The 144179-nt window shown below is 46.4% G+C and overlaps 2 protein-coding genes across 2 annotated transcripts; both read right to left on the minus strand.

The window, feature by feature from the left end:
• Positions 1–408: 408 nt before the first annotated feature.
• On the minus strand, positions 409–47878 carry LOC144724081 (transforming growth factor-beta-induced protein ig-h3-like). Its single transcript, XM_078602947.1, has 18 exons — positions 47608–47878; positions 43187–43285; positions 39077–39141; positions 38162–38319; positions 35992–36156; positions 34915–35061; positions 31642–31783; positions 29781–29993; positions 28303–28440; positions 25815–25963; positions 22461–22597; positions 20921–21051; positions 17498–17631; positions 15557–15659; positions 13860–13936; positions 12549–12582; positions 4300–4377; positions 409–1254 (listed from the first exon to the last, which is right to left on the minus strand). Exons 1-18 carry the CDS (start codon positions 47754–47756, stop codon positions 1082–1084), a joined length of 2292 nt encoding a protein of 763 aa, XP_078459073.1. The 5' UTR covers positions 47757–47878; the 3' UTR covers positions 409–1081.
• Positions 47879–59050: 11172 nt separating this feature from the next.
• LOC144724082 (short transient receptor potential channel 4-like) lies at positions 59051–80274 on the minus strand. Its single transcript, XM_078602948.1, has 10 exons — positions 79896–80274; positions 73505–74026; positions 71884–72220; positions 69810–69949; positions 68395–68714; positions 66865–67090; positions 62885–63112; positions 61772–61813; positions 60245–60334; positions 59051–59887 (listed from the first exon to the last, which is right to left on the minus strand). Exons 1-10 carry the CDS (start codon positions 80271–80273, stop codon positions 59066–59068), a joined length of 3105 nt encoding a protein of 1034 aa, XP_078459074.1. The 5' UTR covers position 80274; the 3' UTR covers positions 59051–59065.
• Between the last annotated feature and the right edge of the window lie 63905 nt (positions 80275–144179).

Consider the following 144179-nt stretch of genomic DNA (forward strand, 5'->3'; position numbering starts at 1 on the left):
GTAGTTCGCCGAGAATATTGTGAGCCTTTAAAAAGTGAATTAGAACGAGCAGATTCCAGTGCAGAGGTTGACAAACACGTGGCACGGTTAACCCCCGCCATGACGTCGCATTATTAAATAGTGTATTCTTTGCGAAGTCTTTGTGAAAAGTTGCATACACAATGTGTCGAGGGTTTTTTTTAACGAGACAAAAACACACACAACAAGGTATGTAATGTTACACCGTGGGGGGAAAGGCCGCATTGTTTGTTGGGAAGTATACGTAATGTGGCATTGCTTATAGTTCAAATTAAAGTCCAATCAAAGCAATTTCGAACATTAACAACAACAACAACAAAAACTCCCAACAGTTAATGACGGCCAAACGTAAAACAATGGTGAGCAGAAGAAAACGATCAACTTGGGCTGTGGACTTTCAGTGTGAATTTAATGCCAAAGTATTTTTTGTTCTATACACACAGACACGACCATTGCGATTAACATTGTCCAGCTGCTTTTAAGCCAAACATATAAAAAAGCCTCTTGCCCAAACAAGCTGATGTACTCCCACATGCGAACATAGAACACGAATACTTATAAAAGAATAATGTTACATTGTGATATGTGCCTTCAAAAGGGTACTACGTGCCAGGCTCGGCTGAAGTAATCCCGCTGCTGCAGGTTGTTGCAATGACACGACAAATTGTGGGCACGTTGGCATAATACAGTCGAAGCTGCATATAAGCACACCTTACATAAGCACGGCTCTGATATAAGCAACACATCCTTACATTACACTGGTGGGGGTAAGTTAGCACTGTTGGCAACGTACGGTGCGAAAGAAGTGCAACGTACATACGTAAATAAAGGGCAATTTCTGACACAAGAAAACTACTTTGGATATAAGCAACAAAGCATTGCTCTCAAGGTGTGTGCTCATAGCCAGCTTCCACTGTATTTAAAAATGTTTGCACTGGTTTGATGAACTATTGTTTTTACACACTTGAAGATGTGTTTAATTGCCGTCTAGTAACTGCTCTTCACATATTTCCCATCAGACGATCACCTGGGAAGGCAGCATCATCACGTGCGAGCCACGGGTTTACTTGCTCGGCTGCGAGAGCCTGCGGATCTGCCCCTCGATATCGTCCCCCTCGAGCGTGAAGGTCTGTGTGCTGGTGGTGCCGTCGGCGTTTGTGACGGTCTTCTTCACCGTGGTTTTCTTCTGGCCGGACGGCTTCACCACCTTGTTGATCTTGGAAACCCTCGTCCCACCTTACAGCACACATTGCCCAAGCGAAACGATAAAAAAAAAGAATAATTACGTGATACAGCAATCGTGCTGTAACGGTTCCACATGAAGACGGAAGCTTGTGTTGCCTCCGAAACGTCGTGATTTTTATTTTATTTTTATTTTACTTTTATTAATTTAATTTTTTTACCTACGTGACTTTACCGAAAAAAACCCCTAAGAATAATAATACGCAGTTTAATTGCTTGATTAAAGCATGCTGGGGGGCATTCTGTGTCGTTTTTATAGGGCAGAGATAACATAGGATTTTTATTTTGAATTTTTATTGAAGCAATGTGTGGGGCAGATACATCGCTTTGTGACGCACGTACACACACCGACAACACAGGCCAACCCGGTAATGAAAAGCAGGAGATAGAAAGATGGGGAATGGGCTTGCTGCCCCAAACGGACTTTTTTCTCGAAGGTTAATGGAAGGTCTCAGCCTGCATTCACCAATGACTGCATGAAAAAAAAAACCCCAATGACATAAAATGTTTCTTCTACATTTCACTTGGCCAACTGCCAGCTGGAGAATTAAAATTTCGGGTCGGCCGTTGTGTGACCAACATGACGCTCGTGTGCAGTGCGGGTGGTGGGTGAGTGCCGGTTCGGCCCTCGATTGTCGTGCACCAACTGTCACTTTTCAGGGATCTCGGATGTGGCTCTGTGATATCAACTTTCATGGATGTTGCCTTGGACGAAGGGTTGCCCCACTCCTTTAAAAAAAAGAGATCCGAATGGGTTCCTCGTTTCATGACATGACGCTGAGAGCACAACAATGGGGATTTTTTTGTTTAAACATTGGAAGTTTTTCGATTTAAAGCTTTCGTGACTGCAGGGATTCATCTTCTTGGTTCTTTCGGTAAAGTCGCGTAGAAGGGAAATAATAAAATAATAAAAATATAACATTATTGTATTTTATTATGTTTTATTTTTATTATTGTATTATTTCCCTTCTACGTGACTTTACCGAAAGAACCAAGAAGATTGGAAGTTTTATTTGAGTAAATTGGAAAACTTTCTGGACTATATAAAGGTCATGTAGCTCTTTTGGCTCGTGCCTTTACGAGCTCAGCTGTCCAATAATTTACTTGCAAAAAATGTTGTATCATAAAAATACGATTATCTTAACTTAAAATGTATTGCCTGAAGCACATTCAAAATATTATTTAATATGTATTGCTATTGAATGGGCCCTCGCAATCCTGACTTTGCAATGTTTACAACAATCTCGGATTTCTGTTTTTGATAGGTCCTTCAGGAATTCCTATTGCATATGATGTACCGGTTTCAAATGTGACTTTCAGTCACCTATAAGAGTGCATTAAGTTCAGAATTGTGGCATTCATCGAGCATGTATGTATGTTGAACTTTCCTTTCGCATCGTACGTAGCCAACCGTGCGAATCATACGTAGCCGACCGAATAAGTTATAATTCACGGCCTTTTGTGAAATCTATCGCTGGATAAAGGACTCACCATGCCGCGTCGGTCATGGGAGTAGTTTGGCCATACTCTTACGTTTTTTCGGTAAAGTCACGTAGGTAAAAAATATAATTAAAATGAACAAAAGTAGTAATAGAAATAAAATAAAATAATAAATCACTAATTGTTTATTATTTATTATTATTAATAGAAATAAAATATTATTAATAATAGAAAAAAAACTGTGATTTATTATTTTATTTTATTTCTATTATTACTTTTATTAATTTTAATTTTATTTACGTGACTTTACCGGAAAAAACCTAAGAGTATGCATCCCTGCAGTCACGAAAGCTTCAAATCTAGAATTAGTTTGGCCATGCTTCACCAGGTGAGTCACAGCGAGTTGGCGTAGTGGTAGGGGGGGCAGGAGCAGTACGGATATCACTAAGCCACTGCCTCTCTCTCTCTCTCTTCCGTATGGCAGCTGATGTAGATGCAGAGCAACGACTATAATTTCACACTCAGGTGGTCAAGCCAGCAGATAATCGCGTCAGGAGCAGCAGCGGTGTAGTGTATCGATGTGATGTCTCCTTTCGTCGTTTGTGGATCGGACATTGCGTCGTTATATGTTTTACGGCCTGTTCTGGATGACCACAGTCGCACACCGGAGCGTTTTAAAATGTTTCCATTTGTGCATCGGGTATCTGCATCTGCCACGTTTTGGGGTGGACCATGAGCTTCGTGGAAGATCAAACCCACCGATGATGGACTATAACTCTGGCCGACGAGTTCACAGTGCGGCGTACAAACACTTTCCCGACGTGCACTGGCCAATCATCGCTGACGCTGTGTGGGAAGCCACGTGTCTGTTGATGGCATGGTTGTGTGCGTGTGTGTGGGCTCCACGTAACTTCCTGCCAGGTTGAGGCATAATTCCCGGATAGAGGTGAGGTCAGCGCTATGTTTGAAATACATTTAGGAAACATCTACAATACTGTTTCTTTGAGAACAAAATGTATTATTGTTTTAAGCACTAGAATAGTGCATAACAAAAATCCAACTTTTGCGAGCTACTCACTGCACGGATTTTGTACGAGTTAAAATCCGTGCAGTGCACTTCTCTATGAACTAGAACACACATTTTGGTATATAACGTGCATGCTATTAAATGCCATATTTTTCCTGTGCTTACCAGAACCTCTTTAGAACAGTTTTAAACGTGGGTTTAATGCGTTGCACGATTTCACTTGGCACGTTGGCTTTTGAAGCCACCGACCGACCGACCCGCCGACCCAACAGCTGACCCCACTGTTCGACCAACCCTCTGACCCACTGACCAACTCACGTACCCATCGACCTACTGACTGACTGACCGACCGGCCGACCGAACTCGCTGTTTGACCAAACATCCCGACCCTCTGAACCCACTGACTGATCGAACCCATTGAACGACCCACTGAACGACCGACCACCCACTGACCCACCAACCATCCAACCGACGGTCCCACTGACCAACTGACTAACCCACCGACCGACCCATCGACCGATCGACCGACTGTCCTGCCCATGGAGCCACGCGCGCTGTGCGGAACCGCTCACCAGACTGGAGCTGTGAGAATGTGCCCTCCGAGATCCCGTCGTCTCCGTCAACCACGATCGTGCGGGTCACCGTCGTTCCTGCCGTACGGGCGCAATCACAGCCACGCAAGCGGGTGGTTTAACGCGAGCACCGACGCCTATTCCATGTGGCCAGAACCGGCCCTAGACCTTTGGGGGCCCTAAGCAAAATTTGGTTGGAGGCCCCTTTGATGTATGATTTTTTTCACCCACTAGCTATCAGTGACTCTAGGGGGCCCTCTGCTGGCCACGGGGCCCTTTGCAATTGCAAGGGTCGCTTAGTGGCTGGGCCGGCTCTGCATGCGGCTAACGTCAGCTGACCGCCACATGGCACAGGGGCCACCAGACATTCAGGAGGTATGGGGAGGAACATATTGGCGCGGTGATGATTGTAGGAAGGTTTTTGTAGCTCGGTTGATTGGCAATTTTTTGGGGGATCATAACTGCATGTTTCACGTTTACCCCCTAGCAATGTCCACATTTGTCTATTTTTTGTGCCCAAGAAGGAATGGACATGCATGGGGAAAAAATAAAAAAAAATTACTTATTATGGACAAAACTGTCAATGCTGCTGACTTCAAAATTGTCACTTTGAACATTTACAAAGATTATGCTTTACAGAATACATTTTAATAGACCTGCAAAAATGGATCGTGAAACTTGGACTATGCTGAGCACAAACATGTATTTCTAGATGGTAACTGATGCTTGCTTAATCAGAGGCAAAAAAAACGTGTTTGTCCTACACCCATCAATTTGCTCACTGTTTAACTTAGGAGAAAGCTCGCAGAGTGTATCCAATAAGAAAATGGGCATTAGGTGCAGTGCATTGTTAGTATGAACCGTGAGAAATTTCTGGACTATTTAATTGTATTCTATTTTGGGTTAATAAAGCGCCTTTCACCAAGGCTCTTGACAATGCTTACTGGCTACGGTGCAGAATGGCAAGATAAGGATGGGGATCGCGTAGTGACGAGGGTGGAGGGAGCGAGGTGGAGGCTGCGACGGTGGAGGCGTTAGAGGCGTCAGGTGGTGCTGGCAGGGGTGGCGGGAGAGGAAGGGAAAATGCGGAGTAGAGAAAAGAGACAGGGCGTGAGGGCAGTGCGACCACAGGAAGGCGAGGGGGGAGAGTCGGATGTGCAGAGGGAGTTCCAGTGTAAGGGGGCTAGCAGAGTGAAGGAGCAAAAGTGAGGCTGGGCGCAGGGTGGAGGAGGAACAGTAAGAGGATGGACAGCCTGTGACCGGAGCGGGCGTGATGGAACATGTAAAGAAACGAGAGAAAAAAGGTAAGGAGCGGGGGAGGGGGGCGCAGACCATGCAAAGCATTGAAAATGAAGGTGAGCAATTTAAAGAGGCAGCGGTGATAGGGGCTGTCCATAAATGACGTCACGTGATTTTGGACGATTTTTGACCCCCCCCCTTCGTCACAAAAAGTCAGACCCCCCCCTCAAATATGACGTCACAAAGCTCTGCCCCCCCAAAAAAAAATAACACATGCTTCATGTCATTGTAGTGCGTATTTAATGTGGCGCTGCACTCTGATGGTGTAGGAGAAAACATTTATTAAAAAGTCTATTTAATTAAGTAGAATGTGTCGTCTATATTTATTTAAAGTTGCGCATTTTGATGTGACGTCACATTTCTCCAACACCCCCCCCCCCTCGTCACACATCGTCACAAATGTCTGACTCCCCCCCCCCCCCTAGGTGCGTGACGTCATTTATGGACGGCCCCATGGCTAGATAGCAAGCCGGTGAAGTTGTTGAAGGAGAGGGGAGCAATGAGAGGTGAGGTGGAGGTTGTTTGCTGTAGAGGGGCAAGGGCGTAGGCAGGGAGACCACACATCTGGCTGTCGCCTGATGAAGCTGGTTGTAATTACTGGCGAAACGTCGTGCTCGGATTGTAAATGTTGTGGCTTGGCTCTCCAACACACCGGTGTGCTGTCCACGTTCTGTTCACGTGACAACCCTTCCTAGTTGGCTGTGTCGGGTGGTGGCGGGTTTAACGACACATTACATTTACGCAATCTAACCCCCCAAAAAAATTCTATTAGGGAGACTGAGTTGCAACAATCCAGACGAGTGAGGGCTCATTGGGAGTGCACAAGAAGTTTGTCAGCGGTGATGAGGGGGCGAATTTCCCTGATTCTGAACCGATGTAAGTGGCACGCGCCGGTGGCGTTGGCGATGTGGGACGTGAATGAAAATGAGGAATCGAAGGTGACGCCGAGAATTTGGACGGACGCGATCCAAGTTAGACTGAGTGGGGGTGGGGGGGGGAGAGCACGGTGGTCTTAGAAGGATTCAGGGAAAGGAAAGTTTGTGTCATCCATGCTTGGATGGTCGCCATGAGGCAGGATGCGATGTGTGGTGGGAAAGGTCCGGGGGTGTGAGCCTTGAAGGAAAAGAAGATTTGAGTGTCGTCGGCGAATAGGTGATACGAGATATTGAAAGAAAAAAAGGATGGGCTTGAGGGGGCACGTGTAGAAGGTTGAGTAGGAGAGGACTTAGTGCGGAACCACGGGGGGTGGGGGGGGGGGTGCGAACCGTGATGGGGGGGGGGGATGAAGAACCACGGCTTGAAAGAGGCAGCAGATGAACGGGCAGCGAGGTAAGAGCCGAGTCAATCAAGTGGGGTGCCACAGAGACCGCGGTTAGACTGAGTGGATGGGGTGATCAAGGGTGTCGAAAGCCGCAGACAGGTACGAGCGAAATTATGGCAGACGAAAGGCTTGCTTTGAAGCTTTCGTGACTGCAGGAATCTATACTCTCTGGTTCTGTCGGTAAAGTCACGTAGGTAGAAAAAATATCAAAAGAAAACACGTTTCGGTCGCAACACAAGCGTCCGTCATTTACTTAGTACGCATGCATGTAAGTTGAAATTCTTTCGCACCGTACGTAGCCAACCATGGTAATCGGAGGTGCGGGGAGAAGGACAACAAAGGAAACACAAAGGCACTTCTAAATAAATGAGTTTTCGATTCAAATTTTAGAGTGCACAGCTCCAGTGGCTTTATCAATGTGGGACAGGAAGAGCGTTCCCAGATGGCCTCAAAAACGCATCTGAAAGCGCGCGGTGGCGGTGACCGTCTTTGTTCGATGGGCAGCCAAAAGCTGATGCCACAAGGATGACCGGGAAAAAAAATGATACAAAACCCATTCAGATCCTGCCAGGAATAAACACGAACCCTGCCGCCAATATTCACCATGAAACAATGGCACTGCTCCATTGGAACCTCATTTGCCAGTAAAAAATCTGATAATTGGTATTTTACCCTTCCATCTGGCAACAAAACTGACACCTTTTTGTGTCAGTTTTGTTGCCAGGTAGAAGGGTAAAAAAACAATTATCATATTGTTTACTGGCAAATGAGGTTCCAATGGTGTAAATGCTTTACCCCGAGCTCTCATACTCTTATGGTGCATTGTCTTTGAGTTGTGCGCCTTTTGGCGTCATCTGGTCCAACCCATGTGAGACTAGGCTCTAAGGAAAGCTGTCTCGTGTGTGGACCAATAAACTTCAATGACAGTGCATACATGATCAGAGTTGTGTTTTTTTTTGCATTATGACTGCAGGTATTGTGGTCTATGCAAACGTGACTCCTTGTAAAAAAGGTGTCAGTTTTGTTGCCAGATAGAAGGGTAAAAAAACAATTATCAATGGCACTGCTGCCATGCATGCAGCTGCCGGCAGTGTCGGGTTCTACGTCAGCCGATCGTATCGCAATATCGGCTGTTGTTTGGTGCGATGTCCGACGTTATGCCCCGCGAGCTGGGAGCTTCTTCAGGAACGAAATTCTCCGACGAAGCCCTCTGCACATGCGGCGGCACGCCGGGGCAAAGTTGCGAGCGGCACGCGGCATGACCCGCAAACAAATCGGGGCGCTGTGCGGCACGACCCGCAAACGCACACGTGGCAGTCTCGCGATGCCGCGTGTGCTTTGTCTGCGGTGTAACCACGCCACAGGTCGACGTGCAAAGTTGCGTTCGTATTGTTGCTCGACACGTCAGGATCAGAATCTTTAGTTGTCCTGGAGGAGTCCGATGAGCTACGAAGCTATTGAACGCCGCGGACGATGCCACCTTCAAATTTGGCTGCTGTCACTGTGAGATTTGGCACATTGCAAAGAACATGCTTGTGTTTGCGTTCTCTCTAATTGCACACAGCGGCGCGCTCCGTGATGGAATACACGCTCGCGGCGCCTTTTTTGACAACTCCCAAGAAGCCACCCACTAAGAGGCCATGGCGTCATCGCTCAGAACTTTTGTTCGGAGTGAGGCCAGCATATGTTTTTTTTTAATGTGGGGAGGAGTGGTTATTTTGTATGCGACGAGCCATTGGCGAACACTACATGGTAGCCCTGTGCAGAGAACCACAACGAGGCGAGGGTTTACGCTTTCTCGTTATGGCAGCTGTCGAGTGCAGGGCAGAGACAAAACGAATTTGTGATACTGCTTTGGCAGTGGTCCGCAAGCACAAGTAACATGAAGCTCAACACATTCGTCAATAACGCTGTCCTAAAACAACACGGATGCAGTATTCCCTCGTTATTCTTGACGGATACGATCCGTAGATGCTCATGAATTGCAAGTAACGCCGAGCAGGTAAATTAACATCGGTGAATCACCGTCAATCGCATTGACTTTACTTTTTGTGTCGTGTAAGCAGTTCCAGATGATCCTAGTAGCAAAAGCAGCTACATATACTACGAGCCCCGCACTTTCAAGGGCCCCACGCTAAATGCTTTCAAGCTATCAATCCCGTCTTTGGTTATTTCGGTAAAGTCACGTATAAAGCTAAAATAATAAATAAAATAATAGCATACGACGTTTCGATTGCAACACAAGCAATCATCATCAGGTATAAATGAAATAGCAACAAAAATCTAACCAGAAAACTATAGACAGACATATAAGCAGACAGATATCACCAAGATACATAGGTAGAGAGTAACACAGGTACAGAGAGGGAGATCGTCTCTGTGGCGAGGCCTTAAATAGACAGAGGGGGGGCGGGGGCGGAGAGAGGGAGGGGTTAGAGAAAAAAATGACATGTCAATGAATATGGCGACGCGTGGTCAAGTACGCAAGCGTGAACATTAGGAGAGAGGGAGAAAGAACACACTAAGTTAAATAACCTAGCAAAATATCGAAATGTTATGTAATACAACACAGAGAGTCGGTCAACACACAATTAACGTATAGCCTGGTCGATTACGTATTTCAAAGATTGCTAAGTTAGAATTTAAGTGTGAAAATTCCAAATAGAGACGAAACATAAAACAAGAGGAACGGAGACACACAGACAGAGCAGAACATAAGAACGACAAAAAACGAGTGGAGACAGAAAAAGTACACTAAATACACAGGCAGAGTCACAAACCGCACCTCTCCATAACAAAAGCTCAGCCTTTGTTATGCAGTCTATTCTTAGTCTCAAGCCTCACCTTACCATATTAATAATAAGTATGCGGCCCTTGCCCCACCACCTTCTCCAACCATTATATAAACGCAGTGGTAACTCCTGCAATCTCTCATTTACTTGATACAGCTGTCGTGGCTGTGACGGTACCACTTGAAGACGGATGCTTGTGTTGCCTCCGAAACGTCGTGATTTTTATTTTTATTTTATTTTTTAATGTTTTTACCTACGTAACTTTACCGAAAAAACCTAAGAATACACAGACAGAGAGAGAAAACAAAAAACCCAGAGAGAGAGAAAAAGATAAACTTGAAACTTCCCCGTAGAAGTGGTTCAATCTTAATTTGGAGCTTTCGTGACTGCAGGAATTACTCTTTGCTTCTTTCGGTAAAGTCACGTATAAAGATAAAATAATAAATTAAATACTAGCATACGACGTTTCGATTGCAACACAAGCAATCATCATCAGGTATTTTGTTGCTATTTCATTTATACCTGATGATGATTGCTTGTGTTGCAATCGAAACGTTGTGTGCTATTATTTTATTTATTATTTTATCTTTATACGTGACTTTACCAAAAGAACCAAAGAGTAATTACTGCAGTCACAAAAGCCCCAAATTAAGATACTATCAATCCTGGTTCAGTGATTCTGCACTTGCTCTATTACTATAGTACTATACCGCCTTCAACTTTTACGAACGACTCGTGTTCAAGTTTATCGATTTGTCCTATTATGTGGCTGTATAGCAAATGAAAACATATAATTACTTTACTATGCAAGTAAAAAATTTGCGTTTTTACTATTTAAGTTTTTTTAATTAATTTAGGGCCCCTTTATAACATATGCTACAGGCCCCGCACTTAGCTTAATCTGACACTGCGTGTAAGCGTAGATATTTTTTTCCCCCGAGCGTTACGTTGACGTGCGGCGTAAGAAGCGTGAACAGTTTGCGTCGCTAGCCACCAATTGGCCACGCAAAATTCCACGCTCGTTGCCTTTCACGAAGCGGCCTGCCGCCCCAGTGCGGCGAGCGCGTTTTAATGAACGCCCTCACGCAGAAGTTCGCGCGCACACACAACAGAAGTGAACAAAAAGAAACCTCATCGGCAAAGTAAACCTACGTCACGCGCGTAAGGACACAAGGTTTACTAACCGCATAATGCACACATTCCAAGATAAATTCGTTATCCATTTGTTTGTTATCCTCGTGTTTTTAAGCGTTAGCTTTCTTTCTCTGACCAGGGGAAGAGGAAAAAAAACCGTGCATTGTTGTTAAGTCATAACGTGTTGAATCTGGCTTGTTATCGGAAAAAAAAGCACAGAAGTGAATGAATGGTTCAAAACGATGGCCATATACTTGGTAAGCCTCCAGCCATGAGCAGTGGTGCAGGCGGTGCAAACGGCACCAGGGCCTATGGGCTCGAGGGGGCCCAAGCGCTGGGCCATCTAGAGCAGGGGTCCCCAACCCAACCGGGCCACGGACTGGTACCGGTACCGGTCCGTGTCCTGTTAGGAACCGGGCCGCACAGCAGCAGGAGGTGAGAGCGGTGAGTTCCCGCGTGGCCCGCCCCCATTATTTTATTTCCCACTTTCGTCCGCGCCTCTTTACCGCACTGCGCATTAGTCTCAGTCACAGTTGTGGTAAGCCCACAAGCTGCTAACCCCCAATAGCCAAAATGAGTAACAAACAAACGTCGCTGGAGAGCTTCTTTGCAAAGGGGGAAAGACCCAATGATGACCCCCCCCTCCCCCCCGGTCCGTGAAAAAATTGTCTTCCACGAAACCGGTCCCTGGTGCCAAAAAGGTTGGGGACCGCTGATGTAGAGGACGATGGGGTCTCGTTTCATTCCTTGCACCACGTCCCCTGTCAACGACGCTCCCTCTAACTGCCCATAACCCTGTGCTCACTCTCTGCAATACTGTATTGACGTATTTTGTTGTTGTTGTTTTGTTGTTATCGTTGTCGCCGCTGTGTTCACGCGCCACCTCAATGCCATCAGCCATTATTTCATCGCTGCTGGATTAATGCGTCCTCAATCCACCACCATCTCTCAGAGACTTGGAATGTAACAATTTGCCGAGCGCTTGCAAGCAATCCTATTCAGTCACTCCATTTGCACAGTCGATGTCCTCTCTCAGGCATGCTTCCTTCGATGGCTGCCCCTCTAGAACTAAACTAAACTTTTTATTTCACCAGATAAGGCCCACTTGGGCTATGTAGTTCTTTTTAGAAGCGACCTGGTCACAAATGACAGTTCAACGAAGCGGCTTATCACGTGGACATTGATTGCAGCAGTCAAATACTCTAAACGCACGTTGATTCTAAATGTGGAGGGGAAAACCGGGGGAACCGGAGAAAAACCACGCAGAGAGAGAAATGCAACTCAAAATATATGGCAGCTGGCGTCAGGGCCGGGATCGAACCCACGACCTCCTGCATACCGGGCGAGGTAGTTAACATCTCCTAGTCACCGCGGCACCACAAATAGCCGGGAAACTGGCTCATCGGGACCCTGTTTGTAACAATTGAACTTAAACATTAAGCAAATAAAAATGTTTTATTTTAATGTAATGAAAATGTTTATCACATCGTGTATACGCTTTCATCATATGTAAGGCTATCGTTTTGAAACACTATTTTATGGAGATGGCTTTGAATCGGTCCGGCATTCCGTTTGCATCATTGTATTGCGTGGCACTTTGTGCAACCGTGCCATGCACAGAGTATCCAGTCATTATACTATTTAAGTCTTATTGTCATTAATATAAACTGGTGGCATTTTGCTTCGTGATATTTCGTAGGTACCTGTTTTTGACAGCGTGCTTCCTCCATCGATAATCTGAAACGAAACATCGGCGATGAGTATATTCCGTTTTTTGTTGATTTCATACTCCAACACACGAGCGCAATACTTCAAAGGGGTCTGAATTCGTTTTTCAAACCTCGACGTCGACCCCTTTGGCGTAAAGTCGTCAATAAATAAATAAATTACGCCATGTTTTCACCACAATATAGCGGTTACAGCGCATAATATACGGCGGTCCATAAGTGGTACATAACTTAGGTCCAGATGTTAAAACAAACTTTGTTCGGAAAGAAAGCAAATGGCACGGCCGTAGGAATGCACTTGTGATTAATAATGGCTAACACCTGGGCCACAGGAAGAGAAAATAACACAGAAAACCGAACTCTGGTATTCACCCAACTGAATTTGCGGCACAAGCATCACATGCAAGCATTGTGTGTACAGCGTGCTCGTGCATTTGTGCAGTACCTTCTGTGCGTGTGTTTTTTGTCGAGCAAAAACAACTTATTGACACTATTGTGTTCAGTTCAAATGTACATACATGAAAACAAAGCTATGTTTAACCTCGGCATTGGCTTAAATCGTAAACTGGTTATAAGGCTAGTGGGTTAGGGTCTCGGCTTATCTCAGCTTAAATCAGTGACCGGTGCTAGAAGACAGTAGGCTAATGTCTAAGCCTCGTTATTATCATCATCAGCAATGATTTATCTCATTGAGCCATCTCCTCCCGGGCGTGTTACTTTCCTTCGGCTGCCGCTCCGTTGTTAATCCTAGACCACTGGCCGTTATCCCGTCTATCAACATATCCTGTCGAAGCACAATTACTTGTCCCAACTGTGGATAACAAGTCCTCTGACCCACGTGCTCCTCTTCCCGTCTCTCAGCCATAGAGACATTCTAAGCGTGTCCTTCACCCCACGCTTGCTCTCCGTGATTCACTTATCGCCCCCCCCCCCCTTTTTTTCTTCTTCTAAATTTCGATGCCGCTGGCCACGTTCATGGTCACCGTGTCACAACAGGCGAAGTCTGCTGTGACATCGTTCGTTCGCACCTCCGATTGACACGGGTTGGCTACGTAGGGCGCGAAAGAAGTTCGACAGACGCATTCGTCACGAGTATGCGTTGCTTTAAAAACTCGGGGAGGGGGGGGGGCTTCTGTGTTGTTTTTTTACGACCGTGCATTCATTCAACAACTCATGGGGAACGAAGGTTCGCTTGACATGCGTTTGCCTTAGCCGGGACCGTGAGTGGGTTGGCGAGTGTCAGCGTGAAGGCGGGGACGTGTCCTTCGTCGTAGTCCTCGTCGTCACCTTGGTCCTGCCACCAACGTGGGTTGACCCCGAGGCCATTGAACTCTTGGAGAGTCCAAACTTGTTGCTGGTCGCAGCTAAGCAACAGAAACACACGAAGTGTGGGTTTTTTCAGTTTTTCTTTTCAAGCGTTGAGGCTTCGCTTGTTTTTTTCTGGTTCATGTGAAATTGCTTAAAATCATATTTACTTTGCCTCTTAAAGTCTAATCATAGTCTGCCAAAACGCATCGTTGGCCAAGTGCTCGTATGGTGCCCTTGCCATCTGCTATTAATTTAGCATGCCTTGTCTATGCAATAAATAATAGTAATAATTTACTGTCCTGCCGGTCCAACACGGAATGAAGGACTCCCTACAGCGTGCCGGTTATTGGGGTTGTTTGACCATATTTGACCACGCCGTTTAGCGCGGGTTGGTGAAGCGCGGGGTGGGGGGGGGGCCTGCAGTGGTTCGGTTTCTACTGCACTAATTACTGTCTCACCAATTCACTCGTTGTGTACAAAGATAATTATTAGACTTCATAGAGTGGCTCCCGAAAGACAATAGGCGTCAGTTGAGGCTATTGATGTCAATGGGTTACATTGAAACTACATTAGAGTGATCTTCTTGGTTCTTTCGGTAAAGTCACGTAGAATGGGAAAAAAAAAATTTCTCACGACGTTACGGCCACAACGCAAGCAACCGTCCTCAGGTGGAGAACAGGTCTGTCGAGAAGACAGTCTTCTGTTCTCCACCTGAGGACGGCTGCTTGTGTTGTGGCCGATACGTCGTGAGAATTTTTTTATTTTTATTATTTCCATTCTACGTGACTTTACCGAAAGAACCAAGAAGATGAATCCCTGCAGTCACGAAAGCTTTAAATCGAAATTTACATTAGAGTGTATATAGCAGTATTCATTACAAACTTGATTTATTCTTGGTCATTAATTGCAGGCACATACTGTATCTGCTACGGTGACTTAAGCAGTAAAACGAATATGATTCATTATTTACTTATTGCAAAAAAACTACATAGAGCTGAATCATTAACTTGCAGGGGAGATCACGGAAACACCACCAACTTACCACCTTCATTATTTGTTTTGGGATTCAATCATTGAACAGCTGATCACATGCTTTCATAATTTCCTGGGTGGCTGTGGTGGGAATTGACCCATCAACCTCGTGAAAACCAACTCATTGCGTAAAGTGCTTACTCGTCAATTTTCTGACCACTCAAAATGTAACACATCGAGCCCAACGGGTTACTTATGCCCACATAACAATAATTTCAACTTGTAACACGTACAGCATTAGGGATAGAGAACAACTCGGAGGTGCAAGGAGACACAGACAAGCTGAAAGGCAGCCACACGATGAGCTGGCACTTGCAATCGCCCAAGCTCTGCGGTCCACTATATAGGGAGGTGTTCTCAGTCGATTACTGAGCGTTTACACTCAGACAGCACCTGACTTCGGTGGTGATTGGTAGCTAAGCAGCGCTGAGTCTTAATAGTGCTTGCGTGGGTGACCGCAGGCAGCAGATGGCAGTATGCAGAACATTGCTGTACTGTCTACGCTCTGCACATTCACCAACCGCGACTGTCTAGCACGGCGAAGTACTGGATTGCCATGCTCCATTAACCTGCAAGGCATGCGGAGGCCATGATCTAGCAGTGCACTGACACTAAGATGTGTACAAGTACAATAGAAGGCTTACATGTTGGTGTCAGGACGCCATTGATGATGTGGATGGCACCGCTGGTCGCCATGAGATCACTTTCAACCACCTTCTTTCCGTTGACCAGAAACGAGCCATCTTTCTGTAAATGTAAGACGTAAAATAAATTAAACGATTCGCGATCAAATAAAACAGAATGGCTTCCACCCGTAGTTCACGGCGTGCATAGTGATGTGCGCTCAGTTGACGGGCTTTTTATTCGCTTGTTAAAACTTTCCCCAAAATGTATTCCGACTGTGCTATCGGCACCATATAATGGGTTGTATCCCATTGGGAACGCTTACAAAGGGGAGTAATCGCGTATCTTAAAGAGCGGCCCGCATAAGTAGATTTCACATAATTTCTCATGAGATCCATTTAAGTGACCTTTAAAAAAATCCATACACTAGGGATACAGCCTTTCACTTTGGCAGTCAAACTGATATAATTATTTATAAAGATGGAATTTGCCAAATTAAGTGATAGGCCAATTTTAATTTGATGGGCTATTATTGCAGTCATCTTTGGCAGGAGCTGAGACCATCACTTCGCTACATTTGAGAGTGTGGCTTCAACGTGGACGGATGACACCCAGATTGACCCAGGGCCTCAGTAGTTGCCAGCTTATCGTTCTGACTCACAAGCCACCTCAATGTCATCAGCTATTATCTAGCCACTGTTGGATGAAGGCTGCCCCAAGCCACCACCATCTCTCAAAGACGTGGAATGTAACAATCTGCCTGGCTCTTGTAAAAATACAATTCAATCACTCAATTTTCACAGTCGATGTCCTCTCTCAGGCATATTTCCTACCATGGCTGCCCCTCTAAAACTAAACTAAACTTTTTATTTCACCAGGTAAGGTGAGCTATGCAACTCTTGATTTGAAGCTTTCGTGACTGCAATGATTCATATTCTCAGGTTTTTTCGGTAAAGTCACGTAGGTAAAAACATTAAAATTAATGAAAGTAAAATAAAACAAAACAAAAATAAAATTCACGACGTTTCGGAGGCAACACAAGTCTCCGTCATCAGGTGGGACCGTCACAGCCGAATTAGATGCAGCTAATTCGGCTGTGACGGTCCCACCTGATGACGGAGACTTGTGTTGCCTCCGAAACGTCGTGAATTTTATTTTTGTTTTGTTTTATTTTACTTTCATTAATTTTAATGTTTTTACCTACGTGACTTTACCGAAAAAACCTGAGAATATGCAACTCTTGTTCAAAAGCGACCTGGTTATCACAAATGATAACTCAACGAAGTGGCTTGTCGCGGGGAAATTTAGAGCAGCGACCTACTCTGAACGCGTGTTTCTAAATGGGCAGGGAAAAACCGGAGGACCCGGCGAAAAATCCATGCGACCACGGGGAGAACATGCAAACTTCAAATATACAACAGGCACCAGGGTCGGGATCGATCCCACAACCTCCTGCATACCAGGCGAGGTAGTTAACATCTCACCACTGGCCATCAACCCTTTCTGTGGCGTGTCCTACTCAAGCCCTCTTGCTTTTCTTCACAGTCAATACGATATATTTCAGTTTAACACGTAGGCTTTTCAACACAGCGGTGTGCTGTACTAGTGACGAATTGGCCACGTTCTGTTTACGTGACAACCCTTACTAGTTTGCTATGTCGGGTGGTGGCTGGTATAACGACACATTTGTATATTTACGCGATCGCTTTGGCAGACTATGATTAGACTTTAAGAGGCAAAGTAAATATGATTTTAAGCAATTTCACATGAACCCCCCCCCCCCCCAAAAAAAAAAAACACTTATGGACGATACATTTCACTCCTGGACGTTCCCTAATTCACGCGCTCATCTTGCTGCCCTTCAGCGTAAGCCCCAAGCAGGCGGTGCCCTCCGACTCTCCGCCGCGCCTGTCGCTGCGTGCACCTCTAAAAACGTGCTCCGTGTGGTCGCGCGCACTCACGCTGCTTTCGATCTCGAGCAGGCCTCCGTGCAGGGTCCTCAGCACGTTTTTGGCCCCGCCGACGATGCCTCCGCTCACGAGCACCTCGCTAGCCAGGTGGAAGTTAAGAAGGGATTCCAGCTCCTTGGGATTGCCTGTGGGGACGCGCACGTGGACGCCCGGGGTTTCAGAGTTTGCTTACCCGCGGCCGATGCAGAGGCTCGTTTAATAATTATGAGCACATGTCCAGATTCGAACTCAGGATGTCAGCGATGCTGGCTCAGGGCTCTCAGCTTTGAGCCACCCTGAATCAACATCGTATAAACGAAGCAAACATCTATTTAAAAAAATAAATGATGTCGCTGACCCGTGACAATTCATCAAATTGTGCGGTCCGGGATATGCAGTGGTGAATCATTGCACGCTCCCCCTCCTACGATGAGCCCTGGGCAGCCTTTCGAAAGAAGCAAATCAAACTCCACGGAGCTATTCAGCGTGGTTGAAGTTTGCTGGTAAGTGTTCATAATCATAATAATAAACTGTTCAATTACCTGCTTTAGCCGCATATGCAGTGGCAAATTTGGGAAACTCAGACTGGGTCACTTGTGTCTGCTGACCCCAAGTTCTGACTTCAGCACAATGAATTCCCTGGGGACTCTGGATTGCATAACGCATGGCTCAGACCGGTGGAATGTGTACAGGATTGCATAAAACACTTTAGGGGTCACCCTTAAGAATAACGCACTATGGGGAAATGTACTCTTTTACCTTAGGCAATGTCTTTTAAAGGTGCCAGTATAGAAACCTTAGATATTTCACTTAAGCGCAACACTTAACTAAAATGTTTCTCTTACATTAAGGGAATTTGACTTCAGGGTGTCACAATGAACGCCTTTAAGAGTTTAACTAAATGCCTTGATACACTCGTCCAATTGTATGGCGTGTCATTGGAAATTGTCGCTGCCAATTAATTTTCTCTCCAGGAACATGAACATGGATGGCATAGAATTTGGCAACTATTGCCGAAGAAGGTTGCCCTAAAATTACCTTCGTGCACGATGACCTTCACGCAACGTAAGAATTTTCTCCTTTCAATAAAAACCCAGCTCTGAGACTTTGCCCAGATCTGTGAGAATCAAACCCGCTGGGGCTGCCACTCATCCAGGAAATGGGAGTGCAGAAAGTGTGGGTTGTGTGAAACAATCTGAGCGGAGCTTTTGAGCGTCATTGCCTTCACGTGCGTGCTGTGTTTCCTCCCGGTGCTCCGATTTCCTACCCACGCACAAATCACTTTTAAAGGAAACTCAGGATTTCGTGAATTGGGAAATAATTGTTTTTGTTTATTTAATTGTGTTATTAAGTGCAAAGGAAAATTGAGGTATTGTATTCGCTGTTTTTTTTACTGTGTTGCACAAAGCGGCGATTTCTTCAGGGGTCCCCTGGCGCAGAGCGAGGACTGTTGGCTGCGGGAGATCGGTGTGGCAAGCGCCTACCACGTGCGGTGACGTCAGTGGCATGGCTAGTCAGTGTGCAGGCGGTGCAGCCGCGGGAGGGGAAAGGTGGATGGGGGGAGGTGGTGGGGGTGGGGGGGAACGAAGTGACGGATGGAGGATTCCGTTCTGAGCAGAAGGGGCCCAATGCCAATGGCGCAAACTCGACACAGCCGAGGTAAGTGCCAGTCTGCATTGGCAATCAAAGCACTTTGGTGGGGGGGGGGGGCTCGTAAAACTCTGGCAGTTTCGCGAGCCCACGCCAGACAGAAGCGGAGGGTGTTTGTGAAATCGTGGGCACTATTTGCTCATGAAAATAAAAATAAAACTTTAGTGGGAACAAATGTTTCTCTGCGTCTCTCCTCCATATTTATGATTTCAGGGCAATATGAGACTCGCCCTGTCAGCATTACTTTCACTTTCACGGGGTGGGGGGTCAATGAACGCGCTGCGAATCTCCACAGCAATTAAACCCCTCCCCCCCAAAAATTGCTGTGGTCACAAAAAGTGATACACTTTAACCTTACAGAACGCAATGGAAATATAAATACCGTTACGCACAGTGGATTATTTTTTTATTATTTTAATTCCTTGTTTGTGTTGCGTGTGTATTTGTGCTGTAGCTTTCATTCCGTTAGTTCTAAAGGTAACGTCTAATTATTAAAATTGTCAGAACTTTGTGAGTTCACTGCTGAATGATGGCCTCCCCACACGGTCACGTGGTTTGTTTGACCATACTTCACCGTGCTGGTTAATGTGCATACACTCAATAAGCAATGCATGCATTGTTGGAGTGCAAGACTTGATTTTCATTGCTCAAGTGAAGTTTGCTCACAATACAATATGTAACAACACAATATAAAAGTTTTCAATGTGTGGTATCTAAATGTGACCTCACATCAAGACGCATGATTAACAAAGGCTGGATGGTTCTTTAACAAAAAAAAATGGGTTATATAAATATTCTTAGGTTTTTTCGGTAAAGTCACGTAGGTAAAAAATTAAAATTAAAATTAATAAAAGTAAAATAAAAAAGGCTCAGTCCTTTGTTATGTAGACTAGCCGTAGTCTCAAGCCGCACCAACCTTACCATAATAATAAAAGGGGGCCTGTCCTGACTCATCCCCCCCCTCAACCAGTATATATACGGGGTAGTATCTCTTGGAATTTCTCATTTACTTGATACAGCAAGCGTGCTGTGACGGTTCCACCTGAAGACGGAGGCTTGTGTTGCCTCCGAAACGTCGTGATATATTTTTTATTTTATTTTACTTTTATTAATTTAAATTTTTTACATACGTGACTTTACCGTAAAAAACCTAAGAATATGAATCCTTGCAGTCACGAAAGCTTCAAATCTAGGGTTATATAAACTCTGCATTGATTCGTGTTTAGGGAAGTCTGCCACAGTGGTGTAATGGTTAGTGGCACACTGGACTTGCAATCCAGGGGCTGCCGGTTCAATCTCCTGGCGTGACAGCTGAAAGAATGCTGCAAATGTCCGAAATCCTGCCTCTCTCCACCCAGCAGTCTAAATGGGTACATCACAGTCATTCGGCGGGATATGTGTGATGGGTTAAAATGTGGGTACTCTCACCTCTTACAAGATGTGTTGGCCAGCATGAACGAGTCTAATAAAATACGCTCTAGACTGGGGGGAGGGGGGATCTACAACTGCCTCTAGTAGACACTCTTCTGCCAGCAATGGCATGAGTGGAGAAATTGCAGGTCTCCACCTTTGCCTTTTATTGCAACAAGCTGAAGTCTTTGCGGCGTCTTTCGATCATTACCGACACAAGAGAATAACAGCGTGGTGGCAAAGAGTAAGGTTCTTGAAGCCATTAAAGCTGAGCAAGGAAGAGAGAGAGAGAGAGGTTGTAAATCGTAACGACGTGCTTCGTGTTGAAAGAGAAGGTGCCCGTCGCATCGAACGACACACCCGAGGCAAACGTACCCTTTAGCCTGTTCAGCTCGGCCTTCGGCAGAGCAGCAAAGGCCTCGTTTGTTGGAGCGAAGAGAGTCAGGCGACCGCCACTTCGAAGTTTCTCCGTGAGTCCCGCGGTCCTTATCAGCTCGACCAGAGTGCTGCGGGGGATGAAAGCCACAAAATAAAAGCAAAGGGCGCCGCACGTGAAAGCCATTTGTGTGCCTCTCGCAGTCTGGGAATACTTAGCGGGGGGTTAATGTGCGGCAGCTGCATATTTTGTACAGCTCGGGGAGGTTGGAGATCAAGCGGCTCTCCCATTGGGGTTTTAATTAGAATATCAGTCAGGATTAATGATGGCGCTGGACTGCGGGCTGCAGGTTCACGTTTGTTCGTGGGGCTCAGCGTCGAGGGCTTGTGCCGTTGTAAGAATAAGTTGAGGTTGGGCCTCTTTTTGGTTTTTATTGCAAACGTATGGTTGGTCGTAATTATTGTTGTCCAGGGTTCGTGTAATTTCAATTACTTATTACAATAAGCAGAGGCTAAAAATATGTGCCACCATTGTGAATAACAAACACCGCCTTGTAATTGAATTATACAACAGGTCAATGTGTTAGGAAATAGTCCCTTTGCATAACAGAATATAATTGGTTTAGCTTGAGTAATAATAATTTTCATTACATTTCGCAACTAAATACCTACGTGTATCAAGCTGCTGTACAAAGAAAGCATATATTAACAGAGACAGCACATTCGGATAAAATGCATATGGCATTCCCACCACCACCATCACGCTGCGACTGCTACTACCGTTGTTTGTCTCAAGAGCGGAGCTCGAAGGTTTGGGAGGTTCTGTACTAGTTGAATTAAGGATTCTGGTAATTGAGTATGGCTTCATGGTGTGGCATTGCTCTATGATTCGTGTTAGACACCGGGTGAAATGTCACGCCTTGGCCAATGTAAACCAGTAGCGTAATCGCTTCACTGTTTTAATCAAGATGTACATGTGGCTCAGCGAGTTTGGCATTCTTCGCGATCATTAAATCATAGATCGCACGCGCACACACACACACACGGGGCTTCATTTATGCCGGGTCTGTCCAAATCGGCGACCCGGAAAATAGTTGCGCACCCAGAAGGCCACATCCATCATACTATTAAACTATAAACTATTTTTCATTTTACCAGGAAAGGTCCACTGAGCTATGTAGCTCTTTTTCAGAAGCGACCTGGCCACAAACGATAGCTCAACGAAGTGGCTTATCACGTGGGAATTGACAGCAGCCAAATACTCTAAACGCGTGCTGATTCTAAATGTGGAGGGAAAATCCGGAGGACCTGGAGAAAAATCCACACGATCACGGGGAGGACATGCAAACTCTAAATCTACAGCAGGCATCAGGGTCGGCATCGAACCGACCGCCTCCTGTACACCGGGCGAGGTAGTTAACATCTCGCCACCGCTCGCGGCTTGTGGCTTCTACTCGGCACGTGGCAACCACACCAGTCCGACCGACGGCCCGGGATAATATTGAGGGAAAGACGAAGTCGTGCCTGATGGCACGCTCACCTGAAGCGACGATCTGCCTGCAGAATCTCGAGAAACGAGCGTTCGGGGACCTGGATGAGTTTGTTGATCACGTGTAAGATTCCCAGTCGGCCCTCCTTGCCCATGTTGGAGACGCAAGAGTTTTCGATGCAGATTGCCTGCAAGAAATCCCCGTTAGTGTGACGATGTTAAATGGCCATCAATCAACATTTTGCTGCTTAATATCATTCCTCACACGAGTGTCAAACATTTCCCGGATGTGCCGACGGAATTAAGAAGCAAGACTGTGCAGTGCGCTGCCCTGCTTTTTGCGTTTAGCTCCTTGTCCTTCACCCGTGCCTCCAATTAGCACGGCTGGCTACGTACGATGCGAAAGAAGCTCTACATACGTAGGTAGACATAGGGGCCGTCCATAAATGACGTCACGCGATTTTGGACGATTTTTGACCCCCCCCCCACGTCACATGGCGTCACAAAAAGTCACTCCCCCTTAAATATGACGTCACAAAGCTCTGCCCCCCCCCCCAAATAAAACATGCTTCAAATCGCTTTAAACTATTGTCATTGTAGTGCGTTTTTAATGTGGCGCTACACTCTGATGTTGTAGGAGAAAACATTTATTAAAAAGTCTATTTAATTAAGTAGAACGTGTTGTCTATATGTATTTAAAGTTGCGCATTTTGATGTGACGTCACACTTTTCAAACACCCCCCCGCCCCTCGTCACACATCGTCACAAATGTCTGACCCCCCCCCCCCCCAGGTGCGTGACGTCATTTATGGACGGCCCCATACATACGTAGGCAGTAGCATGCGTGAGCTTAGGATCACAACAAGTGTCCAAGACCACCAATAACTTTGCATCCACAGGGCCTAGGATGCAACTCAACATTCTGAATTTATTGTTTTTAAGGTCACGCCTGCTGGTTTTATTTTGCTGCCCGTTCAACCGAGGCACTGCGAGTTTAAAGACAATCGCTCAACACTTTCTGGTTGCTCAACGGATTTGAAGCATAGAGTCATAGTCGAGGCAGTGAGTCATAGTCGAGGCTTAGAGTCGAGGCTTCGAGTCGTAGTCGAGGCATAGACGCACAGAAGACGTGGAGTTGATACCGAGCGAAACTGTGAATATGAACAGCTTCGAATGAGATCGTCAGCCGTTGACTTTGACACTTAAAGCAACGAATTGGGAGGAGAGAGATCCAAGAAAACTGAAACTTTCACTTTCCCATTTGCATTGTGAGTGGCACCCTAATTGTGGGGAGGGGGGGGTAAACTAACAATGCAGACCATCTCGTGTATTGCGACACCGTAGTATGCTTAAGATATACGAAGTATTTGACAAAGTTTCACACGTAGGCTTTCAAGAACGATATCATCCATAATCCAGGTTTTTTTGTGGTAGATCGCGTAAAAAAATGAATGAGTCGTTAAAACCGGTCACGTAAACAGAACGTGCCAATTCGTTACTAGTACAGCACACCACATTCATTCATCCCCCCCACCACCCACGTTGCTCATGAAGTGCTCACAAGTGATGCCATCACATCTACCCCTCTATTTAAGTAACGAAACAAGATGATGTCTCCACAAATCTGGCTGTCACCTGATGAAGCTAGTTGTAATTACTGACGAAAAACGTCGTACTCAGATTGTAAATGTTGTGGGTTTACTCTCCAACACTGTACTAGTAACGAATTGGCACGTTCTGTTTACGTGACAAACCTTACTAGTTGGTTGTGTCGGGTGGTGGCGGGTTTAACGACACATTTACATATTTACACGGTCTAACCTAAAAAAAACCTCTACTCTATTTGACAAAGGTTTGAAGGAGGTGGATTTTTATCCTCGTCGTAAATTCCGATGGATTTTTTCCCGAGGAACTTTTATGAAACACACGAAAGACCCATTCGTGTTAATGTTCAGCATTGCTTCTGCATTCTGTCTTGTATTCGACAAGCTCTCAGTGGGACGTAAATACAGAATACACCTTACCGGGGTATTCATTAAAATAAACACTGCAAAAGGAACATTTTATGTTGTCAAATGCTGTGATACAATGTTTGGTTTTTTTAAAGTGGCAATGCTGTACCATGTGCCAAGTGGCGATGTATATTCCAATATGGCTCAAGAGTAATGTTTCTGAATGGGACATTTGATAGTTTGAACTGCAAAACATTGTCAGGAATTGAAGACATGTGGTGGGGAAAATTGCATTCAGCACAGTTACAATTGGGAATTGATGCACAGCAGAATATTAATAATTTGTATTTCTAAAGGGAAAAAAAAACACATCCATATGAATCTATTTATTCATTATACATGTTCGTGTCACCTTTTCACTACTTATAATACTGTTAGTTTATGGAAAATTGTTCGTCCAATAATTCAATTTTAGTAAATATATGAGCAATGTCGTAGAAATCTGAGCATTGGACACACACTCACAGTTCCTCTTTGTCAAATGCAAGTTACTGGACATCTGTGAAATAGAGCTTCATAGCTCATCGGATTCCTCCTCCAGTCTAAATACATATTTTGATTCTGAAGTTTGTTTTGGAGAGCGAGTGGCCTGACCTGGCGAGCAGGCAAAGGTTATTTAATGGATTGATTGACGAGTTATGATTGTTTGCTAGGGACATCTGTTGATGGAGAACTGCATTACAGTGCTTTAATAATAATAATACTACTACTGCTATTGTCTTATTGAAAGATACCTGTTGTCATGATCGCCATACCCACGATTGATGCGCTGAAAGATGTTCGAATGCTTGTACAGAAGTCCACTTTCAACTCAAGAACAAAAAGCGAAACAAGGATGAGCCCCCGTGCAGACGGTCACTTTCCTGCGTGGACAGCTACATTGGTGGGGCTATGGACAATAAAGCGTCTACCGAAGCTAGTCTCATCTTAACGATGTTTACGTATTCTTGTTTTTTTCGGTAAAGTCACGTAGAAGGAAAATAATAAAATAATATAAATATAAAACAATAAAAATTATCACGACGTTTCGACTGCAACACAAGCAATCATCATCGCAATTGTAAAAAAATTGCAACGTGACGCTGTTGGAACAAACAAACAAACAAAAATGTCGTGTATATTATTGATGGACAAGCGCTTAAAGGTCAATTTCGTCCGGGGTCGAATGTTCACGCGCCTCTTGTGGGTCAGCATGCTGTTCAGGGATTCAATTATCATGGAAAATTATCGAGGCTCCTCCCACTCATGAGCCACTCCCCACTCACACACCCCTGGCAGTAGCGGGGGAGGGGGCAGGCAAATATTTTCCGTAACTCAGCCCCGGACAACTCCAGCAGAATTGAAGCTGGCGGGTGGTGCGGTGGTGCGGTGGTGTGCAGTGTGATCCCCGAACTTTTCTGTAGATGAAGATGCGGATCTTCTTTCCGCCCAGGGTCTCGAGCTCCTGTCCGTTGTAGAGCTGGTACAGCGAGACCTGCCCCTTGATCACGTGGTTCTTGAGCAGCTCCGCGATGTCGTCGGACAGCTCGAAGATTGTGGTGTCTTGACGCGGTCAACAAAAAATAAACAACAAATAAAAACAACTCGTCAGTTCAGCCGCTCGGCAGGAAAGGCGACCGTTGGAAAGGCGACGCTCGATCTCAACGTGGAATAAAGAGCCAAACCGCAATGGCAGTGACATCAAATCTTGTCAACGACATGCAACGTGTGTGTGTCATTACATCCGCAAAAATGAATTGTGTAAAACAAATTTTCATCATCAGTTGTAATGTTTACGAATTGCAATAGAGCAACATTAGTTTTGATCTCAACAACAACGACGACCATGCCGAGAGTTTATGATCACTACTTTTATCCATGCTTCTCTGCATTGTCTGATGAGTAGAGGGCTTAGGATAACCCGGCATGTGAATGACATTCATGGCCATGGCCGAACATCGGTGGCGAGTGACATGGGAAGTAGTTCTGGGCCACCGCACCTCCACCAGCCCACGCTTATCATTTACATTTCCACACGGTAAGCCACTTCGGTGAGCTATCATTTGTGGCCAGGTTGCTTCTGAAAAATAAGTTCATACCTCAGTGGGCTTTGCCTGGTAGGATGGGGATAGTTTAGTTTTATGTTTGTATATTTTTGGGTGATTTGCCTGCCTCTCCTGTACTTTGCACTACTATTGTACTGTTTGTTGTTGTAACGTGCCCCTACTGGTCATCTGTGAAAAAGAGCTTTATAACTCATCGGATTGTTCCAGTAGAAATAAATATGCTGATTCTGGTCAAACAACCCCAATGACTCACACAGTATGGGAGGTCCCTTCATCCAGCGTTGCATTTACAAAAGGGCTCCACATTATATTATGTATTTTTATTTATTTGGATTTACAACAGTACATGTTTTATTATGGCCCCTCCAGATGGTGTTTATTCTCTCTGCATCACTGATAATCAGCATCGTGCAGCGGACAACAGCAAATTAAAAACGAGCAGCCAAAACGCAGCCCATGGAAACATTGAATAAATATACACGAGAGCCAATGTGGCTCCTCCATCTATGTATAATGTGAACAACACAGCAGTTACAGGGTCATTGCATTGTCTAAGGTCAAACAGTTTAGTCTCAAGTCTTTTTGTTTCACATTTTCACCAAGATTCTGTAGACCACGGCATTGCAGATGGCTCTGCTTGAAATTGAGAGCAACTGTTCTTGGCTCTATAGTTATTCGTATTTCTATTATTACAACCAGTTATGTATCGCTTGATCTATTTTGTCCATATGCAAATGTATAGTAATCGGTTATTATAATCGCTCACCAAAACCGGTTGTCAGATCAAGTTCTTAATCGTGTGCCGCTCAGTATAAGTCAATGGCATAGCTGTCGAGTGTGTAAGCGGTGCAACTGCACCAAGTCTCATAGGGTATAGGGGCCTGGGTTCTGGGCTACAGAAGGGATGACATCTATATGGGACCCCCATTTGATTCCTTGCACCAGGGCAATGTCAATCACGCTATGTCCCTGATCACGGAATGTCCCTTTTTAAATCGACATCGAAAACTCATGTCTTTAGAACTGCTTATTGTGGTTAGTTTGTTGTCCTTCCCCCGCACCTATGAATATCACGGTTGGCTACGTACGGTGCGAAAGAAGTTCAACATATATAAATACGATATAAATAATGATGATAGACAAAGGCACAGCCTTGCAATAACTTGCTCATGCTACTGCTGTCCAAAGTGCCTCCATTACATGGATCTTTAGAGAGTCCCTTTGGAGAATTGTTTGGCCTACTTGACAATGCTGGCCAGACGTCTTGGGAGAGGTTGGAATACCCGCACTTTACCCTGCCGAATGACTAACCGTGGTAAAACTGTGGTGTTACTGTGGTGTACTCATACTGCTGGGTGGACAGAGGTGGAGGGGGTGGGGTGGGGGAAGAATTATTAATAAACTTGTTGCACATGCCGTGCCAGGAGATGGAATCGAACCGGTGACATCTGTGTTGCAAGTACACATGTTCTAACCATTACACCACAGCAACCACCCTTAACAGCGGTGATGTTGATGATGAAAACAAAGTGTTGCAAAATAAAAAATAACTCAACAAATTTGTCGCAAATACTCTGCGTGTCCTTAAAAGGAAACACATCATTGGCGACGTTTCAGGCAATGACTCTTCTGCAAAGCGCATAAAATAACAATGAGTATGTACGAGCCAATTTTCCGAAAGGTCATCGATTATACATGTTTCATCTTAGGGCAGGGCCGTCGACGAATGTGTTGAGATTTTCCTTTTGTTTTGCCCGTGGTGCTTGCCAATGCCTGCACAGGCAGGAGCAGGAGGAGGAGGAGGAAGGGGGGGGGGCCCAACGCGGGCACGCGTACCGGTGAAGGCCTCGTTCTTCGGAGCGAGGAGGGTGTACGCCTCTCCCGGCTTCAGGGAGCCCTTGAGGCCAGCCTCGGCGAACATGTCGATGAAGCTCGTGACGCCGGCCGAATCGGCCAGCTCAAACACAGACTTGGCTGTGGGGGATGGCGGTAGAGGGGGGGGGGTGGCAAGGTGTGTCAAACCCACGCACATGTGCAGTGAGCAATATATATGTGAACTAAACTAAACAAAAAAATTTGCAATTAATCTCGCGGTCGTAAAAAAATACATATATATTTTGTTGCCTCTGAGCGCGAGGGGGCAAAGTGCGAAAGTAATCTGACTACCGTAAGCAAAACATGCCGCGTGCATTTATTTTCTTACGGGGCACTTTTAGTGTGGCGTTGCAACGCGATATTAAGTAAGATGGATTTTGTCGCGAAACAGCGCTGCAGTCGGTGATTTCACTTTGGCCGCCTTTGTTAAGCGTTTGAATGAACTTATTTTACCTAACTGTTAACAATTGTATTAACATGCACATTGTCAGAGGCTTGATGGATTATTATTGATGGGGGTTTTTTTTTCAGTGGGCTAACTTACTGAAAACTAAGTGAGCTTGGTCCAAACACATGCATGTGCTGTATGTATGTTGAACTTCTTTCGCACCGTACGTAGCCAACCGCGCTAATCGGAGGTGCGGGGGAAGGACAACAAACTACAGGCAAAGAGCAGCTTCTAAAGAAATGATTTTTCAATCATAGCTCCAGTGGCTTCCTAATTTCAGAAAAAAAATTGCTTCGAATCACGAAGAGGGGATGATGATGGCCGATGGATAAGACCGGCGATGGAACGGTAGCCAAAGGACTTGTATAAAAGCCGGACCTCTGAACGGTCCAGGCAATCGTCATCCACCCGAAAATCAAGAGCCTCCTGAAGAGAAGAGCCCACGGGCAGAGCCATACCCCTGGCAAGGTCCGGCTCCAGCTTACATACCAGTGAAGACCAACAAGCTTCACTCAAGAAGGGCTAGAATCGCCAGTGGGAGGAGTATGGGGTGTAAGGGGCCCTTGCCCCCTTTGTGTTAGGGATTATTTGTCAATAAAAATACGTGTTGCCTCAGAGCGACTCTCTTCTAAACATTGACACACTGCATATGAATTTCGATGTAAAGCTTTCGTGACTCATCTTCTTGGTTCTTTCGCTAAAGTCACGCAGAAGGGAAATAAAAAAATAAAAAAATACAACATAATAAAATTATTTTTTCCCTTCTACGTGACTTTACCGAAAGAACCAAGAAAACACTGCATATGTATATTGCACTTCTTTCTCACCGTACGTAGCCAGCCACCGCCGGGGGGAGAGGGAAGGGGGGTAAGAACAACTAAACTTAACGGACCCCCCTCCCCAAAAAAAAACTTCTGAAGCAAAGAGTCACCCGATTTGCCGAGCGCTCAAAACGGGGGGGGGGGAGTGGGAGGATTAAATTTCCACGAACCTGAGTTGGGCACGAGAACATCGTCGATGAGGTGCACCACGCCGTTGCGTGCGAGCACGTCCTTCTTGGTGACGATGGCCTTGCCGTTGAGCGTCAGCTTGTCGCCGTCGCAGCCGACCGTCAGAGGCGTCCCCTCCAAACTCTCGAGATTTGCGTTGCTCAGCACGGCCTCGGAGCACTGGAGGCTGTCCACCATGTGGTTGTTGAGCAGGGCTGCGCGCGTGGATGCGGGGTGTTGGGAGGGGGGGGGGTGAGACGCGTGAACGCATTGTTCGAGAGGCGAGCAGAGCGCTGCACTTATTGTTGCGTCCGGCTCGCTGTCGTTCGATGTGCACGTTTGGCTGTGCACGGTACGAGAGAAGCTCACGTTGCTCGATGGTTTAGGAGACACTGTGTGTTCGAAGAACAGCGCAGGCACGGCAGGCACGGCTGTTCACGAACGGAGAATGAACGAGTCGGCCTTTTTTAAAATCCTTTATATTAAGTTCGCTTGCTTAGGACCGTGCAAATCTTTCGGTCGTTTTTTAACCCACTTCCCGTGATCCAATCGAGCTGACATTTTGCACACAGACTCGTTGTGCGAGACAATTAATGTTCGTGAAATTTTTTTTCCAAAATTTTACACTTATTAGGACAAAAATATTATATTTAATTACCAATTGCTTAATAGTGCAATGCAATCATCTGACCCATAGGTGGCAGCCATCTCAAGCCAGAGGACGAGAGGGACTCTAGCCGCCACGCATATAAAGGATTTATTGTGAAAAACTTTGTTTTTACGGGTTATACTTATTTAATGTGGCGAAGTGCGATCTGCTAATCGTACAGCCGCCAATCGCTGCCCATTGCGTGTGTGTACGCTGAACTTTTTTTGCACCGTACGTAGCCAACCGTGCTAATGGGGGGGGGGACAAACTAAACACAAAAAGAATCTGTTCTAAAGAAATTAGTTTTCGATCTAAAAGTGCATCACTCAAGTGGCTTCCCGACAATGTACACTTACACACAGGAGGTTACCATTCTGATTGTATTTAACTCATCATGCCACATTGATTGGATTATTCGTCGCAACTTACAGTTATAACGTCAAGCGCTCCTCAGATGCCATCCAGAAGTGAGACTTAATAATTGACGATAATAATTTTGCACAGTTGGTATTCGCGTTCTTTTCATCGCGTTCGGCGATCACGAATGCGTCATTGTCACGGACGGGTTTCGTCTGCAGCTAGGGGGGAGGGCAATGTTGCCGTGTGGTTGTTAGCCGCTGAGGTGATCTGCTGGTCATTTTTCAAATCTGGCAAATTTGCAGTGACTACTCTCTCTGGTTTTCGAACAATGTCACGGGAACTTTTGACGCCCACCGCGACACAGAAAGCGTGTTTATCGTTGCCATCCTGAACAGGTGATCGCTAACAACGCTTGTCCTAACGATATCTGAGACTAAATGGCGGTTCTTGGCATTTTAACAATGGCGTCCATCACCTTTGGAGTGGAGCAATGGCACCCTCGTCATGAGTTCGATTCTCAGGCATGGCTAACATCGGTGGCTAGCGATATCTGAACCTGTCCTGGTCACTATAGTTGGGAGTTTGACTTCTCTATTGGGGGTGGGGGGGGGGGCCTTGACTCCCCCGTGCCCCCCCCCGCAAACTCCGCCCTTGCTGGCCACCCTCTTCACCAGCCTGCATTGACCAGCGTGGTGAAGTATGGTCAAAAAACCATCACGGCCAAAATGGCTTGGAGAGTTTTTCACCCGGAAGTGCATTGACAAGGGCCTGCAAACTAAACCGTTAAAATAATGTTAATTAGGAAAGCGTAGATGGCGGCTTATTATTATTATTTTTAAACAAGATTCCTCTACCTTTCAGTGCAATGGGATCGGACAGGATCCTCTGCAGGACTTCAGTGGGGAGCTTCTCGAAGGCCTCGTTGGTCGGAGCGAAGAAAGTGACGGCGCCGTCCTTCTCCAGGTCGTCCAACAGGCCAGCCTCTGCCACTGCAGCCTGGAGAACGCGCAGCGGGGGAGGGTGTGTGTGCGTGTGTGTGTGCCGGTGTGTGTGTGTGTGGGAGTGTGTGTGTGTGTGGGAGTGTGTGTGTGTGCCGGTGTGTGTGTGTGTGTGTGCGTGTGTGTGGGAGTGTGTGTGTGGGAGTGTGTGTGTGGGAGTGTGTGTGTGGGAGTGTGTGTGTGGGAGTGTGTGTGTGGGAGTGTGTGTGTGGGAGTGTGTGTGTGGGAGTGTGTGTGTGTGTGGGAGTGTGCGTGTGTGTGGGAGTGTGTGTGTGTGTGTGGGAGTGTGCGTGTGTGTGGGAGTGTGTGTGTGTGGGAGTGTGTGTGTGTGCGGAGTGTGTGTTTGTGTGTGCGGGTGTGTGTGTGTGTGCGTGGGAATGTGTGTGTGTGTGTGGGAGTGTGTGTGTGTGGGGGTGTGTGTGTGTGTGCGGCAGAGTGTGTGTGTGTGCGGCAGAGTGTGTGTGTGTGGGAGTGTGTGTGTGTGTGTGGGAGTGTGTGTGTGTGCGGGGGAGTGTGTGTGTGTGTGTGCGGGGGTGTGTGTGTGTGCGGGGGAGTGTGTGTGTGTGTGTTATAAAAATAATTACGAAACGTGCGGTTAACATCTACATGCACTGTTGCAGTCCCATAGTGGCAATGGTGATGTGCACCCCTCCTTACTTCAATGTACAAGCGACCATGGTGAAACACATTTTTGTAAATATTTTACTCTCTTGACAATTCTTCTTCGTGCTTCACCGTCCCACACTGGCCAGGCATGGTAAGGTATGGTCAAGCAACCCCTCGTGACCAAAAGGCGTGGGGAGGCCTTGTTACAGCAGTGCATTGATACGCAGCTTCTTATACTGGTAGGAACCACCTGGTTCCACCAGCCCACAGGGGATTATTGTGTCCGTCCGTCCGTCGTGCAGGGAGGGGCTGGGTGGAGAGGGAGGGGCTGGGTGGGGAGGGGAGGGTGGGAAGGGGCTGGGTGGAGAGGGTGGGGCTGGGTGGGGAGGGGAGGGTGGGGAGGATGGGGAAGGGCTGGGTGGGGAGGGTGGGGAGGGGCTGGGTGGGGAGGGTGGGGCTGGGTGGGGGGTGGGAGGGGTGGGGCTGTGTGGGGAGGGGCTGGTCACCCCGTGGTGCCCTTATAAAACTCAACATTTAACCTACTCACGCCGGCTTGTGCCCGCCCTCACAGTCGGCCATATTTGCGGAATACACCACGCCGCCGTTGACCCTGGCCATTGACCGAGCAAACCCAACGTTCCTACCAGCTCCCTCCGCAGGAATGTGTTATATTATTCTATTATCATTAAGTTGCATTACGTATTTGAGATTACCGCAGAGTAGGTGGTAAGTACTCGTGCGTGCGTGCGCGCCTCTGAGTGGGTGCTTGTGCGCGTGCTTTTCGCGTGTCACTTGAGCAATGTTGGCACAACAACAGACGGGGCTTTAGAAGTAAAATAACTTCCAAGCCGATGGTGACCTTCAGATAACCCGATTAGTTATCGGAAAGTAAGATGTTCTTAAGGCATGCCGTTTTTTGACGTTTAAATATATATTTTTTCTCATGCAACAGCTCTCATTAGTACGCGTTCAGATAAACTGTTTACTCATGATTAAAACATGGTTCAGGAGTTACAATTTTTTTCAATGTACAGTCATTAATAAATCCGTTGCTGAATCAACGCATCAGCAGGTCAAGTTAGTCGCGGGCATGGTTCAGTGTGGGTTGATAAAGGGAGGCCCAGGACTGCTTCAGACGTCACTCAGATTTGAGTTCAGGTCATCGGGTTCATAGCGCAGCGCCCTCGGCAGCTTGCCACTGCTCCGCCCTGATGAGACTATTTACTTATCAGATAAAAAAAAAGCGGCGAAGCGTAGACAAAGACTGTTGATAAAATTATTTCGTACGGTTGAAGTTGACCCAAGATTCGTTTGAAAGACATTCCTTAACAATAACCACTGATTTTAGCCACGGCTGGGAATTAAACTCAGGTAGTTGGTTTCAGAGCACAGTGTGTGCTTACCAATGGACTACTGCTCGACCCCTGGTATGGGTAGATTGTAAAAGATTTGCATCACCATGGCTTACAATACACGTGAGTGTGGAAGTTCTAAGTATCGTATCATTGGCAAAGGTACACACGGTTTAGTGTGGGATCTATGAGAGGATACATCTGTACACAACTGTAAATGCTTTGTAATCGCTGGCCCATGCCAGTTTGCCCTGTGGGGCAGACCGTGGGTGCCACACGCAAGGGGATTGGCAGCAGAACGCAGCACATGAAGCACAGGCTTGAGGCCACGTACGTTTCATCACTGGCGTAACAACGATAAACAATTGCTGTGTTGCTCCAGGAAAGCCCAACTGCGTCTGAAGGGTAGTTTTCAGGTGAGTTCTGCTTTAGGGTGCCGGAATAATTTCTGTCTGTGTTTTTGAATGTTCATTTGCTCGCCCTGAATGAGATGAAACGCTCAGAATCTCCAATTGAATATAACCTCAGCTGTTACACTGCGCCTGGCTGTATCGAGAAGTATAGCTGCCACACCTTTTCCATAAACATGCAACCCATAATGCAACGCATTTAATATGCAGTTTCCACATCTTCAAACATTGCCTCATTTTTGTCTTCTGCGGATTATGTCCATTGCTGCACCATTCATGGGCACGCTCAACTATTGCAAGATTTTAAAATAAGGTTTTCCCTCAATTTTGCTGCAAGAGGAATCTATTTTGAACCCTGACAGAATAGTGGATCACGCTGTGGTATAGCACAGCACGCAGAAGGAGCTAACGACATTATATTCATCCACGCTATGGGCACTCCTTCCCGCATGCCCTATTTGCGAAGGAATGTTCGTAACACAGCAGTCAATCTGATGCGTATGAGATCTCAAAGCTAGAATGTTGCCAAATTTGATAAAAACCCATATTTAATGCAATGTGGATATATATATTAAAGCGATTGATGCAACTGACACCATCCATTCACTACCCTTGGCCGAGTTCGAACCAGGGTCTCAGCGGTGCCGGTACCTGTGCACGCGATCTCCCGAGTCACCCGTGACATGCATTCGAGTGTTTTCCTCTAGAACTCTAAACCCTTCGACCCCGTGACCACCAGCCTGAATCCTGGTGTCTCTTACCCGCAGCGTGGCCAGGTTATCGTCCGACTCGAGGATCTGTCGCATGTTCGTGGAGGGCGGCGCGATGACCCTGTCGATCACGTGCACCACGCCGTTTGTGGCCAGGTTGTTGGGCTTGAGCAGGCGCGCGCAGTTCACGGTGATGATCTGCAAGCAAGGGACAAGTCAAGTGAATTTTTTTTATTCTGTTTTGGTTCGCATACCGTTGCCACCTTTCTGGCATGGACGCGCCACTGGAAAGGTGCCGTCGTCGCATCATTACAACACTCAAACGCAACATCGACATTAGAAAGCTTATAAACAATGATAACGAAAATATATATATAGACGAACTACCTACAGTTGATTAAAATGTAAAAAGTAAAAGCAAGTTGCGGTTGTGAGACTCCGCGGGCGATCTCGTGGGATTAAAGCAACGGGGTCCGGTGGTGTTTTGAATCAGCGTGCGTTAAATAACAAAAACTCCTAATTGTTAAATATAACATTGGTCGTGAAAGCCTACGTGCTGTGAACAATTCACTTTTCAACACACGTTTGTCTTTGGATGTTTATGATTAATTCGGGGGTTAAACTTGAGAAGCCGTGATGAGGGCACACACCAAAAAAAACGCCGTTTGCATGTTTTTGCAAATCGTCCTTTATTCCCAATCTGGCCTTGTACCTCCAGCGTTTGTGAAAACCACTCGGGGCAATGTGGCCCGTGTCCAGAAGGGTAACATCCGTGATCACGACGCAGCCTTAGAACCGTTCAGTTACAAATCGCATTTGCGAATGTGACCGCATCTCTCACGGACGCGTTTCATAGCTGTCGACCCCTCATCAGTGTCCCACCTTATTACAGACCATTTCAGACCTCATTGGTCACCCCATGGCCCGTATAAATCTCAATATTCATCATAAAAAAGTCCCATCACAAGGGATAAACACAAACAAATAGACACAACCTATATATTTGTTGCCCGTATTGAAACGGCTGTGCGCCGTGTGGACCTGGAAACTCAATATTTTCCTGTACAAGAATACGGGCGGGTAAAGCGTGTGGGTTGACGCGGTGTGCTGTGGTGTTTTGCCACTCACCCCGTTGGGGTAGTGGTGGACCATGACGCCCAGCTTCTCGTACATGGAGGTCAGCGTGCTGCCGTGCTTGAGGTCACTGGCCAGGAGCCTGCGGTTCACCATGTGGTAGTAGAGGGCGTTCCGCAACTCCCGGTTCACGTTGCTGACCAGCGCGTCCAAGACTTCCTGGAGGCATCGTGCGCGTGCGTGCGTTTGTTGTGGACAGGTAAAAGATATCGTCATTATAGGGAGACAAAGGCGGTCATGGCGTGGTGCTGGTCACTCTTACCCTCGTCGCGTGCCTTGTCAACCTTCATAGGTGCTACTCGTTACTTGCCCCAACAGTCTGGTAAGGGCTACTCGGGGGATGTTTGTCTTTCGGGATAGGTGAGTGTGAGAAAGAGAGTCAGAGCAGGTGAGAGACTGACAGCCCAGAAGCATTGGAGGGGAAGGAGGGGAGGGGCTGAAGGGGGCTGATACCCCCCCGCCTCCTCCTGAAAGATGAGCTCCCTTTGTGAAATTCGTTATCGTCAAGTCGCAAAATATATTCACGCAAAAGGTACGACAATTTAGTAGTGGGCGTCGCAATGAGAGCAGATGAAACCGTCACTAATTCCTGTTCAGCGTTTGTTTAAATTTGTCTGTGTCATGCCACCCACCCACCCACCACCCCCGTGACTTGATGCACTCCTCCACATTCAACGAGGTCTCACGCTCCGGGAGGTTCGTTGGGGAGCGAGACACCGTTACGCACGCATGCGCACGCACGCGCATGCACGCACGCACCCACACGCAGAGAGAAAGAGACCACGGCCACATGCAGTACACACGCAGATGGCCTGGCAGCTCACAATACCCCGCACCAAGGAGCAATGTTCCCACTCGGATAATTGAAAACGAATGTTTCCCATTAATCACGCACGGTGACATGCAAATCCCAGGATACTGAGAACTGATTGGAAATGAATTAACAGGGGAAATGCCATGGCAGGTGGGCCGAGTTGACCCCTCGCTGGGATTTGATCTTGGAATCTCATTATTGCGAGTTACGATGCACTCCAAAGGGGGTTACACACCGACTACCAAATCACCTCGAATGTGCCCCCATCGTGTCAACTCTTGGAAGCTGAGCAGAGTTTGCGTCTCGTTAATTCAGGGGTGTTGTGGGCTTAGTGTTCAAGCTGACTCGGGCAACTTCTGGACAGCAATCTAATCTATCCGTGTGAAGCTTTGAGAGTTGTGCCTTCGTACGCGTTTACATTGCTGGGTGGACAGAGACTTGGGCATTTAAGAAACGTGCCCATTGCTTCAACTGCCACGGTGGGAGATCGATGGAGCGACCTCTGGATTGCAAATCCCGTGTGCTAATTACGCTCCACCCCCGTAATTACTGTTATTACTCATTGTTATTATCGCCACATCGTATGTGACAAATTTGTGTTTTTTCTGCAATATTTTGCTGTCTTTTCTTGGATTTTCTGTTTGCACTTAGTCACATATTCACTTTAAGATGTTTTTTGTTCGTGTTTTTGTTTTTTGTTTGTTGCGGTTGCACCCGATTCAAGAGCCGAATGGCTCACAGGGCTCTACACCTAATAAATGAACTTGAACTTGTTACAGCTGATCGCTCCCACTTGTAACCTGGCTACGATGCCATGGCCATGAGTGCCATGCCCTGTGGATTGGGCTCCAGAAAGAAGCAGCATCGGGCTGGATGGGGTGGGGCAAGCAACGTACGGTGCCGGCATGCCCAAAGCCGCTGTCTTGGTTGAATAATTTGGTGTTATTTTCAAGAGCGCCTTTGCCATGTGGGATGAAACCGGGAAGCGCTGTATGGTGGGGAGCGGTGGGGGAGCGGTGGCGTAGCGGGTAGCTTGCTGCGCTACGGAACCTGGCGACCCGAGTTCGATTCCCACTCACGGCCACCAATACCGGTGACGATTATCTGAATCGGTCTTGAGCCTCCCCTAGGTCGACTCAGCCGCAAGCGAGTACCTGGTCCGGTGTGTAAACATCGTGCTAGGCCACCCACCCCCTCGTGTTCCGTTCCGCCCTTCATAGGGTGCTCGCTTACAGCACTTGACCGAACAGCCTGTTAAGGCTATACCGGGGGGGATCTTTGTCTTTTGTGTCGGTGTCGGTGTCGGTGGCGGTGGTGGTGGTGGTGGCGCTTGTCGTGAGGCTCGCTCACCGTGGGCAGCTCCGTCCACCCCTCGTTCTGCGGGGCGAAGTAGGTGACGGTTGCGTGCCCGTCCAGCTCGCCGCGTAGCTCGGCGCGCTGGGAGTATTCCTGCGTCGCGGTGGCGTCCACAGTCTCCAGCGTGCTGAACACGTTGGACAGCGGCGCGACTGGCAACGCGCGAGGCACACGCGCACAAAGTCGAGTGCAGGTCAAGATCAACCACGATTGCACGCGTGTCAGAATTGGCTTCCGTACGATGCCACCATGGGACCGTACGTTGCCATCATGGCACGATACGATGCCATCGTACTGTGCCATGATGCTCGCATGGCTCCGTACGGTGCCATGATGGCAACTTACGGTGCCAGCATGCCCAAAGCCGCTGTCTTGGTTGAATAATTTGGTGTTATTTTAAAGAGCGCCTTTGCCATGTGGGATGAAACCGTAGTCCTCGCAGGAAAAAAAAATCCATGCGGCACGTGGCAATAGCACTCAAAAGATCCTTGCGGAGGGAATTAATGGACCAATTGTTGTACTGCCATCTCCTGGTCACAATGGGGCGCTGTGGGATTAAAAGTCTGAAACATACGAGATCCAACAATCGTTAACACAAACGTGCTATATTACAGGCATCCAATTGCCAAACGATGTTAATCCACTGCTCCATGGTTTCAAGTAAATAGAATAGTTGTGTGCATGGTTGTTTTTTTATATTTGCACAAAAGTCCAATGTTGCCAAAGCAGACCCCGTCAATTCATTGAAGCCTCGTATAGCGTTTTTATGTCTTAAGTGTTTATAAGTTCTTCCCAAGGCCCTTGTAAACACGCTGTTCTCCCAGCTGTATACAAGAGGCACACGTAGCTTGTGAAACAGCAACTTAGAACCCAATGTTCGTGAAGGGCGATGCAGCTCGTTCAACTCACTTGCAGGGCATCCTTTCTCTCCCTCAATCGATATGAATCCAGGGCAGCATTCATAGTTCACAGTTCTATGAATAAAACATTGACAATCCAGCTTTGATTTTAAAAAATGCCACGACAAAACAAATACAACGTGCACCAATGCCAAGGAGACGTCATATTATTTGTTGGTAAAATTAAAGATAAGAATAAAGTTCCGTGCAAAGTATGTTGCTAGTTGGCTTAGCTGACGAGTGTGAAGGCGGTGCAACTGCGGTCCACGGGACGGAGGGGCACAGAAGCTGGGCTATGAAGAGAGGGGGAAATTGGATCGAGCCCCCGACCCCCGTACCCCCATTTCATCCCTTGCACCAGGGGCCCCATGCCAGCCAAGCTATCCCTACTCGATCATAGGCTGTGCAGTGAGAAATACTCTAGCTCCTTGCAGTGGCAAGACTGCTAAATGCACTTATTGAGTAAAAAAAATAGCAGGGTTTATTCCTTTAGCTTATGAAGAGGGAAAACACTCCCCCCTGCTGACTGTAGCGAGGATGAATTTGCAGCGAAATGATTATGCTCGTTACAGCACGTTTGTTGATGGTGGAAGCAATTTTTTGAGCTGGGTTTTAAGATGTTTTTTATGGTACAACATTTCGTTTTGCCATATATATGTGTTCAAACCGAAAACTCGTCATTTGTATTAACACATTTATTTGTTGCCTATATCGGCAGCATGCCTGCTGAACAAAAATAAAATATCACTCTAAGCTCGCCATTATCCAGATAAAGCCCCTGTGACATTTTGATGAATTGTAGCTGGCCAGACATGACTTTTTTTTTTTACAAAAAATATAAATACATTACAAATGATCACAGAAGGATACTTTAACATCATAAACCAGCTTAATTTATGAATTAATAGTGTCCATGCTCGCTGGTAGACAGGAGAAGACACGCGACCAGTAACCACAGTCATAGCGAGGGGTATATCGGATGTGGTGTGCGGCATGCAGAAAATTAAGCACCGCACAAAAAACACATCTTATTATACGTTAAAATTGTAACATTGTGCACTTAACGTGTCCTCATTGCTCGGCGCAATTATTAAAAAGCATAACATGCCGTATGTGCACGATCATCGGTGGAATTCCATTTCAAGCTGTGTAATCTCGAAGGGGGAAAACTATTTCACTCGATAAAGCATCACGCGATAAAATATCATAAAATATCACTCGGTAAAATATCATAAAATATCACTCGGTAAAAAATCATAATATATCACCCGCCGCTCACGCCGATGGAATGACCCCCCCCACCCCCCATCACCAGAACGACGCGGGGGGCGGGGGGGGGGGCCAGAGATGGTACGAGGGTCGGTCTCATCTTGCTTGCTCGGTTCGTACGAAAATATGTCGAACTATAACGATTATAATAATAATAAGATTCCTACCCCCCCCCACCCCCCCGAGCTTTACATAGCCTTACATTTATGCAGTCGGCATGGTAACGGTGGATTGCAATCCGCCCTGTGGCTCGGGTGCAGAGAAAATCGTCAAGGCGGTTCTCTCCTATACGCGGCGCGCGCCTTTGATGTCTAGACGCGGCCACATGTTACCATTTAATTTGCTCTCCGCTCTGCTGCTGCTGCTGCCGCATGTCCGTCCCCAGAGCCCTTCCCAGTTCCACTCGCGCCCCCCCAGGCGGCGCGTGTCAAGGCTTCTTCTCAGCTCTGGGTTTGGGGAGGCTACAAACCCGGTAAGCCTCCGAACCGTGATGGTCAGACGCGATTCTGCCCATCACGGATGGTAACCCGTCCGTCAAACCGTCCCTGGGGGCAGTATTCGGGTCCTGGCCATCACGGTTCAGAGGCGCTGGGTTCTCAACCGGGGCAACCCAGGTGTACAATCAGGGCCGGATTAAGGCACGGGGATTTAGGGGTTGCAACCCAGGGGCCTCCCGACAGCTTGACGGCCTCCAGAGATGAAGTGGAAAGTTATTTAATTTGTGAATGCCGAATTTTATTTGTTGTTAGGATTGTAAAAATATTTTTTCTTCTATAACTTTGTTTTCCTGTTTGAAAATAGTACTGGGGGGCCTCACAGTACCTGGAGCCCAGGGGTGTCTACAATATCTTAATCCGGCCCTGTGTACAATGCAATATATTCTGCGTGTGTGTGTGTAGCGCTCTTCATGTGGAGCATCCCAGGCCGCTGTATAACAAAATATTGCGAATAAATAAACACGTGACACTTTAGAAGTGCATTGTAACGCGTGGAATTCAATGTTTTTGTTACGGCGCTGGCCAAAAAAATGCAGGCAATGTTGTACACATTGACATCATTAATAATAATAGTGATCATTCACAGTCTTTTGTCATCCACTGATAGCTGAATGCCTCCCCCATGCCTCATAAGTTGAGCCACGCTGCGCAGTGCAGGCTGGTGATGTGGGGAGCATATGCCCGATTCACCTATCATTTGCCATTGATGTTACCCATGGCCAGGATTCAAACCTTGGTTGCTGGGTTGTCAGTGCAGCGTGCTAACCATTGCACCTCTACCTACATTGCAACCCCTCCCCCCCTTCCCGTAACACATTGATGATATATGTGTGTGTGTATAAAACATTCAGCAACTCCCATCCTTCAGGGAAAGCCAGGTCGAGTCACGAGCTGACAATGCCAAGGAATGATTGATTTTAATAATTACACGTTTCAGAAATACGTGTCTTAGTTCGAAATGGCGAGTGCAGATAGCTTCCAGTCGCCACCACCACCAGCCACTGTTGCAGAGACCCATGCGACACGTGTCATTATCGTCCTTAATTTCATCTGGAGCTGAGCTCTGGAAAACATTTCTCTCCCACCCACTTTGGCGGGGTGGATGTGATAGGGTGCAGAGAGTTGGGGGGGTTGGGGAGTCACAGAAAATACTTTTGGAGAAATTCAGTCGTGCTCCTGTTGTTGAAGATGTTAACTTTTGTGGTCAGTGCTATAGTTATTTCGATGTTGCTGCTGGCTTTTTCTTCAGTAGCGTGTAAATCCTGATAACTTTTGAAAGGTTGAGTAGTGGCATGAATTAACGGCCAGGGTTTTTGACTGGGAAATCAGGCAAGCAGGCATTTGCTCCATAAGCCAGACTTGGAGTTTGGCCATAGCAGGCTTAGCCAAATATTAATAACTGGCGGTTGAGATTTAAGTTTGGCCAATTTTAGGATGACCCAAGTGCAGAACTAGCTCGCTGAGTAAATTCCCAGTTACCCAGTGGCTCAGTGCAACCCTGTTAGCATGTGAGTTGCATATAAAAAAAATTCAATTCAACAACAACGCGACGCATTTGTTTACAACTCTCATATATTAACATCATACGGGTTGGGTGGCATTTTTTTGGCAACAGCCGTTCTTCGGAGCGGAGAGACACGGGCAAAGAAATTGATCGATTTAGAATTGGATAATCTCACTTTACTCGTTCGTGGGGCCATGAGAAAGTCTGGTCAATTAGAATAAAGTTGGTGTGATGAATGCTTCATCGATATCGAAGCACATTTTCCGTGAATATCATTTGAGTAGAAAAAAAAGTATACACTCAACAATACATAACAAGATGACAATAGCTGTTGATGCCACCAACCAATGTGTGCACATATAGCACTGATGAAATATAAGGCAGTGTTAAAGAAGAATAAGGTGATTTGTTTTATTCAAGTTTGCGTACGACTGCCAATGCAGCCCATTTCTTTGCTTCGTTACTTTCATTTTTGTTAATAAACCAGTCATTAAGCAAACACAGTATACAGCTACTTGGGGATGTGCACACACATGCGTAAGCTGTTCGTGTCATTAATTCTAGATTTGAAGCTTTCGTGACTGCAAGGATTCATATTCTTAGGTCTTTTCGGTAAAGTCACGTAGGTAAAACATCAAAATTAATAAAAAAATAAAATAAAATATCTGGCTGTGACGGTCCCACCTGATGACGGAGGCTTGTGTTGCCTCCGAAACGTCGTGATTTTATTAATTTTTTTTATTAATTTTGATGTTTTACCTACGTGACTTTACCGAAAAAACCTAAGAATATGTTCGTGTCATGTGAATTTCTCCCTCCCCAAACCGACCGCCTCCCCAGCCCTCCTTACGTCGGCTTGCCGCAGATCTTCTTCTGATACCAGGACTTGCACGAAGAGAAGTAGCGCTTGCTCGTGCCGTCAATCTGCTGCACTGCACACGTGTTGGCCCTGTGGGGACGCACGCAGATGGGCCGAATGGCCTCCAACCTCAAGGACGGGAACTTTCCAAGCTGTCAAAATTATATTTACGCACCCCGTCGTCAATCCACCGCTGAATGGAGGCCTTTCTTTCCCACGCCGTGGTCAGTCAAGGGGGTTGCCTGACCATACTTCACCGCAGGTGACTCTCCCCCTGACGTTAGTCGCGTCCGGCGATTGAAACGTGGGTGGCCATTCATTTTAGAGTGCAGTCTGCTAACGGCTGTGCCACTACTCCCCCAGACTATAGACATTATTAACAGTCAATAGTGATATGTACATCATTGTACCTAGCGACACCTAACGATTCCCGCTCACGGCCAACACCAGTCACGATTATCTGAACCGGTCATGAGCCTCCTCCTAGGTCGACTCAGCCTCAAATGAGTACTTGGTGCGGTGTGTAGTAAACATCGCCACTGGGTACACAAAGGCGGCCGGGCGTGGTGCTGGCCTCCCACACCCTCGTATGCTGTGCTGGCCTTCATAGGTACTCGCTAACAGCACTCGCCCCAAAAAGTCTGCAAAGGCTATGCTCACTGAGTATAAAGACTTCTTCAGGAGTATTTTTTTTTTGTATTTTAGTTGAGTGATTTTGTTGTACGTGGAAATAATTTGGAATCCCTGGAGACAAACCCACACACGAGAGGAGAATACAATCGATCGCCTGCTTGCTGTACTACCTTGTGAAGGCACCTCATTGCCATGAAGGTGGGTTTCTAATGCCCACATCACAGAACCCATCAGTTATGCAGGGAGAACCAACACCGCAGCTCATATTGTCAGTGATGTTAATGGGAATCCGTTTTGGGAATATGCAAGATGGGGACGAAAAGAAAACGGCGATAATTGCGGATAATAAGAGTTGCGATGTGCATATGAGAGGAGTTTTATTGTAATGGCTCCAGCTTGGCGTGCCCCACCAACCCTACGTTCCAGTGCATGTATCACAGCTGTACATCACCTTGTCAGCCAAATAAAAAAAGAGTTGCTTCAGGGTTTGTCAGGAATGCAAAACGCTTTTCCACAAATGTCATTGGAAGGTTTTTTTTTACTTTAAAAGTCAGAACCTTGGAAGTTTATTTTCCATAGGGAATGTGACCATAATAACCCTAACCGAGGAACCCTTGAATAGTTTTCATATTTGAGCTCTGAATTCTCAGAGCCAAAACTGAAATCCCACAATGGAAACTTGCTGTGTGTGTGTGTACACGTGTGCTGATGGAATTGTGGAGAACGCTACTGCGGTGGTTAGCACATGGCACTACGGACCCGTTAACGCGAGTTTGATTCCCGCCCACGGTCAATAACAGCGGTGAATCTTCGCGACCGGTCCAGGGCCTCCCCTAGGCCGACTCAACCTTAAATGAGCACCCAGCCGCGGTGTGTAACCATCAGTACAGGGGAACACAAAGGCACGTGGACATCGCCTGTGCCGTGCGGACTTTTACGTATGCTAGCGAGCAGCACTTGCTCCGACAGTCGGGGGAGGCTTTACGGGGGATCTTTGGCTTGTGGGTGCGATTGCATAAGGCGATTAAACGTGAACGGGAGAACTTGAAGCTGGAGACATTTTCAAAGCCCCCTTGGTTGTGGGCCCATAACAATTCCAGATGCTCTCGTAAATCAATCCCCATAAAAATAACCTCAAATTAACATTTTGAAAGCGTCGTTTTCGCTAAGATAGCACGAGCCGTCCGATTAATTAATGAACTCAAAACTGTGACCCTTCAGTTGATTAATGTAACAGACCTCGTAATATGGTGATCGTTTGTTGCCAGTCAAACATTAATTGCGTAATGTAGTTTTTATGGGGTTTCATTTCAATGATTATCTGTATGAATATATGTACATATTTAGTATTTGTATACGAAGATGTACACTCTCTATATAACATATGCAGTAATATATACGTGTCCTGTGTATATATATATGCCAGGAGTAGTTTAAAACGTTTTAAGCTGAAATAATTAAGAGTTTCACTCATCTACAGCATGGCTAATTTTTAAGCCCTTTATTATAGTATTTGCAAGTTATTTATAATGCAGTTTAGATAATAAAACAAACACGTATGTTTCTTTTTTTTTCTTTCTAGATTTGAAGCTTTCGTGACTGCAAGGATTCGTCCTCTTAGGTTTTTTTCGGTAAAGTCACGTAGGTAAAAAAAATAAAATTAAAATTGATAAAAGTAAAATAAAAATCACGACGTTTCGGAGGCCACACAAGCTTCCGTCTTCAGGTGGAACCGTCACAGCACGATTGCTGTATCAAGTAATACAGCAATCGTGCTGGGACGGTTCCACCTGAAGACGGTAGCTTGTGTTGCCTCCGAAAAGTCGTGATTTTTATTTTACTTTTATAAATTTTAATTACATTTTTTACCCACGTGACTTTACCGAAAAAAAAACTAAGAGTACGTATGTTTCTGTATATTTTTTAAAGGATTTTTTTCATTGAATGCCTCTCATCAAACAAGTTTTGCTGGCTGGCTAGCTGGCTGGAGGACGGGACGGACAGACAGTCAAGTCCAAAGGACGTGTGGGCTGCTAGTTGGAAAACAAAAACCAGCATGTTAGATGTTGTATCTGCACTCAACAATAAATGGATTGGCTTGATTCATGAATAACTGGGACAAGAGACAAAAAAGCACCAATACAAAGGGCCAACTTAAAGCAATGCAGATGATATGGGAGCAAGTGGTGGCTGAGTGACCCTGGGGTCAGAGCACTGATCTGGCACCGATGAGACCTTGGGTTTGAATCCGGGTCTCGCTTGCGCTTGTTTCAACTGGGTTCTCAAGGCTAGCGAGGTGATGTTCTCAGCCACGTCACCAAAGACTGCACAACAACAAAAAATCCCCCATCACTTTATAATTTGTGTTTTTTTTCCACTTGGTTTGAGTTAAGAAAAATGTTGCTTTGACTGCCAGGCGATGGACATTTCTCTGTAGCAGGTTAAGTGGGAAAATGTGCCCTTTAGTGTTTGTATAACAGGGTCTAGAAGGGATCTGAGAAACTGTTTCGTGACATCTGCTTCAATGAGCCTTTACTTTAACACACGGGCGTGATGGAATGCTCCGTGAGGATTTCGACGTGACCAGTTTGTCACCCAGCATGATCCTGATAGCACAGTTGGAATAACACTTGAGGAAATGGCAACAAAACAAATAAGTAAATCAAGGCAGTGAGGAAATTAAATAATGGCATCAGCGCTGGCAAGCTCTCCAGGTAGCAGGGCAATGAGATCCATCAAAGTGCACGGTTAATTTATTATGGTGACCCAGATGAAATACACTCCAATAATGTGACCAAGCATTATGACATTTTCCATTTTAACCCAATCGACCACTTCCCCATAGCCCGCTAACCAACTGGGCTCCAAGTAAGCTGAGAAATTCCAAAGCATTTTTCCAGAACCACACCGAAGGAAAGAGGGAAAAGAGAATGAATAAAATTAATAGTGCTAGGTCATGTTGGGGAAATGGGCTGGCACGAGATCAAGCTATCCAGAGCAAATTACATCGTGAAAATCAGTCATGATTTCACAACAAATAGAGAAACACTGTGAACTTACAATTTTTCAAAAACAAATGATTTATGCTTAACTGGCATTTGCCTGACACTAGCACATGGGGTGGTCACTACTGGCATTGTATACAGTGAGTTATGTATTGTTTTAGTCTGTGTTCCTAATTATCCGCGTGTAATTGGATGGAATCCATCACATTTTTAAAACTTTATTTCAACTTAAAATATCCGAAATGCATTCAACAAAACGTGAAGATGATATACTTATTTATACTGTTCATGAAACGAAACACATTTATCGAATGACTTTTACATTTGCATTTGTTCACTGGATTTTTAAAATACATTTAATTTAAAAGAAAAAAAGATACGCGAATAGAATAAATTGAATCTAATTTGCTATGGAAACTGAATGCATAATACTTGTGCACGGTCATTCTCTTCACCTTCGGAGGTATATATAAAAAAACAGGACATACTTCAATACCAGAATAGCGGCTAACCACGCGCAAGTGCATTGTCTTGGGTGGTGTATTAAAATATTTCTATTTTTATTATGCAACTGAGAAAAAAACCTGGACCTTTAACGTCCTGCGAAGATTTACAGATTTTCCAAGAAAACAGCTACCTCTAAAAGAGGACGATCCTGGGGAAAATTAGGACGGGTGGCAAGACCCATGGCGGTCAAATTTCTTCGTGCCAAAAAGGTGGCAAAACACCACGATCTCGGGTCAGCCCAAAGCCTCACTCGCTCGTCGCACTTACCCCTCGCTCCTGCCTCGGATGCGACTGTGCAGCAGCAGTCGGTTGAAGTAGGGGCTCGCTTCCCCGTCGGGCAGCAGCAGCAGGAGATGCAGCAGTAAGGTGCCAAGCTGGGCCACAGACACACTCCGAAGTGCGCTCGCATACCCCATTGTTAATGTTACTAAACTAGTGGAAGAATAAAAACAACAACAACAACAATGTGTTTTGTCCTCAGTTCAAGTGGTGGTAGCTAGAGCCTCCTGGGTCCCGTTCACCCAAATTAACAGCACGGCTCACTGGCTCCTCCACTTTTATGTGTGCGTTAACGCTGGTGGGATTGGTTAGGGGGGGTTGGTGGGGTGTGAGTAGGTTTGGGGGTGGGGGGGCGTTGTTTGCAGCGTTGGAAGAGGAGGGGAAGGGGTTTTGAAGTTTCTCCAGGGATGTATGGTGAGGCGGGGGAGGGGGAGGGTGTTAGTAGGGAGTGGGTGAGATTGTGAGTTGGGGGGTAGGGTAGGAAAGAGAGCATGGGTGGGATGGTGTGTGTGTGTCAAATTTTAGGAAAATATTTGGGATCCTATTAGAGACCCAATTCGCTCCACCCAAAGGCATCGCAACTTTTGTTTCTTTCCGGACTCCAGGAAATGTTTTGAACTTTCTCCCCACCCACCCACCCACCCCTCCTTTTAATGAGCGCAATTTCAGCGCTGCATAGCTGCAATTACACAGGCTGTAAAATCTGACACCATGCGTGCAGCCGTTTTCCATTGCAGATGTGTGGCGATAAGAGATACGCTTTCATTTTTGGAGGTCAGGGGTGGAATAAATAAAGAAACGCATTTTTATGTTATTACTTCATGCAGCACGCATGCAAATTTGGGAAAAAAATGCCACCCATTGATGGTTCGTTCTTGGTAATAACTAAATGAAACCACCTGTTATTTCACGTTATGAAATTTGCAAGCAATCATTGCATTTCAGCTGGTGAACAATTATTTAATGAGTTTAACATGGTAAGTTGACTAATCATCTTCATTAATGAGCAAACTCTGAAAAACTTGCACCCAAATATATTCATGAAGAGTGATATAGATACATACGTCTGTCCACCAGGAAGATAGGGCAATGGAATTAGCTCATGCGGAGGAGCTAGATAGACCATTGCATCGCAGAACCTCGGAAGATGGTGGCAGCCTGGAGATACCTTCATCCAGCAGTGGATAGGTCATGGCTAATGATGACATCGTTTCATATTGAAACGGAAATCCGTGGGAAATCTATCAAGACGCACTCGATAAGTGAGCAAAGATGGGCACTTTTTTTTGTACACACATTTTCAAACTGCCACACCGAAAGCAGCTGAAAGGCAATTCCTTGCGAGCACGGTGATGACAATGAGACGGGACTCAAAGAGGAATGTGCACAGCGGGCACATAGCGAGATAAAGGAGACATCGCTCGGCAGGTCAGATACACGAAAGGCTCAAGTGGCAGGGTTAGCGGTGAAGCAGGCAGAGGGAAGCGATCGTCAAGTCCATCTCTTGAGTTTGGGACGGAGGGAAGAAAATGGTGTCTTGGAGGCCACGCCAAAAAGAGAGGGCAGCAGAGAACGGTGATGAAGAGCGAGTACATATGTTGAACTTCTTTCGCACCGTACGTAGCCAGCCGTGTTAATCGGAGGTGCCGTGTTGAGCCTATTGGGTGGTGTTAGTCTATGTGCAGTATGTATGTTGAACTTCTTTCGTACCGTACGTAGCCAGCCATGCTAATCGGAGGCGCAGTGTTGAGTCTATGGGTGGTGTTAGTTTATGTGCAGTATGTATGTTGAACTTCTTTCGCATTTTACGTAGCCAAGCTTGCTAATCGAGCCGTCCTCTGGCTGCCCGCACCCTCTTGAGACCAATCTCCTTGTTCAATCCATCAGTGGAGAGATCAAAGCCGACGATGACGATGCCTCAAGAATTGCCCCTTCTTGTCTGTCGATGAGGTTCTGCCTCTCGCTGCTGCGTCGTCATTTGCTCTTGTATCAAAACAATCTCCGTCCTGAAGCAGTCTGCCTGTTTTTCCCTGCTAAAAATAAATACATCTCAATAACTCTACAGATTTTTTGATTTAAAGCTTTCGTGACTGCAGGGATTCATATTCTTGGTTCTTTCGGTAAAGTCACGTAGAAGGGAAATAATACAATAATATAAATATAAAACAATTAAAATTCTAACGACGATTCGACTGCAACACAAGCAATCATCATCAGGTGTGTATTATTTCCCTTCTACGTGACTTTACCGAAGAACCAAGAATATCACTCTACAGATGCCCACATTTGCAGTTATCTCTCCAGCATCTTGAGATACATTCACGCATCAACTATTAATAAACGTAACCTCAACTATCTGTATATATGTTTTATATTTCACCAGGTAAGGCCCACTGAGCTATATAGCTATTTTTCAGAAGCGACCTGGCTCCCAGAAATTATTGGCTTATCATGTGGACATTTGTAGCAGCCAAATACTATAAACACCCCGCCAATGCGCACATGTTTTATCCACCAGGGAGAGTGGGCAAAGAACTTGGGTCACGTGCAGGAGCTGGACGGACCATTGCATTGCAGAACCACGAAAGATGGTGGTAGATGTGGTTTTTTTTAAAACGTATAGGCGTTTTATAAAATACACCGCCTAAATTCTCAAATAAGCACTGAGGTGGTGCTCATCTGTTCACACCAAGATGGGAGACAGGAGGGCTTCGAAAGGTAATGTCTACCAACCTGCTTGACTGCAGGGGCGACACATAATTTTGTTGAATGAGATAACTCGCGAAACAATGCGTGAGACACACGTTTCTCGAGATACAAGCAGGGTTTTTGTTGTTGTTGTTTTTGTTGTAAGTATGTAACAGATAAAAAAAATCAATGCCCTTATCTTTTTAAGTCCAAAAGCTTTGACATTATTCTTGCATCATGTACTTGGAATAAAAAAAATCCCTCCTGCTTTGTAAAACCCATAATTTGAGGCCATGTGCACCGATGCCTACTTGATTGAGGGAGAAATTGGCACTTAAAAGAAGTATTTATTGATTGCCTATTGGCCAGTCAAAAGTCAAAGTAATTTCCGATGCTCAAATGAGCGTTGAGGCAGTGGTCACCTGTTAACCTCCTTGAGCCAGCCGTGGAAGATCAACATTCCAATGGCAGGTTGGAATTCCATCTAAATGACAACCACTGTTGGCTTCCTCACAGAGTGATTCCGTATTTTATCAACCCCAGGGGATGATGGGCTGAGTCAACCCCCAACTCGCAACCTCCTGATTGCAAGTAGCTCGCTCTATCGCTGAGCTACGTGACCAGTGGAGAATTGGCCCTGACTATTTACAAAAACTAAACAATTCTTTTCATTCTTTGGTTCTTTTCGGTTAAGTCACGTCTAAAAATAAAATAATAAATTAAAATAACATATTACGACGTTTCGATTGCAACACAAGCAATCATCATCAGGTATAAAAGAAATAGCAACAAAAATCTAACTAGAAAACTATAGACAGACATACAAGCAGACAGACATCACAACGGCACACAGAGAGAGGACACAAATCGGCACAAAGAGAGGGGTCGTTTCTGTGACGGTCCCTTAAATATAGAGAGGGGGGGCGGGGAAGGAGAGAGGGAGGGGGCAGAGAGAACTAGCATATCAATGAGTGTACGGCAACGTACTGCTGTTGCAAGTAAGATGACAATGTGGAACGGGCACGCAAAATTGAAAACGGGCACGCAAAATTGAAAATTAGGAGACAGGCACACGAAAATTAAATAACCTAGCAAAATATCGAAATGTGATGTAATACAACACAGAGAGTCGGTTAACACACAATTAACGCATAGCCTGGTTGATTACGTGTTTCAAAATTTGCTAAGTTAGAATTTTAAGTGTGAAAATTCCAAAGAGAGGACACAGGCAGAGAGAACAAATAGCCAGAAAGAAAAAGGATAAGCTTAAAACTTCCCCGTAGAAGTGGTTCAATCTTAATTTAGGAGCTTTCGTGACTGCAGGAATTATTCTTTGGTTCTTAATTCTTTTCATGTTTTACCAGGTAAGCCCCACGGAGCTCTAAAAGATTTTTTCAAAAGCAACCTGGCCACAAATGATAGCTCAACAAAGTGATTTATCACTTGCCAATTTCCCGCAGACAATTACTCGAAACGTATATTTCTAAATATTTCTAAATGGAAAACGGGAGGACCCGGAGAAAAAACATAATTTGACCACGGGGAGAGAGACACGTAAACTCCAAATAAACAGGCGTCGGGGTCAGGATGGAACCCGCAGGCGAGGTCGTTAACATCTCGCCATCGAGGCGCCCCTAAAAAAGATTGCACAAGCAACTTACGACACGATTTACAGTCATCCAGAAGTGACCGCATATATTTTATGCTTAGGCATTACGCTATCACTAGCGCATGCTGACCATGTGAATAAAGTTAACGTTTCTGGGCGCCGGATGGGTGCGGGGGTGGCGGGGTTGTGGGGTGAGGTGGTGTGGCGCTGGTTTGAGTTGTAGAGGGGGGCGCATGAAGAGAGGAGTATATAAAGATTTTTTTGGGAAGGTCACAGGTCAACTTCTGACCGCCGGATGAGTAACGGCAAACGCACTTAACAGACCTGGCTAAACGCGAACCAGACTTTGAGACGCGAGTAACGTCCCTCCCCCCGGGGGGGAGATGCGTGCGATCAATGGTATAGGATTTCCGACGCGGTCACTGCCTGCAAATATTGAAAAATGCATCCAAACAAATCACATATTGTGTGAACTACAAAAGAACTGCGTGCGGGGTTGTACATCGATGCGGTTTAAGTGCTCGGATTTCCCTAAATACGTCCGCTGCCCTTTGCTTTTGGAATTTTCGCAAATATGAGCCCGGTTAGTTTTGTGTCGGTGACCTTGTCATGGCCTGCCTGCTCTTGCGGGCATTGCGCTGCAACGTGACGAGCAGAGGGCCGTACCGAGCGTCATTCCCACGTACGCACGGTGGATATTTGTCCGGGTACGCCTGTTGTCTTCTGCACAAAGCCAAACTGTTCACCATGGGATGGCTAAACGGTCTCAGAGCAGGCTCCTCAAAAAGAGTCCTGAGATTCAGCGAGGCTTTTCCTGGGTAAATAAATGGCGCTGTTAAATATTCATTCTACGCGAAATGGGGTTGTCCGCCCACAGCGTACGGGATGAACTAAACGTGATTCACTAAACATAGATTGTTATGTCTACTGTCGATGTCACAACGACACACTGATGTGTTGTCTGTAGCACGGTTACACATGGCATTCAAAGCAATAAAATGTAAAAAAAAAACATTGCCTGTGTATTTTATTTCAGCGCAATCATGTATAATCCCTTGTCAGGGAATCTGCAGTGATAACTATCAATGCTTCCTGCACTTATTTTCTATACTGTGTGAACTGAGCTGCAAGATGGGGGATAGGGGATAGTGTTTTTAGATAATCCGCGCTGATAAGAGGTCTCACGGTAGACACTCCTGCCCCCCCACCCCCCCAAAGGGGATTGTTTGGAGCTATACAACTTGAGTGCATGAAGCGAATGAATGCGATCCCAAGGCAAAAGTTGGAGTTGGCAGCATTTTTTCCGCAACGGAAAGAAACCCGCGGCAGTCGGCACTCAACATAAGAAAGTTGTTTTAAACAAGACTCCGCATGCAACGGCACGTCGTGTAGCTGTCGCGTAAAGACGCTCGTTTGGTGTAAAGAGTTGACTTCCTTCATCGTGTTTATGCTCAACGTTATGAAACGTGTGGCTGAGTGGATGAGGCTGGGGGCGTGAGTGAGGGGCGTTGGGGGGGAGGGCGGTCAGCGGTATCGTAAATGAGCCAACGGCTCTTAAATTCCGTCCTCAAATGCTGGCGACCACGTGCGTTTAATCCCATTTCTCAAGTGCAGACAGCTTTCTGGTCTAGGCCCAGTCACGGAAAATTTCGTTAAAAAAAAAAATTGGTTCATCCTGGGTCTCGACTGATTCATAAACGTGTCCGATGATTGACGTGGCCGCGAACTGTTCTTCATCGAGTGAGACTGGCTCACAAGAACCCTTTGAAGTGCCCTCCCGCGGCTTCTACGTGACATCACCTTCTCAAGGCTATTTTCCGACATGACGTGATGATTTGCTGACTGCGGGGTTCTCAGGGTTCTTTGCCTATTGCACTTGCTCCGATAACGCGACTTGGATTGTATATAATCACGCCTGATTTTAGTGAGGAAAGCCTCGCTGAGTCTCAGACTCCTTTTCAATGAGGGTCCTGCCAAGTTTTTGAAGCGGGATTGGGGGGCGGAGTCAATGTTGCTGCGGTGTGTGATTCCAATTGAGTAATTTGCAGGCAATTTTTAAGCAATTGGATGTTTGGGCGATACCGCTGAGATGATCGCATGGTTTCTAGCTCTGGGAGGAAGCCAGAGAACCCAGAGAAACCTCCACATAGAGCAGGAGAACATAAAAATTCCAGGCATAAAGGCGCCAGCATCAGGAATCAACCCCAGGCCCTTCTCGCTGTTAGACGCAATTGTTGACAATACGCCACGCCTGCCACGTTAGAGGTAAAGGTACAGCCCTGAAATTACAGGGCGCCACGGTGGCGAGATGTTAACTACCTCGCCTGGTATACAGGAGATCGTGAGTTCAATCCCGACCCTGACACTTGTTGTATATTTGGAGTTTGCACGTGGATTTTTATCTCTGGGTCCTCCGGGTTTCCCCTCCACGTTTAGAATCAATGTGCGTTTAGAGTTTTTGGCTGCCACTTTGTTGAGCTATCGTTTGTGGCCAGGTCGCTTCTGAAAAAGAGCTACGTAGCACAGTGGTAAAATAAAAATAGTTTAGTTTAGTTAACTTCAACCTTAGATAACTTGAACGCACCACTGCTCGCGGCAGGGCCCTTACGCGAGGGAGCACGAGAGAGTCCCTACAGAGGGTATTTGGCCAGATGTATTGGAAGAGGTATGGAATATAATCGGTGGTAACATATTAAAAAAAGGTACCTAAACAAATACAAGTGGACTTGGGATAACAAATGCACCATGCTCATTATATGGAAACCAGTGATGGCCTGGTGGTCAGAAAAGGAAGGTCATCTGGTGGTAACCTCCAAAGGGGAGATGGAGTTGCGGAATCAAGTTCACCGTGTGCTAAACGTGATTGGTCGCAGCTGCACAACACCAAAGGCAAAGCTGTCAAATAAATCCGGAGGAACACCTTCATCTAGCAGCGAAGAGTGAATGATGATGATCAGGTCAAAGGTCAATTTTCCACCCGACAAAAGCACATATGCCCACGGTACCGATTAACCCAGTGCAAAAGCACCCTCTTTCCCAGCTCCTTAATCTCCCTGCCATACCTTGTGCCAATGCGCCCCTCACCCAAGATTACGGTGATGTTGAATCACCGGTGATGTAACTGAAGAGTGAAACTCTCGCTCGTGTGTGCATCTGTGCGTCCGAGTGCGCGCGCTCTGTCCAAGCAGCGCGGAGAATTTGGCCCAAGTGCAGGAGTGTCACGCAGAGCTCTGGCTGCATCTGCTTCACAGTAGCCGGCCGCAGGAGTGGCTGAGGTTTGACTCGCAGCCAAAAGGGATGAGGGTGCCTTGATATCCCGAGCCACATGTGGCTCAGGGGAGGATAACAACAGCTGTTATGTTATTGTTGCGGGAGTGCGTGGCCAGCGATGGTAAATCTAATTCAACTTCTTACGAGGCATAAACACACCATCGCGTCTAATTGCCAACCATTTTTAACGGCTCTCCGGTTGTTTGTATATGCTCAGCTTGTTCGTGACCACAAACGAAACGACATAAACCGTTTGAATTGTCATTCGAGGTCAAAGGTCGAGCAGTCTCCTCCTCAATTGCTTGGGCGCCACTCGTCTTTTGTTCACAGTCCGGAGTCGTTGGCGGAAATTCCACATTCTCTTGCGACCAGATCACCCGGAATGCACCCGGTTTTGCCAGATCTCGAAAGCCAAGCAGCGTTGAGCCTGGCTTTGCGGCTGGATGGGTGACCACCATGCATACGACTGGAGTTGTCGGCTGCTGCTGAGCTACGTTGTCAGTTAAGGACAGGGCAGCAATATTTATTGTTGGTGTACTCCTATGCTCCAAAGTCTGTGCATCCCAACTACACTCGTACGCACTGACCAGTGTAGTGAAGTGTGGTCGATTAACCTCCCCATCGCATGCACGGTATTGAGAAGTCCGCATGCAGTTGTGGCAAAGGGCTGCACGTAATTCGTGGTGTGGCACAATTTAATCATCAACACCGTTAATTATTCATGACATGCCTGTGGGCACAATGGGTGGATTAAATTATGCTTGTGTCACTGATTTTTAGTGTGGGCTCAATTACAAATTCTCAAGTTAATTTTTCCTTCGGGCTGAATAACAACACTGGAAAACCTGCAAATGAATTACACCCGTCTGCATATTTATGAGTTGTGTGTATATATATAATCATATATTTTATACGTATATAAAAAAATAAACCCAAAATGTTCCACACACACACAGGAGTTTCCGCTATCCATCTCCTTGACAATAGCTGGTAAAAGTTAGCCTCACTTGACGTGTGGAATGCGTGCACCGGCGGTCGCTCAGCCCCCCTCCGACCGCCCCACTCGACTGCTCGGCGATGGCTCCTCAGGACCCAAGTGAGAGAACGCAGTGGCGGGACTTCATCGACACCCAAGGAATTTCCCTCCCGTGCATCGCCTGGTGGGTGGTGGTGATGGGGGGGGGGAGCGGGTAATCTCAAAGACGGCGTTGACCGAGAGCGACACCATGTGGATTCTTTGCAAGGAGTTTTGTTGTTGTTGTTCAAGCCAAAATTTGCCTGAGATTATGAACAAATTAAGGGGGGAAAGGTATAATTTGGCGCAATTGCTTTGCTCATGCCACTTGCTGGCAGATGAGCGCTCCCGCTCGACGGAGGGCTCAAGAAAGCCCCGACGCTTTCGCCATGGCCAGACATCTTGGAAGATGTGGGAGTTACCCAAGTTTTACTCCCCCCCCCCCACACCCTCCGCCGTACACGTGTGGTGTCTCCAGGTGGACGGGGGAGGGTTCACGACGCACCAGGCCATTGATCTCCCACACTGGGGCGATTGAACCGGTGACCTCTGGGTTGCGAATTCCAGCGTGCTAACCATTACGCCATGGCAACATCCCTGAGATAATAACAATGGTAATCGTCACACGATAAATACTGCAAAAGCAAAACAAAAGTGTGGCCCAACAAGTTTGAGCGAAGAAAAGACCTTTGAAGGGACACACCAAAAAAATCGAAAACGCGGCAGAATGCGTGCACCTGGGCAGTCATTGGAGAAGGATTCAGGATCCAAACGATGAAAAACAACGAGAATAAGAGGAGGATGACGTTCCCTTTGGATACGCGATCATAAGAATGGCCGCCCCTACCACCCGGTGGTGACCCATCCAGGTAACAGCCAGGCTCCATACTGCTCTAGCTGTGCGAGATCTGAACAGATCAGGTGCATTCGGAGTCAATTTTGGTTGTGGGATTAATGCCCATAACACGACTCGCTTTTGTAGGGGGGGACGGGAAGGTGAGGTGTGGGGTCGGTTAGAATACGCGAGCAGTCGTGCAACCGCACGAACGGGAGCTGGTGCAGTCGTCGATAAAGGTGCAGCCCTGTAATTGCTTGCTCACACGACTGTTGGTGGAAGGCCATCCGCTCGTCGGCAGCCCAGAGAGCCCCTCCAGGCGGGAACTTGGCCTACTCTTCAACCCTGGCCAGACTTATCTTGGAAGCGGGCGGCTGGTAGAAGTGTAAAATGATTCAGAGGTCATTTAACATCAAGAGACTGCGGTTGACATTTTGGTATGCTTTCAGCTCATTTGTGATTAGTTCATCGAGCCGTATGACCTCATAATTAGACGTGCATAATAACTCTGAATGTGAGAGAAATATGGCATCCACTAATAGCAGTGTACGCATGGTGGCCTTCCCGTTAAAACAGCGTGCAATTCATTTTGACACCATAATGATCCTCGTGTACGAATTCATTAATTATTCTGCAGTCAAAATTGCCTTCGTGGGTTACGGTCATAATTGCACGTCAAGCGGTGGTCCTTTCCAGCTCTAACTTTCATCGGATTTGACCATTTCCTGTAAGTTTCGCGTGGGATTTTAATTGTGTTAGCTGCTGAATATAACTCCCCCCCACCTATCGAGCGACCTAAGGAGGAACGCACAGATTGGGGGATATGATGGGAGGAAAAGACATCCTGTCAATTGCTGTGACGAGTGTGTGCTTGGAGCAGGCCATGTCACTAACAGGGAGGAAGACCCACAGTTGAGACTTACAATTGAGCGGCAGGAAAGGGACGATTTGCTGGTTTATCCAGGATGCTTCTGTTGCGCGTCGTCGCTTTAAGATGTTCTGTGTTCATATTTTGTTTGTTGCGGTTGCACCCGACTCAAGAGCCGCATGGCTCACAGGACTATACCTAATAAATGAAACTTGAAACTTGAAAACTTGAACCACACTCGAGAGTAGATCCACGGCAGCGATGGAGCAATGAGATCAGACGATGCACAGGTGCTCTTTGTGATTGTTGTATGGCCGTACGTTTAACTTATTTCGCACCGTACGTAGCCAACCGTGCAAATCGGAGGTGCGGGGGAAGGACAACAAACTGAACACAAACAGCAGTCCTAAAGAAATTAGTTTTCAACATAGATTTAGAAGTGCACAGCTACAGTGGCTTCCTAATATCGGAAGGAAGAGCGTTCCAGACGGCCGCCAAAAGCCGCTGCGAGGAAGACCTGGACAGAGTGCAATAGCTTTAGGAGACATTCATCCAGCAGCGGATGGATCATGGCCGATCACAATGATGGTGATATATACATGCATATATATATATATTTGAGCTGAACTAGAGGAATCTTGAAATTACTGTCACTCTCTGCACAAAACGTACGCCCACAGTCGTCCTCTCTCACGTATCATGACATGTGAATGTCATGATACGTGAGGCCGACCCAGCAAACATTGCACTGTTGGTGAAGGGGCCGGAGGAGCGAGGACCCGCCACTGATGCTAGCGGGGTGCATTCGTCATCGAGCCACCGCTCCACCCACTGATAATTAATTTATGAAATAACGCATTCTCAAGGTAGTTGTATTGACTTATATAACACCCATCCACACGGACACAGATGACGAGCACAACCCAGCGTAGCATGGCAATAAATTCAAACGTACTATGCTCTTCGTAATTGCTTTTATTTCATATTAAACTATTTTGTGTAACAAACGTATGGAACACGCCCTTTAATAGTCGACATGCTACTTGTGAGCCAAGCAGCTTCCCACCGCCGTCCCCATTACCTCCTCCCTCCTCCTCCTCCACCCCCGGTGCGGCACAGAGCCTTCGATACAAACGCAACGATCTGCGGCCGCTCGTCCGCTCACAGCCTCGTGGTCGCAAATGAGTCCCGGTAGACGGGCCGCTTGGGAGCCCCATCCTCCTCGCACGTGTCGTAAGACTCGTCCGGCGCGTCGGCGAGCTCCGCGTCCGAGGCGAACGGGGGCGACGGCGCGCACGCGCCCTTCGTCCGTTCGCGCCCGTCGCCCCGCGCCGTGCCGCCCGCCGGAGCCCGCCCTCCCCTCGACGACCACGGCCGCGACGTCACGGTCGCCGCGCTCAAGAAAGCCGCCGGGGAGCGAGGGAGCGCCCGCGCGTCGTGAGCGTCCTCGAGCGCCCGGGATGCCCCTCCCGGCCCGTCGTCGCACCCGCCCCGTCCGGGCAGCCTGTCCACCTCCTCGGACACGGTGCGGATGGCGCCGTTGAGCTGCGACGGCGCCGCCGCCGCGGCCTCGGCGGAGGGCGCGGCGTGCGGCTCTCGCGCCGCCGCCGTCGTCGCCGCGACGCCTCCGCAGCCGCGGCTCTTCACCTTCGACCTCCAGGCGAAGACGCGCTTGCGAGACAGCGACCTGCGATCGTCCAGGCGCGCGCACGCGGCGCTGGCGGAGTCCGTGTCGTAGATCAGGACTCCGTTGGGGCTGAGGCACAGGGGCGCCCGGGCGGCGGCGGCGGTGGCGGTGGCGTCCACCACGGCGAGCGACGACGCGGCGCCGCAGGCCTCCTCCTCCTCCTCCTCCGCCGAGCGATCGCCGCGGGAGTCCGCCGCGTTGAGGACGTCGCCACGGTCGGCGATGCGCTTCCGGGACCCCTTCTTGAGCAGTCCCAGCACCTCGTAGCGGAAGCTCGAGATGTCTTGCTTGAGCTCCTGTGCGAACGGGGACACACGTTGGCTACGTACCGGTGCGAAAGAAGTTCGGAGCGCAAGCACACACGTGCGTGCGTACGTGGATGGCCCCTTTGTCAATCCACCGCTGGATGATGGCATCCGTGCACCGCGTGAGCCACGGGGGTTATTTGACCCATACTTCGCGCGGCTATGGAAGGCGGGAAGTAAAGATAGGCGCATAGAAGTACCGTACGATAATGGATGTTGGTGGACTGCCCTGCGCTGCCCGCAGCACTTTTAACGTAAACCGTGACTTGGATAATGACGTAGCTTAAAGCGCAAGTCTCTCACAGCGGTCGCGGTGCATTGTACAAACATGCAATCGTTAAATGCTACCTTAAAGTTTTCTTCCGTCAGACCCTCCTCCGTCCTCGCTTCTCGTATCATCGCAGCGACGTAGCGCTTCACCAGGTTCTTGATGACCTCCTGAACGACCGTGCACAGTGCTTGGGTTTGTTCGAGTTCATTTCATTCGTTACACGGACGCACCCCTTTAGCCGGTTGCCCGGCTATTTTACAAAGGGGGGGGATTTGTGGTGCTGCGTGAGCACAGCAGCAACGAAAACAAAAGACAACAGCAGAGCTTCATCTTCTTGGTTCTGTCGGTAAAGTCACGTAGAATGGAAATAATAAAATAATGAAAATAAAACATAATTAAATAATTCTCACGACGTTTCGGCCACAACGCAAGCAGCCGTCATCAGGTGAAGAAGACAGAACAGGTCTGTCGAGAAGACAGAGTCTGAATGACTGTCTTCTCGACAGACCTGTTCTTCACCTGAGGACGGCTGCTTGCGTTGTGGCCGAAACGTCGTGAGAATTAATTTATTATGTTTTATTTTCATTATTTTATTATTTCCATTCTACGTGACTTTACCGAAAGAACCAAGAAGATGAATCCCTGCAGTCACGAAAGCTTTAAATCGAAACAGCAGAGCTTGTCCGTGATCGAACCGAAAACAAATGGAACTTAAATATGTAAGTTAAAATGCCCCCTTGATGAACGAGGTTCATTAATTCCCTCACCGCTCAGCGGGTGTAAGGCTTACTTCACCAGCTCTCAATCCGGAGCCTCGACATTTTACTCACGAATTAGGATTTCGAGTTTCCAAATTAATTGACAGAGAAAATGATGAAAAATAAGAATGGGGTTTACCATTCCGGTAATAAAACAGGTGTTAAGATATTCTTGGTTCTTTCGGTAAAGTCACGCAGAAGGGAAATAATAAAATAATAAAAATAAAACATGATAAAATTCTCACGACGTTTCGGCCACAATGCAATAATCCCCTGTGGGCTGGTGGAACCAGGTGGTTCCGACCAGTATTAGTTTTCAATCTAGATGATTTAAAAGTGCATAGCTCCAATGGCTTCCTAATATCGGAAGGAAGAGAGTTCCAGACGGCTGTGGAAGCGTGCGATGCAGTGGCCATCTTTGTTCGATGGGAGCTTTAAAAAAAACAGAATTGATCAGTTATTCAGCTCATCGCGAAGCTCCCAGGATGTTCGGATGAAGGTCGCAACACGTGGAGCGAATCTTCAGGCATCAATCCGAATGACACGCGTGTTCAACCCAAACACACCACGGAGTTGTATACAGCACAACCGCAAAAAAAACCCTACACAGTGCGATTATATTGTCACGATGGCAAAGACGATACACATCTGGCTGCCTAGGTGTCATTTAAAAAAAATAATACGGACGAAGATGACGTGTTGTACTTCAAAGTCATACATCCTGGAAGACAGGTGTTTGGGACAGTTGCTATTTAAAGTGCCAAAAAAATAGCGCGCAGTAAACCCATCTGAAACATCACGCAGGCCATACCAATTACGCAGGGGTGGTGACCCCCGCTTACACACCTGGTACTGGTGGTTGCGTCTCAAGTTGTCGGCCGCACGTCTCTGCAAACACAGCGATGACACAAGCACATTTGACTCGATCCTCATCAGCGGAGGGCAGCAGCTCCGTCCCTCTAGAGGCCACACACACACGACCTCCCTGCCACATCAAAACGATCACCAGACGAACGCGTTTGACTAGCACCGACACAACAGGTGGCTGGGGGCACCTAGGGGTCACTGCGCTGCCGACTCCCACTCTCCCCGTTCGAGTCCAAGCTCAAAACTTTCCTCGTCTCCTCTGCCCATGATTGACTGCCTCTCCTTCACTTTGAAGTGTCACGTACAGCACCGTCGCGTGGCATCACCTCCCTGGTCGGCATGCAGTTGCCTACCATCTACCGGTACAGCAGCATTTGTAAATGTAGGTCACATTTAGTTGCTCAGTAGTAACAAAAGCTTTCCATACGATCAGTTGTATGTATGTTGCACTTCTTTCGCACAAGACATAACCAGCAGTGCAAATCGGAGGAAGGACGACACAAACTAAACACACAAAGCAAGGTGAGCTGTGTGTCACGTGCTGGTTTCTCTGACGTCATTCCCAGGAGTGGCCACGCTGGTTCAGACATCACTCGCCACTGGTGTTAGCCATGGCCCGGAATCGACCTCGGGTGGGTGGGTTCATGGCGCAGGGTGATAACCGGTGAGCCACCGATTAACCTCGCTTCAAAAGGAGTGGCTGGCCCACTGGGAGGGATGGGGGGGCCGGAAGTAAAAAATATTTTTGGGAGCCCCAAGTTCCATTTACAAAATGCCAGTGAAATGACAGAACAGATATGAACAGGAGATCGAGACGTAGCCAGATGAGAGTAAAGCGATGCAAACGAGATAGAGATGAGAGAGATTAATTCGATCTTGTAATGTGAATAATCACGTTATGATTATCATGCCAAATTAAGCCGACCTTTGCCACACTCATAGATTTTCATGAATCCGGGGGCGGGGGGGGTGGCGGTAAGGGGAGAATTGTTATCTGCTTGTGGTGGTGTATGTGTGTGGGAGAGATGGGTGGGTGGGTGGCTTAAAGCTCGAGCTTGGTGTTGCCCGTGCCAAGCGCCACCGACTGGTTACCAGCGTCATTTGGGCCCGCACTCCCAGCGTCCCGAGGCTCTCGTGTCTCTTCCGTCGCGCGCTCAGGAGGCTGCACGGGCAGAGGCGGCGGCCGAGCCACTGGCACAGGTACCACACGGACTTGGGGCTCGGGATGATGTTGAACGGGGTCGGGAGGGTGCCGCCCTCCTCGAAGTAGCTCATCCACAGCTTGGTGCGCGCAAACTTCCACTCGATGTCGGCGTGGTCCTGCGCGGGCGGGGGAGACGGAGGGAGGGAGGGAGCGGCACGTGTGTGGGACTCGGCGTTAATGCCGAAGCTGGCGCCGAGTGCGGGAAGAACGATACGCAGGGCAGGGCGGGGGGCAACTGCGTCGCTTTTGGGCCCTTTTGTGACTCATCGTTTCCCCATCGGGTTGACCCTGCCCATCGGGTTGACCCTGCCAACCGGATTCTGTGAGCGAGAGAACCTCGTGGGTGGAGCTGGAGGAGGATGCCTCGTGGCTGTATCGGATCGACCGTGGGGTGCGCCACGGTGGGGAGATGTTAACGACCTCGCCTGGTATACAGGATGTCCTGGATTCGAGCCCGACCCTGACTCTTGTATCTTTGGAGTAATGCATGTTCTGCCACGTGGTCTCGTGGATTTTTCTCCGGGTGCTCCGTTTTATTCCCCTCCACATTTAGAATCAACACGCGTTTCGAGTATTTGTTTGCGGTACATTTCCACGTGATTAAGCCACTTTGTTGAGCTAACATTTGTGGTGGCCAGGTCGTTTCTGAAAAAAAGAGCGGTATAGCTTAGTGGGGACTTTAATCTGGCAAAATAAATAAATGTTTTAAATAGTCGTTACTAGTTGTGTCGAAGACTCGGTAGATGGCATTGGTGACGGAGCGAACCGAACGGCATATGAGTACAGCAGCAACATAATGCGACGGTAAATCCGAGATGAAAGAGAGTTTGATCGTCGAATCAAATCGCGACACTCCGTAGTGCTCGCAGCGCCTCTTCATTGAGTTTTGCAAATCGGTGGATGATGATCGCAACGGTGTCCAAATGTTAAATTGCGCGTGGCTCACGGGGTGAGTCAAAGAGCACTTGTGAATCCTGAAATGTGTTTGCTGTCTGGCTGAAATGGAGCCTTATTGTGTGCCTAGCTCTTCATAATGAAAGGTTTATTTTGTGGGGTCTATGACCCCTAATTATAATGAAGTGTAATTGACGGCGATTTAAAAATGGTTTCGCATTCTGTTTAGGATTTCGTTATAATTCCATATTTGTTAAATCCAATTAGGGAGAACACCATCTGGCTGGAATGTTGATGGCTTTAAGCTGGTAAAAAAAAACAAGCCCCATTTTTCTGTCATAAAGCACAGGCAAGACACATTAACATGAGCGCTGATGTGACACTAACGGTCATGCATGAGCATCGTGCATCATAGATCAGCGAATCTAACCTAACAACAACAACACGCATTTCTGATTGCCTATCAAGATTTATCGATGAGTTTGTCATTATACTTCCATTTCTCCCCACTCCATAATTAAATGTGTTCATTTTTGACACCGAAGCAGAGAATCCCACCATCGAGCCCGCATGATTCATACCCGCTCGTGCTCGTACTGTGTTTCGGCTAGAGTAATTACATTGGCTTCATCTTTGCTTACGTAAATATAATTAAGACGCGACCTTGGGCTTAAGCCGTAATTAATTTCAATTCATGCGAGCGTCGTGCGCGTTGTGTGCCGTGAACTGGGCGTGTGCCAAGCTCGAATCCTGGTCACGGCTAACATCCAGTGGCGAGTGATATTTCATTAGTGGTCCCGAGCCACTATCCTCTTTCATCAACCCGTAATAACCATCATCCAGCAGCATATCGACAAAAGAGGGGTTGTATTATTTATGCTTTTACAGTTATGATTAAGTCCGCAGCTCTCAATGTCTACACAAAATAAAAACAACGAACATTTTAATTGAGTCTGTAGTGGAAGTGTAAAGAAAGCATGCCTAGTGTGTAAATGCAAATTGACGTGAAAGTCTTGTCCACGTAGCAAAATAAAGTGATGTGCCTTGCACACAGTGCTGCCACGTGATTCACGTTTTAATTGGCAACAGTTGGAGGTGTAAATGGCTGGATATAAAATCGGACCCTAGAGGCCTTAAGAGCTGTGCATTGTGATCATTCGGTCTAAGCGCTTGGCAGTGTGCACATTTAGAAATATCATGATTTTTTGACATCACGTGCGTTTGACACAGAAAAAAATGTCCCTTTTAAAACCCTCCAAGTCAAGGCGAGTAGTTTGCACGCATTTCCATATGAGTGTCTTAAGCCAATGTGTGAGTAACATATGACAGTGGTAACTGACAGCCGATTAAGACGTAGAAAACATTACCCTTGTACTTGAGTGCGTTACTTGGCTGGCGTTCATTATCCATTTGGCCTTGCTACGAGGCCGTAATGCTACTGCGTGCTGTCCTTATGTTTTACTCTTGCAAGCAGCTGTTTAGTGACTCCATTGCACTCGCGTGGGCTTTGTTCGGACAACGAAGCGGTGTCCTGAGACCTCGCACGGACAATTAGCGCTGCTAAAGGAGGGGTTAGTAACTTTGGAGGGGCAAACAGGACTTTAAAAAACAACCTTTCTTTGCAATGCCTCGCTTTAACACACTGCTGTCACTTCCCTTACAGTGACGGAAGTGACTGCCAGGTCAAAAAATATCCGCCCCCCCCCTTCAGCACCTGATAAGTGTGGCTAAAATGCTTGCGGCGATGGCGAAATATTGTCTGCGGGCCGTTTTGAAGTCACGTGATGCCTGTGGGTTCTCCACGCCAGTGCCATCAGAGGGAGGCGCAAACTCCAAATAACAATCAACAGCAGACAACCATTGCTGTGCGCAAGCACTCCAATTCGCCGTGCAAAGATTGCGTTTATTCTCATGATATTTATTTTGTAATGCCATCTAATGGGTGGTTCATGACCGTGCTTCACCATACCGGTTAGCGCCGGCTTGGTGAAGAAAGATATCACCCACCACTGATGATGCTCTATAGCCGTGGGCGGGAATCAAACTCAAGTGGCCACGTTCTTAGCGTGGTGCAGCCAGTGTGTCCATTGACTGCACCAGCTGCGCACCACCCGACTGCAATATATGGAGACATTTTTAACAGAACGCATTCGGCTTCTGGCGTGGAGATTTTAGTTTGGACACGGCCAAGTACGGAATTTATCTGCTCGCCGTATGACGAAAGCCACGACGTTGATTTGCTCACGGGAAAAAAAATTAAAGTTTCGAGCAATTCAATGAGGTTCGGATGTGCTGAGAGTCACTGGAGTACTGAGAGGAAGTGCGATCAAAGGGCTATGAGAGAGATGCATTCGGCATAACTCCTTTGTTGCGTGTGTAATTGCCCCTAACGGCAATGCATTTATCAATTTCGTTTGATTCGGATGTAAGATTATTAGCAGGGGGCTCGGTTCAAATGAAGTCTAAAATTAGGCCAGTCTAACTTTACAGTGTAGAGCGGTTCATTGTTTTTGTTTAACATTTTGCTCGATGCGCATGCATTGTCCTGGGTGGGATACACAACGCCGTGGGCGTGAGGCAGTGGCGCAGTGATCAGCACGCCGCACCATGAACCTGGGGACCTGCATTCAGTACCTGGCCACGGGTAACGTCGGTGGCGGCGAGGGATATCTGAAACTCAGCTTTATGTCCCCGTCCTTCACCAACCCACGACGGCCAATTTGGTGACGTTGTAGCCCAGCGCTCCCAACGCACTGGGCACGGTGTTGAACGGGGGCCCTCATTCTGCTGCGGCATTAAAAAGGCGTTGCGCATGGACCGTGCGAAGAAGTCGCGACTGAGTGCGTGTGTGTGCGCGCGCGCGATACGGTAGTAACGCGCGCGCGTGTGCGTGTGCGCACGTGCGCGCGGGCACGCGAGACGGGCAAGTGAGTGTGTGTGTGCGTGTGTCGCGCCGCATCGTGAGAGTGCGCACGCTGATAATGCTGGACTCGCCGCTCCTCACCGCGATGAGCTGGTACGAGTTGTTCATCATGGCGATGAGCATGTTTAGCAGCACCACGAGCGAGATTACGTTGTACGTGCCGAACATGGTGGCGCCCACAAACTCGGTGAACTCGTGCCGTGGACGCACGTTGGTCACGTACAGGTTGATGAGCCCAAAGATGGACCAAAAGAGCGACTGCAGCGTTTCAAACAGCCTGTACGAGGGTAGGAAATAAACAAACACACAAAGAGAGATTCCCCCATTGTAGCCTTATAGACTGTTGGGACAGTCTATAAGGCTGCACGCCTTATAAGGCCCCGGTGCGGCACACAGGGTTGTGGTCTTAACTATTTGTTATTTGACCAGGTAAGGCCCACTGAGCTGTACAGATCTTTTTTTCGGAAGCGACCTGGCCACAAATGATAGCTCAACGAAGTGGCTTATCACGTGGAAATACGTGGTACAATCGGTATACCACGAACTGATCACCTTTGTCTGCCCATACCTGGTGTTCGCAGAATGCACCAGGTACTTACTTAAGGCTGAGTCAATCTAGAGTAGGCCCAGAATAGGTTCAGATACCGCTTGCCACAGATATTATTGATGGCCGGGAATCGAGCCAAGGCTAGTGAGATTATAGCACAATGCACTAACCACTTTGCCACCGCTCCCTTCACTGCACACAAGTGTAAATGCACACGCATGTGCCACGCGGACATACATGGATATGTGCGCCCGCACACACACAGATGACTACGGTAATTCGCCGAACCAAAGTGATGCTTTACATTTTTTTTTTCCGCAGCTTACCATGTGCTCCAGAGTCTCTTAAAATAGCTCAGCTAATTGGAGGCAGTTCTAAAATAAGGAAGAAAAAAAACATGCAAACGCCATGAATCATGCAACGTTTTCCAACATGCAGATTGTCGTCGGCGGTGTTTAGCGTGCGATTGTAATGTTTCCCTGCCGCAGCACACAACGAGATGGCGTCACGTAGAAAGACACCATGGGGAAGCGAGGCACGGCGCATCCCGTGCGTGACTTCATTGCCGTGGTCAAAATTGATTATTTGACTTTTGCGCCGGTTTATATTTTTGTTAATTCCAAGGGTTTGGGAAACCCTTTCATAAATGTGGCCGTTTTTTGTTTTGTTTTGTTGTACAGAGCAAGTCACTTATAGCAGCAACAACAACAAACTAAAATTATATTTCAATCGGACAATCCTCGACGAGAGTTATCATGACCCCCATGTTACAGACATAAAAAGGACAGAGCTGATAATGAAATGTGAAAAACATGAAAAATAACACAGCAGGGCTCCAGCCGACGCACTGACTCACAGATAAACCATTCACCTCGTGACCGCACACAATGCATTCAATCAAAGCAGACAGACCGCACATTTTAAAGAAAAAACAACCAAAAAAATCCGCGAAAGTGTCGAAAAGCGGTAGAACCGTCCGAGCCGTCGCCTTCTCTCTCTCTCTCTCTCTTCCCGGTCCCGTTGTGGTTACGCACGTGGAGAAGGCGTTATTCTGCTTCTCACATCGGATGCCCTTGCAGTTGTTCTCATCGTCCGCGCTGGTCTCGTAGTAGAAGTACAGCTGATTGAGCCCGTTGGCGAAGGCGAGCAGCACGAGGCAGTAGATGAAGAGGAACTTGAGGATGTCGAGCAGCATGCGGCCCAGCGAGATCTGCAGGGGCCCCAAGTGCGAGTTTGCCGTGAAGAGCGAGATGAGACGCAGCGAGCTGAAGATGTTGGCGATGGCGAAGAGGGCCTCGGCCACGAGCGTAGGGTGCCACATCTCCCAGTCGTCCCTCGGACGCGAGCCGTTGTACTGCACAGTGGAGGAGGCACGCGGGCACACACGGTGGTCATCAGAACCGCCCGCGGTGTGGTTCTAAAGACACTTGCCTAGTGGCAGGGGCCGATTCGCTCCGTGAGGTGAATGTCGAGAGATGGAATGAGGTCACCGCCGCCTGGTCATTTCATGAGGTGGCATGGTTGGAAACGGGAATTGTTTTTGTTATTCATAATTCAACGTTTTTGGGTTAGATCGCGTAATTTGTAAATGTGTCGTAACCCTCCACCACCCGACACGGCCAATCAGCAAAAAAGTGTCACGTTGACAAAAGACAAAATAGTTCACTGCTTTAGCCCACCGGTGTGTTGAAGCGTGAAACCACAACATTTACACTTTTTTGAGTACGACGTTTCGCTGGTAATTGGCTGTGTCGGGTGGTGGAGGGTTACGGCACATTTATAAATAACGCGATCTAACCCAAAAACGTTGATTATTAATAATATTGGTCGCGAAAGCCTACGTGTTAGATTGTTTTTGTTGTTGTTGTTGCATCTAATTTCTGAAGCACCGCTGAAAATTATTTGGAGACCCGGGAAAAAATAGTGGGATAGCCCCCCCCCCCCTTTGAAAATACCCCCCGAAAATGAATAGGTACCTTCTGAGGTACCCCTCAGATCTGAGGCATAGGGCAAACAGCGCTACCTGCCTTAATTGAAATACAACTGGAGGAAAAGATTAGAAAAAGTGCAAAATTGAAAATATTAACTCTTTCCTGTTCTGAGACGTTTGCAAGTTGCAGGGTGGGGTCCCTCCCGTTCACCTCTGAGTCTCGGAAAGTACAAGAGGCTCAGCGTTAATTGTATTTAGAGAGGCGTAGCGTCGTTGTTTTTAAAGACACTGTACTCACCGCAGAGAACTGTAGCGACACGGCCGCCATCTACGATAGGTGGCGCCAATTTATTTCACACGCCCTCCCGCATGGCCTTGTGGGAGCCTCGGTACCTATAAAGTTTTTTTATTTCAGTTTTTCTTCCGGTTTCTTTTTGATGATGGGAAAGATTTAATATAAACATGAAACAAAAATATCCCATGCTTTGATGCTGCTGCTGCTGATAGTGCTGTGGGTACCTTGACGTACGCCACAACCTTGAGCGAGATTGTGGCAAGATACAGCGAGTTCATGACGAAGTCCATGAGGTTCCACCAGTCGTTGACGTACTGCATCAGTCCACGGTCCCACATCTGTTTGATCTCTGCCCAGATGAATCCTTCGAAAACAGCACACGCCATCACTCGATGTCGTCGTTACGCGTTTACCCCGAATCCTGCGCATTCGGTCAAGCGCCTAAGGGGCTGTCCATAAATGACATCACGCGAATTTGGACGATTTTTTACCACCCCCCTTCGTCACACGGCGTCACAAAAAGTCAGAGGGGGGCTCAAATATGACGTCACAAAGCTCTGCCCCCCCCAAAATAAAACATTCTTCAAATCGCTTGAAACTATTGTCATTGTAGTGCGTATTTAATGTGGCGCTGCACTCTGATGTTGTAGGAGAAAATATTTATTAAAAAGTATATTTCATTAAGTAGAACGTGTTGTCTATATTTATTTGAAGTTGCGCATTTTGATGTGACGTCACATTTCTCAAACCCCCTCCCCCTTGTCACACATCGTCACAAATGTCTGACCCCCCCCGTAGGTGCGTGACGTCATTTATGGACGGCCCCAAAACGCCTTAAGCCTGCTCACTCTAAACCGCGGCCCTACATTTGATCAACAATCGCTGGATTTAAAAGCCATTGCGTAATTACAAAATAGTTTTGATTGGCCTATCTTGCCGTGGTGTACTGTTATATTGTTTTCGACCGCTATTAAATTATATTATTTTTTAAAAACACATTTTGAGGCATTCCTTTGAATCCCAAAATCACATTAAAACCAAAGAAAATGGTGATGATTTTAATAATTTATACATCAGAGGGTGAACGCTAAAACCGCCGTAAACACGTTTTTTAAAAATGATAGGAAGCCAAATTTAGTTCAGAAGCAATATATGAACACGTCCCATTGACAAAGAAATAATAACAACATTAACCCTTTTAAAGTCCTCCGTATGGCTATACACGTCGCGTTTTTGTTTCCGAGTACGGTACATGATTCCACTGATGAGGGTTGAAGAAGACTTTTACATTTCTGTGGTGGGCCACACATGCTCACACAACCTCGACACTTAAAAGAGGTCCCTCAGTACGCAGCGTTGAAAATATCCCCCCCCCTCGAGATCTCGATTATTGTCGCTTGAGATGCTCGCAGTGACAGATCAAATTAATTGCATACTGCTTGCAGCCTCCTGTGGCCACGGGCCGTATGAAATGAAGTCGCGGGCCAAGGTTCATCACCCTTGAACTAAGCCCCGAGCCTCGTGTGAACCTCAGCTGGCGTATTCTGTGCATGTCCCTTCATGTCCCACGTGGAATGTGGCCAAGCTGACCCATGCTCTCACAGACTCACACGTAAAAGACAAAGATGCCCCGTGATAGCCCTTTAGCAGACTGTTGGGGCAAGTGTTGTTAGCGAGCGCCTATGAAGGCCGGCACGGCAGACGCGGGGGTGGGTGGCCAATGCCACGCCCGGCCGTATTTCTCTTTCCAGTGCTGATGTGTGCACACTGCACCAGGTACTCATTTGAGGCTGAGTCGACCGAGGGGAGGCCCAGGACCGGTTCAGATAATCGTCACGGATGTTGGCCGTGAGCGGGAATTGAACCCGGTTCGCCGGGGTTCGTAGCGCAGCGCGCTAAACCACTACACTACCACTCCCCACACAAAAATCAACAAAGATCCCCCGTATAGCCTTGATAGACTGTAGGGGCAAGTGCTGTTAGCGAGCACCTATGAAGGCCGGAACGGTACACGAGGATGTGGGTGGCCAGCACCACGCCCGACCGCCTTTGTCTCCCTCGTGGCGATGTTCACACCGCACCAGGTACTCATTTCAGACTGAGTCGACCTAGGGGAGGCCAAGGACGGGTTCAGATAATCGTCATTGGTGTTGGCCGTGAGCGGGAATCGAACCCGGGTCGCCAGGTTCGTAGCGCAGCGCGCTAAACCACTACACCACCGCTCCCCACACACACGCGCACTGACACACACACAGACACACGCGACACACACCGTCACAGGCGAACGCAAGCCCTCACCTACTATCCACGGCAGCACAATCCATTCCACTTTGGTCGGCGGCGGACCCTGCATGCTCAGGTCCGTCTGCACGATGTGCTGTGAGGCCAGCAGCAGAAGCAGCAGGAAGGTGAGGTACGATGCCGTGTGGCAGATGAACTTGATGAACGGCTTCTTGATGAAGACGCCGAACCTGCTTTTGGGCACGATCAGGTAGCAGAGAGAGAGCACGGGGAAGAGTAGGCCGATGGCGAGGCAGGTGAAGAGCTTGATGGCCCAGTGCCGCCGCCTCCAGCCGGGGAAGCCGTCGTACCACAGCGTGGCCAGCAGCTGCTGGCAGTTGGGCTGAGCGACGAACTGCGAGGAGAAAAACAACAACAAAAACAACAACAACGACAAGGCACGATCGCCATCAGTGCCAAGCGAGGTACAGGGACGCCTCTAGTTACGAACATCCAACTTACGAACAGACCTCTGGAAGTTTAACACGTAGGCTTTCACGGCCAATATCATCCAGCGTGGCCACCACAGCTACGCCCCTGTATAAGGAACGAAACAGGAGGACTTCTCCACAAATATGGCTGTCGCCTGATGAAGCTGGTTGTAATTACTGGCAAAACGTCGTGCTTAGATTGTAAATGTTGTGGCTTGGCTCTCCAACACACACCGGTGTGCTGTGCTAGTGACGAATTGGCCACGTTCTGTTGACGTGACAACCCTTACTAGTTGGCTGTGTCGGGTGGTGGCTGGTTTTAACGACACTTTCATATATATTTACGCGATCTAACTAAAAAAAAAACCTCTATTATGGAAGACCTCTAGATGGGTCCTTTGAGTTCGGCGCAGCGACGCTAATGACGCTGGAACACAAATAAGCTTCCTGTCTTGTAGGTTATCGCGCAGTTGCGTCCGGTGCCATCTGACGTGAGTTCAAAGATTCATTGATGCAGACGAGACTTTGAAGTTTAAGGTCATTATATAGCACTCCATCACTGTGGCGTTACTCTCAATTAAATTATGTACATGGAGTATGATGTGCTGGCACATTTGGCTAAGGACGAAGATTCAAACCCACGTCGGACAGAATATGTGTACAAGATGAGGCGATTGATTTTTTGAGCTGATGCCACATTTGACTCTTCATAGCCAAATACAAACAAAACGATAAAACCCGCCAACAGACGAACTGTATCGAATAATGACTCCAAATTGTGACAATTCGAATCACATTCTTGGTTCTTTCGGAAAAGTCACGTAGAAGGGAAATTATACAAATAAAACATAATAAAATAAAATTCTCACTACATTTCGGCCACAACACAAGCAGCCGTCCTCAGGTGAAGACCAGAGCTGTCGGAAAGACAGCGTCCCAATGAACACCGCCAAGCTTGGCAGCGTGTTTCTAAGCTGGGCGGGAGGAGCAGAGCGCCTTGACAAAGGAGTTTACTCATCATTTTATTTTATTATGTTTTATTTTAATTATTTTATTATTTCCCTTCTACGTGACTTTACCGAAAGAACCAAGAAAATGAATCCCTGCAGTCACGAAAGCTTCAAATCGAAATTCGAATCGCCTTCCCCAAATTGTGACAATTCATCATGTTTGCCCGTGCCTCTCCCTACGACGTCATCCACGCGCACCTCCTTCTGGTGGTACTTGATGGCGAGCTGCAGGCGGTCGAGGTTGTACGGATTGTTGGGGTCCACGACCGCCTTGGGGTCGTCGTTGTGGTTGAGGATGATCTCGAGCTCCTTGGAGCTGCGCGTCTGGTCGAGCAGGTCCTTGGCGAAGCGCTTGCACTGCTGCGACAGCTCCTCGTACTCGGACTTGAACTCGTTCTCCACCTTGCTCAGCTCCTTGAGCTCCCAGCTGAGCTGGAAGGCGGTGAGGATGGGGTCTTCGCTGGAGAGCGCCACCAGCGAGGGGCTGGCGAGCGCGCGGTAGATGTTGAGGCGGGAGCGCGAGTGCCGCAGGCTGTCCACCTCGGAGCTCGACACGCACTCGACGCACGAGCAGCGCACGGGGTGCGGCCTCGGGATGGAGACGCCGCGCCGAACCAGCAGCTTGATGATCTCGTAGTTGTTGGCGTGCGCCGCCAGCACGATGGGCGTGATGTCGGGCGTGAACTCGGAGAACTGGCGGTCGAGCAGAACGGGCGGCACCTGCGTGTTCGTGTGTTCGCGCGTTCGTGCGTTCGTGCGTGCGTGTGCAGGATTTTAAACACGAAAAGACGGAGGCAGTGAGAAAGCCAGGCCCTGTGGCGTTAATCTTGATTATAGGGGATGCATGCTAAATTCGGGGAGAGCGGGGAGCAGTAAATGTTAAACAAACTTTGAACGAATCTTAAATGCTAAACGGTGAATAATAATTGACGTGTGACATCAAAATAACTTTATTTAATGCTTTGCAGCCCCAGGAATGGCTTCGCGAGCACCGGCCCCTGTAGTATGACCTCGTGCTACGTGGGGGCATGTTAAATCTCACAGGGGTGGCTGGGTGGGGGGGGGGCACGGCACAACGCGGTCAACGCGAAACAAAGTCTCAACAAATGTTATACGCAAGCATAACGAGTTAACGATACGATCTGCCGTTGCCTGAAATGCATCTCACCCTGAATGTATAAGAGGATACATATTGCGCCGCTGTTTTTAAAGACATTGTACTCACCGCAGAGAACTGCAGCGACACGACCGCACTCTCCGATAGCTGGCGCTTTAACTGTGCCACATGCCCTTCTGCATGGCCTTGTGGGTGCCAAGGAACCGATTCGGTTATTTTAAATAACCTTTTTGTTGATGTACACGTATGTCATCGGAACGGGATCGGGAGAAGATTGTCAAAGGAGGGCTCAGCCTTCAGCAGCTGGGGCTCAGCATAGGCGGAGTTTTTTCTTTTATAGTTGGGGAGGCACGAGTTCGCTTTGTCCCTCACATTATGAATCACAGGTGCATATCATTAATAAAAATGTAATATTAATTGTAAACTAAATTTCGATTTAAAGCTTTCGTGACTGCAGGGATTCATCTTCTTGGTTCTTTCGGTAAAGTATTTTATTATGTTTTATTTGTATTATTTTATTATTTCCCTTCTACGTGACTTTACCGAAAGAACCAAGAAAATTGTAAATTACTGAATATAAATCCATGAAGGTGTCCAGTTTGGGAGGGGTATTGCCCCCCCCCCCGCAAACTCCGCCCATGGGGCTCTGCCCTCTCCAGAAAGCCACTTTCAGCTTAATTGCACGAACGCAGGGTGATGATGATGATGATGAGAATGTCAACACTCGCAGTCTCCAGGGCAGAGAGTTGGCTAACTCGGGTTCATTGTGGCCTCGTCGGAACATGAATTGAGAACGTGCGAGCTCCTGGCACCTGAATGTGGGCACTCGACTTGTAGGCTTACCTACGTGACTTTACCGAAAGAACAAAGAGTATGAATCCTTGCAGTCACGAAAGCTTCAAATCTATAATTAGGCTTAATCAGCTTCTCAGGCGGAGTGGATCGCAATTCACACGCTCACCACGAACCGCACGGAAAAATTCCTTTTTCAGTTTCAAGTTCACAAGGGCAGCGCGTCGTATATTTATTGTGTCAGTGGTGTGCGGTAAGCCCTTTGCAGTGGATGAACGGAGTATTGTATACAAAGTGCAGCGTCAGAGATGGCCATAGCAGTGACTGCAATAAATAGCTGTGTGGTTTCATCTATCAGTACATTTATCTGGCGAGACTGTTTTAAAGATTGCAAGATGTTTGGCCACCTCTTGATATGGCTTGAAAGCAGCACAATAATTATATAAAATGAACTTTAGTTTCTTGTCTGTCAGTCACAGCACTTGGGGAGTTTTTTTTTGTCATACAGAGACCAGTAAGAGCTCATTTTATCCAGAGAGAATCAGGAAGCTATGACATTGATGATGAGCTACAGATAACCTATGGCCGTGCTAATCGCAATGAGGTGAGGGGCTACCTGCCGAAGTACAGTGGAGGACAAATCCAAATGAGGCTTAAAATCACGAAAAAAAAAACCTCAATACATTATTTATAATACTGTGTCCCTGAGAGGAAAAAAATATATCTCAGTCGGTCACGTTTTTGGCTATGGACCTTCTTCATAGCACACAATGGGGCTTCATGTCACTCATGCAAATGTCGCTTCATTAATTATGACAGTTTAAAAAAATCGACAAAGGCACCATAGGACAGGCGGATAGTGGCTTGCATGGCAATATAAGACTGCAAAATAAATAACATAGTAAAATAAACTCCCTGTGCCAGACCACTCGCTCTTCCCCAAGCTACTGAACGAGGAGTTGCAATGGCATCGGCTGCATTTATACACATCCCCAAGGTGCCTAAACGTATTTATTGAATTGCCATCTTTGCAATAAATCGGCGTAGTGTTCGATAAAACAACACATCATTCGGAACAGTGGCCCACCAAGTGTTGGCTAGGTAGAGAAGAGACGTAACGGCACTGTCTTGTAACGTAACAACAACAACATCAATAACAAACACACGGTTTTACTGCACTCTACAACTGATTCGCAAAAAAAATGGCCGACACGTTCAGTTTCCTTGAGCTGGTGGTCTAGACAAGGCTGAGTGAGCCATTGTACGATACACCCCGCTGGCCCTGACGCGGCTGTCTGGCTTAACCACCTGAATGTGAAATTGGAGTTGTTGCTCTGCACCTACAGCAGCCACACGAAAGCAGAATAAGTAGAATAATTTTTACTTAAATCTTTCGTGACTGCAGGAATTCATATCCTTTGGTCCTTTCGGTGAAGTCACGTAGATAGAAAAAAAAACCCACGACGTTTCGATCACAACACAAGCGGTCGTCATTAAGACTGCGATCCAAACGTTGTGGGTTTTGTTATTTTTTATAAAACAATTTTTTTTACCAACGTGACTTTACCGAAAGAACCAAAGAATAAGTAGAAGAGTGTGGGACACTATTATACTGACCGAGTCGACTTCTGATTGCGATTTTGAACTTGTAATCTTCCAATCGTGAGTCGAGTGATCTACCAACGGTGCCACCCGACCAGATTAAACAAGGACACGGGGGGAGGGGGGGTCTTTGCCGAGGTGGTCAGATGGCGCCGATGAGATCCTGACGGCAATGGCACAATTGAAATAAAATTGGGATAAAATAACATATTGAACAAACAGTGTCAACATGCTCAGGATCATTGGATAGTGATGGTTTATACCGAAGATTGCGGAGCCCACGGCTGAAATCAATAGTGACATTCCAAGGCAGAGTAAATACGATATCATTTTCATGGGACCTCCCTTGCCAGTATAAAAATATAAGAATAGGTTTTACCCTTTTGGCGTCCTCTGGTCTAACACTGTTTGAGACGAGGCTCTAAAGAAAGCTGTCTCTGGTGTGGACCAATCAGTTTCAAAGACAATCTTTGGTTCTTTCGGTAAAGTCAAGTAGGTAGAAAATAATCATAGATCACGACGTTTCGATCGCCACACAAGCTATGCGACTTTACCGAAAGAGCCAAAGAGTATGGATCCCTGCAGTCACGAAAGCCTCAAATCAAGAATGCATATACTGTCATAGAGCATGTTTTTGTTTGCATGTTCACCACAAGTGTTTAATGCAGACATGACTCCTTGCAAAAGGTTTTTGTTTGGTGTTTTAACATCTTAACATAACTGTGTTATTGCCAGAAAGGGACAAACCTATTCTCATACAATCTAATGTGTTTTGTTATGTGGGATGATAACCATCGTCGTATGGCTATGACAAAGCCATTAATTGGAAAATAGAGAATAGACTACGTGTTTATTAATGGACTGCTATGGAATGCTAGAGGGCCCATACGGAGCGATTTGATCTTGCAGAGACTATCGGTTTTATTGAGTGCTGAAATCTCATTTCAATTTGTAATGATCAGCCTCCGCTAGAAAGAGCTCTTCAGATTCCCTCTGGAGGTGAACAGAGAAGATTTTTTTCCACGCTCGCCACACGTTTTAGAAGAAGTACCCGCATTTTACCTCACTACACGGGAACTGCAAATCTACTAACTCTTGGGTGCCAATTTATACTGGTGGGTGGACAGAAGCGAGGGGGGGGGGGATTTAAGCAACTTGCCCATTGTTTCAACTGCTCAGACCGAGAGGTCAAATCGAACTGGCGACCTTTGAATTGCAGGTACGGTGTGCTAACCATTACGCCATGGCAGCTCCACAACTGAGTTACGATTGAGGAGGGAAAAGATTGAATTAAAAAACAAATCCCGAAGCACCATTCCAAATTGTCGCTCGGATTGCCGATGGTGATGTTTGTTTTGATTCGTTAACGGTCTCCATCACGTTTAAAAGCGAAAGACGGATCGTGACATGGATCGTGGAAACGTTTTTTTTGTTGTGGGGGATTTTTATGATGCTTTAGTTCCTTTGAGACGCGCAGCCTCCAATCGATAGCCCTTCTGACATTTGACAACATCTGTAGATTTTTCATGAGCATGGCAGCAGTGCCTTGAGTTATGTACACACGAGGGATGAGTTTCAGATTAAAATATATCGGAATTGGGATATTGGGATTTTCAAGGACACTTTCGGATGTTTTTCGGGTATTTGGATCATTTGCATTGTGATGTACTGCACATTTATGTGTCTGCACAATAGCAAAAGCGTCGTCACCATTTTGGCGGGGGAAATGTGAAAATGATGGCCAATTATTGGCTTCAGTTCTGGTTTTGGATGAATGCAAAAGCATCACAGATTTTAGATCGTCTGAAACTTTGGATCTCGGCTTAATTTTCGGTTTTTTTGAAACACTAAAATATCACAAAATCTGATCGCAGCCTTTCTACACACGTTTAGTTCCACGTGCTTTGATACGTGGACTGCTTGTTCTTCTATATCAGCGCTAAGGATGCCTTTCAGATTTAACATTTTCATATTTTAGATTTTCAGATTTTTTTATTTCAAAGGCAATTTTGGACCTGTTTTCGATGTATTGTCGATGTACATTTAGAGTTAACCACACACAAAGGGGCGCTGCATTGGCTGATGTAGATGCAGAGCAACAACTCCAATTTCACATCCAGGTCGTCAAGCCAGACAACCGCATCAGGTCAAAAGTCAACAGTGGCCATCCTGTAAAGAAACTCTTTCCCATCTTGACAATGATGAATTTCCATCGCTGGCCCAGGGCTTGAGATGGACACGAACACAGCCCTAATTGAGCAGTGAGACACTCTGGGTATAGTTCACATCTCCCCTGTTGGCGGTGGAGGCACTGTCACATTTTTGTGTGTGGATAAATCCGATAAAAATGGGCAATCGTGAAGTTAGGGAATGAGGAAGGCTTAATTACTCACTGAATATTTTCTGGATTGCTGGTCGATTGCAGTAGTCGGCACATGGCAAGTAGCCATATCCACAACAACCTACACTTGCATTGACTGACGTCACACGCAATGAACGCGTCACCCACCCGTACCCTGCCCCGAGTTGCCCCCCAAATCAGACTCAGATGTCTTGCGAGGCCAGCATAATACAGCTTGGCAAATAACCAGTGCCAAACTATCCCACACAAGTCAGTTTCCCGTGGTGGCTCGGCTTGGCGAGTGGAACAACATTTTCTTTATTCGTAATGAAAGTTGGCTGTTGGCGGTGTGCACGTTCAGCTTGAGACGCCGGGCTCCTTACGCCGGCTCGGCTCAGGATGTGCCAGTGGGGCAGAGGTCGCAAACGGGTTTTGATTCCTTACCCGTACCCGTACCCGGCCGCACCAGGGCTGCAAATGGGTACCCGTACCCGGCCGTACCCGTACCCGTACCCTACCCGAAATGAGTGACAAACGATTACTCACCAGTGACTCACGGCCTACCCGTACCCGTACCCGGCCGCATCAGGGTCGCAAACGGCTACCCGTACCTGTACCCGGCCGGGTAGCCGGGTATCGGTTAGGGTACGGGTATCGGGTACCCGGTTGCGACCTCTGCAGTGGGGACACAAGGAGTGGGGTGCGGATTGCGGTGTACCTTTGACTTCGACTCATACCTGCTTGTCACCCCGGGGCTTCTTGTGGTTGAGTAGCAGCTCGACGGCTCCGACCACCTCCTTGCGGATGGCGTGGAGCAGCGCATCGCCCACGAACACGTTGCTGCTCAGCAGCAGCTCGATCACCTCCAGGTTCTCGTTCTCGATGGCGATGAGCAGCGCGCTGCGGCCCAGCGGGTCGGTGCAGTTGATGTTGATGTTGAAGTAGATCTGGGCCTCCTCGAGGGAGCGCTTGACGCCGGCGTAGTCGCCCTTGTCGACGGCGCTCAGGTAGAGCTTCTCGGCGGGCGACAGCTCGGCCTCGGCGCGCACGATGCGCAGCGGGATGCGGTCGCGGTAGGGGGCCTGCTCGCTGCGCTTGTAGTAGAGTTGGGCCATGTTCGCTGGCCGGCCTGCGCGCGGCCGACAAGAGGACACGTGCACTCTCACGTCGTGTCGGTTGAAAACTCGCTTTTTTTAACTTTCGTGATGAATTTCGTGGGTTTTTTTTAGTTTGTTGTCATTCACACCCCGGCCCCCCCACCTACGATTTTAGTACGGTTGGCTACGTACGGTGCGAAAGAAGTTCAGCATACGTACGTGCACGCAAGGCAAACGGCGCGGCCGACAAGAGGAGACGTGCACTCTCACGTCGTCTCGATTGAAAACTCGCTTTTTTTTTTTACTAAAGTGATGAATTTCGTGTTTTTTTAGTTTGTTGTCATTCACACCCCCCGCCGCCCTCCCCCCGATTTTAGCACGGTTGGTTACGTACGGTGCGAAAGAAGTTCAGCATACGTACGTGCACGCAGGGCAAACGGCGTGACCGACCAGAGGACACGTGCACTCTCACGTCGACTCGATTGGAAAACTCACTTTTTTTTTTAGAACTTTCGTGATGAATTTCGTGTTTTTTTAGTTTGTCGTCATTCACACCCCCGCCCCCACCTCTGATTTTAGCACGGTTGACTACGTACGGTGCGAAAGAAGTTCAGCATACGTACGTGCACGCAAGGCAAACGGCGTGGCGGACAAGATGAGCTGTGCACTTTAAATCGTCAGAATTGAAAACTAGCTTCTTTAGAGCAGATTTTTGTGTTTTTGTGTCCTCCCGCACCTCCAATTCTAGCACGGTTGGCTACGTACGGTGCGAAAGAAGTTCAGCACGAGCACACACGTACACGCAAGGCGGTCGGCGGTGCTGGCGGGAGAGGCGCGGCTGAAGCACAGCAGCACGACTGGAATGACGGTCTCAAACTTGCCACATTTAAAAATAATTTGCTAAGATACCCAATTGGAGTGAAGTCACTTAGCAACGTAGCCCACCTCACCACCACCACCGGCCCCCTCCCCCTGCTGTCAAACTACTGAAGATTATAATTGTCTGTGACACGTCGCGTCTTTACGATCGCCGTGCACTATAAGGCTGGCACAAATACCAGATATACTTATGTTTGGCTTTCATGGGTCCTTCTGTTGCGTAGACGTACGTATGTAAGATCTCGTTTGCTCATGTGCAAATGTATAGTCAAGGCCGTAATTATAATATTTATTGGGGGGGGCACACCCCCCCCCCCAATATTCAAATATGCTCAAAATGTCCCCCCCAATATATTGCTATAAAATAGATTTCTGTTTATATGATTGTGGTTATGGTTGTACTTTATTAATCCCTAATCTCTGCCATTACATACAATGAAACAAGAAAAGGTAAAAAAAGAAAAAAACAGAGCAATGTAATACAATACACTATTAGACATTATTGTAAAAAAAAAGTCCTTCCTATGTGTTGGTGAATGTTTTAATATTTTAGAAATGGCACGAAATTCGTTTTCAAATTTAGATTTTCTTCTGGGACGGGACCTCCAGACCCCCTGGAAGATTTGTTCCCCCCAATGTTGACTCCATGGCTACGGCCTTGTGTATAGTTATTGGTTCACTCGCCGAGATGTCACGATGGGAGCAGTTCCTAAAATGAAAGTATGTATTCTGAACGTTGTGTATTGTTAATACAATTACGATAAATAATAATTACAGCCCTTCGCCAATCCACTGCTGGCGGAAGGCTTCTTCCACACAGCAATTGTTCACTGGGGTTCAGAATCAACGTTTTTGAGTTTATATCGCGTTATTTATAAATTTGTTGTAACTCTCCACCACCCGACACGGCCAATCAGTAAAAAAGTGTCACGTTGACAAAAGACAAACAGTTCACAGCTTTAGCCGCACCGGTGTGTTGAAGCGTGAAACCACAACATTTTCATATATTTTTTTTACTGATTGGCCATATCGGGTGGTGGAAGGTCACGACACATTTATAAATAACGCGATCTAAACCCAAAAACGCTGATTATGAATAATATTGGTCGCGAAAGCCTACGTGTTAAATTCACTGGGGTTGTTTGACATGGACACGTTGGTCAATGCGGCTCGGTGAAGCGGAGTGCACAGGTCGCGTTCAGAGACTGCGCGCCACTGGGATGATAGCCGCGGATCAGAGGTCGCAACCGGGTACCCGATACCCGTACCCTACCCGATACCCGGCTACTCGTACCCGGCCGGGTACGGGTAGCCGTTTGCGACCCTGGTGCGGCCGGGTACGGGTACGGGTAGGCCGTGAGTCACTGGTGAGTAACCGTTTGTCACTCATTTCGGGTAGGGTACGGGTACGGGTAGGGAACGGGTACCCTTATCCGGCTGGGTACCCATTTGCGACCCTGGTGCGGCCGGGTACGGGTACGGGTAAGGAATCAAAACCCGTTTGCGACCTCTGCCGCGGATGCGACTCAAACTCAGCTCGCTCGAGTGCAGTGCTCTCACGTCTGCGCCATCGCTTCCCCATTCAGCCATCTCACTGCAAAACACTCTTTTAGGTTTCCTAAACGCAACAGTCGAGGTAAGCGTGATGAATTTCAGTGACGCAGTCGCTGGGAAGGCTTGCCGTTGCTAATTGAATAACACTTAGCACTTTATCTGTAATCAAAGCCCGCTAAATTATAGATGTCAATAACAATGCCAAGGTAAATAATTTAAATGATACAATTACTCTACTGCCGTGTAGGTTCAGTATCGATGTTATTTATATGTATGCCCTGAAGGATTTCATGGCTCGCCGATAATTTAACCCCAGTGACGAGTCCAAATATGAGAAGCAGTAATCAATTGCATGTGTTGCTTTCGCTGTGTTTGATTATGAATATAGATATATTTTTTAAAATAGCAATTTATATACGAGGCTCTGAAGGGGTAGTCGCATGTCGGTTTCATGGAATAGCCGTCACACACCGTGGCAAATGCAATTGCCCCAGGATGTAATGACACCTACTTAGCCACATGAGAAGGATTTTCATGCCCAGCAGCGGCTATGCTATGTCCGTACGAAACACTTCGAATTCACAGGGAGACATTCCAATCACGTGTTTTTACCTTGGTACGGTCACGTGGTTTGGTATGACAATGAAATGACCTAGAGAGACCTCAAATAATTCGACGCGTGTTGATGTTCCATGGTCAGGCCCGTGTGTTATTAATTATCTGTAAAAGTAAACCCTAAATGGACCACTAAAAATAGGAATGTCTCGTGCAGTTGCCTAATCTGCTTCCTAGACGAAAAAAAATTGGCGGCTATTAAAATCGCTCCCCGTAAAAATATTGACATTTTACAATTCGAAACGTGACCACCACGTCACCTGGAATGGCGATCATCAACGTCCTCGTAGCGCCAGTCGAAAGCATATCACGTTCCATGTGACCTGAATATCGGGGTTGCCAACCTTGTGATTTCAAAAAATACGGACAGAAATCGCGCGTAAAAAAATAATAATATGTACAGCACTGCAGATTCGTGCACACGTAGTCCCGCTTTTCTCCATCCACTGCTGGGGGGAAGGGGGGGCTATTTGAGCATATACAACACGAAGGCTTTCTTGACCAATATTATTTACTAGATTATGTTGGCGGCGATCTAACCCAAAAACCTGCATTACATGACCATACTTCACCATGTTCGGGGCGGGGTTGGCGACGGCGAGAAGCGCAGATGCGTTTGAAGGAGAGGACGCACGGAGCAACGCTTGACTTTGCTTCACTGCTGGCCGTCTCTACCGCTCACCACGTAGGCAACCGCAGCCAGCCCCTTGTCACACGCTGCGTGCGCGACCGACTGTGTCGCTGCGACCTCAACGCCAGGCTGTTGCTCAAGTCGCCCTCCATTTAAACCACCTCGTTCTCCGTACACCGCAGAGGCAACGGGTGAACTAGCAATGTAAATGTAATTCACCATCAGCTGAGTCCGGTGGCAGTAAGGCTTTTACAACCGGCTACTGCCGCTGTTGTAGAGTCCGTTTGCCGTGCAATTTTGCTGTTGCTACTGCGCATGCTACTCCCATACAAGCCGCCTGTTCCGTGGCCAAGCAGTTGGTACGGAATCGCAATCGTCGAGCATTACAGCTGCACCCGCTTGGTGAGAACGTTGCCCACCCTGTTACATGCCCACTCATGAATCCTCATTCACTGCCTGCCTTCGGTGTGGTCTACGGAGATCAGATGGAGACTCGAGCAACGAATGCAAAGATGAAGTCACACACGCATTCGTGGGCCGAATACCGTTCAGAAATGCATTTTAATCAAGTCTGCGGAAAGCTCAAATCAAAGCACCATTCATGCTCAACCCAGCTTAGCTGCTGCGATCTGATAAGTTTCGGCAGTCAGGGTAATTTGGTAATTTGCACTTCAAAGTCATATTAGCTGGCAACCCGTTTTAATTGGACAACATAATCAAACCGTACAATCAATTGAAAGAGTAAAATAGTATGCAGCACGAAAGCGCAGTGGTAACGCGTTGTGCTTCACAGCAACAGGCGCCTGGGTTTGATTCCCGACTCTGGCGACTCTATCCGTGTGGATTTCTCTGTGTGTGGGATTCCTCCTGGTTTCCCCGATTTCCTCCCATAGCTAAAAGAAACCCACACGCACAATGTGTAACTGATATTGACAACAACAAACACATACCATTGCTGAAACATTACTTGCAAATTAACCCAATTGGGACAATACATAGCAACATTGCCCCCTGCTGTGAGAAGTTGGCTGGAACATCCTGAAAAAAGAATTAGTGAGGCTCTGCTGGGTAAACACGCGTAGCAGTAGTGATAATAATAGCAAGTGCTGAGGGATGTAAATATTGCATCTGAAATATTGACTGTCCATGCTAATCGAGTATGGGTGGTAACCCTACCTGAATACCACCCAGATATTAACACATTCCTGCGGAGGGAGCTGGTAGGAACGTTGCGTTGCTCGGTCAATGGCCAGGGTCAACGGCGGCGTGGTGTATTCCGCAAATATTGCTGACTGTGAGGGCGGGCACAAGCCGGCGTGAGTAGGTTAAACGTTGAGTTTTATAAGGGCACCACGGGGTGACCAGCCCGTCCCCACCCAGCCCCACCCCTCCCACCCCCCACCCAGCCCCACCCTCCCCACCCAGCCCCTCCCCACCCTCCCCACCCAGCCCCTCCCCACCCTCCCATCCCCACCCAACCCCTCCCTCCCACCCAGCCCCTCCCTGCACGACGGACACAATAATCCCCTGTGGGCTGGTGTAACCAGGAGGTTCCTATCAGTATGAATTGCACTTGAACCACTAGGCATCATAGGGTGAGTACTTTAAAGAGATCCCATTGATTTAGTGCCTTAAATGGATGAACCATTTTCATTAAAAAAAAACATTTCCGACAGGTGATTTTATTTTGTTATATTGTTAAAGTGATGATGGCTCCATATCTTACAGAGGTGGAATGGTCCCAACATTTAATATAAATATTAAGATTGGTGGAAGGTGCGTAGAGGCTTTGAAATAAAATGTTTTCTCAAATAATATATATTCCCTGTAAAATTAGAGTGTCTCTGTTGGGAAGAGAGAGAGAGAGGGGGAGGGGGGTGTACCTATATACAATACTATTCCTGCCTACAGCCAACACCAGTGACGTTCATCTGAACCGGTCCTGGGCTTCACCTACATCCACTCAGCCTCCAATGAGTATCTCGTGCGGTGTGTAAACATCGCCACGGGGGAGACAAAGGCGGCCGGGCGTGCTCCTGGCCACCCCCCCCCCTGGTATGCCGTTCCGCCCTTCTTAGGCGCTGTTAAGGCTATACGGGGGTGGGGGGGTCTTCGTCTTGTGGCTCCGATAAACGAATGCGTTGCTCACGTTGTGTCTTGTCGTGCCGTGGGAGTGGAAACTACCACCAGGTGGCGGCACAGAAGCACAGTTCGGGGGCAAAAATCCCATCCTCGGTCTGCCACGCACAACGCCAGTCGGCCGTATTCGTCAAACGCACAGTTTCTATTTTGGCCAGAATAAAAAAAAGACTTAACAAACACCCCATCAACTACTAAGTTAAACAAAAATATGTGCACCCGAAGCATCGACAGGCACGCCACCAGTCGCATCAACAAGAATCCTCCTAGCACCGTCTTAATTATATTTTAAAAAATCAATACACCATACGGCAATTAATAAAATGAAAACCTCCCTTAATTTCTAAGCGGGTTGAGCCTTCAATGTGCTGTTTGATGGGTGGCCGCTAAAGCCCAAGCAGGTTCGCCGCAGGGCTGCGGGAGCCACGTCGCTTTTGAACCAGCGTCGTTATCCGAACGTAACTGCATCACCACTCTCCTACCCCCACCGCCATCCCGCGATCGGTGGTTTTAATAATTATCCATAACCTCTGCAACTAACCGAAAAGAAAACCGAGGGTTAATTATGCACGGATAAGGCGTTCCTCGTGGAGGGCATTCGCGCGCTCGTCGTGTTGAAAAGGGCTCCTAAGCTCGCTGCTGCTCCGTCGAACAAAAACGAGCAGCAGCCTGTGTGATTGTGACCGACGCGGGCAGAGATTAGAGAGAGGAGAGAGCGAGAGAGATGACGAATGAATTACGCGTTTCGCGGTTCGGGAGCGATATCGCGATCCACCGGTCTTTTGTGCCGCGTCTGTTGCGCGCCTCTCCGGACGCATTGTTCAGAGTCATCACCGGAGCAGCCCGCTCCATCGCTCGCTCGCTCCCTCTGCCTCTTTGGCGTCTCGTTTTGGAGCCTCTTAGCGATCACCACGTGCCGAGCCGATCCAAAGTAAAGTGCGCACTTGGGGACAGGGCGCGTCGCTCAGAAGGGATGGTGGGCCGACGGTCGAGAAAAATTAATGACTGATTGGCGATCCAACAAAATGAAACGTGGCCAGGTGGAGTAAGTCCGCCCACCGATAAAAGATGCAGCGGTGAAATGAGCTCGCGCGCCGCTGCTTGGTGGTTGTTATCATCGTCATCATCATCATTAACATCGCAAGAATCGCGAGCAACGGAAGCGGCTTGTGGAGGCCTTCATCCAGCGGTGGATCGATCATGGCTGCTGCTGACGCTGATTAAACGAACAACTAAAACGATGCATCGGCTCCGCGACGCGCGAGACGATTTCTCGACAACCCGTTGCGGTCTCCGCGCCCCCATTGTATCGTAAGCACCGATCTAGAATTCTCGCAGCGCACGCAGCCACGATGATCAAAGTCACCTGTTGAAGCCTTCGCGTTTCACAGGCGGCGGCGTAGTACAACAACAACAAAAAGAACCACAAGCCGAAGTGTGAGTGAGCCCACGGCTAAGTAAACACGTTCAATATTGGCGAGCGAGCAAGCACGGACGTGGGTCGAATCTCAATTCCACGTTTGACGGACACTTTATAAAATATGCAAAATAACACGTCCCCCCCCCTCTTTCATTCTTCATCCCTCCGGTCCATCTGGTTACACCACTCGAACAAGGAGCATCCCGTGTGTTGTACCCACACAGCAACAACAACGAAAAATCAAGCAAGACACAAACATCGCTTTCTGCGCGTTCAGATCGTCGCTGTGGCAAAAGTGGCCTGGCAACAAACGGGGGGTGGTGGGGGTCATGCAATCGAGCCGATGAAAGTATGCGGAGTGATGTTTCGTGTGCGGAACAAGGAGGTGAGGGGCCAAACCAACCCACCGTCATTTGTGCGCTGCGTAGGCAGGACGTGAAGCGAGACCCGAGGGTGCGACACGACGGCTCGTCGTCCTTTGGGGTTCTTGGACTCTTGAGGAGCTCATGACAGTGTCCGGAGCTCAGTTGCTGTTGTTGCTGTTGTTGTTGTTGCTGGTGGTGGTGGTCGTCTGCCGTGGTCACTTATCCACGCACGCATTGCGCTTTGTCCGTGCGATGGACGGACGCTCCGTGCGTCTCGCGTTCGATCCGCTGCGCTGTCGTTGAAGCGAACAAAAACATCATCACCATTATCATCAGCAGCAGCCGCAGCAAACAAAGCGGATGCGGCACCTGTACCGTAATGAGATCATGTGCATGTATATTTAATAATAATAATAAAACACGTACAAAGATACAGCACAGCGCACATCAAAGTCGCTCTTCAAAACAAAAGCGTCCGACTGATCAATGTTTGCAAAACATAATTGCAACTAATGTAATACCTGAATTCAGTCTTCTTGTCGTCCAAGGGCTTGGCAAGACGAGAGCGCATTGATACGATCTGGTGAAAACTGCATATTTGAAATCATACTGGCACGGACAGGCACACCGGTTGTTGTTGTTGTTACAATGGTAATTGTCGTCATCATTATCGTTGCGCTGGAACGTCCACGGTACGCAATACGAGTGACTGTGCAAGCGGCATCCCTCGAAGCCGCGCGCGACTCCGTTCCTGCAGCTCCGCGTGCACGCGCGCGCGCCTCCTCCTCCTCCTCCGGGTCTGTGCGAGTGCCCCGTGCCTCGTGCGAGTGAGTGGGGCTGTGTGTGTGTGTGCGCGTTCTGCGCGCTCCTCCCCGTACAACACTCCCCCACTCTCGCAGCCGCTGCGTGCGTTCTCCGCTGCAGTAACACTGCACGTGTGCGTGTGTGTGTGTTTGTCTCTGTCCGCGCGCACGCGCGCGCGCGCACTCTCGTACGAGGAGCGGCAGTGAGGTGGTTAGCGCGATGCTGCGTTACAAAACCGGTGGCTCGAGTTCGATAACAGCTCACGGCCAACACCAGTGACGGTGATGTGAACCGGTCCCTCGGAACTCCCCGAGGTCGAATAAGGTTCAAACGAGTACCTGGTGCGGTTTGCAAACATCGCCACTGGGGAGATAAAGGCAGTCGGGCGTGGTGCTGGCCACCCAACCCTCATGTGCCGTGCCGGCCTTCATCATCATTATCCCCAAGGACGGTGGCCTTCATCGGGGCTCGCTAAGAGCCCTTGTCCCAAAAGTCTGTAAATGCTATATGGGGATCTTTGTCTTTGCACTGTCGTTAATGGTAATGACATTATAGTATTCGTTTCGTGGGGCCCGACGCTGCTGATGGGACGTAGCACGTCGAACCCCGTCCAAAGTGTTCTTGTTTGAACAAACGGTGGCTGTTAACACAAGCCTTCAATGCTCTCCGGTCGAGAGACTGAACCAATTTAGATATACAATTTAGATATACAATACGGTCGATTAATTTCTCACGTAGACTGCTCACGAGCGCAGATTGTGATTTCTTGGGCACACTATAGCACTGCATCATGTGCAGTAGCGGCAGATAATGCGGCAATTGGTTCAAGTGCACTCAAACGCATTCGTATCAACTTCCATTTTCTATCAACTGCTAGATGGAGTGACTCCTGCCATCACCGTCCTTCGCGGCGCCGCATTAACAATCCATCTTACTCATGCGTATGCAGGGATCTCCTTGGGGCGCAGTGTGCAGCGAAGATGTTTTCTGCATGCACACACATGAATAAAACACGCGAATTTATGTCGCCGATATTTCGTAATTCAGACACCTGCGCATTCACGAGGCATTGCTTGCGGCGTGGGCTGTTGCGTGCACGCGTGCACGCGTACATCGAGAAAGTAGCTTGAGACGAGATTCATTTCCCATCTAATATTTCCCGGGTCACTGATAGACCGCTGTAGGGACGCGACTATTAGCCACAGCCATAGCTGGAGCGTGTACTGAATGTGGTGTGCCGCTGACTGAACTATTTTTTCCTTGTCGCCAACCCGAACGGACCCACCTGACACGAAGCGCTGACCTCAGGTATGTAGGAAGCGCACATTGCACGCGGACGCATTCGAGCGGATTGCTGCACGTGGCGTGTCGTGCGGGAAAAATAAACCCATCGGTAAACAGAAAACACCACGAGCCGACTGAACCTCATATCATTCTCCGTGGTGGCTAATCCACCGATACTCTAAATAATTGGAGCGGTGTTCTCTTACCGCTGGCAATCCTTTTTGGCTCGAGCCCATTGTTTAAATAACGCAGCGAAAGAGAAGACGCATCTCTCTCCTCCACTGCGTACGATTCGGTCACGCAATATTGACTCTGCGTGCCTACTTATTTATGTTTAATTACATTTGATGGCTTAAAATTCGCGCTTATAACTCGTACTCATGCCCCATAGTCACGATGTTAGGCCGGTCCACGCAGCATGCTAGTGCCAAAATTAAACGGAGTCCCAACATGCTCGTGTATTTATGGCAGACGCTATATATATCAAATGCTGTGGATTGTATTACGCTCATAGGCAATAGGCTTAAATGTCATAGAACTGTAGGGGCGCCACGGTGGCGAGATGTTAACTCCCTCGCCTGGTATGCAGCAGGTCGTGGGTTCGATCCCAACCGTGATTGGAGTTTTTGGCTGCTGTACATTTCCACGATAATCCACTTCGGTGAGCTTATCATTGGTGGCCAGGTCGCTTCTGAAAAAAGAAATATAGCTAAGTGTGCTTTCATCATGGGACCTCCTTTGCCAGCACCACAATATGAGAATAGGTTTTTCCCCATTTTTCTGGCAACAAAAGTGTGTGTAAGCGTGCTTTACCTAATGACAGTAGTTTAAATAATACTGTGTTTTAGATGTGGAGACGAACTTGTGCCCGTAATTGTAATACCCAGATATATCCATGCATCAATATCGATTTTCTCAGATCACCATCTCTTCTCCAGCTCTTTGTGAGTCCATTGCTCAATGAAGGCATGCATGCTCCCCACGCCGTATCGGTCCTGGGGGTTTGTAAGGCCATACGCTGCTAACTACTTACAGTAAGTACATCAGTCTACATTATCGGTATGCACATACGTAATCCTTGTCCCAGCAGTCTCTTCTAGGTGCTACACGGGGGGATATTTTTTTTATTTTTTTGTGTACGATTATGAAACCGCGTTGGGCGAGGGCGGCTTTTGCAGGCGCACTCGCTCGTAGCCGAGTCGAGCACGGAGAGCTGTCCATGGTACTAAAACAACCGCCTCTTGCGGCCCCTGACGTGTTATTCGCTCCCACCGAATTGGAGGGCTGCAGTACAGCACAACCGTGAACATATACGCAAGGGGCTGTGCTGAATTACACTCTCTCCTTTTTAAAGCTTTCACTTTCGCATTTCATCAACGCGATAGGAAATGGTTGTCACGCCAGGGTCACACACACACACACAAAGACAAAGATCCCCCGTATAGCCTTAACAGACTGTTGGGGCAAGTGCTGTTAGCAAGCACCTAAGAAGGCCGGCACGGCACACGAGGGGGTGGGTAACCAGCACCACGTCCGACCGCCTTTGTCTCCCCAGTGGCGATGTTTACACACCTCACCAGGTACTCCTTTGAAGCTGAGTCAACCGAAGGGAGGCCCAGGATCGGTTCAGATAATCGTCACTGGTGTTGGCCGTTAGCGGGAAACGAACTCGGGTCGCCGAGTTTGTAGCGCTGCGCGCTAACCGCTACACTACCGCTCCCCACTACGCACGCACACACGTACATACATACACACACAGAGTTGCGGTGAACGTTAGATTCGTGAGTTCCTGTTTTTTTTGCGTGGCTTGCTGCGTGCAGCTAACTCATTCCGCCACCGCTATTCGTGCCCTCCGGGGCAGCAGAGCACTCGGGTTCACGTCCCTGTGCATCGCCTCCGTCAGCTGGAACTCGGGAGAGGAGGGATACAACAACAAAAGGGAATAACAAGACCCTGAGTGCAATAATAGTAGCCGTCGCATTTTGCGGTAACCATCATAATAATGGGATGTTGCGTTTGAACAAGCTAACCAAACAGTTTTTTTCCTGACTCTGAAGATGCGATGTTCAGTAACCTACGTATGTGTTTACAATAACAATAATACTAATAAAGGCAACAATGTAGGGATTGGCGGTGTAGCGGTTTGCGCTTTGCTGACCATGACTAACATCAATGGCAACAATTATCTGCATCGGTCCTAGTGCCTCCCAGAGGTCAACTCGACATTAAAAACGAGCACCTGGTACAGGCATTTAAACATCACCATTGCTGAGAGAACAGCAGCCAGGCGTGGTGCTGAAAACAACACGCCCTCGTGTGCCGCGCCGGCCTGAATAGGTGCTCGCTAACAGCACTTTCTCCAACAGTCTGGCAATGGCTATACTGTAAGGGTAACATGTTTGTTTATGATGATTGACCGCTTTGAATCGGACAGCTTATTCGGCCTGCCGTTGTGCCTTTATTATTAGGAGCTGTCCACGGTACTAAATCACATCGCGGGTTCCTTATCCGCTCAGTAGATGAGCATATGGTGTGTCGAGATAAAAAGGAGCACTGGGGCTGCATCACACAGAGTAACAGTCCATTATAGGAAATAAAACTAATTGAATACATTTCCAAAGTAGGACAAAAACACATTAAGATGTAAGCGAAGCGCATTTATCCGTCAAACGATGGGTAATTTTCTTACAATAAACCCGCTTTTGTAATTATGAACTAGAAAGCCCTTTATTTACCCATGCAAGCCTCGGTTAGTCTCATGACTGTTTTTTGGTTTGTTTCACGAGGGTCCTGCATTAGGATGTTTAACCAATTGCATTCGTAGGTATTTGTCACTGAGTGCCTGGAGAAAACCCACAATGTACGCAGGCGTGAAACTCAACGCTCTGCCCGGGTGGATTCAAGAATTCATTGAAATTCAAGAATAGAATATCTGCGTATATCGTGGCAGGTTTATATCAAGTTTGCAATATTCGGTGAAGTGCATGTCAATAATTGTATTGAAATGAAAGGGGAACGCAATGGTTCACGCATTGTACCAAGTTTGATTATCTGCCACGGCTAACAGGAGTGGTAATTGCACTGGTCTTGCTTGATTCCCCTTTCTTTAACCAACCAACATGACGCATGGTCAATCAGCCTGCATGACCTGCATGACCTACACAGCCATAGAAAGGCCTTCATCCAAAAGTGGATTGACAAAGAACTGTCAATCATTATTATTAAAAAAACACACACAGACACACTAAACAAAAGTAGATTAAAACAGAAACTCTCTAAACAGTCGACAAAGCCATTGCTACTGATGTCATTCTAACATAATGGAGCAAATCACTTTAATAGTGTGGGCAATTACATATGATTGTGTTTCTGAGTATTGCCAGCTAGCCGGGGTCTTTTGTCAATCCCGATGCATTTCATCCACATGCGACGAGGATTATTTTCTTCAGTTGTTGTAAATATCTACACCCCTTGTTTCCTGCAAACAGCGTTCTGCTTCATATTGTTACACTTAATCACAGTTTCCCCGCAAGGTGATGATGCTATTACCGGCATTTGCGGGCGTATGTTTACTCTCATATGAACTGCTTGTGGAGATAGGCAACGTAACTGCGAGGCACGCGGCTCTAAATACCATAGCGCACGTCAAGTTCAAGTTCATTTATTAGGTATAGCCCTGTGAGCCATTCGGCTCTTGAATCGGGTGCAACCGCAACAAACAAAAAACAGCAAGATTGCTGTATCAAGTGATGTGACGGTTCCACCTGAAGACGGAAGCTTGTGTTGCCTCCAAAACGTCGTGACTTTTATTTTATTTTTATTTTACTTTTATTGATTTTAATTTTTTACCTACGTGACTTTACCGAAACAACCTAAGAATATGAATCCTTGCAGTCACGAAAGCTTCAAATCTAAAACTAGTATTGCTTCTTTCCGCGAACCCCCATGGGTCTCGCAACGGTGACATCTGACCACCTCCAGCCTCATCATCAACGCCACCTGGATTTAAGCTTCCCCCTTGATCCCCGGACCCTGAGTGCTACTCCAGTGCCAGTCTGGGCCACCTACCCTTCTCCGACTTGGACGTGTCTTACCCATCACAGCCAACTCTTCGTGACTACATCTACAACAACACGTCGTCACATTCTATTGCAAACGTCCGAGTTGCATCCATGAAATTCCTATCATTTTCAAATTGCACGTACCACCTTTCCTAGTTGCTTCATTGAAATACAAGCCTTTGGCCCTTACAGCAAACAAAGGCATTACTCCTGCCTCAAACATCCATTTGTTGACTTTTCCAATCTTCCAAAGTGGTTTATGTACTCCATCAAAAGCTATGCTACTAACGCTATATGTATGTTGACCTCCATTTCATAATGCCCTGTGTTATCCATTCACGACAAAAGCATACAAAGTCATCTACTCCGTCCACATTTTCCCTTACAACTGGTACCGGTCATAAAGGGCCATGGAACCCATCTATAACCACTGTCACCAACTTAATCTTCAGGAAACTAATGTTGAAATAATAATAGTTTTAAAGAGCTATGATTGTGGCTCACTACAAGTTGCCTTCATACAAGCTATCATATTCGGGCTCTTCAGATTCAGCAGCGAGGTCCAACACATTTAAAAAGCCAAAATGAAGGCATATTATTAAAATTCCCAATAGCATTGAGATAAATTGCATAAGCCAGCAGATGTGGCTTAATAGTATTGTGCTGTGTGGCACCACAGATTGCACGCATGGGCAAGTTAATACACACACAACACTTGCTGGTCTTGTGTTTAATGAAGCACTGTAAATGCAGACATGCAGTTGCATCACAATGGCTCATCCTCTCCTGCACTGGACTCGAGCCTGTGCTAAAGCAGAAGCTTGCAGCACAATTGCAAGCGAGGCCTTCAATTGGCAAGTGACATTATTTTATTATATAATATTATTTTATTATGTTTTATTTTTTATTATTTTATTATTTCCCTCCTACGTGGCTTTACCGAAAGAACCAAGAAGATGAATCCCTGCAGTCACGAAAGCTTTAAATCGAAAAAAAGTGACATTTGTTAAAATTGCTATTTTAGCATGCCCTCTGTAACTGTGGGGTGTTCTGTAATGCAAACCTAAACACATTGGTCCATAACATTGGTGGCCTGGTAATGAAACAGATAACAAGAGGCAACGTTTTGGGCAGTGGCCCATTTTTACACAGCACGTAAAACATCCGCCAAATAAAATGTATTCCATTCACACCTCGTGGGCGAACTTTGAAAAGTCTTCCACGGCGTATGTGCAAACACACTGGTGGAATTTGTCGGAGACAAATATTCGGCAATGCCCACCACACATAGTACGATGATTTCCCTACGTAACTGGCTCCCTCGGCAAACAAGACCTTATTCCGATTTAAATATAACTTTTCCAATTATCTTTGCACAGATTATGATTATGATTTGTCGTGAAAAAGCCCTGTATTCTCTTTTCGATATATCCGCGGTGCTTACATGTTCATTGGAGGTAGTGTAAATGGCTGGGCCAAGGCGGAATGTACAAATCTGCCAATTTCATTAAGAGTACCACGGGACAGTTAAGCTGCACAAGCAAGCAGATGGCATGCTTTTTGGACTGTCGCCCACAATACACTATCTACGTGGTGGGGGAGGCGGGGTCGGGGGGGGGGCACAATTGGGGACGTTACACTGCCAACTCTGAACTCATCAGAATGCCACAGCAAAATGCAGTTCACCCGCTTTGCCAAATGGCAGAGAGTGACAATGGCAGATGGGTTGTGAATTTGCACAAATGCTTCTGCTTAGTGTTTACAAAAATATATATTTGACTCACTTTTTGGGGATAACGTGTCCACTGTGCTTTCGTGTCCACTTTACGGCATGCATGCAAAATTATATATTTTAAAAGTTTTAATTAGAATTAGATTGCCTTCAGTGATTAGTCATCAGTCCACTATGAAACTGACAAATTTTCGTACAGTCATTTAAACTACGGGCTGTTAAATTGATTAAATGTTAAATAATCTTATCTGCATACAATATTCTGTAGTCTTGCGAGAACACATTTCCTATTATTGAAATCATGTTAAAATATATAAAGTAGTCCCAAAAAATTCGCATTCAATGTTACCACTCTACATTTATTCACGTCCAAGTTTAGTTAAGGCTTGATCTTATTCCATTGGTCATGTGTGTTGCAATGCATATTTGTCCCAATATTTATGCTAGCTTTTATCTGTTAAGAAAGCATTGCCTCATGACGTCACTGACACTACGTTTGAAACGAGATAATGACATCTTTGAACGCTCGCAAGCTTGAAAAATACATTTAAAAAAATAGTACATACAATGATAATCATAATGATCTATAGTCCTTTGTCATGCCACTATTGGAGGCAGGCCTCTCCAAGTAGTTTCCATCCCTCATTGTCTCGCTGTTCAACAATCCGTCTGGCGCATGCCCACCGGTGAATCACGTGGCTCCATGTCCGCCGTGGTTGCCCTCTGGGGCGTGTTCGCTACTCTGGCTGCTACTCTGCGTGCAATTGCGACTCCCAGCACACGGCTAACAGCGGTGGCGGTCGCAGCTAACAACTGAACTGGTCCAACTCAGACCGACCAGCAGAGCGGTCCTAGATAATGCCACGTCGGTCACTAGGAGACCTGACAAAGGGACTGTGATTTTTTATTTATTAAAAAATGTCATGGTAATGTTTGCTGAATATTCGGAGGACATCTTGGGCGAAGGGCAATAGTTTACTTTGGATGTTTCCGCATGGTATAGTCGATGTAAGCATTTAAACGGAGTAAGCCTAAGTGTGACAAATCTGACTCAACTCAAGGAAGCCTTCAAAATAATCAGTCAGTCGTTGCATGCCATTATTTCTTCAACAAAGGTAGTTTCCGTGGTCAGGACAATGTAGTGTTTAGCAAAACAGAGGCAATCATTTAGATCTTATCATTTCGGTTTGGTTCCTCAAGCCATTTTGTAAGAAGGCAAAGTGTTTTATATATTGGGCACTGAGCAGAGGAAATTGCCTTTCGAATCTGTAACCTGGCTGAGAATGTAATGTTGGTCACTAAGCATTGCGCAATCACTCCCCCCCCACACCCCACAATTTATATTTTATGGCAATATAATTCGGAGGAAAATAAATGCTGAAACGAAACACGCTGGAAAGGACACAACTTGAAAACAGAAGATGATGAATATCAAGGTAACTTATTGAAATAAATATTGGGATGGAGATGATTAAATAAAGAGATGGACAGAAAGGTGGACATGAACCAATACAATTAAACAAAACATTGGTCATGGTAAAAAAATAATGGAAAAAAAAACACAAATAAAAATAACCATTAATAACACTGCATTAAAAAATGCATAATAGATGACGTTTAACGCAAAGACCCTTTTTCATGGCACAAGATAGCTATAAAGCACCATTTCCAGAAACGTTGTCGATTATATATGAGGCAGTGTCATTGTCGAATGTGTAGAGTTGTATCGTTGTCTGTTAATTCTGCGTATGCACCACTCCAATGCAGCAGCAACACCAAATGATCAGTTTCCCAGAATAATGACTATGCCCACGCCTAGGAATGGCACTGGGACACAGAAAGAGGAACACGTGGATTAGAGAATGAACGCAAGGCAGAGGCGTCGCATTGACTGCTAAGTAAGGTGGGCTCGGGCAGATTACACCACGCAGCGCGGTGATGGCTGGTGGTTCGAGACTGGTCATGGAGTGGCAGCCCAAAAGAAAATTGCACAACAGGGATGCCATAGAGATGGAGTGATAGGCTTAGGGTAATTTGTGACAGTCGTTTGGATTGTGGCATTGTGGGGGCCATGTAGGATGGCGACAGACTCGGAAAAACATTTATCCAGAAGTCGGTTGATAAACGACTGATGGTTGACGATTTATAGGAATGAGAGGAGATGGATTTAACACCAAAGGAATGTGTTAATGTTGTGCAATTTTTCTGGACGCGGCAATGCGGATTTGATGAGCGGCGAGGTCTTCATCACAACTCTTCGACCCGAAGAGCCTTTGGAACGATTGCTGCTGGCTGCACAATGGCGTGAAAACAAGAGGAGGCCTCGCATGTAGGTGAATCGTCGAGAAACATTTTGACTTAGCACATGGCCTAAACCCTTCTCTTGTGTCAAGAAAAGCTTGCACGGTGCTCCTCGTAAAAAAATTGAAACTTTCAAATCAAGACGGTGCTCTTAAATGCGGTCGTGGAGATTAATTTCCTTTGAGGAGACAAAAATAAATCACGGAGTACGTAATGTGATATGTGCAGCTTTTGCTATGTCACATTTTAATTAATTACCTGTACATCGAGTCTTTAAAAGTGTCCCCTCCCCCCCCAATTCTTCACTGGGTTAAAAAAAAAAATTCTGAACGAGGATTAAAAACGACATACGCTGTGGGATAAAACATAAACACTGCCTGCCTAAGAAAGACACTTATTTGCTAAATCGCTTATTGCTATTATTACCCTTTACTGCCTTGCAAATGAGTCTCGTGCGCGCGCACACACACACACGCGCGCGCACACCTCCGATTCGCGATGTTTGCTACATACGGTGCAAAAGAAGTCCAAAATACGTTCGCACATACATACATGCATGCACACGCACACCTCCACGGATTCACCGTCCCCCACCAGACCCCCTCTCCCTCCTTCACACCTCACCGCACTGCCCCCCCCCCGCCCTAACTCACGTGTACGCCACTACAGCGACTGCGAACCCCCCCCCCCCCCAGTCGAGCCGCCTCGCTCAGTGGGAAGTTTCTCCCCCTTCTCTCGTGCCCCCCCCCCCCCCCCCCCGAGTCTGGAACTGGCTCTCATCAGCCATCCGTGCGTGCGCTGAAAGTCCCCCTGCCGCCCCTACCCACCCACCCTATTCGAGTCTAGGCTTAAGACCTCTTTTATTTATATGTAGCGCCTTTATCCAAGGCGCTTCACAAGGGTTATGAGTGGTACAATGAGGGTAGCGGAGAATAGGGATGGGTGATGGGGAGGGAGGTTTAGTGGGCACGGAAATTACGGTGGGTACCTGGGGATGGAGGGAAGGGGTGGGCCTGCTTTTTTGTCTCCTACCGATCACTGTCCCATGGCTTTGAATAAGTAAAGATATTTGTCCCATCCTTTCTCGTGCCGCGCACGCCACCACGGTGTCTTTTCTTCTTCTGTCTTGAGATCCAGTTGGCTTTCGCGCGCTTTCATAAATCCATATTGTTGCGTTTGTTGTTCTTGAACTAATTGGGACCTGCCAGCCGTACTTCCACGTCACGCTATTAAATGCACGCACAATGGCACCTGGTCGTATTTGTACGCGTGTATACGAGCGTGTGTGTGTGTGTGGTAGTGAAGCGATTAGCGCTACGCTGCGCCACGAACCTGGCGACCTGGGTTCGATTCTCGCTCACGGCCAACACCAGCGACGATTATCTGAACCGGTCCTGGGCCTCCCTTACGTCGACGCAGTCTCACTAACAGCAGTTGTCCCAACAGTCTGTTAAAGGCCATACGGGGGATATGTGTATATATAGAGAAAGCCCTGAAGCATTTATAAAAGCAGGGTTATGTTTTATTCTCTCTCCTTTTGTATTCGCAGTGGGATTCATTGCGTTTTAGCACAAATGACAGGCATCTCTTCCCTTGGGTCAGCCGAAGCGGTGAAAGGTTTTTCAGCGGTCACGTCAGCAGGGTGGAAACTTTGCCTGTCGACGCTTCCCCCCCCCCACCCCCGTCCCCCCGACTCCTGCTGCTGCTGTGCAAGTCCAAGCCAAGCAGATGCTGCACCTGTACGGCGCGAAAGAAGTTCAGCAAATCGCACATACTGCACGCACATAATACAATTGCACTCCGACCGCAGAAGCAAATGTGAGATCCCTCCACAAAGACCTCTTATCATAATTTTGTTTTCCAAACTGGTGGTCCGGTCCCCCGTTGTGTGCAATGTGAATATTAAATGCGCATGCAGGCATTACGGGAGGTCTGCCCGTCAGTTGAAGCATGTTTGTTTTTAGTGGTTAAATTGGAGAGAGAAAAAAGAACCGGGATGACACCTATTTCTTCCTGCAGGCCACCTTCACTGCCGTCCCTCCCTCTGTGGAAACATCGTGGCATAGGAAGGGGAACCGTTTGTAAAAGTGAAGGGATACATCACCGATGTACCGATAAGCGCCAGCATGGCATACTGCCGTATATTTGTGATTTTCGACCACTGTACCAAATACGGAGTTATTAGCATGGCCTTAGACGAGGCCGTATGGGAGAGCAGGGTGTTATGGCACCCTCGTGTAGCACTTAAGAGACAAACAATGGACATCAGCACCACCAAACCAACAGTCCCTGTGGACAGGCATGTAGACACCAACGGCCTAAATTGTAGTGGTAAAACGTGCCCATGAATAACACATTATTTTTTTTACCTTTAAATCAATGTCTTTAGTTTGTGACAAAATAATGATATATTGCGAATGATGAACACGAATTATTTTGCACCTCCACGTGCGTGAAACGGCCGGCTACGTACGGCGCGAACGAAGGTCAACATACATCCATGCGCGGCATACGCCAAATCGGTAATTTTAAACCGCGTATTTTGCGCGACAAATGAAAGCCGCCTGCCCCACGTGACCCACAGCGGCCCCCACGCACAACGCGCCGATTTGTGTCCCCGACTTAACAACCTGCAGAATCACGTGATTTGTTACTCCATCACCCGCAGCTCCCATTATCCACGGCCCCCAATAAATCCACAAAACATTCCTATCATCCGCGCATTATTCTTCTTCCGTTAATCGGTGTGCGTGTGTGTGTCACGGAACCTGGAAGTGGTGGCAAATTCGACCGATTGCAAAGACAGTGCGTCAACTAAGGGACAAGCGGTGACAACAGGCTAGAGAGAGAAAATAAAATGGTTGCAAGATGATCGGTGTATTCGGCACTTTGCTTCGTTCATCATTTCGTAATTTTTTTTTACTTTGCTTTATGTAAACCCCCACCTCTCGCTCACTCTCTCGCTCACTCTCTCGGTCACTCTCTCGCTCTCTCTTTTTTTTTACGATCAATGGAAACAAGAAGATGCTCGATGTATTCGGCACTTTGCTTCGTTCATCATTTCGTAAATGTTTATTTTTATTTTTTTAAACATTGCTTTATGTAAACCCCCACCTCTCGCTCACTCTCTCGCTCGCTCTCTCGCTCGTTCTGTCGCTCATTCTCTCGCTCACTCTCTCGTTCTGCACGCAGCCCTTCTCGCAGTCCGACGGCCTCCGATGTTGTCTCGTCGACGTCGCTGCTACATTCGTGACGCCGGGGTCCTAATCCGCGTTAAAAGTTAAATAAAATAACCCTCTACAGTTCGAGTCCGAAGTCGTTACACTTAGAAAAGGTTACATTTGCCACCAATTCAATGCGGATCATTATCCACATTGGTTTGTGGGTAAGAGTCACTCGAAGGTGGTCCACCACAAATGCTCAACACATTTGTTGCTGTCCTTCCCCCGCACCTCCGATTGGCACGGTTGGTCACGTATACGGTGCGAAAGAAGTTCAACATACATACATACTCCTTGCTATCTGATCTTTTCCAAGGGATGAGAAGCGTGACGCAGAGGTTGCAGCAATCGCATCCCATTATCGGTATCTCAGAATGGAAAACCTGCGCAGATGCCAGCAGTGATTGTCACCGATCGGCCGATATGTTTCAAGTCACGATAATTCAGGAAAAGATTTCGCCTGGAAAGTCCCTTTGTGAATGGAACATCTCGTTTGCAAGGGTCTCATCGCCTAAAGTACCCCCATCATATCGACGCAAGAGATGTTTCACTGTCATTGCTCCAGGAAGGCAAACCAAACCACGTGGTGCCGGGCCCTGCGGTATGCAGCCACTGGGTATGATCATTACTGTGAAGTGAAGCGTGTTGATTTGAAGCTTTCGTAACTGCAGGAATCCATACGCTATGGTTCTTTTGGTAAAGTCACGTAGGTAGAAAAATAATAGATCACGACGTTTCGATCGCAAGCAACACAAGCAATCGTCATCAGGTGGGACAACCACAGCAAGAACAAAATGCTGAAGGGTTGTCCCACCTGATGACGATTGCTTGTGTTGCGATCGAAACATCGTGATCTATTATTTTTCTACCGACCTGGCTTTACCGAAAGAACCAAAGAGTATGTGAAGCATATTGTTAGCGTTGAGATGGACACACACGGACAGCAGAGTCGTAACGTTAAGTTATATCGAATAAGTGTGCCTGGAAAATGTGGATTATTGTATTCATTGTCTCCAGTTTCTCCGCATCGCGACGTTGAAGATTGAATCCTACGGTACGTAATGTCGGGTCGTGTTTTAGCAGACTCACAAAAACATTCCTTCTGAAAGGATCTCGTAGTTCCTGGGAAAAGCTGCCAGTTGATTTAGAGAGTTTCTTTTATAATGCATAAAATATTAATGTTTGCCGTTTTAACAGCTCAGTATGTGGACAGTGCAAACGTTAAGAAATACATGAAACATCCTCCAATGACTTAATTCGAAATCATGTCTTAGAATAAGAATCCGATTATCTGAACCGATCTTGGGCTTCCCGTAGGTTGACTCAGCCTCAAATGAGTACCTGGTGCAGTGTATAAGCATCGTCACTGGGTAGACAAAGGCGGTCGGGCGTGGTGCTGTTCACCCACTCCCTTGTGTGCCGTGCTGGCTTTCAAATTGATTGGATAACACATCTAAAATTACATCTTTAATCTGCGGCTTTGAATCCATACGAAATAAAAAGAAGCCTTCAAAGGTGATTGCTTCCACCACACCTCGCCCCACTATGTATATCGCTGAAGATCACAAGATCATGATTGAGTTAATTCTTTCGTATTTTTCATTCATTTGATCGTTTTTGTTTTCATTTGCCTGTACATAACACGCATCACAACATCACCGGCAAAGCATCCACTTCAATCCAACCAAGTGTATGCTTACAGCATTCACTCGCTGAATCATTTGAAAGTATTGATGCAGAAATGATTTAGTCTGCCCTTAGCATGTTCTGAAAACAAACATCAATCTCCCTGCTTTGTGCTCACACTTCTGTTGGGCCATACGAAAACAAATCTTTGCAAGTTTCACTCCTTGGACCGTAATAAGACAGATTATTGTTAAAGCTGATTCGACAACACTTTAATAAAAACTTTCATCATCATCATCATCATAGTCAATCATAATGTATGTACTGTAGCTGAAGGCCTCCCAGATCTACCGCCATGTCTCACGGTCCCACAATGCAACGAGCCATGTAGCTCGAACCTCCACGCGAACCAATCTCATCGCTTCATCTCTGCGACAGGCGACTCCTGAGGCCTGATCACTCATCGCCGTGTAATAATAAAGCCATTCATAATCACCGTTTTTGGGTTTAGATCGCGTTATTTATAAATGTGTCGTAACCCTCCACCACCCGACACGGCCAATCAGAAAAAAAGTGTCACGTTGACAAAAGACAAATAGTTCACTGCTTTTGCCCACCGGTGTGTTGAAGCGTGAAACCACAACATTTACAATTTGAGTACGACGTTTCGCTGGTAATTGCATCCAGCATCATCGGGCAATTCGCCAGAATGGCCGTGTCGGGTGGTGGAGGGTTACGACACATTTATAAATAACGCGATCTAAACCCAAAAACGGTGATTATGAATAATATTGGTCGCGAAAGCCTACGTGTTAAATAAAGCCATTGTGAAACAATTTGAATTCACAGTCCTGGGCCTGGTGAAGACTTCCCCGCGCAATTTCGGTCATGGGCATTTTGTTTGACCGTACACTTCACCACACGGGTCAGTGCGAGTTCAAATCAGACATCGCTCCCCAGTGATGCTGGTAGGAACCTCCTGGTTACACCAGCCCACAAGGGATTATTGTGTCCGTCCGTCCGTCGTGCGGGGAGGGGCTGGGTGGGGAGGGAGGGGCTGGGTGGGGAGGGGAGGGTGGGGAGGGGCTGGGTGGGGAGGGGCTGGGTGGGGAGGGCCTGGATGGGGAGGGTGGGGAGGGGCTGGGTGGGGAGGGTGAGGCTGGGTGGGGGGTGGGAGGGGTGGGGCTGGGTGGGGAGGGGCTGGCTACTCCGTGGTGTCCTTATAAAACTCAACGTTTAACCTACTCACGCCGGCTTGTGCCCGCCCTCACAGTCGGGCATATTTGCGGAATGCACCACACCGCCGTTGACCCTGACCATTGACCGAGCAACCCAACGTTCTTACCAGCTCCCTCCGCAGGAATGTGTTAATATCAGAACACGTCTCGAAATCAAAACTCAAGGCACTGCGTTGTTATAGCACGCTATGCTGACCACTGCGCCACTGCTCTACCCCATTTCGGTATGTGGCAGGCATTACAATTTTATTGTATCATCATCATCATCACCACCACCTGCTGTAATCTTGTAATGGGACTCTTTCCTGTTTGAATTAATGGCCTTCTAACATCAGCAATAATGTTTGGATGGCCAGAGACATTTTCCACTGCAGTGTGAGCCACCTAATGGAATCGGTCGTCAAGATGATTTCTTAAAAAAAAAACACTCCTGGGCTCATGTCCATATCGATTGCCCTTCCCCACTGGCGTTTTTTTCAGACAAGGCACTCGTGGTCAAACGGACCCTCAGGGCTTGGGCGTCCACAGTGGGAGATTTGCTGGACTCTCTCTCTCTCTCCCTGTCTAAATAAAATAGAAATAAGATATATATTCCGTCATCCATTATTACAATTGTGCAAAGGTTTTTTATTCGGAAAATTTGAAGAAATGTTGTTCAAGGAGGAGTATGTTGCGCTAGTTCCAGGGCAAGGAAGCTGGTTTCCAGAGGTGGGACAAAGTCATTGTTATGCAAGTCCAAGTCGAGTCGCAAGTCATCAAATTCATGACTCGAGTCTGACTCGAGTCCAAGTCACATGACTCGAGTCCACATCTCATAGGTGGGACAAAGTCATTGTTATGCAAGTCCAAGTCGAGTCGCAAGTCATCAAATTCATGACTCGAGTCTGACTCGAGTCCAAGTCACATGACTCGAGTCCACATCTCATAGGTGGGACAAAGTCATTGTTATGCAAGTCCAAGTCGAGTCGCAAGTCATCAAATTCATGACTCGAGTCTGACTCGAGTCCAAGTCACATGACTCGAGTCCACATCTCATAGGTGGGACAAAGTCATTGTTATGCAAGTCCAAGTCGAGTCGCAAGTCATCAAATTCATGACTCGAGTCTGACTCGAGTCCAAGTCACATGACTCGAGTCCACATCTCATAGGTGGGACAAAGTCATTGTTATGCAAGTCCAAGTCGAGTCGCAAGTCATCAAATTCATGACTCGAGTCTGACTCGAGTCCAAGTCACATGACTCGAGTCCACACCTCTGCTGTTCTCAACGACGTGCAGAAGAGTCTGAGCTCGTTCGGCATTTGCAAAGCTGTGCGCCATTTTTTTTACAAGAGATGAGGCCTATCCGATTCAATGGATTTGTCGTTTTATTTCGTATAAAATGAATTGCATTCTATGTTCGCGGCAAATGCTCATGAATAATACAACTTCGGGTTATTAACAAGATACGCGAAGTAGAAACGTGAGAGAAAGTTATTTTTTTCACGGTTTTTTCCCGTTCGTTTTACTTTTATCGCACATACTGCGATTGTTAAAGCACGTTAAAGGGCTGGCATCGTTATCGAATGCTCGCAGGGAAAGCCGTATAATTGTAATAGTTGCTCACATATGTTAACGGGGAATATCAGAGGTTGGAAATAGGCAGATCCAACGTTAGGAAATGGTGCAAATAATAATATCACAGCAGAAAATCAAAGCACTTCCACGGAGAGGGCACGGTATGAATAATAATAAAGTATCAACCCACTGAAAATTGTAATAATAAGAAATAATAATAAGATATGAAATAAAGTAATAAAATAATAAGAACTATAACAATATAAAAATAATAATGAAAATCATGAATATTATTAAAAATAATGATTAAAGACCCACTCTAAAATAATAATAATAATAATAAAGTATCAACCCACTGAAAATTGTAATAATAATAAATAATAAGATTTTAAATAAAGTAATACAATAATAAGAACAATAAAAAAATATTATTAAAAATAATGACAAAATACCCACTCTCAAATAATAAGAAAGTATCAACCCACTCAAAAAATACGGATCACTGCTTAGTTATGGCTCACAAGCTTGGGCCACTATATATCTTCAGCTGACAGCAAGGTGGCAGGAAGACGGTGTGAGACACTGATGCAGACGTTAGTCCGATAGGCAGGATGCTTCAGACTGCAGTGTTTGACGTTCAGGGGCAAGACATGCATACGTACTCACACACATCGAAGAGAGATGCTACGGGACACAATTGAGGCAGCCACGGAAAAAAATAATCGGACACTTTTTTACCCGTGATAAATAGTCATCACGAAATCCACGAACATTCATCACAAGTAACGAAAGGAATTTGTAGGTAATGCATGGATTTATTCGATATAATACAAATACCAAACTAAATTCCCATCACTTTCAGCCCACCAATGGATGAAGGTCTCCCATTCACCGTGACTAAGGAATCAAACTCGGTTTCCGGACTCATAGCGCGGCGAGCGTGAACCATTTCATCACCGCTCCACCCCTTGTATCATTTATAAATATAAACGGCCGCATGGCAATGTTTTGCAGACAAATGCTTCTTAAATTGACACGAGCTATGCAATTGTGCCCTGCGGAGATCGGCTCCTTCGCACCTTTTGAGGGGGGGGGGGCGGGGGGGTGTCTCTGGTAGGGTAAATGAAAAATGTCACTCCATTAGCCACATGTTGACGGGGGAAACAACACGTCCGGCCGAGGGCAGGCATTGCTGACGGATGTTCTGTAAACGAGCAATGCAATAATCCCTGGCTGTTTGTGTGTTGTCACATCTTGTTCCCGTGGCCTGCGATCTATTGAATTCCACTCTCGTGGATTTATTTTCAAATTGTCCATTTATATAAATAAATATAAACTATGGTGATTTAAGGAAGGCCATCGTTTTCGATAGCTGAGGTCATTCAATGGCCCCTGGAGGCAATGCCCTGGGGAGTCATGGGTACTGTGCTTTATAGGGAGAGAAAAAAAGCACTGTACACATATTATTTGTTTATTTATTTTGAGAGAATTTTGCTTTTTTGGCTTGTTTGCCGCCTTGATCGTTTCATGAAAAATGCATTAAGACACCAGCTGTGGCTCGATGGTTTGGGAGAGATGTGACGTATTTGTTAGAATTGTGAACGTCATGTGCAAAGTTTGCGATGCATTTGCTCGGTCCTCAACTCAAAAGACGTGACCCAATCAAAAAGCTGAAGACACTCAGACCCATACCCTAATCCTAACCCCAGGCTATAACCCCAGAGAAGCATTGAACTTAACCAAATCCTTCCGGTTTTCCCTCTCGTTATGAAGTCAATCTGCTGTTGATCAATACGTTATTCACACCACTTGTTGTTGCTATCCATATATTGTATTAATTTAAAATAAAAAGTAAAAGTTAAAGGTGCAGCCCTGAAATAACTTGCTCGTGCCACTGCTAGCAGAATGCCGTCCACGAGAGGAACCTCTAGAGAGTTTCGTTAGAGGATATGTTGGCCTACTCTTCCAGGCTGGACGGATGTCTTGAAAGATGTGGGATTATCCAGACTTTACCCACACACACGGAGCCTGCTGATCAACTAACTGTGGCTAGTCCGATCGACTAACTGGTTAGTCTGGCAACACTGTTGGATGGGCATAGGCGTGGGGAATTAAGAAACTTGCACCATTGTTTCATCTGCCGGGCCTGGAGATCGAATCAGTGACATCTGGACTGTAAGTGGAGTGTGCTTACCATTGTATCCATGTCAGCATTCCCATGTTTTGGTAATATCCATAAATGTCAAGCATTGAATAATTGTGCAAAAGCAATGCTACCCATATACGAGCACGTGTGTGTGTTACGCAAAGATGGATTCTGTGAAGTGTGTGTATATGTCAAAGAATTATGACCTGTGCCATTTGCTATAACCCCCAGCTCCCAGGATGTAATCAATGATCACGAGGGACGGAACAATCCGCCCCTCAGCAATCGGATTAATTATCACTCTTCCAGGTCACAATTTGATCCAAGAATCAATTCTCTTTTGAACAGAACAGTGAATGGTAGCATTAATAGTGGCTTTGAGGGATGACGTGTACTGACTACGTACGACATGTCACGCAATATGCACCCAACAACTGTGTGGAACAGAGACCGCTCTTTTAGGGATGTCCGGAGGTTGCTCTGCAACACCTGCTTTCGTGAGCAGTTGTGGAGCACGAAGGAGTTGTAGTCTTGTGCGAGAGATCAGAATGGATTCTTCATCTCGACCTGATAACAATCATACAATCGGCATAAAACTGTAGGGGAGAGGAGGACATCAAAGACCCCCCGTAGTTTGTTTCTAGTGCGGGCCCAACGGGAAGCGCGCCAGTACCTGAGGACATTTTTCAGAAACACTTTCGAGGCTGCCTCTGGATATTTTCAGTTGCGGTTCCTTTATTTTCTGATTATTTCCACTTCTGTATATAGTCAGGTAGAGTTTATACCCGTGTCAAGCTTCCATCATCTTGTGCATCTGACGGTCACATTTTTCCACCATCGATTACGAGTCTTAGATTCCCGTAACCTTCACACCTGTACGGAGTTCGCATATTACGTTACTTACATATTCTGTGGCATGGTAGTAAAACCAATGCAATTACATATTGAAGAGCTTTAACGCCAAGTAAGTGGCTTCGCTACGTGATCACTCCAGGGCCGTGGATCCAAGCGGTGAGGCTTTTTTTTCCATTGCAGTCTGTTGAAGGCTTAAGTCCCATCTGTCTGCGTGCAGTGTCTTCTGCAGGTGGGAAAAATTCCAATTACAGGCAGCCTCATACGATAGCATCTGAGCAGCGGGACGTCAGTGTGGCTTGAATGGGTGGCAATATTTCACGCGGTTTCACGCGACCAGATTTTGCTCTGCGCCTCGGTAATTCTAGTGATCTGCGAACAATCGCCGTCGTGTGTCGAACCTCGTAATGGTTTAATAATAAGCAATTAAGCAGGAGCAGTACAAATATTAAGATCATTACGATTGCACAAACGGCGCATTTGTGAATTTCGAGCCCTACTTATTTGCACACTCAGCGTATCTAATCGTGGCGAGGAGATTGCCGAACGTAATGTTCTGCTTCATCGTCACTATCACGACAATCAACGCGGTTGGGGCTTTAGGAGTTGCAGCCCGGAGCCTCGGAATTTGAGGTGCACCATTCCCCACCAACAACATGAACTACTTTCTAATGGATGAAATGTAATCACGTAGCTGTAGGTAATTTGGTCATTTTTCTTCGTTTTTTTTGGGTAAAGTCACGTAGGTAAAAAATGAAAATTAATAAAAGTATTTTAATTTTACTTGTATTAATTAAATTTTTTACCTACGTGACTTTACCGAAAAAACCTAAGAATATGAATCCTTGCAGTCACGAAAGCTTCAAATATAGAATTTGGTCATTGATCCCATAGCATCGCTATGTGCATTACCACAGGTCATGGGCAGAAATCTAACTAGTTGTTTTAGTTTTAACCTCGCTTTAGCTTTAATATTCATATTCAACGTTTGAAAAGACACGATTCGGAAATAACCAAGGCGAATAACAGAGGAGCGTTTGGCATCGGACGTGAGTGGTGGGGAAAGAGCGCGGGCAGGGGAGTGACCACACAAAGAGAGACTCCTCAATATCATTACAGACCCAGGCCTCCATCCAACTTAACGCAGCCCTCATTCGCATTCCCGTCGTCAACTCGTTACCGACGCAGAGGCACGGGAGGGCATCGCTGAGCTTTAGCAAGTTCCACCAAATGTTCCTGTTTTATAATAAGGATGATTATCCGCTTGCCACCGCTGCCCCAAAATAATTCTAAATTTTGCACGCACACACACGCGCACGCGCACCGTTCTGCCCGCATCGCCCTCGGAAATGCATTTTCTCTCTCCCATTACTTCAATGAGCGTGACCCTTGTGGACCCCCATTCTCCGGAACGCTGGAGACGCAGCCGAGGCAGTCGGGGAAGGGTTGTGGTGGTGGTGGTGGTGGCGTGGGGAGTCACTCGTGGCTTCCAGTGACTTCACGACTGTGCTGCGGGCACTTCGTCCTCTTCCAGCGCAGCGCTCGCTGTGTGAGGCCCAGCGCCGTGGCATCGGACTTCACGGGTAGGCTGTCGACGCCGCGACGTTCAGGACGCACCTCTCGTCGTCGTATTTATTTGCCCCCCCGCCGCACCCCCCCCCCCCTCTTTAGCGGGATCCTCAGCTGTGCACTCCGTTCAAACTCCCACGTGGCTATTTAATACTTATCGCTGCCTCTGTGCGAATACCGTGATTATTGTGTTTATATATATGGAAACAATGTGTCATTGATTGAGCAGATGCTCAAAACAAAAGGCTTGGCACTTTAAAGCGTGTTACATTATTCATGATTGTACGGACTAAAAGGCTGTGAATGAGCATTCGTGGTGGCACAGTGGTTAAGTGGTTGGCGCGCTCAAACTGGAGCCCTGAGTTCGATTCCCAGCCATAGTAGACATGAGTGATTGTCTCAACCGGTCCTGGAAAACTCCCTTTACCAACCCGCACTGACCAGTGTGGTGAAGTATGGTAAAACAACCCATACGAATGATACAGCATCGGGGTGGCATTCACCCAGCAGCGGATTGAAACACAAAGGCAGAATAGGGATTTATTAAAGCTAGAGAAACGCAAAACAATAATACAACCCATGACATCGATCATATCTGTTTTATATTGGGTGCAATTGTGAACAATAGCCACATCGCACATTAGCACATCGAATCGGCATGATTATTGGTTCACTGCAGCTCAAAGACTCAGTCCCTACAAGGCGTAGGTTTTATTCACCCGAATGTAGTTTAACCGTATCACGTTCACACACGTGTAATGATCGATTCTCTCACGCACACGACTGTACACGCGCATCATGTGCCATATGACCAAATCAGCCAGAACATGCCTTTAGCTGTCAACCCATCACGGTTTATCCCGTATTCTTGTGCAGGGAAATGGAGTTTTCAGGTCCATACGGCGTACATCCGTTTCAATATTGTGATGGGACTTTGTAGGATGAACGTTGAGATTTTTTATACGGGCACAGGGTGACCAATAAGCTCTGAATTGGTCTGTAATAAGGTAGGGCACTGATAAGGGGTAGACATGTATGAGTGCCCGATCTTGCCAGATCTCAGAAAACAATCATAGATGAGCCAGTACAATAATACGAATAACGAGTGACACTAACGCACGTTGATAAAGTGCCTTTCTAAGACGCACCTCAAGGCACTGTGCATCACAGAGAAACCACATCGGAGGCCAAGGAGAGGAGAAAACCCGAAGAAGAGGAATAGAAGTTAACTCGGGGAACTAACAACAAGGGCGAATGCATGGGTATTGAGGCAGGGTTTAAACACTGCCGGTGTCTCTGAATAATGGTTAATTGTCGATGGGCGACCACCAGGATGCATTGCGCCGTTGCTGTGAGCTTCTGCGGGGCTCCGTTATCAGCACAGGACAGTCCAGCAAACTCCATTGTTGTACTGTATTATGGTGCAACGTCTATGTTCCCCGCCCATAGCAACACATGCTCACCGGTGTGGAAAAGAATGCGCTGTTCAAATAACCCCCGCGACCCTATGGAATTGGGATGTGATCCCATCTAGCGATGGTTGAACAAGAGCACTGTGCATCTGCATAATGAGCTAAAGTAGTGAGTGGTTCTTAACCTTGACTGCAATCGTAAACAAAATGTATTACGTTAATACATACATATGTTTGATTGGAAAAAAAATAACAAATTGTACTTTGGTGTCCGTGCTTAATTTGTGTTTTCGATTATTTACCTTCTAAAAAAAACTGGCCACGTCTCGCACCCCGAGAAAGGGCATCTCGCACCCCCAGAGGGTGCGTGCACCCCAGGTTAAGAACCACTGAGCGAAAGAATCAATTGTAATCGTCGACGAATCGATGCCTTGCTGTGAATGTGGAGGCAGTGGGGGCACGACGGGTATTTAATAGGGACGGTGGGTGTGTTGCCTTTTCCATGGAGCATCAGCAGCAGCGGAGATAACAGGACTGGAGCTTCTAGATTTGAAGCTTTCGTGACTGCAAGGATTCATATTCTTAGGTTTTTTCGGTAAAGTCACGTAGGTAAAACATTAAAATTAATGAAAGTAAAATCAAATAAAATAAAAATCACGACGTTTGTGTTGCCTCCGAAACGTCGTGATTTTTATTTTATTTTACTTTTATTAATTTTAATGTTTTATCTACGTGACTTTACCGAAAAAACCTAAGAATAGGACTGGAGCTGACGCTTTCCCCACACTGTGATTGCCATCCCATTGGCTGAGACATGAAGAGGGTGGCCCGGAGGCGAGCAGGTCACGCGGGTCCTCCCCTGGCTTCTCTGCGGGCTCCGTTTTTCGGGGTTTGAGAATCAGGATCTTTATTCGTGCCGCGGGAGGAATCCGAAGAGCAATGAAGCTCTTTTTTTCACACGTGTCCGGTCGGGAGGTGGTCGGAAAGTTTAACTGTCACGGCATCACTATGAGACCTCCTTTACCAGTGGCAAAATATAGTGATAGGTTTTTACCCTTTCAACTGGTACAAAAACTGACACCTTTATACAAGGCATCATGTTTGCAATAACCACAATACAAGCAGTCAAAATGAAAAAAAAAGAAACAGCTCTGACTGCTTGTGTTGTGGTTATTGCAAACATGATGCGTTGTATAAAGGTGTCAGTTTTTGTACCAGTTGAAAGGGTAAAAACCTATCACTATATTTTGCCACTGGTAAAGGTCTCATAGTGTAAATGCTTACCCCGAGCTCTCAATACTTTGATAGTGCGCTGTTTTTGAGTTGTGCGCCTATTGGCGTCATCTGGTCCAACACCAATGGAGACTAGGCTCTAAGAAAAGCTGTCTCGGGTGTGGACCAATCAACTTCAAGGACAGTGCATATCATTATCATTATCAGAGATGGTTTTTTTTGCATTTTGACTGCTTGTTATGTGGTTATTGCAAACATGATGCCTTGTATAAAGGTGTCAGTTTTTGTACCAGTTGAAAGGGTAAAAACCTATCACTGTCACGGCATCGTAATAGGAATGCAAAATAAGTCACAGAGCCAACCGCACTTGCTCTATGAAGTCCTCCCCTATGCCTTATCGTTATTGGGGGGCTATTTGGTCATACTTCGCCAAGCTGGTCAGCGTAAGGTTGGTGAAGCGGTCGGGGTGGGGTGCTGGAGGGTGCAGGATTGGTTCACATTTCACTCTGCACTGATGCAAATTCACTCAGTTCGCCAGTTGAGTTTGTACTGAAATAAACTCAGTTCAGTTTGTACTGTTTCGCCTTTTGGCGGTCTCTGGACTGACACTGGTGAGACTGGGCCATGAAGAAGACTGTCTCTGGTGTAGAACAACCCGTTCCAAAGACACACACATCAAAGCGTGTGTGTTTGCGTGTTCACCGCAAGTACGTGTGGTTAATGCAAACCTGATTCCCACTTGCAAAAAGTTTATATTTGGAGTTTGAACATCCAAACACCTCCTGTTTTATTGCCAAATAAAATTATTATTTTTCATACCCAGCAGTTCGCCAGTTTCGTAGCGCGCCGTGTCACCACTGCACTCCATGCAGTATTTCGTACATTTCAAATGATCGCGTTCTTTATTCCGTAAACGAGTACCGTATCGCTTTGTGGGGAATTCAATAGCGGCTGTGCTATGGACAGTACTCGCCTCTGTGATAGGAACGTGGAATTTCCACCACTGGTTTAGGGCTGTAAACCGGAGATGAGCACTACATCAAATGCTCCTTTGACCGGAAAATCACTCTGACTTTTGACTTTGCAGGAGCAGTCCATGATCAAGTCCATGATCACCTGGAATCCATGCGTGCGCCATCGTATCTTAGAAGCTAAGCAGCGTTGGGCCTGGATAGTGCTTGGATGGGCAGCGACCACCATCACGACAGGACTCCGTGGTGGGCAGCGCGGGGCAGTAAAATCCACTGTTGCACTGTACTTCTATGCTTCCACGTATTTTACTTCATACCTTTACCAAGTCTCAGTGACCGGCGTGGTGAAGTATGGTCAAATAACGCCCACAACCCGCACGTCATGGGGAGGCCCTCATACGCAGTATGTTAACAAAGGGCTGTGCAGACATGTACATATTGATACGAATTATGCGACGTGTTTTTTGTTTACAAAAAGGAGCAACCATATGTACACATAAAAACATTTCGTGCGAAATGGTGCACTTTTCATCAAGGCTGCGGGAGATAGATTTGCAAAGATGTGACCTTTTCTGGGCCACTCCGTGTAAAACGTCGCCTTTAATTGGGAGAGACGGCTGAAGAGGCTTCGAGTGGAGATCAGACGGCTAGAACGGGATAGTTCAGAATCGGAATCTATGTTTTATCTAGATTGAAGGAATCCGATGAGACTATGAATCTCTTTTTCTACAGATGTCCAGCTGGGTAAATTCTCCCTTGCAGCGTTTGTTTAAGGTAACATGAATGACGTTGACAGTTTAATGATGATGATGAGGATGCTAATCACGTAGTTCCATCAGATGTATTATTTTAGTATCACTGTGGCAGCATTCCGGCTAGCCATAGAACAACGCATCGCACGCTTTCAGAATTCGCTTCTGCGGCCGTCTGGAACGATCTCTCTTTCAATATTAGGAAGCCACTGGAGCTATGCACTTTTAAATTATTCAGATTGACAAACTCATTTCTTTAGAATTTCATGTTGTGTATAGTTTGTTGTTCTTCCCCCGCACCTCCGATTAGCGCGGTTGGCTGCGTACCGTGCGAAAGAAGTTCAACATACAAATACAAAGACCCCCCATATAGGCTGTAATAGACTGTTGGGGCAAGTGCTGTTAGCCAGCACCTATGAAGGCTGGCACGGCACACGAGGGTGTGGGTGGCCAATACCACACCCAACCACCTTTGTCTCCCCAGTGACGATGTTTACACACCACACTAGGTACTCATTTGAGGCTGAGTCGACCTAGGGGCTGGTTCAGATAATCTCCACTGATTTTGGCCGTGAGCGGAAATCGAACTCGGGTCGCCAGGTCCGTAGCACAGCGCGCTAACTGTTACACTACCGCTCAACATACATACACGCAACATACATACAACATACAACATACATACACGCAACATACACGCAACATACATACAACATACAACATACATACACGCAACATACATACAACATACAACATACATACACGCAACATACACGCAACATACATACAACATACAACATACATACACGCAACATACACGCAACATACATACAACATACAACATACATGTGGCTCAGCGGCAGCGCAAGCGGCTCGCATCGGAAGGCTCCAGGTTCAAATCCTGGTTGCAGGATGACTCAGCCCATCATCCGTCCCTCTGGGGTCGATACAATGCGAGGCATTTTTGTGGGGAAGCCAACAGTGGTTGTGCCATGGACAGACTTGCATTCGCCATAGGAATGTCGAATTTCCACCACCGATCCAGGGCCGCTAACAGGAAATGAGCACCACCTCAGTTCTCACTTGAGCAGAAAAGAACCCTTGACCGTATTACGACAAAATGAAAACCGCAGTGAAATATTAATTGTTTGTGGTGTTATGTTGTGGCTATTTTAAAAATCAACAATGTATTGGAGAAAGTTATATTAAGGTGTGTTTTATTTTACGGGATTACAGCTTTTTTTTTAAAGGAGGCACCAAATCTAATGCTGTTGTAATTGATTTGCATTGGCTGGAAAAATAACAAACACTCATATATATCATTGACCTTTATATGTATGAAATCACCAAAGAATGGCTGAAAATATTAAAAATAGATTTGAGCGTACACATTGATATTAGTCATCGGCAGTGCTGATCAATATTAATTGAACAGTTTTAACACACACACCTGCATGCATGGCGCACAAGTGGGCCCATATAACACAACTGCTGTAGAAACATGTGTTTGCATATAATTCGAAAATGTGAACGTCTAATCTTGATTTGAAGCTTTCGTGACTGCAGGAATCTATACTTTTTGGTTCTTTCGAAACCAAAGAGTATGGATTCCTGCTGCTACTTCAGCGGTTTTTTCTGCGGCTACATCAGCAGTTTTTTCTTGTTGTGGTTGTCCCACATGATGACGATTGCTTGTGTTGTGATCGAAACGTCGTGATTTATTATTTTTCTACCTACGTGACTTTACCGAAAGAACCAAAGAGAATGTGAACGTCTATTTGTTGAATGAAGGCCTCTTCGCACCTTTCAGTAATGGGGGTTGTTTGACCATACTTCACCAGGCTGAAGAATGTGGGCAGGAGGTGGGGGGTGGGGGTCCAGGTCACGTGACGTTCGCCGCCGATGCTAGCGGTGACCAAGAAGTTAACTCGGGTCGCCGGGTTTTTGTAGCGCCGTTTGCTGACCGCAGCCGTATTGCAAACGTGCATAAATTCACGGCACACACACACACGCGCGCACGCATAAACGCACGCACACAACGTAAGAATGCATACGCTGGAAGGCCCCTTGTCATAGATAAATTGTTAGAAAAACAATAAGGCATCGCTTCAAGCAGTGTAAGAGCATAACATAATTAGCGGCAACCCACAGTTAGCCTTGCCATGCGCATACAAAGTGAATAATCCAGTTATTAGCAGACTTTGCTATTTATTAACTGGTTCTGATATTTCATAATTTATGGATTGCAGTCAAATTATAAACATGAACATTCAATTTAAACTCGAAGAACACGGTGGCCTGTTTCGCATAGGTCTCCAGCACATAATGGTTTTATGAAATATAATAGTGATGAAATAAAGAGGCACCCAGAGTAGGTTGGGGTGCATGTCGAAAGCTGAACTTGGTAATGAAAAGTAACGTAGTGATGTGCCTGAAGAAGCGAGTATCTTGTTTAATAAGTGCATACTACCTGCTGCAATGTATGGTTCAGGAACACTTTGGTCATTTTTCGATTTAAAGCTTTTGTGACTGCAGGGATTCATATTTCTTTCGGTAAAGTCATGTAGAAGGGAAATAATAAAATAATAAAATTATTTTAACTTACAATTACCGGTATACATACGAGATTATTATCATTGATGTCATGTACATACCCTTGATATGCACCCCATATATCTCATTTCAAAGGTTTCATATTCTTGGTTCTTTCGGTAAAGTCAAGTAGAATGGAAATAATAAAAAAAAGATATTTTTATTAGAAAATGTATTTTTATTATTTTATTATAAAATATCTTTTTATTCAAATATATTTTATTATTATTTTATTCTAAAATAATTTTTATTTTATTATTTCCCTTCTACGTGACTTTACCGAAAGATATTTTTTATTAGAAAATGTATTTTTATCATTTTATTATAAAATATATTTTTATTCTAAAATATTGTATTATTATTTTATTCTAAAATATTTATTATTTTATTATTTCCCTTCTACGTGACTTTACCGAAATAATCAAGAATATGAAACCTTGGTCATTGACAAAAATACAATGGAACAAAAACTGAAGTGAAATAAAAAATACTTGAAAGGATGCATTACTTGGAATAGATACAAAAAGAGGAACACACGGATACGAAAGCATATGCAAGTTAATGGCGTAATTAAACATGTTTAAAAAACCAAGTGGACTTTGACAGCAAACATCACGAAAATGTAAAGTGGCAGATGGTCAAGAACATTGGCAGATTGGCAGCCAAAGAACTGAACGCATCTGAGAAGACATCCACCGAGTGATGAAATCAGCTCCTGTTCAGATGCTCGATGGATTACAAAAACATCCCGGCATCTTGAGAGGCGCTGGCGGCTTGGGGAGGCGATCGTACAGCAGTTGATTGACCATAACTGCTGCTGATGACATTTTAGATTTAATTAGCAGATTTTGTGGGTTGCCGTATCGTGGATGGCCAACTGCAGTTTTGCATATTGTGATCTCGATTGCCTTTATTTGACCAAATGAAGACAATCAGTCTGCTTGAAATGAGATATGTGGGGTGCTTTTCAAGGGTATGTACATGACATCAATGATAATAATCTAGTATGCATACCGGTAATTGTGCACGAGGGAGCGAGTAACTTGGGTACATTCTTATCGCTGTTCTTGAAGGCCTAGAGAGTTGGCACGACAACTCTCTAGGCGTGTACTGCTGTGCAAGCAACATCTACATTTTGTGACCCCCCCAAAAGTACAACGCAGAGGTTTATTGCCAGGGCCAGCCTAAATATCCCAATTGTGAAACAAGTCGTTTGCCTCCCGTGAAGTGTGACGCTAAAGCCGATACAAAGTGAGCAAAAACCTGCCACCGGTTGCCGGTAAGGCAAATCATTCTGTTGAATTCCGGTTGTAATAACTTTTTTTTTTTAATCTCCAATGTCACTTCCGCGCAAGTAGGCGCGAGCTGTGCAGGCGCCTTTGAGAATAAAGTCCCCGTGTCGACACAGAGGCACATGGGGGCCGTGGCGTGAGTGTTGTCTGCCATTGTAGTGCGTTTTTAATGTAACCATTGTAGTGCGTATTTAATGTAACCATTGTAGTGCGTATTTAATGTGACCATTGTAGTGCGTATTTAATGTGACCATTGTAGTGCGTATTTAATGTGACCATTGTAGTGCGTATTTAATGTAACCATTGTAGTGCGTATTTAATGTAACCATTGTAGTGCGTATTTAATGTGACCATTGTAGTGCGTATTTAATGTGACCATTGTAGTGCGTATTTAATGTGACCATTGTAGTGCGTATTTAATGTGACCATTGTAGTGCGTATTTAATGTGACCATTGTAGTGCGTATTTAATGTGACCATTGTAGTGCGTATTTAATGTGACCATTGTAGTGCGTATTTAATGTGACCATTGTAGTGCGTATTTAATGTGACCATTGTAGTGCGTATTTAATGTGACCATTGTAGTGCGTATTTAATGTGACCATTGTAGTGCGTATTTAATGTGACCATTGTAGTGCGTATTTAATGTGACCATTGTAGTGCGTATTTAATGTGACCATTGTAGTGCGTATTTAATGTAACCATTGTAGTGCGTATTTAATGTGACCATTGTAGTGCGTATTTAATGTGACCATTGTAGTGCGTATTTAATGTGACCATTGTAGTGCGTATTTAATGTGACCATTGTAGTGCGTATTTAATGTGACCATTGTAGTGCGTATTTAATGTGACCATTGTAGTGCGTATTTAATGTGACCATTGTAGTGCGTATTTAATGTGACCATTGTAGTGCGTATTTAATGTGACCATTGTAGTGCGTATTTAATGTGACCATTGTAGTGCGTATTTAATGTAACCATTGTAGTGCGTATTTAATGTGACCATTGTAGTGCGTATTTAATGTGACCATTGTAGTGCGTATTTAATGTGACCATTGTAGTGCGTATTTAATGTGACCATTGTAGTGCGTATTTAATGTAACCATTGTAGTGCGTATTTAATGTGACCATTGTAGTGCGTATTTAATGTAACCATTGTAGTGCGTATTTAATGTAACCATTGTAGTGCGTATTTAATGTAACCATTGTAGTGCGTATTTAATGTAACCATTGTAGTGCGTATTTAATGTAACCATTGTAGTGCGTATTTAATGTAACCATTGTAGTGCGTATTTAATGTAACCATTGTAGTGCGTATTTAATGTGACCATTGTAGTGCGTATTTAATGTAACCATTGTAGTGCGTATTTAATGTGACCATTGTAGTGCGTATTTAATGTAACCATTGTAGTGCGTATTTAATGTAACCATTGTAGTGCGTATTTAATGTGACCATTGTAGTGCGTATTTAATGTGGCGCTGCACTCTGGTGTTGTAGGAGGAAACATTTGTTTAAAAGTCTATTTTATTAAGTAGAACGTGTTGTCTAGATTTATTTAAAGTTGCGCATTTTGATGTGACGTCACATTTCTCAACCCCCCCCCCCCCTCTCGTCACACATCGTCACAAATGTCTAACCCCCCTCCACCCTAGGTGCGTGACGTCATTTATGGACGGCCCCATATGAACATGGCAATAGAGAACAATGGGTGCAGTCCACGGATAGCTTTGATCCACTCACTGGCCTGAGTCCGTGGATTGGAATCGATATGTGAAGAACTTAGATTATCATTCCCTCATGCGCATGGGTTTTCACCGTTCACTTTGGTTTCCTCCAACATTCCAAACACCTATTAATGGAACTGGCCTAACGTACCGATGCAGGATACTCCTGAAAAAATTATCCTAATCGAGGGTGCTTCAAATTTATTTTAACGAATCTGAGAATTTGGAACAATACCACGATAAATGCACCCCCCCCTCCTCCTCACCCTCCTCCCTCTCGCCTCCTCTCCGAATGATTTATCTGGACGGGTGCTCCACTGCCGTTGGGTTGTCACTACAGGGTGCCCCAAATTTTTTTTACACTTCTGAGAATTTGCAAATGTGCCTCCTCCGGGCTCTGGAGACCACCTGGAGAAGATTCCAGGCACGTGTTGACAACGATGGCGAACAAGTGGAGACTCTTTGACTTTTTGAAAGCTGTTAACATGACATTTGCTATCATGTTACAGTGTATTATCCGTTATTTTTCCATTAAAAATGATAGTCCTACTTGAGTGTTAACGTATTTTGAAGCACCCTTTATTTAGTCAGACGTTCTTGAGTAAATAATTGGCATTATTATCATCGTTGTTGCTCCCTTCATCTATTCAACCCAGTACATTCCATACATGCAAACATCAGAATCATAGGAATAGGAATATTATTTAGACTGTAAGGGGCAGGTTTTTGCCAGCACTATGCACACGTGGCTGTCTTTGTTTCCCCAATGCTGATGTTGACCTCAGCGTATCAGGCGCTCATTTTATGTTGCATTGACCTAGGGGAGTCGCAGGGCAAGATGGGATAGCAATTGCCACTGGTGGTGTATTTGGCAAGGAATTTAATGTGAGCAGCTGCGTGTTTGTCATCGTTATTTAGATTTGTTTTGGTTGGCTGCTATAAATTTCCACATGGCAAGCCACTTCGTTGAGCTAGCATTTGTGGCTAGGTTGCTTCTGAAAAAGAAGCTGATAACTCAGTGGGACTTACTTGGTAAACTATAAATAGTTCTATTTGTATTTGCTTGTGAATTGTTTGTCCATTCTATACTTTGCACTCCTATCGTGTTTGTTGTATTGTTTGTTGTTGACCCGCCCCAACTGGATGTCTGACCACGTGCCCCTTACTGGACATCTGTGAAAAAAAGAGCTTTATTGCCCGTCGGATTCCTCCAGGATAAATCATTCCGATTATCATCCACGAACAATCTGCTGCTGGATGAAGGCCTCCTCAAGTTGTCGCCACATCTCACGATGTAGTGATCCACCCAGGCACCTGCACACGAGCTGATTTCACCGCTGGGTCACCTCGGACAGGTTCCATTAGTTGGCCGCCACTATTTCACTATTATTGATCATCGGCCGCCCCTCCCTTCCGGTGACATGTCCTGCGCGAGCCCACTTACTTTTCTTCACGGTTTGCAATTGAATTATGTCTTTAACCCGCAGTGCAATAAACACGAAGCCATCACTCCTCCTTCCCACACGTGTAAGAAAATAAATAAAACCCACAAGGTTATCCGCGAGATTGACATCTTGAGAGACAAACGCTGAAACACATCGCCTTTTTGGCGAATTACCCCACTGTTGGTGATGACATTTTAGCAACTTGCGAATTGTATCCCACGTTTTTTTCCAACGTGGCCCATTTTCTGCTCTTGCACGTCTCACAAGAGTCCACCTGGTCAGTGTCACACCTCTTGCAGTGGCTTTGTCATTTCGTTTGTGAAGGGGTGTTTGCGCAATAGGATAACACGGACTGATGAGGACACAAGGCCTGACAACGACTGCGGAAGACAGCGGACAGCTGAGCCATCGGTTACACCCCCGCTGCCATTGTGGCTAAGGGAAAGATGATGATGATGATGATGATGAAAAGGATTTTTGGCATTTAACACCTTCACCCGAATTTCACTTTTTGAAATGTAATTTCAATGACTGCCGTTGAGCTTATTGACCAAACTTCATTACTTTTACTTTCATGTAAGAAATGTGTTTTTATTCAGGAGAAAAAGCATTGCTAAAATGGTTTTATCCTCACCTCTGGGTGATATTTGACGACGAATCATCATGAATCGGGATCACGCTTCGATTCGTTCATCAATTCATTGTCGAGCATCATGGCGAATGGTACCGCCTCGGCTACCTGCAGCAGTGATGCGAATCCATCACAGACAACACAAAACATAGATTTTAACACATAAAACGCGTTTCACGAATCGTGAGCTTAAGAATAAACCTCAGCCAATAAATCATTTAACCAGCGATGTAAAGTGTAACTGATTAGTGAGCGGTGTTTCAAAAGCTCTGGCTTAATGATTTGGAAGAATTCTCCCTCGAACGTGTGTTCAACGAGGCACAGTCAACGGCCAAGCAAACAACATTGTCATATCATCGCCGTGCGCACTCATGTTTATTCACTTGAGAATCATCATCAAATATTGCCACTCTTTTTCTGGTCCTATCAAATATGGTGCACGCACTGTCAAGCATAATAACTAAGCCTCTGCAGCAAGAATGCTATGTTTCTCACTGAGTATCGCATCATCATCATTTGACATGATAGATCAGTATCCAATCCTCTCCAAGTCCACTGCCACCTGGACCTCCGATTTAGCACGGTTGGCTTCGTACGGTTGCCGAAGAGGTTCAACACACATACATCCCTAATGAGTTCATCTCATTGCTCCATCTTCGTGGTGGTCATCCTTTCGGGCCTGTACCTTCCTTTGAAGGCCACTCCATTCTCTTTGGTTCTTTCGGTAAAGTCACGTAGGTATAAAATAAAATACATTAAATCACGACGTTTCGGGCGCAACACAGCAGCAGCCCCTTTTGCCCACTTCAGCGATTGTTTCTTGCTGTGGTTGTCCCACCTGATGATGGACGCTTGTGTTGCGCCCGAAACGTCGTGATTTAATTAATCTTTTACCTACGTGACTTTACCGAAAGAACCAAAGAGTATGGATCCCTGCAGTCACGAAAACTTCAAATCAAGATTAAACGGCCACTCCATTCTAGATTTGAAGCTTTCGTGACAGCTATGATTCATATTCTTAGGTTTTTTCCGGTAAAGTCACGTAGGTAAAAAATTAGAAATAATAAAAGTAAAATAAAAATATTATTAATTGAAATTAAAATGTTTTACCTACGTGGTCACTCCATTGTCAGTTATGACCATCGACCCTGGTCCCATCCAGCCACGTGTCCTGCCCCAAGCAAACTCCCTTTTTCTTAACCGGTCAATGTGTCTTCTTGGTTCTTTCGGTAAAGTCACGTAGAAGGGAAATAATGAAATAATAAAAATAAAACACAATAAGTTTTATTTTTATTATTTTATTCTTATAAAGTCACGTAGAAGGGAAATAATAAAATAATAAAAATACAGCATAATAAAATAATGCAAATAAAACATAATATGTTTTATTTTTCTTACTTTATTATTTCCCTTCTACGTGACTTTACCGAAATAACCAAAAAGATGAATCCCTGCAGTCACGAAAGCTTTAAATCGAGGTCAATGTGTCGTCTAATAATTCGGTTTTTTAATTTTATTCCGTGATCCACGCGTCACTCTTTCGTTCTTTATTTCTTTCTGGCAGTGGATACTGAACCTGAAACGTGGACGCCGACGCAAGCGAATCGAGCGTGCGCTGAACATGTACCAGACGTCGGGAGGTGTACGCGTGGAATTACCGAGCAACGTAGCCGCGATCAAATCGCGCCTTTTAAAATGATCCCACGTGTCGCGCGAGTACTTTTTTTTTGTGTAAGGCCTGGAAAGATAGGTTATTTTTAAAAAACCATGCCACGTGTCAATATACACCGCTGACACGTTGTTATTGAGGTCATCGATGCTCACGAGCTCCACGTGTGCACAGAGCCCTTGGGGGAATATCGGCACCGACTCGGGGCAGAAAGAAAAAAACAAACAAAGGCAGAAACCACAACGTTTGTATCGCAGGAGGACCGAGCCGTAAGCTCCCTGCCAAGCAAGGGTCAAGCACTCACGTCAACTGCAATGCTGCCGGAATGAGTCTTCAGCTCTGCGGCTGTGATAGGAACCAACAAAATTATCCGGTAAAAGCCGTGGCCATTCTTGCGAACTGTATCGTGCTATGATGTGGCACTGGCTCCATGCATCGTACTGCTCTAGGCTGATTTTTAAAGGGTTCACTTTAATACTCTTAGTTTTTTCGGTAAAGTCACGTAGGTAAAAAATTAAATTAAAATTAATAAAAGTCATAATAGAAATAAAATAATAAAAATCACGACGTTTCGGAGGCAACACAAGTCTCCGTCATCACGTGAGGCTCACTTGATACACCAAATCTAGCTGTGACGGTCCCACCTGATGACGGAGACTTGTGTTGCCTCCGAAACGTCGTGATTTTTATTATTTTATTTATATTATTACTTTGATTAATTTTAATTAATTTTTTTACCTACGTGACTTTACCGAAAAAACTGAGAGTATGAATCCTTGCAGTCACGAAAGCTTCAAATCTAAAGGTTCACTTTAACTCAAACGGAAAGGGTTCAGCCCTGCAATTGCCTGCGTATACCACCGCTTGTGGGAGGGTTTCCACGACAAGGAGCTTTAGAGAGCTTCTGTAGGTGGAGGTATCCACAATCTCTATTCTCCCCACGTGACCGGCTGATTGACTAATTGTGGTTGTGCCCATGTGATGCTGCTCTTTCCACTGCGCGCTGGTTGAGATTGTCCCGGCGACCTCTGGGTTGCAAGTCCAGCGCGCTTACTATTTTATGCCGGCCTCTGTTTGTCTAAGCGCCATGAATTTACAAAGATGTTTTTTTTTTAAAGATCATAATGCAGCAGTAGGTGGTAGCGTTCTTTTCTTCTTTTATTTCATACTTATCTATTTTTTTAAAAGCGATGACGCACTATCAAAGGGCCTGAGGGATACACAAGCACACGCCACTACTCTCCTTCCTACTGCCTCTCTGTTTTATTCACAAAGCCCCCAACAGTGCTCCAATTATTGAGCATAAAATCTAGGGCTAAAAATAGGAGCGGAATGAATGATGCCCCATAAAATAAACAGTGCCGCCCTGCTTGCTTCTCTGTTTAATAACGCCGAGACATAACCGGTGCCCTTTTGTGTGCGTGCGTGCTTACATTTTGTGCGCGGTTTTTTTATCCTTCCTCCAAAATCCAAAAAACAAACCATCCGAAAGGGTGAACCCAAATGTAAGCGGTTCATCACTGGCATGAATGCTGCAGCATGCCAAGGTAAATATTTGAAGAGCGTGCGACAAAGTTGTTTATAGCTGTGCTTTCATTTCTCACATTGCTGCTTTTTGTTTTGCGGTAAATATTGGTGTCAATTGTGACCTTAACCTGTTGTGAGTAGGTGGGGCGAACCCTTTCAGGTTTTTTCTGTGACAAATTTATATATATTTATTTTACTGTCCCAGTTAAAGCTACATAGTTCAACTGAATTCCAAGCAGTGAAATTAGTGATTCAGACGGACCTGATTTTGTTCTATGCGGCGCTTTAATAATGAATTTAAAGGGTAGGCGTTATTATGAGAACATTAAATCACATCTCATTCATAAATTATGCCTCCAAAATTACAAGTAATGCAAACAACGGGACAGAGCTACACTTTGTCATTTACATCAATATAATTAATCTCCGCCGTAAATCAAAGCACAACAAAAACACATCATTCAATGACCTTGGTGGAAATATTTCATGGACTGCAAAGGTTTGTATGACTCTTGCTTCGACAAGGTAGCCTGCATGCAGGCGGCAGTGCATCAAGCACATTGCTGGCCTATTTCTGCAGACTTCTTTTTTTACTTGCGACACTATCGCACAACAACAAAACTAATGTTTGCATTTTGACTGCTTGTGTTGTGGTTATTGCAAACATGATGCCTTGTATAAAGGTGTCACTTTTGTACCAGTTGAAAGGGTAAAAACCTATAACTATATTTTGCCACTGGTAAAGGAAGTCTCATAGTGTAAATGCTTACCCCGAGCTCTCAATACTCTGATAGTGCACTGTTTTTGAGTTGTACACCTTTTGGCGTCATCTGGTCCAACACCAATGGAGACTAGGCTCTAAAAAAAGCTGTCTCGGGTGTGGACCAATCAACTTCAAGGACAGTGCATATCATTATCATTATCGGAGTTGTTTCTTTTTGTTTGCATTTTGACTGCACGTGTTGTGGTTATTGCAAACATGATGCCTTGTATAAAGGTGTCAGTTTTTTGTACAAGTTGAAAGGGTAAAAACCTATCACTAAAACTAATCGGGTCGGAATTCGTTGAACATCCCAAGCAGGTGGCCTCTTCAAACAGAGTCTACAGACTCAGCGGAGGCTTTGCTGCCTAAAGTGACTGCTCTATTATAACTGTGTGTTTGGACTTAAGCAGTGCTCTGTTGGCACGCTTCAAATATGTAAAGCTCCCATAAGCCTTGAACCGACCCACTATATTGTGGGATTGTAACAGTGAAAATTGATCCATTGGTAAAAAAAGCTATTCTTATGCTCATGATCCACGCATTGAATTGTGCATGTAAAAACCAATCACATGCTCCGTATGCAGATCATGCACAAATAATGCTACATTTAAACACCGAAAAAATGTACACGGCAATATTAATGAGATGCTAAGAAGGAAAGAGCGAAAAACATTCTGGAATCACGTCACAACCCGGAATGAATTGTGACAATTAATCGAATCTCTGGGGGGGGGAGGTCGGGGTGGTCTGGGGTGAATGACCACACGCTTAGCACACGGCAAGACGCGACCATTGGCCATGTACGTCATGCGATCTGCATTATGGCAAGGTAAGCCGCACTCAAAAACCTGTGCCCCGTGTCAATAAAGTTGCGCAAAGATTCACCACATCGCGCATTTTCAGATGCACTCCTGCAGCTGCCGTCTGGAATGCTCTTCCTTGCGATATTGCGAACCCAATGGGGATATGCAACTTTTAAATCATCTAGATTTGAAACTCATTTCTTAAGAACCGCTTTTTGTCTTTTAGTTTGTTGTCCTTCCCCGCACCTCCGATTAGTGCGGTTGGCTACGTACGGTGCGAAATAAGTTGGGTGACCGACACCACGCCCGGCCGCCTTTGTCTCCCCAGTGCTGATGTTACATACAGCAGCACCAGGTACTCATTCATGGGTGAGTGGACAGAGGGGAGGCCCCACGGCCGGTTGAAACATTCTCCACTCTTTTCGTGAGCTGGAATCGAGCTCTCGGGTCGCTACCCCACGACACTAACGCGCGGTCACACACACGCACCGTGGAGAGCGGGGGAAAGAATGGGTCTTACAAGCAGGATCGTACCGTGCGTGTACATGGCCACGTCGTGGTGCGATTGCTTACACTGGCTGAGAGCGTCGGCTTGACACGTGGCTCAAAGTGTCCGGACTCGCCTGCCCAGTGAGGGCCGCGAGCGACGGTGAGGGGTGGTGGGGAGCGGAGTGATTGTCGTGCACCGTGCCTGCTGACGGTGGTCGTAAGCCCAGGGTTCGGCAAACCAAAATAAGAAGAAGATAACATTTTTTTGTAGAATTCGGTAAAAAAAAAAACCTCAAATATTTCAAGGGCCGCAATGCATGTCGGGTGGTTACGAGACGGTGGTGGGTCCTCAATAAATAATGTCACCAAGCAGTCCTTAGAGAGCCAGGTTGACGACCCCCGCCCATGGTAAACTTGACCTCCAAGGTGAACTAGACCTTCATGGTGAACTGGACATCCATGGTGAACTAGACCTCCATGGTGAACTAGACCTCCATGGTGAACTGGACGTCCATGGTGAACTAGACCTTCATGGTGAACTAGACCTCCATGGTGAACTGAACGTCCATGGTGAACTGGACATTCATGGTGAACTGGACGTCCATGGTGAACTAGACCTTCATGGTGAACTAGACCTCCATGCTGAACTAGACCTCCATGGTGAACTGGACGTCCATGGTGAACTAGACCTTCATGGTGAACTGGACATCCATGGTGAACTAGACCTCCATGGTGAACTGGACATCCATGGTGAACTGGCCATCCATGGTGAACTAGACCTCCATGGTGAACTGGACATCCATGGTGAACTGGACATCCATGGTGAACTGGACATCCATAGTGAACTAGACCTCCATGGTGAACTGGACATCCATGGTGAACTGGACGTCCATGGTGAACTGGACATCCATGGTGAACTGGACGTCCATGGTGAACTGGACATCCATGGTGAACTAGACCTTCATGGTGAACTAGACCTTCATGGTGAACTAGACCTCCATGGTGAACTGGACATCCATGGTGAACTGAACATCCATGGTGAACTGGACGTCCATGGTGAACTGGACCTTCATGGTGAACTGGACATCCATGGTGAACTAGACCTTCATGGTGAACTGGACGTCCATGGTGAACTAGACCTTCATGGTGAACTGGACGTCCATGGTGAACTGGACCTTCATGGTGAACTGGACATCCATGGTGAACTCGACTTCTATGGCCAGGGGTTGGCAACCAAAATAACAACAAGAGACATTTTTTGGTCGAATATCAAGAGTCACACTGCAGTCCTTAAAGAGCCTCACGCGGCTCTGGAGACACAGGCTAACGACCCTCTGTTCTCGCCCATTTGGAGGGTGGAGGGCTGTTATCATGAATACAATTTGGGCTGGCCCCGCAGTCAATTCATGAACTCCGAGTGAGATGACCAAAGACATAGAGGCAAGAGATGAGAGATGCAGTGAGATAACAGACACTTAGACACGAATACGCCGTAGACAGCAATGAGATAAGACAATCGAGATGCAGACAAGTTAGGGAGCAGAGGGGATTAACTGCCTTTACGTGTTATTTAGCTTGCTATGTTCATTAGGGTTTGACTTTGACGCAGCCTATTTATGTTTTCATCAATCCGGGGCCCGTTGAGCTGCTTGGGCAGCCAAATCCTTTTTTTTATTCTTTATATTAAGTTCGCTTGCTTGCTTAGGACCGTGCAAATCTTTCGGTCGTTTTTAACCCACTTCCGGTGATCCAATCGAGCTGACATTTTGCACACAGACTCGTTGTGCGTGACAATGCATTTTCGTGAAAAAAAATTCCAAAATTTGACACTGTTTAGGAATTTTTTTTTAAATATTTAATTACCAATTGTTTAATGCTGCCAGACAATCATCTGACCCATAGGTGGCAGCCATCTCAAGCCAGAGGACGAGAGGACTCTAGCCGCCCCGATGCCACGCATATAAAGGATTTATAGTGAAAAACTTTGTTTTTACGGGTTTACTTGTTGCTCGTGCTGTTGTATGCCTTAGCGCCACCACTGCACACGCGTAGCTATAGGCTCTGCGAAAGTATTGCAACAAACACGAAGGAAATTACACGTGTGGTGGGCAAGTTCCCCGCCGCCCCCAAACCCACATCCAGTTTTGAGCACAGCAAGCATTCGTGGAGAACCTTCATTTGTTATTATTGGCCAGCAGCCAGCTGCCCTGTTTATGGGGACAGTCTATAATGGCCAGCGTTTGATTTATCCTTAAATATCCCGCCTCCTCAATCCTGACAGTGGTGTGGCGGCGGGGGGGGGATAAAGGTTGGTGGGTATTATACCCATTGTTTTTTTCGTTAAAGTCACGTATGTAGAAAAAAAAATATTTCAATGAATAAAATTAAATTAAAATAAAATCACGACGTTTCAAACGCACAACACAAGCGCTCATCATCGTTGGTGGGTATTTTCTGGTGCGCAAACCCCGTACAGCCCCAGCTGAAATGGAATCCCTGCTAATGGCACACTCGAGGATGCACGCGGACCGTGGCGTGTCCGTGAACAGACAGACAACACTCGGCACTTTAACCACAGGTGTGAAAAGCGTTACCCGAAGGCAAGACGGCATCAGTCGGTGATCATTACGATCACAATTATGCGCGTCCTCCCCATTGAATGGAACGATACCGGGAACACAGTGTTCCCTTGTATTAGCATTCTGAGAATGTGGCCCTGACTCATTACCAATAGGACAAATGGCTTCATAAATGACCCCGAGGGAGCCCACGTTGCATATAAACCATATTATACGAGGGGTTCATTCCATATCGGGTGATCGAGGCGACCTCAAAGTGATTGTGAACAGTTCCATGATACGAAGCAATAGCTTTCAGATTTGTTATCGCACCTTCCCCCCAGGCACTCGGTTCATTATCCCGTAAATGCGACTCGTGGAGCCGCTGCGAAGAAACACAAAGTGCTTGCCGCCCTCTCCTCTCCCGGCATCTCCCTCTCGTTTCTGTCTGCGATTGGCAGATGAAGTGGCTAAAGTGGGGGAAAAAATGTCATCTTCTTCTTCTTATTATCATTATTCGGAAACATCTGGCTGTGACGGTCCCACCTGATGACGGAGACTTGTGTTGCCTCTGAAACGTCGTGATTTTTTTTAATTTTAATTTCATTTTTTACCTACGTGACATTACCGAAAGAACCAAGAGTATGAATCCTTGCAGTCACGAAAGCTTCAAATCTAGAAACATTAGTGAAGCACAGCCTGCGATAAGCGAATGATAAAAGTCGTCAATAACGACGTAGTCTCTGGTCTCGTCGTCGTCGTCGTTGTTGTTGTACTTGTACGTCATGGCTCTTCGTTTTTACCGGAAAGAGAATACTTTCCCCACGGTGCAATGTTGAGTACACCAGACGTGCAGTCGAGAGGTCGCTGCGTTCAACTCTACCTTCCAGTGCGCAGTGAGCATGACAGCGGAGGTCTGCTTTGAAAAACCCCATCTCTTTAAAGCGGCCTTCCCTCTATAGTTGAGTCGGTTGGCCCGGTTCTGTTTTTGTTTCCTGCTTTTCATGCATTGCGCATTGGGATGCTCGGATGGAATTGCGCGTTATACATCGGAATTGTTATTTTTTTACCAGAAGTTTTTTTAAATAATCCCGCTGCTGCCCACGCCAGCAGTATCCTGTTTATGGGTAAAACCGCAGACGGTCGATGGGTCGCGTGCGGTGGTGGTAAAGCGTTCGTACTCTCACCTCGAACAAGACGGTCTGGTCAGTTTGGGACCTGACTTAAAGTTGTCGTGCCTGCAGGAACTCATATTCTTTAGGTCTTTCGGTAAAGTCACGTAGATAGCTTCAACGAAAGAAACAAAAAACAAAAACTACTGTTTGCTGTGTTTTGTTTTTTCTTATTTTCTTTCAACTTATCTAGGTGACTTTACCGAAAGACCCAAAGAATAGAAATTTGGTAAATTTGGTCAAAACAACCTTAACGGGGGGGGGGGGGGGGGGGGCAGACTCACAAGAGCTTTCTCTGGGGGAGGCCATTCAGCCAGCAGTGGCATGAGCAAGTAATTGCGTGGGTGCTCCTTTAACTTCTTACCGTTGTATCCGACGATGTACGAGTCCCAGACGCTGACGTGCCCGGAAGCCGCGTAAAGGCACGCTTCCTGTTTTGATAGACTCTGCTCTTTGCAAAACATCGGTGTTACAATTCAGATCAGTGACCGCAAGCGACGTGCAATAAATAAATGAGCGACCACAATTTGGTGTCAAAGTCAGTGGGACCTTGTTATTGTTGGTATGAATAACGGTCAAGCAAACTGCACAGTTTTTTGGTTTTGGATTAATTAAATGTAACCACGCATCTGCAATTAAAATAAATCAGAGGAAATACCGAGGGGCGTGAAAGGTGAATTCGAAGGCTAAACTGCACAAATGTTTGCTCTCATAGTGCGAAGAGGAATCTCCATATGAATATTTGTGAAAGCTTGAGAAATGCTTTGAGGAGCTGTTTTTATTTTTTTATTTTAAATAAGAATGTAAGGTGTCCTTGGGGGTGTCTGCTCGAATTTAACCGTCCAATAATTGGAATAAAAATCAATGTGTGCGGTCGATTTTTTTTTGTTCTATTATATAAATATTAATATTATATATATTACATAAATATTTATATTACATTTTAATCGTTTAATTCGAACATTGTCTTTAATATGTATCGAGGGATAGAAATCTATAAAGTACAACAGTAACAGACGTATTAATTCCTTGTTTAACTCACCACATCTTTGCAGTGCACATAGTAATCATCAGCAGAAATCAGCCTTCATCTATCTACTGTTGGATGAAGACCTACCCAAGCTGTCGCCAGTACCGTAACCCACCTGACTCCTGCACGTGATCTGAGCTCATGTTGCCCCGTGCCTGCAGAGGGCACTTTCTCAATAATAGACATGTCGAAATGCCAATAAGCCGAGCTGCATTTTTGATCGTCTCGGACGATCTCAGTTTAAATGCCCGTCTGCTGAGAATTGAAGGCGTTTCATTACGTCTCGCATATAAAAGGCCCTGGGTATGAATACAGGTCCAGTAAGACATTCATATTTCATGGGAAACATTAAAATGTGTGCATTTTTTGGTCCCAACTTAGTTTGGCCTGAAGCATAAAATAGCTGAGGATGTTTTATCTGAAAAAAAAAACCCACTTTTTTTCACTACAACTTTATTGCTTTGGCAACTGGAGAGCTTAACGGACGGCATATTTGCAACCGGGCTCTTTCCATACGGTCCGTGGTGTTTCTTTCATGGTCAAAAAGAGACAATCCGATTAGCTGAGAGGTCTGGGTTCTCGGCATAACGTATAATTTCATTTCGTATGCAGTGGAGTGGTGGTAGCTAAGCCTGATCGAGTCTGTAATACTGATTTTATGAGTGGCCACCACACACAGATTTAGGCTGCTGCGGAACTACACGTTGGACAGAGGAGGGCAGTGCCAAAAAAAATGCAATGTACTTCTATGCTCCCATATTAATAATAGAGAAGACAGACAAAGATCCCCCGGATAGACTGCACAGACTTTAGGGCCAAGTGCTGTTAGCGAGGACCTATGAAGGCCGGAACGGCACACGAAGGGGCGGTTAGTCAGCACCACGCCCGGCCGCCTTTGTCTCCCTAGTGGCGATGCTTACACACATCGCACCAGGTACTCATTTGAGACTGAGTCGACCTAGGGGATGCCAAGGACCGGTTCAGACAATCGTCACCGGCGTTGGCCGTGAGCGGGAATCGAACTCGGGTCGCCGGGTTCGTAGCGCTAACCGCTACACCCACCCGTAGGAATACTAACGATGATGCATCTTTATTGCATCAAGCACCTTCCTTGATGTCTCATTGCTGCGCGCTTTCACCAACCCGCGCCGACCGGCGACGGTGTGTCAACGGGTGGGAGGGGGGCACCTCCATCCAGCAGCAGTCTGCGCGCGGTGAAGACGACGGCAGATATTCTCTGCTAAACGAATCTCGCAACGCGGCTGGCACGAGGGGAAGGCATTCGTGAATTCCGCGGGGCGCGTGCAGGAACTGCACAATAAGGGCAACGCGCCCTTATTGTGCGGGGTGCAACGGGGGGTCTCTTCATCAGTGCAGTGGGGAATTAAACAGCAATAAAGTCGATGCGGCTAGAGGACCCCCCCCCTTCCCACCATCCTCTGCGCTGCGAAGTGCCACCGACTGTGCCATTCTGCGGCGTGTTTACCCTCTACAATGTATTGACGTTATTTGCGGTGTACGAACCAAGTCACCGGCTCCACCTGCAGTGTCAACGCAGTGCAGATCGTTTGTAAAAATGCTGCCTCGTGTGCGTTTTCCTGGCAAAGAACGGGGAGGAATGGGCTCATTAATGCGCGCGTGGAAGCTAAACCCCGTGGATGAATGCCCCGGGTTTTTCTAATGAAGCGCGCGCCCACGAAACGCGTTATCTGGCCGCGCGACGATAAGCGCATAGCACGAGCGAAACTCGGAGGGGGACCGTAGTGTCCACCGACATAGCCTGTCCGCCTTGAACGATCTGCCCCGCCGCCTTTCTTCGTAAGGATTATATATGAATGTAAAGATCTCCCGCCCCTCTTGTGATTTTATGAATTGTTACGATTCAAGGTCGCGGTTTCATTCATCGACCTGCACTGATCAGGGCGGTGAAGCATGGTCAATCAAATAATCTCCACGGGCGATCTGATGGATTGAGAGAGATTGCTGGCTTGAAGAAATAAATATAGTTTTAAATGTGAAAATCTCCTCTCATTGCACATGAAACATTCAAAGAAATGTTTTGAAGAGTGTGTGATTATTTTTGTCCATTGTTGTGAATGTGGCTGGCTCTGGTGCCTGTAGGGGCCTTACAAGGCCATAACATAAAAGGCAATAACAATAATACAACGAATATTTCACAGCTTATTCGATGCACGCACCATGATCTCAAGAACGGATGTTCATCGAAGGATTGGTACAATCCGAGCCAAGGAATGCAACCCCGCCTCGGCGAGCACATCCAATGTGGAGACCGAGCGATGAAATCAGCTAATGCGCAGATGCTGGCTGGATTATTGCATGGCAGATTTATGAGAGGTGGTGGCGGCTTGGGAAGGCACTGATCCAGTAAGTGCGGGGACCATGTCTAATGGTGATGCTTACAGATAGAACAGGCATCTTAGACTGAAAGATGAACGGCTGAAAGATGACTGTTGTTTCTGTTAAAACGAATTATCTGGGAGTGATGCTGCGTTGGCGGCAGTGCACAAGTGCAAATCACAAAAAAACAACACAATTGTCAATATCACTCTCTTAAAGGGAAATGTATATGAAAATGTAATAGGTAACGTTTTAGGCAATGGTCCTTCTTCATAGCACATAATGCGATGTATGTGCTATAAAGAAGGGCCATTATTTCCAAATGCGTTCAGTTTGTTTTTATTGTTTCTGTGTGTGTGTCTGTCTGTGTGTGTGTCTGTGTGTCTGTCTGTGTATGTCTGTGTGTGTGTTTCTGTGCGTGTGTGTCTGTGTGTGTGTGTGTCTGTGTGTGTGTATGTGCTCAGTGGGGAGCGGTGAGTAGCATTTGGCGCGCTGCGCTACGAACCCGGCGATCCGAGTTCGATTCCCGCTCACGGCCAACACCCAGTGACGATTATCTGAACCGGTCCTGGGCCTCCCCTAGATCGACTCAGCTTCAAATGAGTACCTGGTGCGGTGTGTAAACATCGCCACGAGGGAGACCTCGTTTAATATGCTGGCCACCCAACCCCCCTCGTGTGCTCGCTAACAGCACTTGTCCCAACAGTCTGCCGATGTCTATACGGGGACACTGTGTCTCTGTGCTCAGCTGAGGATAAATGTCTGCCTCTGTTGGAAGAGACGCCATACATCTTTGTTGCATCTTCTTGGTTCTTTCGGTAAAGTCACGTAGAAGGGAAATAATAAAATAATAAAAATAAAACATAATAATGAAAATATTTTATTATATTATTTATTATGTTGTATTTTTATTATTTTATTATTTCCCTTCTACGTGACTTTACCGAAATAATCAAGAAGATGAATCCCTGCAGTCACGAAAGCTTTAAATCGAAATCTTTGTTGCATATTGGCTGGCAGGGCCTCGGCCGCCATTGGAGCGGGCTCGCGAGGCACGCACCACCGTCGCCATTTTCCATCGTCCGCTGCGTGACTGCGAGACGCGACTTTGCATTGCACCGTGATGCCTCGCGCGGTCAACACTCGTTTGCCGATATGTCCATGCAATTGAGGCGGAATTCCAGTTTCCCCGCGACAGACGTAATTATAATAACAATGCATTTTTTTGTCATCCAGGGGCTGGTATACTCATGGGATAGTGGTTGTCGTATTGGTTATACTGGCTCAAGCTTCAAGTTTATTCTGTTAAACCGTGCGAGAGAAGTCATGCGATCTGGGTAGCCTCGTTTTGCACGATACAACTCGGGTCACCAAATGGGGAGATAACAAAGCAAAAAAAAGCGATGTTTATAAACAATGAGGCGAATATAAATCAGAGTAAAAACAACCATGCTGCAGGAAATACTTTTAAATCCCGCATATACACGAATCAACATTACATAGATACAATTAAATTTCGATTGAAAGCTTTCGTGACTGCAGCGATTCATATTCTTGGTTCTTTCGGTAAAGTCACGTAAGAACCAAGAATATAGATACAATTGTTTTTCCATACGTTGACTTGGACAATAGCTTTGGACAGATAGATGCATTATTTTTATTTCAGCAGCAAGGGCCCAATAGTAGGCAGCTCTATTTCACGAGCCATTCATTTTCTCGAATTAGCTTCCAATGAGCCTCACGGTTTGTTGACAGGAGGGTCCTGCATTGTGTACTTTTGGACAATTTCATTTCACGATGAGGGTTTGTCGCACCGAGGAGGAAACAAGAGAACCCGGAGAAAACCCCTCACAAATCAGGGGTGGGTGGGTAGGTGGGTGACTATTTAGCGCTCGCATTTACAAGCCACACCTCGCACCTCCACTCCCACAACACCTGCCAAGCGAACAGTGGTCACCCATTAAAATACTTACGAAGCCCAAAGCTGCATGCCTTCTGAGCACGTTCAGGGTGATTTGGTCATCGGATATTTGGAGTGAGTATTGGAGATTTTATTTATGGAGGAATTGCCGCCGTTTCCTGTTTTTGAACAAATTAACGGTGCATATATAAAGGCATAAAACCCTCTCACAAGGATTAAAGCATTCGAAGAATATCTAGCAATCCTGCATTAACGATGAAGTCATGTTGCAAGACATAATCCTCTTCAACTCCTCGTCCATAGTGAGTTTACAATCATCGGGTATGTGCCTGAATTTTGTCAGTTGAATGGAAAAGATCGGCAGACATGGAAACACAGATTGTGGAGAGGCTTTGGGTGTTTTGAAGGTCCTGGCTTCGCATGTTGATGCAGATGCTCAGGGGTGTTTAGCATCATAACATTTGTACAATGGTATAAATATTACACAAGTCTAGACATTCTAAAATACAATGTGACTTGCATTTGCTTTGTAGATAACACATTTTTAAAGGTGTGAGATGGAGTGACATGAAAAATGATAAATATATATCTCTCAGCCCAGCATTCTCGAGTACCCTGATGTGCTGGTATAAAATAATAAGCGACACAGTTGAAGGACGTACTTTGATATATATATTTATTTGGGTCAATAATACATAAAGGCATGGAACATAAAGGCTGGAGTATAAGAGTGAAACAGTTTTCTAAAAGCAGATCTACACAACTGAAAGGTGCCCATAATAGGATGAGCTCACACACACTGTTGAGTCAACATTGTATTCAACTTGAATGTTATATTTCCAGCAGACTATCTCAAACATAAGTAGTGCTTTTGAATTGTATTGTATATTAAGGGCGTTTTGCATTGAGATATTGTTGTTCAACTTAATTTCCAAATTAACGTGATTTTATGTATCTCGCATGCAATCGCCAAACGTTCTGGCAGAAACCAAGAAGATTGTTATACTGGTAGGAACCTCCTGGTTCCACCAGCCCACAGGAGATTATTGTGTCCGTCCGTCCGTAGTGCATCCAAAAATGGGAGGGGTGGGGCTGGGTGGAGAGGGGAAGGTGGGGAGAGGCTGGGTGGGGAGGGAGGGGCTGGGTGGGGAGGATGGGGCTGGGTGGGGAGGGGAGGGTGGGGAGGGGCTGGGTGGGGAGGGTGGGGAGGGGCTGGTCACCCCGTGGTGCCCTTATAAAACTCAACGTTTAACCTACTCACGCCGGCTTGTGCCCGCCCTCACAGTCGGGCATATTTGCGGAACACACCACGCCGCCGTTGACCCTGGCCATTGACCGAGCAACCCAACGTTCTTACCAGCTCCCTCCGCAGGAATGTGTTTTTTTCACGCGATTTTGACCCAAACACGTTGTGAGAATGCCCTGTGTGGTGAGCCAACAATAACCAAACATCATAGGCATAATTCAACTGGCATAAAAAAAAAAACGGTTTGGGAGCGACTTATTTTCAATACGTCGTCTCTAGCATTCAAAGTGCCCCCATACAAATATGGAGACCACAGTTGGATTTATGAAGCAATTAAATGCGTGGGTATTACCAAAAAAAAAAAACACCCAGGCAATTGAAAAGATGAATTACGGACGTGGGCAGTGCTGCAAAATGCTTCCGTTCCAGACAGGTGTCCCTGCTAATCCCGTTTATCCCAGTTACCGCCTCCCGTAATTTACAGCCAATTTTAAATTGCCAGAGTGGTGCAGTGACTACTCACGCAGCGCACTCAGAACGCGGTGACCTGAGTCCGCAAGTGATATATAAACCTCTCTCTCTCCCCCCCCACCCCATCACCAATCCGCACTGACCACGTGCCGAGGAACCGCTTCAGGAACTTCATCAACTTGAGAAGTTCGCAGAGCGTGGAGAAAAACAAAAAAAAACGTCGATCGCCATGCCCAACAACAAGAACAACACGCAAGCGGCACAACCCAAAGACACATTAGAGGGCGCCGTTCAACACGGGGGAGTGGAATGACAGAGGGCTATGAATTACACGAAGCGGGCCCCGCTCCTTAACCTCATTCCATTAAAGCTCCACCACTTCTCTGTTGCCTATTCCCTTCCTCTGCCATCCCCTCTTCCCCCTCCACTTCTTTCCTCCCCTCGCTGATCCGAACCCCTCCCGCACCCCGGATCGTGGTCACTCATTGCGCATCCCCTGCCATCTAAATCACTTCTTTGTGTTTTTTTTTTACCGCGTTTTAAATGTATGTTAAGCGCCTTCATCAAAGGTGCTCTATAAATATCAAATTAAATAAGATATTATCCATTGAGTACCGCCAGCAGGCCCAGTAGACTATTGTATGACGTATGTTAACGACTCGCAAAACCCAATCTCACATTTCATCTCACAATGTATGTACGCTGAACTTCTTTCACACCGTACGTGACCAACCACGCTACCTGCTCCACGGTAAATATATTTAGTTTTGCCGCCTTTGATTATGCATTTGGGTGGCTTTTCTTCATGTACATGGGTGGATAGCATGACAATCCAGCAAGTGTCGGGGTAAGATAGAACAATAAATATATCAAAGCATTTTCACAAACTTTTGTAATTTGTCTCACACAATCATGTTTTGTTTTCAGCGATGATGTTAGTTTTCACCTCGTTACTTAACAGGCACAAGATTGAAACAGTATTCATACATTTATCCACATCGTAAATACAATTATTTCAATATTTCACATAATAAAAAAGGTTACAAGTTATGTATAAATGTAGCATGTCATAAATGAAGTACTTTACTGACGTTTAAAAAGGAACTCAGAGCCCCAGTGTCCGTATTTAGTGCAGGGGGAATTTGTCGCCGCAGATAGGCGTATACAGCGGAGACGTTGCCAAATGAAGTCACATTCATTGTGAAACTACATATACTGGTAGATGTAGTCGCTGAAACTTCGCCAACGCTCAAATCACCGTAAACGTGCTCGATTTGGTCACGTATTTTAAAGCTACGCGGGGTTAAAGCCCGTTTTACCATCAGCCCCACCACAACGAAGCACCTGCCTGGGTATTTTGTACCATCGGGCACTCCACCCCCACAACTCGCAATCGGTGATGGGGCAGTTGTGGAGAGAGTGGAGAGTTTCCCATACCTGGGCAGTGTGCTTATGACCGGCTCCAGTTTATCAGCAGAGGTCTCACTCCGAATCAGTCGAGCGGCAATATCTTTTCATCGGTTGCGTAACGCTGTGTGGAAGCTCCCTGGTCTGTCGCTCCGCACGAAGCTTCAGGTCTTCTCGGCCACGGTCATTCCCTCCCTTCTCTACGCTTGCGAAACGTGGACCCCCCTAGTGGAGCATCTTCGCCGGTTGGAAACATTTAGGCTGGCCTGCCTACGATCCATCCTGGGTTTAACCAGGCTGGATTGTGTGAGGAGCTCACAAGTCCTTGAAAGATCTGGGCAAAGTCCCATCAGTGAGCTCCTCCGGCAGGCAAGGCTGCGTTGGCTGGGTCATGTAGCCCGCATGCCCAGCCACCGCATGCCTAAACAGCTTTTGTTCGGCCGGATCGAGGGGGCTAAACGGGCGCGGCACGGGCTGGAGAAGAGATGGAGTGATGTGGTACAGGAGGACGTGGAGCTGAGTGGACTTGCCGATGACTGGTACCAGCGGTGTCAAGATCGGCCTCAGTGGAGGAGGCTCGTGAAGGACGCTACTGGGCAGTTGGAGGCAGTCGCCCTCCAGCAACAACGGAGGGCGGAGGAGCAACGCTCACAACAACGAGCGGAGCGCCGGGTGGCTAAAGCACAGCAAGTTGGTACAGTAGGGGGCACAGGTGGTGCATCAGCCAGTCATCTCGGTCATCTCGGTCAGTCGACCCGTGGCACCTGGGTCTGCCCCGTGACCTCCTGCCAGCGGGCGTTCGACACTTCACGTGGCCTCAAGGTGCACATGGCCTGGCACAAGCGTCGTGGTGACGTCACCGCCACTTAGTGGCGAATGGCGGTTGTTGTTGTTGTTGTGTGTGGGCATTCGCGTGAATTATCACTGTGATTTACTCAAGCAATCACATCAAGCTGGCATCGTGAATTCGCGTTGTTGCCTTTTTACATCCTTACGTAATGCATTCGATTAGTGTCTCTGTGTCGTTGCGTATCCAAACTTGACGTTATACGATTTCAAATTGGCAGAACTGCAGACAAGAGGGATTAACGCTCGTGCCGTTAATTCTTTTTTTTTTAGGATCCTTCCCACCACTGATTATAATTATTGGACCGTTCATCGTGTGACGTCACCCAGTAGATGTCACATCAAATGTAAAGGTGTACTCTGCCGTACGTTTCGGTTGTTGAATAAACACCACTGTCGCCAACAACGCAGCCGCGAGCACCCACCCCTCTAGCCTGTGCCGTATTATCCTAGTAGCAAAAGTAGCTGCATATGTAGTAGATACTACAAATGTAGTAGCTACTAAACATGCTACGGGCCCCGCACTTTCAAGGGGCCCGCGCTAAATGCTTTCAAGCTATCAATTCCGGTTCCGTGATTCTGCACTCGCTGTGTTACTATAGTACTATACTGCCTTCAACTTTTATGAACGACTGGGCGTTTAAGGTTATCGATTTGTCGCATTATCTGGCTGTATGGCAAATGAAAAAATACAATTACTTTACTATGCAAGTAAAACATTTATGTGTTTTAATATTTACGTGTTTTTTTATTTTAATTTAGGGCCCCTTTATAGCATATGCTACAGGCACCACACTAGCTTAATCCGGCACTGGCTCTAGCCACGATATGTTAAACACATGTTCACTTTTCAGTCATTGGGGCTTCACCCCTACTGCAGCTTTATTCCTGAAATGACCCCACACGTTGTATGGATTTTTTTCTGCGTCAATAGGACTCATCCAATTTGCGACGTGGGTCTGGTAGAGGTGACCACATTCCTTGAAGCGTGAGTGCTTTTCGGGCTCGCGAAAGGCTCACATTGCACGTGACTACGCTGCCAAGGGCCATCGCAAGGGAATGACGAGAAGTGGGTTCCCCGCGATTAAATTGCCCCGCTGATTGCTTCTTTGGCGAGCGATTCTGCAAAGCGAGGATGAACGCACTCCACAAAGTGGCTTAATGGGTGCTCGCAAGTGGAATCACATTTGTTGCCTTTTTCAGTCTTTCAAAAAGTAATTATATGCATTATAGAGCGGGTTTTTTTGGGTTAGATCGAGTAAGGTTTGTCACGTAAACTAAACATGCCAGTAGTAACTAATTGCCACGCTTTGTTTACGTGATAAACCTTATTAATTGTTTGTGTCGGGTGGTGGCGGGTTTAACGACACATTCATATTTACGCGATCTAACCCAAAAAAAACTCTATTCTGGATAAAATTTGTCGCGAAAGCCTACGTGCTAAACAGTCATTCTACGTGCTGTGTGTGATGGTGCATTGTTTTCTTTATTATTGAATTTGTTACGTGCAGAAGTTGCTATGGCAGGGGAAGCGTGCAGCATGCTGAAGTTTTGATTCTCGGCCATGGCTAACGTCAGTGCCAAGTGATGTCCCAAGCGATGTCCCAAGCGATGTCCCAAGCGATGTCCCAAGCGATGTCCCAAGCGATGTCCCAAGCGACGTCCCAAGTGACGTCCCAAGCGATGTCCCAAGCGATGTCCCAAGCGATGTCCCAAGTGATGTCCCAAGTGATGTCCCAAATGATGTCCCAAGCGATGTCCCAAGCGATGTCCCAAGTGATGTCCCAAGTGATGTCCCAAATGATGTCTCAAATGATGTCCCAAGCGATGTCCCAAGCGATGTCCCAAGCGATGTCCCAAATGATGTCCCAAGTGATGTCCCAAGTGATGTCCCAAGCGATGTCCCAAGCGATGTCCCAAGCGATGTCTCAAATGATGTCCCAAGCGATGTCTCAAATGATGTCCCAAGCGATGTCCCAAGCGATGTCCCAAGCGATGTCCCAAATGATGTCCCAAGCGATGTCCCAAGCGATGTCTCAAATGATGTCCCAAGCGATGTCTCAAATGATGTCCCAAGTGATGTCCCAAGTGATGTCCCAAGCGATGTCCCAAATGATGGCCCAAGCGATGTCCCAAATGATGTCCCAAGCGATGTCCCAAGCGATGTCCCAAGCGATGTCCCAAGCGATGTCCCAAATGATGTCCCAAGCGATGTCCCAAGCGATGTCCCAAGCGATGTCCCAAGCGATGTCCCAAGCGATGTCCCAAATGATGTCCCAAGTGATGTCCCAAGTGATGTCCCAAATGATGTCCCAAGTGATGTCCCAAGTGATGTCCCAAGTGATGTCCCAAATGATGTCCCAAGTGATGTCACTTCAGCAACCCACACTGACTAGCGTGGTGAAATATTTGCAATCAAATGTTTACAACGATTTTTTGAAATGTAATTTTACCAGGTAAGGCCCGGTGAGCGATATCGCTATTTTTCAGAAGTGACCTGTCCATAATTGATGGCTCAACAAAGTGGCTTATCATGGGGAAATGTTTAGCAGCAGCCAAATAGTCTTAAACGCATGCTGATTCTAAATGTGGAGGGAAAACCCGAAGGACCTGGAGAAAATCCATGGGGAGGGAGACACACACAAACTCTAAATATACAGGCATCAGGGTCGGATTTGAACTCACGATCTCCTGTATACCAGGCGAGGGAGTTAACATCTCGCCACCACGGCGCCCCTATATGGTCAAACTACTCCCATGACCATTATGGCATGGGAAAGACGTCACCCAGCAATGGACTGACAAAGGGCTGCACGTAAATTGCTATGGCCGAATTGGCCTATATATATACTACTATGAATTGCTCATGTTATTTTACTGAATTAAATATACTCAGCCCTAGGTTGAGATCATAGTATTTTGAAACAAACAAAAATAACATGTGAATTGTTAATGTTTCTCAATTATGCAATTACCATGACGAATACAAGGCAGCACTCAGTTAATTAAGAGTCAGGCTCTTAAGAAAACAAATGATGCTGCATTAAACAAGAACTTCCTTCCGAGTTAACAATTAGTTTAATATAAATTTCGATTTAAAGTTTTCGTGACTGCAGAAATTCATCTTCTTCGTTCTTTCAGTAAAGTCACGTAGAAGAGAAATAATAAAATAATAAAAATAAAACATAATCAAATAATTCTCACGACGTTTCGGCCACAACGCAAGCAGCCGTCCTCAGGTGAAGAACAGGTCCCACGACGTTTCGGCCACAACGCAAGCAGCCGTCCTCAGGTGAAGAACAGCAGCCGTCCTCAGGTGAAGAACAGGTCCTGTCCTTCACCTGAGGACGGCTGCTTGCGTTGTGGCCGAAACGTCGTGAGAATTATTTTATTATGTTTTATTTTTATTAGTTTCATATAAATGAAGGCCCCGCTTTTGACTCAGTCTGCTAGAAGTCATGATCAGACAAGGGTGATACGGATGGCGCCCCAATAATGGAATTAATTGAGCAGAAGAGGCTGCGCTGGTCGCATGGCAGGCGCACTCGAAACAGGATTTACAGCGAACATCTGGATGTCTTCTGACCTGTGACTACATTTAGCTTTGTAAGTGAATCTGGTTAG

The sequence above is a fragment of the Lampetra planeri genome, chromosome 19, assembly GCF_965212315.1.
Source record: "Lampetra planeri chromosome 19, kcLamPlan1.2.h2, whole genome shotgun sequence".
NCBI classification, from domain to species: domain Eukaryota; kingdom Metazoa; phylum Chordata; class Hyperoartia; order Petromyzontiformes; family Petromyzontidae; genus Lampetra; species Lampetra planeri.

Excerpts from the sequence above, each read along its gene's own strand:
- LOC144724081 (XM_078602947.1), bottom strand. The coding sequence starts at position 47,756 with ATGGGGTATGCGAGCGCACTTCGGAGTGTGTCTGTGGCCCAGCTTGGC. Across the intron at positions 17,632-20,920 it reads CGAGCTGAACAGGCTAAAGG|GCAATCCCAAGGAGCTGGAA; the intron begins GTACGTTTGCCT and ends GCGTCCCCACAG. Across the intron at positions 12,583-13,859 it reads ACGTTGGTGGCAGGACCAAG|ATTATCGATGGAGGAAGCAC; the intron begins GTGACGACGAGG and ends GTTTCGTTTCAG.
- LOC144724082 (XM_078602948.1), bottom strand. The coding sequence starts at position 80,273 with ATGGCCCAACTCTACTACAAGCGCAGCGAGCAGGCCCCCTACCGCGAC. Across the intron at positions 72,221-73,504 it reads TCAAGTACCACCAGAAGGAG|TTCGTCGCTCAGCCCAACTG; the intron begins GTGCGCGTGGAT and ends TTCTCCTCGCAG. Across the intron at positions 60,335-61,771 it reads GACGCAACCACCAGTACCAG|GAGGTCATCAAGAACCTGGT; the intron begins GTGTGTAAGCGG and ends ACGGTCGTTCAG.